Source organism: Podarcis filfolensis (genome assembly GCF_964270895.1).
Source record: "Podarcis filfolensis genome assembly, chromosome: 9".
NCBI classification, from domain to species: Eukaryota; Metazoa; Chordata; class Lepidosauria; order Squamata; family Lacertidae; genus Podarcis; species Podarcis filfolensis.
Window position 1 is genome coordinate 4,960,544 of NC_139610.1, and position 121,896 is coordinate 5,082,439.

At 42.4% G+C, this 121,896-nt stretch overlaps 1 protein-coding gene across 2 annotated transcripts; it reads left to right on the forward strand.

Annotated features, from left to right (window-relative positions):
* The first annotated feature begins 7,586 nt into the window (after positions 1-7,586).
* Positions 7,587-121,685, forward strand: HTT (huntingtin). Of its 2 annotated transcripts, XM_083629852.1 has the most exons (67): positions 7,665-8,144; positions 16,477-16,560; positions 19,197-19,317; positions 19,612-19,671; positions 21,032-21,111; positions 22,750-22,888; positions 24,677-24,818; positions 27,099-27,277; positions 28,245-28,449; positions 33,607-33,654; positions 37,746-37,823; positions 40,995-41,353; positions 42,379-42,502; positions 42,677-42,792; positions 43,215-43,326; positions 44,163-44,303; positions 45,547-45,705; positions 45,802-45,899; positions 46,911-47,050; positions 47,202-47,265; positions 47,929-48,029; positions 49,365-49,511; positions 50,814-50,934; positions 51,120-51,196; positions 53,876-54,030; positions 55,367-55,569; positions 56,720-56,846; positions 58,169-58,296; positions 58,925-59,035; positions 60,685-60,762; positions 60,853-61,076; positions 62,221-62,299; positions 62,942-63,103; positions 64,167-64,222; positions 65,053-65,201; positions 65,744-65,880; positions 66,694-66,810; positions 68,353-68,475; positions 68,800-69,038; positions 69,326-69,468; positions 70,639-70,846; positions 72,273-72,414; positions 75,735-75,914; positions 76,763-76,939; positions 77,977-78,053; positions 81,442-81,580; positions 82,967-83,089; positions 84,856-85,066; positions 86,223-86,368; positions 89,265-89,442; positions 90,645-90,740; positions 91,784-91,971; positions 92,371-92,497; positions 93,469-93,569; positions 94,230-94,384; positions 100,843-100,982; positions 101,595-101,677; positions 103,075-103,205; positions 104,778-104,907; positions 106,560-106,715; positions 108,988-109,178; positions 109,647-109,761; positions 110,551-110,764; positions 112,918-113,023; positions 114,916-115,078; positions 116,830-116,990; positions 119,874-121,685. In XM_083629852.1, exons 1-67 carry the CDS (start codon positions 7,972-7,974, stop codon positions 120,085-120,087), a joined length of 9,351 nt encoding a protein of 3,116 aa, XP_083485978.1. In that variant the 5' UTR covers positions 7,665-7,971; the 3' UTR covers positions 120,088-121,685. The 2 variants fall into 2 exon arrangements, with proteins under 2 accessions (XP_083485979.1, XP_083485978.1); XM_083629853.1 differs by lacking the exon at positions 33,607-33,654 and having other exon boundaries at positions 7,587-8,144.
* The last annotated feature ends 211 nt before the right edge of the window (positions 121,686-121,896 follow it).

A 121,896-nucleotide genomic window follows, 5' to 3' on the forward strand; every position in this document is an offset into this window, starting at 1 on the left:
GAACAATCACTATTTTGACTTTTGTGATTTGTCCCCACAAAACACTTCATCACAGTTTCTTCCTATCTATTCAAAGGGCCTCTGCTGCACAATACCAAATGTAACAATTCACTGATAAATGCATCTATGTACTGGCTCACTGGGAAAACTTCAGAAATTCATATAGACATGTGAGCTCAGCTACTCAGCAGCCCCTCTGCCTGAGGGATAATCCCTGGCATCCTGATACCTGAGTGCCAGACAGGTAGCCATTCCAGAAATAACAAACCCAGATGAAGACAAAAGGGTGTGATCAACTTGGCTGGGAAACAGGAAAATGTAAGTATCTTTTTTGTTACACTTGATAGGTGTTTGGTGGAGGGCAAGGGGAACCATGGAGCAGGGTCCAGGATGCTCAGATTACTGCCACCAGACCTCCCCTTTCATGATGTAACCATGCTGTATTAGTGATGTAGTTTGTGGGGGGTTGTAACATGGGGATTAGCAGCTAATAAAAGTTTGGGGGCTCTTTTGTTTGGGGCTTCCATCTTGTTCCACCTTGTGGCAGGTGGGAGTCCCGTCTTGGTCTTCAATAAATACTGGATGCTGTTTTGCTCTTGTATTCCTGAATGGTGTCTTTTTTTTTTTTTTGGTCCAAGGGAGCCCTCAGATTTCTCCGTTAACAAACTGAAGTATCTGTTGGTCCCACAGTGAAGTATCTGTTGGTCCCACAGTGTATCTATTCCAGTGCAATAATAGCAGCCTGAAGAGTTTGGACTTGATATTCCACCTTTCACTCCCTTATAGGAGTCTCAAAGTGACTAACATTCTCCTTTACCTTCCTCCCCCACAACAAACACTCTGTGAGGTGAGTGAGTCGGAGAGACTTCAAGAGAAGTGTGACTAGCCCAGCAGCTGCATGTGGAGGAGCGGGGAAGCGAACCCAGTTCACCAGATTACGAGTCCACCCACTGGCGGAGGAAGGGGTATGGAGTGAGCCCACCACACCCGACACCACCATTCTGTTGAGGTGCCATCACAGCCACCCCCAGACACGCGCTGTGGTCCCTTGGCGCACCAGGCGCCACGTCCCCACTGGAGGCACACCACGTCTCCAGGATGTTCACCACGCCCCTGGGATGCACCCCCCTACGTGTGGCATGCCACACCCCTGGCACACACTCCATGCCTCCTGTGATGCACGCAAGCCACACCCCCATCTGCTCTCCGCCCACAGTGCCAGAGCTTGCAGCTTCGCCACTGTGTCCACCGCTCATAACCACCACACCACACCTGAAGTGCCTTTTCCTGTTGTCAAAAATGCCCTGTTGTTGTCCTTTTTGAAACATTAGTGTTATGATGGCACCTAAAGCCTGAAATATCTTCATAAAAGATAAGACAAATGTTTAGGAAAAAATGTAATGATAGGAGGAATGAAGAATGTAAGTTCAGCATATAATTCTCTGCATTATGCTTTCAGGTCTCCATATGATGAGCATGTGGACAGACAGAGGAGAAGGCTGCATGAAGCTGATAGTTAATTGCATGATGACCTCTGCAAAAGAAAGTTGTGCATATTTGATTTTTGTGACTGTTAAGTAAATGTTTAAATTATAGTTTTTTAATATCAATCCCAAGCTCTTATTTTCTCTGTTCTCCCTTCACCTGTGTGTATCCTGCTAGTTCTGTCCATTTCTCCTTTCTCTTGGCACACATGTATAAAAAATTAAACAGGAAAATGTTAAATGATCACCTTTAATGCAGTGTCTCTGTCTCTATCTTTCTGTGCAATTGCTCAGAAATGTCACTAAGAAAGCTCTATATATTGGTGTGGTCTCTTTTGTTGGAATAATCTCCCAAAGTAAATTTTAAATGGTTACATAAGACCAGTGGACCATAATTTTTCTCCCAATAATATTTTATTTTTTTTCCTGTGGCCATCACCAAATCTTCATGCAGTTAACTCCACAGTTTAATCTCTCATGGAATAAAGTGGTTCTTCCTTTCGCAGGGTGTCCCTGAGGTCAGTATTTTGAGAGAGTGATGAAAAGTTCTCTCTAACCTCTATCATGTCTGCTACCCTCTTATAGACCTTTTATAGACTGAACATTTCCAAACTTTTCAGCCTTTTCTCAAAGGAAAAGCACTGTGCCCCCTTAATCATTTGGTTGCCCAATTCTAGATGTAAGAGCAATCTGGTTGCCACATCTATCACCCTGTTGATCACCAGGATTGATTTGGCTGATCAGAATGGCAAGGAATGTGTCTGCCATCCCCATCACTGTGCATCCCCCCCAAGCCACACACTCCATGGATGAGAATGACCATCCCACACAGAGCGAGAACACCCTCTTCTGCACTTTTTCCAGCTATGCCATATTCGTTTTAGAGATATGGCACCCAAAACTGTACACAGTATTCCAAATGGGACCACACTATAGAACTGTACAGGGACATTACAATACTGACCATTTCATTTTCAGTTCCTTTTTCAATAGTCTCTAGTACTAATTCCACATCACAAAATGAATAAATGAAATAACAGAGGTTCTGATCCTTGTGGGACCCAACTGCTCACTTTCTTTAACTTTTAACATGGCCTTGGTGATTGGAAAAGCCCCAGCACCCAAGAGATCCTATGAAAGCCCAAGTTGCCCCAACTTTGTGCAAAACAGTGGTAGCCCTGGGGAAGGGAAGGGGTCTGACAACACTTTGCTAAACAAATTATTTTTGTCTGCTGAAAAGCAAATGTTTAGCCAGCATAAAAGAAAACTCGTCCAGGCAACTGTCTCTAGCTTATGTTGGCCTCCCTCTAGACACAAGGCTGCGTAAGGTACACAGCATGGGACAGGGAAAATCTTCAATAGAAAGGCTGCCTGCACTCGTTCCACTGACTGAGTAAACCCTGACATCCAGAGTGAAATTCCATAGAGCAGTTGGGCTCTAACTTTAGCATTAAAAACCTTGAGGGCAGAAGGGATGTGTTGGTTACCTCTTGTTGCAAAAAAAATGCAATATGGCCTGCATAGACAGCTGGCTGGTGTTTACCGCCACTGCGCAGTAAGAGGACCGCTGGAGCCTGTGATGGAAAGTGATCCCCAAATAGTTGAATTCAAATACCTGCTGGATGTGTTTCCCATCAAAAACCTAACTATATATCTTACGAGAATTCCTGAAGACTAGTATTTTGCTTTTATCAAAGTTCATGTTCATTTTCATCCTAGACAAATAGTCGATACAGGCATATAGCAAACGCTTTAAGCCAATTCTAGTTCATGAGAGCAGAATCATATCATCTGCATATAGAAGAATGGTAATTTTTGATACATTTAGTTTACGGCTGTGAGCATCCACCAGTTTTAGTAATGAGGCGAGGTCATTTAAGAAGAGATTAAAAAGAGAGGGAGCAAGAACACAGCCCTGTTTCACACCTCGTTTTATAACAACAGGCTCTGACACCTCATCCCCTGGGGTTATTTTTAAATGACAGGTATTATTTGAGTAAAGCTTTTTATTCAGGTAAAGTAACCTAGGATCTAAGCCCAATGACTCCAGTTTGGACCATAACAGCCCCCTGCCGACTGAGTCAAAAGCAGCCATAAAATAAAAAAGGCCTTATTTATTGTGCCACGTGTACTTGGTGGCTAAATGGGATAACACTATACAGTTACGTAGAGTGGATTTCCCTGGCCTAAACCCTGCCTGTTCTGGGCCTATGATGCTCACATCAAGCCATGTACAGTGGTACCTCGAGTTACATACGCTTCAGGTTACCGACTCTGCTAACCCAGAAATAGTACCTCGGGTTAAGAACTTTGCTTCAGGATGAGAACAGAAATCATGCTCCAGTGGTGCGGTGGCAGGAGGAGGTCCCATTACCTAAAGTGGTGCTTCAGGTTAAGAACAGTTTCAGATTAAGAACGGACTTCCAGAATGAATTAAGCACTTAACCCTAGGTACCACTGTAGTTAATTTGGATAATAGATGTTTGGCATACAATTTCCCAATATTTGACAATAGACTTATTGGTCAATAGTTGGACGGTAACTTCTTCTTCCCCTTTTTAAAGATTGGGATGATTATGGATTTCTGCCAAGAATTAGGCATAATTCCAGTTCTATCCACCACTGTGAAGAGTTCTGCTAGAATCAGAGCCCACCAGTCTGGCTTAGCTTTAATTAGTTCAGAAGGGATGGTATCAGGGCCTGCGGGTTTGCCTAGTTTCATTTGAGAAATTACTTTTTCGACTTCAGTAATGGAGACAGGGGGCCACTTTACCAGGGTCTAAGAAGCGGCAGGATCTTGGCTGTCTGATGGGATACAATCATCGCAGAAGATCGCCTTAAAATGCTCTACCCATAGCATAGAATCAATGTCAGTGGGTGCTCTTGAGTCTGTGGGGGGTCTGCAACAACCTTCCAAAGTGTCTTATGATCATTGGTAAGGATGGCAGAAAGCAGTGAATCCCAGCAAGCCTGGTTGTACGTACAGTATCATTCCTGGCTAAGCTGGATAGACTCCCTAAGTTGCCTGGTTGTAACGAAGTATGTATCAGGCAATTGGGAGCTGCCCGCCTCTCTAGACTCTCTGTAGATTCTCCTAACCTCTACTTTAATGCCTTTGATATCAGTCCACTCGCCAAACCCCGGTTTCTTAGGTGGCCTGTGCGAGTGTGAATGGGGCAATTCGTTATTAGGATGTCCATAAGCTCCTCAAACCAAGTGACTCTAGCTACTGGAGGAAGTTCACCACTCCCTACCAATATCAAGTGATTCATACGATCAGAATACACCAAGGTTTGCAAAGACGATAGTGTATGCTCGTTAATTCAAATCCTTATGTACTGATGATGCGTTACCTGGGGGAGTGGATTGATTATATATTCTGGCACTTTCAATGGAAAGACAAATTTACATTGAAGGGGGAGATGCTCACTAAGCATAGGATCACCTATGTGGAACTCTACCCCGAAGGGCAACAATTTCGTGGGAACCAGAATATAGTCTGCCCCACTATTTCCTTGTGGGGAGAGTAAGGTAAAATTCCCAGAGCCTTCCCAGTCTGGCAGCCCATTAAGCCACAACAAGGCCCTGGTGGTAGTCAGCTTGGTGAGCCGTAAGCCAGCCAGGTTGATTTCTAAGTCCCGTGATTCTCGTTCCCATAAGCGGAAGAGCAGTAGAGTCCAAGATCTCCCAAGCTTTTGTATATACTTCCTGTCCTTGGCCTAGGCAGGCATTAAAATCCCCTGTCAGGACAATAGGTAAATTGGAGCAAATGGTGTCCAGATTCTCGAGCACATGTGCAAGGAGATCCCATTGATGGTTCTTGGCTGTGACAGTAGAGGAGGGAGAAATATACACATTGACCAGTAACATGACCTGGCTCTCCATCTCTATCTTTGTTGCTAAAGGTTTGCAATTTACAATAGCAGAGAGAATGTGTTTGCATTTTATATGGAGAGCCACCAGGGTTAGCAAGCCACCAGAGGGCCTGTCTTTTTTGTGGAGTTTGACTGCCAGAACCACAAAGGTGTTATAGCTGGCAAAGCCAATGTGCCATGTTGACCATCTTTAATGGATTGAGATTCAGGCGACACTGTTTCTTTCTTCCAAACTCACACGCCTAAAAACAGGTCAATAAATCCAGGGAAACATCTGGCCAGCACCACAAAGCAGTAGATCAATGATTTTTGTGGTCAGATCTGTGGTTATATACAAGATGTTTGAATAAAGGGGGAGTTAGGGGTTGGCCCAATGCAAAAAGTGTGAGGATCCATGAGGACCCGTGCTTCAAAACCACGTTTTTGGGCCTTGGAGTGGCCAGGAAGCCGTGGATCCGAGTTTTTTGTGGTGTAAGCTGTGCCCCTGGGAATGATGTGTGATTTGACAGTGAATTTGGGTTGGCCCAATGCAAAAAGCGTGAGGATCCATAAGGATCCGTGCTTCAAAACCACGTTTTTGGGCCTTGGAGTGGCCAGGAAGCCGTGGATCCGAGTTTTTTGTGGTGTAAGCTGTGCCCCTGGGAATGATGTGTGATTTGACGGTGAGTTTGGGTTGGCCCAATGCAAAAAGCGTGAGGATCCATAAGGATCAGTGCTTCAAAACCACGTTTTTGGGCCTTGGAGTGGCCAGGAAGCCGTGGATCCGAGTTTTTTGTGGTGCAGGCAGTGCCCCTGGGAATGATGTGTGATTTGACAGTGAGTTTGGGTTGGCCCAATGCAAAAAGCGTGAGGATCCATGAGGATCCGTGCTTGAAAACCACGTTTTTGGGCCATGGAGTGGCCAGGAAGCCGTGGATCCGAGTTTTTTGTGGTGAAAGCTGTGCCCCTGGGAATGATGTGTGATTTGACGGTGAGTTTGGGTTGGCCCAATGCAAAAAGCCTGAGGATCCATAAGGATCCGTGCTTCAAAACCACGTTTTTGGGCCTTGGAGTGGCCAGGAAGCCGTGGATCCGAGTTTTTTGTGTTGCATGCTGTGCTCCTGGCCATGATGTTTGATCTGATGGTGACTTTCGGCTGATCTAGTGCAAAAATCATGAGGATCCATTAGGATCTGTGCTTCGGAACCACGTTTTTGGGCCACAGTATGGCCAGGCAGGAGTGGATCCGAGTTTTCTGTGGTGTAGGCTGTGCCCCTGGCTATGATGTGTGATTTGACAGTGAGTTTGGGTTTGCCCAATGCAAAAAGTGTGAGGATCCATGAGGATCCGTTCTTGAAAACCACGTTTTTGGGCCACGGCATGGCCAGGAAGCCATGGACCCGTGATTTCTGTGGTGGATGCTGTGCCCCTGGACATGATGTGTAATTTGACAGTGAGTTTGGGCTGATCTAGTGCAAAAATCATTAGGATTCATTAGGATCCGTGTTTTTTAACCATGTTTTTGCGCCATTGCGGCACCACGAAACAGTGGATGCGTGATTTTTTTGGTTCCTCCTACAGACTAAGATGTGGTCTACAGTAGCATGGTGTTTTTATTTCGTTTCGATATAAAAATCATATGAATTCATGAGGATCCGTGCCTCGGATCCATGTTTTTGTGGTGCTGCAGCGCGGCAAAGTGTTGGATCCACGTTTTTTATAGTCCAGTTTGTAGGCGTGCCTTCTAGGTGTGATTTGACATTGCATTTGTTGGAATTATTTTTTAAAAAGTGGAGGATCCATGAGGATCCGTGTAGATCCGCCTTTTACGCAGACCCGTTTATTTTGTTCGAAACGCTGATTCTGATCAATGTTGATTGTGATTAATTTTAATAGTATAAATAGTTCTTTTTTATTATGTTACTTTACGTCCCTCAGTTGGCCGGAAGCCAACGCCGTCCGGGACTCTTGCGGAAATTATTTATACAGTATGGGGATCCAGACAGAGAGCTATTTCACTGAGTCCACGAGAGAGGAGCGCCCTCCGCCGGGCGAGCTGGAAGTGCCTTCGAAGCAACAGCGCCGCGCTGGCGAGGCTGCGGGACAGAAAGCGGGGCGGGGTCTCAGCGCAGCCTAGTTAGAAGTGGGGAGGGCCTTCGGTCCCGCTCTCTTTTGCGATTGGCCCTCGCCGATTTCCTCCCCGCAGACTGGCGAAACGCCTCCTTCGCGCGTGTGGCAGCGCCGCTTGAGCAGGAAGTGGGCGCGGCGATCCCTTTCCCCACCCCTGCTCCGATTGGTGGCTTCGGCTGTCCATCCAGGCAGGCGGGGCGGTGGGCTCGCCTGGGGAACGGGAAGCTGTCAGCGCTTGTGCCGGGAGCGAGGAGGTTCCGCGCCGCCGCCGGGGATGATGGGAGGCTCTCAAGATGGCGCCGGCGCGTCGGTGGCGGACTGAGCGCGCCGTCTCCCGCCTCTAGCCCGCTCCGGCGCTGTGAGCGGCTGGCCGCGACGGCTCTTGCGGGGCCGAGTCCCCCGAGGGCGGGCGAGGGAGTTTGGCCGGCCGGCCGGCCCGCAGCCGGACTCGGAGTTGGCTCTTCCCTCCGCGCGCGCGCGCCTCTGTGAGGGCGAGGGCGGGCATGGCCACCATGGAGAAGCTGATGAAGGCCTTCGAGTCCCTCCGCTCCTTCCAGCAGCAACAGGGCCCCGCTGCCTCGGCGGCGGCGGCGGCAGCAACACCAGGCACGGCGCCACCCGCCGCTTCAGCCGCCGCCACGGTCGCCGCCGCCCCCGGGGAGCCGCCTCACAGACCGTGAGTTGGGAAGGGAGGCTGGAGCGGGCGGGCGGGCGGCGGGCGAGAAAGCGGCCGCAGGGCCCGCGCTCGGGGGAGGCGGTCCGGTGGGAGCGGTGGACGCCGGAGCGCCGTTTGCTCTTGGACGTCATCCGTGTAGCCTGGAAGGAGCAAAGCACGGCAACTACATCGCGGAAACCAGCCTCTTAAAATCGAGGAAATGTAATCGTAGGGGCCTCAAGTCCAACGGGCATAGGTGTTTTCACTTATTGTTGTTATATTTACTCAATTTGTATACCCCCTTCCATTTGAAGTTCATGGTTCACAAGATAAAAATACAAGTTGAGAACACGAAATGCATAGTAGAAACAAGCTCATGACCCCTCCCCCCACAAACACATTTAAAAGGACATTACAGATAGGTAGCCGTGTTGGTCTGCCATAGTCAAAACAAAAAAATTTTTTTTCTTTCCAGTAGCACCTTAAAGACCAACTAAGTTAGTTCTTGGTATGAGCTTTCGTGTGCATGCACACGAAAGCTCATACCAAGAACTAACTTGGTTGGTCTTTAAGGTGCTACTGGAAGGAAATTTTTTTGTTTTGTTTTAAAAGGACATTGTATGTCAATCAGTCAAAAGGCCTGGTAAGTTTTCACCAGTCGCCAGACAAACCTCCCTGCAGAGAGCCACCACGGAAAAGGTCTGCTCTCATGTTGCCACCCTCTGGATCTCTTGTGGGCCTCAGATGATGATCACAGGGTCTGAATTGGTTCACATGGGGAGAGACAGTCCTTGAGGCATTGCGGTCCTGAGCCATTTAATGCTTTAGAGGTAGAACCAGCACTTTGAATCAGGCTAAATAAGTTAAACAATTTAAGATGTTAACACTGGACAAGTAACACCGACTGGCTTAACTGAGAAACAGACTGACAGACAAACTGCAGACCAACAGACTACTGAGCTGACATGCATTAATCACAGCTATTGTCAGGGTACTGGGCTGTTACTGTAGCAACTGGCTTGGTTGACCATGCACTTGCAATTAAATTATCTATGGGATGATTTACACTCATGAATGAGAATAACCCATTTTCTCATGTACACGCAGCTGTAACCTCTCTGCTAGTTTTCCTCGGCCAAAAAGGGCAAGGGTCCAGAGCACAAGTCTGATCCAAGCACTTTGTCCACATCCTTGACCTGAAGCCTTACCAACTGAAACTCATACAACATAACTCCTCCCACATAGGCACATTAAAACCAAGGCGAGGTGGAAAATGCATTAAAAGCATCCCTGCCAAAGGCCACAAATAGTTACCGTATTTTTTGCACCATAACACTCACTTTTTTCCTCCTAGAAAGTAAGGGGAAATGTCTGTGCGTGTTATGGAGGGAATGCCTACGGATGGCGGGGGGATCTGCTGCAGTCGTGAGCAGAGGATCCATGGTTCCCCTTCCTTCCCTCCTCCGTGGCTCGCTTTGAAACAGCAAATCGGGACAAGAGCCGCTGAGTGGGGAGGAGAGAGGGACAGAGAGCCTGCTTCTTTAAAGGAGCAAAGCTCCTTCTTTAAAGGAGTAAGCGGCTCCTGTCCGGTTGGTTCCTTTAAAGCAAGCAGGCTCTCTGTCCCTCTCTCCTCCCCACTCAGCTCGCTACATAGCAGCAAAGTTTTTCAGCTCGCTAAGCTGGGGATGAGTGGGGAGGAGGGAGAAAAGCAGAGCCTGCTTGCTTTAAAGGAGCAAAGTGGGAGAGGAGAGGAGCCTTCTCCCCTTATTCGCCTCTTCTTCATTATTAGCAGCATCCTCCTCCACACACCCCACATGTGCTCCTTGTCCCTTGAGTGCTTTTCCTTCCCTCCCCACTTAAAACGTGGTTACAAAGCACGGATCCACATGGATCCTCAGGATTTTTGCACTGGGTCTCCCCAAATTCACCATCAGATCACATAGCATGTCCATGGCTACATCTTGCACCAAAAAAAATCACGCACCCACTGTTGCCTGGAGCCACAGTGGTGCAAAAACGTGTTTACAAAGCATGGATCCACATGGATCCTCAGGATTTTTGCATTGGGCTACTCCAAACTCACTGTCAGATCACATGTCTGTGGCCACAGCATGAACCACAAAAATCATACATCCACTGTTTCGTTTAGAATATTTTTTTTCTTGTTTTCCTCCTCTAAAAACTACGTGCGTGTTATGGTCGGGTGCATGTTATAGAGCAAAAAATACGGTAAATGCCTTTGTTTGGTTGTAGAGAAAAGTTTTTGCATGGCACCTTGATGCAAATCCTTTTGAGTTCAGTATGACTTGCTTCTTGAATAAGCATCATTATGATAGCACTGCAAAGTTCTTCTAATTTGTTGCCTTGGGAGAACAATGCTCCTTTTCTGTCCAAAGGTTCTTGTCTAAATTATAAGTTCTTAAATTTCCCCCACTGCCTCACCCCATTTCTAAAGAAGGAAATGTTTTCCAGAGTTGGAAACCGAGATCAGTAAAATAGCATGAGAAATGCCCACTGTTTGGTGGGTTAAAACGTTTTCCAATACAGCACATGTTGCAAGGCAACCTGAGAGAAAAACCATTCGTCTTTATTCTTCTGTTTTCCTTCACCAAATTGACTGTGGTAGATCTCCTGGAGAGAAACTGGGCATTTTCCAGAGAAAGGAGGAACCTGTTGCTACCAAGGAGGAAGCAGGTGCATTTATGGAATGCTGCTGAAAGTTAAAGCTATAAAAACTCTGACCCTTGCCATACTACTTTCTACACTGAGATTAGTTTTGACGTTCTAGTCCTTGTTTTCTTTACTACAGCTACGGCCCTGAGTAAAGTTAACAGGCTTTGGTATCCTTGCAGATAATTCTACTTGAAATAATAAAAAAGCAGCTGTTAAAAAGCTTACATATCTGACTTCCAGGAGTTGATGGTTACTTGTTGCAAGTGACTCAAGAAAAGGGAGCTAGTTACACATTTCTTTTAATGTGTTCCAGCTGAAAACGGGTGTAACTCAATGCTGAAAGGCAGTTCCCATGTACTATATATAATGCATAGGTCTGCCCTGTATGCTTTCTTAGGTCATCTAATATCCATGCTTGTTGCCTCAACTCAAGCTCCATTCTATTTCCTGTCTCTGGTCCTATACCTAGGAAAATCCAGTTGTCATTCTGTCTTCTTTGCTTCAAGCCTTTCTTAAAAACCCCTTAGTGATTTTGGAAACATTAAGTGTGCATACATACTTCTAAACATTTATTTGTTTAAATATTTATAATCCTCACTTTCGTGAAGTATGTCAAAATGGTATGCAATATAGACAATATAATAATTTAAAACATCAGTAGATACAGGTTGGTTAAAAAGAGAAATTCATATTGTGAAGGCCTGTGTAAACAATAGAATTTGCAGAAGATGTCTGAAAGAAGCAAGGATTATTCCTGCTGAACCTGTGCTGGTAGGGAGCTCTGCAAGCCAGGGCCTGCCTCTCTAAAGGCTCAGTCGCTAGCTAAGGCTAACTGAACCCCAGAGATGTGGGGAACAATAAATAAAGTAAGGTAAAGGGACCCCTGACCATTAGGTCCAGTTGTGGCCGACTCTGGGGTTGCGGTGCTCATCTCGCTTTACTGGCTGAGGGAGCCTGCGTACAGCTTCCGGGTCATTCTGGCAAACCAGAGCAGCGAACGGAAACGCCGTTTACCTTCCCGCTGAAGCGGTACCTATTTATTTACTTGCACTCTGACGTGCTTTCAAACTGCTAGGTTGGCAGGAGCAGGGACCAACAACGGGAGCTCACCCCGTTGCGGGGATTCGAACCGCCGACCTTCTGATCGGCAAGTCCTAGGCTCTGTGGTATAACCCACAGCGCCACCCGCGTCCCATAATAAATAAAGTATTATGTGTTAAAGTTTGCCATCTTTCTGCTTGTGTTTTATAATCTTGGTCTCATTCCTACTCTTTAAGCTGTTTTTTGTTCCAGAATTCTTTGTTAATGTATAGAGCATTTTCAGCTGGGGAACCTCGGGTCCAGGGCCTGAATGTGGCCCTTTATGCCTCTTTAACTGGCCCTTGGGACTCTACAGGCCACACTTCCTCCCCAGTTACCTCCTGGCCCAGCTTTGCAACCTGCTTGACTGGTTTTTCCTAGATGGAATGTGACTTTGAACTCTGTTCATGCTTCTTGCTTGTCTGACCGGAGGATAAAAAGGTGTATGTATGGAAACTAGTGTAGTGTACAAATGTAAAATTTATGTTTATTCATCTGCCCACTTTTGCCTCTAGTCCTACCACTGTGTATGGCCCCTGGAAGATTGTCCAGAATGGCACATGGCTCTTATGTGGGGGAAAACCTGCCCACCCTCGGTGTAGTTGGTGCTTTATAGACTGACCTAAGCAAATATGAGAGGGAGGGTACAGTGTGAATAGTAACATTTGGGAAGTATGGTAACAACCAAAGAGATGGTTAGAGTGGGAATTGCAAGGGTATGAGTGCTACTAATTTCAAATAAATATAGACTGGAAGTCTTGTATGCAGGTACTGTGCCACTTCTGTGTGCATTTGAGCTGCTTCTCAAATTGCTGGACACTTGTATCCATTTTAATATTTTCCTTCTTTTAAAATGTAACAGGTATATAATCTAGAAACATAGAAAGGAGTTCAAAACATAATCTAACAGCCCTTGCTTCCAGGGAGATGTGCAGACAAATATTTGTTTGGTTAATCCAAATCAATGTGACAGACACACAAATTCTCATCTTGCTTTCCTGGGACAAAATTTCTTAGCCTCTGCTCTTTCTGCGGTGAGGTCACAGAATTTATGTGGAGTTCTTACCAGTCCACTTTCACTTTTCTCATAAAAGCTGTAGTTTTTTGTATACATTCTCATGCTTGCAGCTTTTCTTTGAGTAAAGAGTTTTAGATATGCTCATCAGACCATCACAAAATGAAACTTTAACAGTATGAAAATAGTGCAGGGTATCACCAATAGAAGTTAACTCTGACCCAAATAAAATTACAACTTAAACTTAAAATGCTGAATTTCCATGGCAGATCGCAGCATGCCCCCTTTTAAAAATATGTATCTCAACAAATATTAGCTTAAGAGATGAAATACTTTTATTCAGATTTTTATAACTTCATGTAAAACCTAAAAAAATAAAAGTGTTAAATTAAATTCTCATTTTTTGGCAACACACTGAATTTCTTAATAATTTTCTCCTCATCAGTTACTGCTAATAGAAAATGCAGTTTTCTGTTATCATTTATTTACTAAGTAGATAAGTTAAATACACAAACTCATACGTCAAACCTCCTCATGATACAGCACTGATACAGCATGATACAGCATGATACAGCGCTAGCTAAATATCAGGATATCACAGTATATCACAATATATATCTGTGGTGGAGGAGGGCCTTCCTTGCTGAGCCTCCCTGTGGGGGCAGAGGGTCCCGCCATTCGTCCCTGGCAGAGGGGGCGCCGGGCTTCTCTGCAGCAGCAGGGGGCCTTGATGAGGCTCCTTGCTGCGGTGGATGGCCTTAAAATGTAAGGAAGTAGTAGATTTAATAAAAATATTAAATAAACTTCCATATATTATCTTTAATATATTTTCAACTACTGGTAATTTATGAGTAGCTTAAGTGATTTACTAGTCAAGTCGCACCTGCTTCCCCACTCAGAGCTCTAAGTGGAATCTGTGCATGCATAAGCCCCACTGAGTTCAACCAAACTTATACTTTCCTAGGAGTAAGCCCCATTAAATTCAGTAGGGCTTGCTTGTGAGTAGACACTCATTTGCTTTCAAATGATGATGATGTGGTGACATCTTTAAAGCAAATTTACCATGGCATACATTTTTCTGGACTGGAGTCCACTTCATCACATGCAAGTTGGTTGTGGTTAAGAGGAGTCTACTGTTTATGTGGATTTACAACTAATTGAAGGACTGTACCTAATAAATGCTGACCAATAGCTCCTTATCCACCTAGAAGTGTGGTGATGCAGGATTCTGTCCGATATGCTTTTGATATTGTACCTTTATAAATGGCTTTGATGAATGCGTCAAAGGGATGCTCATAAAAGCTGCAGATCACATAAAATTGGTTGGGATAGGATCCAGGATCTTGATATGTTGGAAAACTGGGCCAAAACTAACAAAAGAAATTCCAAAAGAAATAAATGTGGGTGGGAAGACTCAGATGCACAGATATAGGATGAGTGACACTACTTATGCAAATTTAAAGTGTGATTCCAGCTTCATGCGCTTGGGAGCTGGCCAGCTGAAATCATACACATGCAAAGTGGAGAGCTAGCCTTAAAAGCTCTTTCTGCTCTGAGTTTCCCTGGTGTGGAGTTTTTTAGCGTTCATATTTTTCTTGCCTACTACTGGGAGGCTTGTTTGAACTTCCCAGAGTTTAGTGAGCAACTTCCAGCTTGCTGGCTAATAATAATAATAAATAATATTTATACCCTGCCCATCTGGCTGGGTTGTCAGATGGGTATGCTTTTGCAGGAGCAGTACTGGAGTTGTATTAACTATATGTGATTTTGACTTTTCCTGCAATCTTCGGAATGCAATCCTTGCACAAGTTGTGAGTTACATGTTAAAAAGATCTGGGCTTTTTAGCAGACTACAAGCTAAACATTAGATGAGTCAGCAGTGTGGTCCATGGCCATCTGTCATGGATGCTGTAGCCAAGATTCCTGCATTGCAGGAAATTGAACTTGATGACTCTTGGGATTCCTTCCAGTTCTATGATTCTAAGTATAGTGTTTAGATTGCAAGAAGTAATTGAACTGCTCTATTCTTTGTTCAAACCTCACTTGTCACTTAGGTGATGGGTCAGATTTATTTTCTGTTGCTCAAAATGCCAATGGACTCAAATTACATTGTACCCCCTGCCCTCGCACCTTTGCCAATGCCACCTGCTGGCCTGCCTGAGAGGGAGGGAGTGGGAGGCTGCTGCCATCCACCGAGGATGGAGGAAAGCAGGAAAGTGCCCAAGGAAGGAAGAGGCCACCCTGGTGCATGCCTCCACCTCAGCTGCCAAGTCCACTAGGGGGGCACATCACTTGCCCCACCCTGGGTGCCAGCAACCCACGCTACACCACTGGTTTCTTGCATCAGTAGAAGTTTGCCCTTGATGACCTTTGAGGGCCTTTTCAACTCTGATTCTCTGAAGTGTTCCAACATAACATTCTTTCAGCATAACATTCTGATAGGCTAGATTTCAGAGGTACTTTTTAGGATACCATGCTCCTTTAAACTGTAGATCTGTTTGCCAGATCTGAAGTTCTCTTGTTTTAGACTCATTATGCAATGTAGCTTGAGAAAGGAGAGGAAGCATAAGTTCAGAGTCCTGTTAGACGCATGGAACTAATGGTTCAGTTGAAATAATAGCTATAGTTTTGTTGATATTTAAGTAAGTTTAATGCTGTCTTGGTCAGAATTGAATATTTGCATTTATTTGTTTGTTTGACTTCTATACTGCCCTTCATCATAAGATCTCAGGGCGGTTCACAAGATATTTTTGGCTATGTGGCTTTGAGTTTTGACTTCAGTGCCATGCATTTTCAGAAAACCTGTAAAACTAAACCCTTTTCTTGCTCAAGCATTTTAGGAAGAAATTTATTCCAATCATTCTGTTATTGTTTCTTGACCCTTTATTATATTAAAGGTAAAGGTAAAGGTACCCCTGCCCGTACGGGCCAGTCGTGTCCGACTCTAGGGTTGTGCGCCCATCTCACTTAAGAGGCCAGGGGCCAGCGCTGTCCGGAGACACTTCCGGGTCACGTGGCCAGTGTGACAAAGCTGCTCTGGCGAACCAGCACCAGTGCAGCACACAGAAATGCCGTTTACCTTCCTGCTAGAAAGCGGTACCTATTTATCTACTTGCACTTAAGGGTGCTTTCGAACTGCTAGGTGGGCAGGAGCTGGGACCGAAAGACGGGAGCTCACCCCGCCGCGGGGATTTGAACCGCCGACCATACAATCAGCAAGTCCTAGGCACTGAGGTTTTACCCACAGCGCCACCCGCATCCCTTTTATTATATTAGTGTTTATTAATTTCTATACCACCCTTGATTTTGAGGATCATAGGTTTTGGAATATTGATGAAATATATAGAGTATGTTTTACATGAAATGTTGTTTTGTGTCTGACATACATTCTCAGGATTCTTAAGTCATTTTTTACCAAATGAATGAATTTAAGAAATAATGTAGTCAAGGTATCAATTCATTGTAACAACAAAATAGAATTTTCTGATATTCACAGGATAGCTCTACTACCTTGACTTTACTGTTGTATAAAGCATATCAAGTGTTAAGATTTGTAATTATACAAAATACCATCTCTTATTTTAGAAAGAAAGAACTTTCCACCACCAAGAAAGATCGAGTGAATCATTGCCTAACAATATGTGAAAATATAGTTGCTCAGTCTTTAAGGTAATCAAGCGTTTTCTGATCTCTGTTTATGCAAATGCTGTTCTGTTTCAGTGATTCAGTGTTTCAATGAGTATATAATATAAAATATTGTACTGTACTTCTGCTCTAATGGTTCATCATGCTTGTATGCAGAACAAGGGAAGTTGCTCTTATGCTCCCATTTCACTGCAGGATGAAATATAAAGGTTGATACAGTGGTGCCTCGCAAGACGAAATTAATTCGTTCTGCGAGTCTTTTCGTCTTGCAATGTTTTTCGTCTTGTGAAGCACGGTCCGTCGCAACCACACCTCTTCAAGCGGCTTTAAGAAAAAAGAGAACAAACTCGCAAGACGTTTTCGTCTTGCGAAGCAAGCCCATAGGGAAAATCGTCTTGCGAAGCAACGCAAAAACCGAAAAACCCTTTCGTCTTGCGCGTTTTTCGTCTTGCGAGGCATTCGTCTTGCGAGGTACCACTGTAATCAGTTCTCAAAATGTGGTCCTTCTACTTGTAAAGGGCTTTATGCTACTCTTGATCAAGGCAGGGAAAGGAGGAACTAGACAAGCAAATAATGGCTTGGTTCTCCTGTGTATGCTGCTGTTTGGTGTATTTGTGTGGTTGGGCTTGCTGCTCTGATAAGGAGGAGTTTGTTCAGTATACATAGCTACACCTCTGTCTGCAGTTAGATGCACCCACTTTTAACTGAATTCCTGCCTATGGTATATGATGCACTGAGCAAATATAAAATAGGGGTGTTTCTAATAGCAATACAGCACTGAAAGCTCTCCAGTCTTTTCTCCTATTTACTGCTCAGAAACAATTGCACTATATTCATTAATAGGGAAAACTGTTTAATATGAAAGCTTCCTCTTGACAAGGTGTGAAAACAATGTCCCCATGAGCAATCTGAAATTCATTTATACAGTATTTATATACCACTTAACCCAGTGGTTCCCAAACTTCTTACCCACAGGCAGCTTGAAAATTGCTGAGGTCTTGGCAGACCATTTAATACTTTTTCTACTTGTTGTAGCAACTGTAGTGTGCTGTGCTAGATGCTGTATGATTTTTAATTGCATTTTTACTGCTTCTTTTATTTCTTTCATTGTATTTCGCTGTATTACAGTTTGAATTCCCTAGAATTCAAATTGTAAGCGTGCTTCACAGATGTGCTGTGGGGCTTCTAACTGAAGGTTGTAGACCACTAATGGTCTGCAGACCACAGTTCGAAAACTAGTAACTTAACCATCTAAGCAGTGCACATCAAGTATAATACAAAAAGTATAAAATACATTAAAATTACCAATGATGTTGAAAATAAGTTGACCTAAAATGATCAAACTATAAATACAATCAACATTTTTAAAATGTACATTTTAAAATAAAATTACATGCTGAAATATGTGCCCAATAAACATATCTTGCTGGGTTGCTTAAACAAAAAAGCTTTCAGCAGGCGAGAAAACTGCAGATCTGTGTTACATACTAAGTTTGGGAACCGTGCATTGGTCTTAGAATTATAGAAAGGACACGGAGGGTCATATAGCCCAACCCCCAGCAATGCAGAGTTAAATATCAAACTGGATAATAAAACCTGAAAAGGATGGGGAGAGTGCATGAGCCAAATAATCCCTCTGGCTCAATCCTGCTTGTTCCTCAGCCATTGTTTAGATCAGTGTTTGGGAGTTGTTTTGTTGTTGAGGACCATATTCCCTTGGGGTAACTTGCTGGTGGTCACTGGCTAGGACAAGAACCATTCCCACCCTTTATCTCTCACACCTCAGTCCATATGTTCTCTCATGCACTATCCATTATCCATAATTGACCATGCAGTTTTGGCGAGAGCAAGGTGTTCCACTATTCCGCTTTGCTGCTGGCTCCCCCCCACCCTTAGGGGTGGAGAAAGGCCAGTGGGAAATCTCTCCGTAACACCCTGCTCTTGCTGAGTTTCAGTGAGAGATGGTGTCCCTCCGCTCTGCTTTGCTGCTTCTCCTCAAGGAGAAAGCCTTGCAAAGTTTGCAAGGACTTTTCCTTGAGAGGAAGCCCTTGTGGAGCCTCACCCCCCCTCCAATTGCAGGGGTGGCAGCAGGGTGTTTCGCCTCAGGTACCAAAGCATCTCAGGCTGCACCTGTTTTTATGACTATTTGTCACAGCTTTTCTGCTATAGTGTGCTTTTGCATCTCCTCCCTCAAACTCTCATGCACCAAAGGACTGCAGTGAAGGAGAGGAGCAAGATCCGAAGGTAGCCAGCATTTGATGAGGAGCCTTTTCAAAATGCAGTGGTACCTCGGGTTACATACGCTTCAGGTTACAGACTCCGCTAACCCAGAAATATTGCTTCAAGTTAAGAACTTTGCTTCAGGATGAGAACAGAAATGGTGTTCCGGCAGCACAGCGGCAGCGGGAGGCCCCATCAGCTAAAGTGGTGCTTCAGGTTAAGAACAGTTTCAGGTTAAGTACAGACCTCCGGAATGAATTAAGTACTTAACCCGAGGTACCGCTGTACTGGGGAATGTGCTAACTTCGGATTATTGAAGCTGAAAAATAATTCTTATGTTTTCAATTAATTTGGAATTTTATGAACACAGCGTAACTTCCAGGAGTTTAACCTGACAAGTAGAACTTGGCTCATGATAACTTTTCTTTTTTTCATTAAAGAAATTCTCCAGAATTTCAGAAATTGCTGGGCATTGCTATGGAACTTTTCCTACTCTGTAGTGATGATGCAGAGTCAGATGTAAGGATGGTTGCTGATGAATGTCTCAATAAAGTTATAAAAGTAAGTTGCATTTGGTTTTGTGCCCTGTAATTGCTGATAAAATTATTGAATATTACCATTGGGGTTCTGTGACAGATGACTTGGTGGAAAGAGTAGGTTTTTGTAGCATATTAGTATATGAAGTTCTGATGTACGAGTATCATCTCTGTAGATCTAGCAAATTGCTATCTTTGTAGTTTAAGAGTTAACTATCATACCAAGTAAACTTGCAAACTTTTCAGTGCTTTATCTAATCTATTGAAGCAAGGCATAGTTTGCTGATACTAAAAAAGATATTATTTTGTTTCCTTCTAGGCTTTGATGGATTCTAGTCTTCCTAGGTTACAGTTAGAACTCTACAAGGAGATTAAAAAGGTGAGGGGGGTTTATGTTCTTAATTTGTTTGGATTTATAGTCATACCTTTTTTTAACAAGACTTTGTGATTAATCACATAGTAAGTATTTAAACTATTATAACAACGAACACTGATAATAAACACAAAGGTTATTCTTAATCATATTAACAATTTGACATGTTCAGTAAAAGATTCCTGCATTATAGGGAATTGAACTAGATGATCCTCGTGGTCTCTTCCAACTCTACAGTTCTATGACTCTTTGAAATGTTGGGCTGTTTGGAAATAATCTTTCTCATCGTTAAAGATGCATTAGGAAGTGTACAGGATTTGCCATATATTAATGAAGAGCTGAGTTTTTATTAAAGACACTGGTTTGAGAACCTGTAGAAAAGTGATTTCCAAAACTCCACTCCCATATTTCCAAGTGGAACTGTTGTTCTTTTTTAGTCATTGTTCACTCTGATCTTTCCAGTGGCTATACTCATCCAAATACATACAGGCTTGCCCCCCATTTGTGTGTAATTGACTCACGCAGCCACATGTATATGTGGCGCCGGGAAATAAATAAATAATTCAATACTGACCTGAAATGGTGGGAGGAAGCTGGAAAGTCCTTGTGGCTCGTGAGGGCACACTCCCCAGAGCACCAAGTCCAGAAAAAAGACTCCTGATGGCTCTAAAATGGCATGTGGGAGCTCTCACTGCTGTTGTGCTACCTTTCTCAACAGCTGTTGGGTGGGAAGCTGTATTTACTGCAGCAGACCCCCCCACTTATGCGTGCAGAAACCCGGAATGTAACCCCTGGGTAAGGGGGGAGTTGCCTCTACAGTACTAACATTCTAAAAAGGTAAAGGGACCCCTGACTGTTAGGTCCAGTCGCGGACGACTCTGGGACTCATCTTGCTCTATAGGCCGAGGGAGCCGGCATTTGTCCGCAGACAGCTTCCGGTCATGTGGCCAGCATGACTAAGCCGCTTCTGGCAAACCAGAGCAGCGCATGGAAACACCATTTACCTTTCCGCTGGAGCGGTACCTATTTATCTACTTGGGCTTTAACGTGCTTTTGAACTGCTAGGTTGGCAGGAGCAGGGACCGAGCAACGGGAGCTCACCCCGTGGCAGGGATTTGAACTGCCGACCTTCCGATCGGCAAGCCCAAAAGCCTCAGTGGTTTAGACCGCAGTGCCACCCGCAGCCCTACTAACATTCTAGTTAAAGGCTATTAATTGTGTGCCTTTAAAAACTCCTCTGAGTTTCTGCTCTGGATTTATCTTTTGTCTAGACTAGACTGTCCATACACATACCTTTTCATACTTTCTTTGTAAAATCAAGACTGAAATCCGTGTGACTGATATATTCTCAATTATTTCTGGATAGAATGGTGCTTCTCGAAGTCTACGTGCTGCTCTTTGGAGGTTTGCTGAACTTGCACATCTTGTTCGACCCCTGAAATGCAGGTGAGGTTGCTTTTCTAGAACAGATTGGAAGTAATAAATGTTTGGGCCATATCTGGCTGCTCCAGATAGGGGTACAGCTGACATACTAGCCTGAGCAGGAAGAAAGCACTCCAGGCCACAGACTCTTATCTGTGCCCCACCAGGCAGAGATAAACCCAGGAAGGTAACAAACCCAGGAGCACCTTCAGCTGCGTATCTGGTCTTTGAAGGGGGAGTGCACCTGCATGTCAGTGACATTGCTCCACAAGTTTCCAGATGGTTTCTCTCAGAGGCTTTCTACAGAAATTGAAGTTGTACCCCAAAAATCAGTCGATGGAACAGAAGTCACTCAGTACTGCTTTCTGGGACTCTCTGTCTAGGAAGGATCACAGTTACTCTAACACAGTGCTTCCTAAGTCCAGAAGGATGCCCTGGTACATGGTTTCAAGTGCTCTGAAAAGCTCAAGCAGAACCAAGAGAGTTTTTACTCCCACCATCTAGTACAGGCCATCCAGCAGAGCACACAGTGGTTTTTCTACACTTAAAGGTAAAGGTAAAGGTACCCCTGCCCGTACGGGCCAGTCTTGACAGACTCTAGGGTTGTGCACTCATCTCACTCTAGAGGCCGGGAGCCAGCGCTGTCCGCAGACACTTCCGGGTCACGTGGCCAGTGTGACGAAGCTGCTCCGGCGAACCGGCACTAGAGCAGCACACGGAAACGCCGTTTACCTTCCCGCTATAAAGCGGTACCTATTTATCTACTTGCACTTAAGGGTGCTTTCGATCTGCTAGGTGGGCAGGAGCTGGGACTGAACGACGGGAGCTCACCCTGCCATGGGGATTTGAACCGCCGACCATGCGATCGGCAAGTCCTAGGCGCTGAGGTTTTACCCACAGTGCTACCCGCGTCCCGAGTTTTCTACACTTACTGTATTTATTTTATTTATTGGCTAAGCACAGCAGCCGTCTATGCTGGAGTACTTGCTCCCGAGCAGGTCTTGCAGTTCTGCATCATTGGTAGACTTACGTACGGATGTCATGTTGGTGTCTGTGTCAACCCTTACTTGGTGTTACTAACTGAATAGCTATGTTTCAGAAGGTTCAGCTTTTGGGCATGTGTTCTTTGGTGAATTGTGTGGTCCTTTTCAGCAGGTGGCAGGGCCATTTGGGAAGAGAGCTATTGCTTTTTTTACATCCCTGTTTAGGATATTGTCCTCTGAAGGAGAATGGAATGTTGGATTTATCATGGGTTCTTTTCCTTAAGGGGTAAGAAGGGTATTATGCCTCACCCATTGGTTGGTTCTGCAAAGAAGGCAAGGAAGGGTCTCTTTTTGTACCCTTTGTCCTTCTTCTTTGGTAGCTTCCTATATTTGGGTCATACCACTCCCACCCCATCCCAATTACAGTGTTGTTGGGGTGAGATTCATTTTTTGCTTTTCATCTGGTTAATCCCTGTTGCAATTTTTTTGCTTTTTTAAAATTGAAGTCTGGTGTGCTCTTTAGCTCTGAAGAGAAGGTACACTCGTCATAATTCTAATATTTTTTTCTGTTTAAGGAGAAAAATAGGATTGTGACACATCATGCAAACTTCTCAAGTGCACCAAACCTTTGAATATTATGTTCCAAACCACTGAAGAATATCTCTCTTTTTTGTTACAGACCATACTTAGTAAACCTTTTGCCCTGCTTAACACGAGTAAGCAAGCGCTCTGAAGAATCAGTGCAAGAAACGCTGGCTGCAGCAATACCAAAAATCATGGCAGCTTTTGGAAATTTTGCAAATGACAATGAAATTAAGGTATAATCATCTAAAATGTTTGCTGTAATAAATGAAACAAGATTTTGCCCGCTTGTAAATTCACTGTTTAGAAACAGGCAAAATTGTTAGTTTGCAAAGGATTAATAGCAATTTTCTAATCCTAAATGGGGTTTAGTTCTGGAATAAAAGTTCTGGAATCTGGGTAGTATAAAATGAATATTCTGTGGAAATATTTAGAAATCCTCAACTGACAGGATTTAAGTTTTATTTCATGTACATGGCATGGCTTAACTGGCTGGCTCATATGAAATACTAAACCATGGTTAACTGTTATCCATGAGGCTTTGAGCTTGCAAGCTCACATACTCACATACTTCTCCTCCTCTAGCATAGGTGTGAGGAGAAGACCAGAGACTTCCGCTTCTGTTTAAGACTAGCCACAGTTTAGCATTTGTGTCTGAACCTTAAAATGTGGATAATCCTTAACTATAGCTAGTAAAAACAATCTAGCTCCATAAAAGATGGTTTCAAGTTGACTTAATTCCACTAACTACAGTTGCAACTAATTGCACTTTGTTGAGGTTTGAACATCAGAGCAAGCTACAGGTAGGAAGAACCACAGGTTTTTCTTGTAACACTAAATTTTAATTTAGAATTGCAGGCAAATGCAACCACTGAATGAACATGGTATATTTCTTTTTCACGCCTGTACACACACAACCATTCAGTCTCCCCCCACAACATACTCGTGCAAGCTGGTAGACCCTACTTCCAGTTCCGTGGTGCAAGAATATTTTGCAGGCTTCCTTATCAAACTCTGTAATGTAATAGCTGCATGTAAACTAAACCACAGAGTAAGGTTTAAGCTGAAGTTAAATCACTAGAACCTTCTAGTATGCTTCTGATAAAGCACTGGGGCCACCTGGAGGGGACCGGCAGCAAGTTATGACTTGTCAAATTGAAGCACTGATACTTGCTTGCCTGTTTTTAGGGCTTTTCTTTGTCTGGTATGCTCAGAAGGAAGCTCTATATTTTTCATTCTTTCCTCTTTAAGATATAAAATAATCAGTAATTTCATTTGTTGGAGGCATTTGTAGTGCAGTTAAAGGTAAAAGTAAAGGGACCCCTGACCGTTAGGTCCAGTCGCGGACGACTCTGGGGTTGCGGCGCTCATCTCACTTTATTGGCCGAGGGAGCTGGCGTACAGCTTCCGGGTCATGTGGCCAGCATGACTAAGCCACTTCTGGCGAACCAGAGCAGCGCACAGAAACGCCGTTTACCTTCCCGCCGGAGCGGTACCTATTTATCTACTTGCACTTTGACGTGCTTTCAAACTGCTAGGTTGGCAGGAGCAGGGACCGAGCAACGGGCGCTCACCCCGTCGCGGGGATTCGAACTGCCGACCTTCTGATCGGCAAGTCCTAGGCTCTGTGGTTTAACCCACAGCGCCACCCGCATCCCATTGTAGTGCAGTTAGCACTGACCAGATGCTGCTGTGCAGCACCATGAGGAAATAGGTACATGCTATTACCCTTTGGCAGGATACTTTTGCAGCGCTGCTAGAAGTGCACTGATGAATAGATGGGAGGACTTTTGGTGCTATAGAGATGTGATTTCCTTAAGTGCTGTGATTGCAATTTAGGATAAATTTAGCTTATTTTCAGTTTGTAAGGTAGATCAATATCATTGTTGTTTCACTGAGAGTTTTTTCTTTATTATGCACAATCTAGTTTAAAAGTGTAGGTCAATCTCATGTTTAGTCAGTCGTAAAGAACCTAGTAAATGTTGGTGTCATTGAAACATTGATAAAAGCTTTATTCGTTTTAGGTTTTATTGAAGGCTTTTGTAGCTAACCTTAAATCCAGTTCTCCTACTATTCGTCGAACAGCAGCTGCATCAGCAGTGAGCATCTGCCAGCATTCACGAAGAACACAGTATTTTTATACTTGGCTACTGAATGTATTACTAGGTAAGAAGGGCAACAATATTTTAGGCTTTAATAAAAACTGGGAAAATGTAATGGGGTATTTGTAATGGGGTATTATTGTACTGTTTCTCCCATATGATGAGCTGATTCAGACACAATGGGAGCCAAGGTTTGCGCTTCCCTCTTCTTTTTTACTTCTAATTTTGTGGATATATGGAAATCTGAACTGGCCAGCTGGGTAAAAACTGATATAAAATAAATGCAATTCCATTGCTTGCAACAAAATTGTAAGCTGGAGAAGAAAAAACAAGTTTGTTCATGTAGCACCAAACCATGGCTTGACTTCACTTCTAACTCCAGGGAAGACAAATTAAGGAAAAATATTCTAACTAAATAAAGATGCGTAGAATCATAGAATTGTAGAGTTGGAAGGGACCATGAGGGTCATCTAGTCTAGCCCCCTGCAGGAATCTCAACTAAAGCATCAGTGGCAGACAGCCATCCAATCTCTGCTTAGAAATCTCCAATGAAGGGAGTCATCTTTACTAATAAATAACATGTCTTGAAAAGACCATATTTTATGAATCATTCAGTCAGGTTTGCCTTTGAGCAATAAGAAGAGGCCTGTTGGATCAGGCCGAAGGCTGGTCTCACCAAGCTGTTCTTGCAGTAACCAGCTAGATACCTTTGGGAAGTAGGACATGTGTACTACAGGACTTTCCCGATTTGTGCAAATGTTATTTAGAGATATACTGCCTCTGACAGTGGTGGTAGGTCATTCATTAATCCTGATGCATTCTCAACTGGCAAGTATGGAAACTGCAGTACCCGAAGATACAAGCTACCGTCTTTCCCCAAAAGTAAGACATCCCCCGAAAATAAGACCTACTTCCAGTTTTGCCTCTCGCTGTAATATATATATATATATTTAAAAGATATTTATTGAGGTTTTACAAAATAGAAAAAAAGTCATATAGAAAGAAAAAGATACAAAAACGAGAGCATACAAAAATACATAAAAAAGAAAAAAGAAGAATAAAAATACGAAATACAAAAAACAAATAGATAAAAAAGAATTAAAAACAAATCCGTTTTTTGTAACTTTAAGCTCATTAGCTTGTTTCCTTGGCCTCCTCACACCTCCCCTTTTTGTATTCCTATTTAAATAATCAAATCAGCAAATCCTTACCCTCTTTCGTTTATCTTAACTCTATATCTTAACATATTATAACTCTATATTTTCATCCATTATCAATTCATTTTTGCATATTCTTATTAACTTTGTTGCTAATGCCACTTATTTTCAATCCAACATCATTTTAACATTCATTAATTTTACAGTGTTTCTGCAGATAGTCTTTAAATTTCTTCCAGTCTTCTTCCACCAACTCTTCTCCCACTAGCTGTAATATAAGGCATCCCTCTGAAAATAAGATCTCCCCAATAATAAGGCCTCCGCCGAACATAAGCCCCCTTCCCCCCGGAATATATGGCCCCCGAAGCTACCGTAAGGTGCCTGACTCCTCTGGACCGTAGCGGCAGGCGCTGCCACGCAGCTCACTGATTAGCCGCAGCGCTGCTGGAGCTGGTCAGGCAGTGCGAGGTCCCTCTAAATCAGAGAGCCCGCGCCGCTGCCAGGACAAGCTGGGAAAATGTAATGGGGAAACTGTAACTGCTGCTCACTCTGTCCTGACGGAGTCTGGCTGACTCACAATTAGACAATAAATGTGTACCGTATTTTTCTTCATGGAAAAATATTACATCCCCTGAAAATAAGACCTAGCACATTTTTGGGAGCAAAAATTAATATAAGACACTGTCCTGTTTTGGGGGAAACGGTATTCTTTGCAACCATGGGCTAGTTCAGATGTTACCAGGCTTTGGTGCATCTCGTATGTGATGGGGTAGCATACTTTGTCAAGAGGGTGCTTGAGAAGCAGTGAGGGCTAATTTAGCATGCACAGAAGTGTAGGCATAAATCTGATTTCCGTAGCCCAGTTTCTTCACACACTGCAGTTATACTAGAATCCAGGGTCAGCACATTGTTAAACTATGGAATTTGCTTATACAAGTTATGATGGCCATCAAATTAAATGGCTTAAAAACAGGATTGGACAAATTAACGAGGAATAAGGCTATGGTAATGATAGATAGCTCATATACTACTTCTGGGATCAGGGGAAACATGCCTCCGAATGGGGGTGTCAGTGGGGAACAGCAGCGGAAGAGGCCTTTTGCTCTACCTTCTGGCTTTCCCCAGGCACCTGCTTGACTATTGTGGGAAATGTCTCGATTTTTAAACTGTGATGGTTATCTTTGCAGGTTTATTATTTCCCATGGAAAATGAATATCCCAGTGTCTTAATTCTTGGCGTACTGCTCACTTTAAGGTATCTAATACCTTTACTGCAGCAGCAGGTGAAAGATACAAGTCTTAAAGGTAGTTTTGGTGTGATACGGAAAGAAATGGAGATCTCTCCTTCCTTAGATCAACTTATACAGGTAGGAATAAAATGGCAGCTGTTCAGTTGTCATAGTCTTTTGCATATTTTACAGAACACTTTAACTTTTACAGTGGTTCTGAAATCTACTGCTTTTGCTTTCTTTAACTATCATGGGCTTGGATTAGGAAATTTTTCATTCTCTTTCATTTATGTAATGGGCAGCCAATGATTTGGTCATGGTATAACATGCAATGATCACTGCCCCCTTGTGCAACAGAAATTTGCTTATGCAATAAAACCTATTGTTTCTCTGCCCCAGAACATGCCCCCCAAATCTGCTCCAGATGGTCCACCGACTCTCTAGAGCAGATTTTGCAGATGGTGGGAGGCTGCAGAGGAAGGAGAAGCCCAGTTGCACAAGCAGATGGTTCTCGGTCTGTGTCATTCTACTTGCAACAAGCAAATGACTATTTTCAGATTTATCCTAAATATTTCAAATAATCTGAATTGTTTACCTGTACTAGTTGTTAGCATAGCTTTATGTATCCAGGAGTAAATATGAAGTCATGGATAAAGTTCCCCAGACGTACATAGGAGCTGATGGCAAGGGTGGGTATTCAGCCCCCCTAGTGGTTATAGGCAAAATTGCAAGAAAAAACTTCACTCTTGTGGGTAAATACCAAACGGTCTTTTTCAAGTTGTAGTTTTGTATATTGTAATCTGAGTGAAGCCACACCTCTAATTTAGAAAAAATACAGAAAAAAATGGAATAGCAAATCAACACTCGCTTAGTGTTCTTAACTTAAATTGCCTGACCATAAATTGGCCAATTCCAGCTTCACCTTTTGCAGCACCCCACATGGTTTCAGTAGCTGTTGCTGAAAGTTGAGTTTGCCCTTGGAAGTGGCATCAGAGCAGCACAAGGTGTTTGGGGTGCAAAAATGTTGTGGAAAGCACATTTTATAGAAAGAGGCTTTCAGGAACATTCACAGAAATGTTTGAACCCTGATCTCCATGTCCTCTAGGTTTATGAATTGACACTGCATTATACGCAGCACCGGGACCACAATGTTGTGACTGGCTCCTTGGAACTATTACAGCAGCTGCTTAGAACACCCCCTCCTCCTCTCCTCCTCGCCCTCACCACTGCTGGTGCCATTGCGCAAGTCAGTGCATCCAAAGATGAGACTGCCAGCAGAAACCGCAGTGACAGCATAGTAGAATTTATAGGTAAGATACATATTTTTCCCCCAAAAAGCAATTGTGTGATAAGTCATCGTAAACACCTTCAGTTAAAATTTCTGGTTTTTGCAATGACAGAATTTTAAAGCATGTTTAAAAAATCTTTCAGTAAAGGTGCCTTAAGAATACCAAGTAATTTTACTCAGAAGATCTAAACTATCATTCTGAGTTTGGGGTGAAAAAGGCATCCGGTGGTATGGGTTGCCTCTTCCTACTTCCTGGGAAAAGGCAGGGGACATGTGACCTAGAACTTCTGCCGTTAGGTCCTGTCTGATAAAACTTCCCCCTTGTCCAGGAACAGAGTCCCTTGGCTTTAGTACCTATGGCCTCTGCCACGTACTCCTCCTTCATTGTTTTCTTCTAGACATCCACATTACTGAAACCTCTTTTCTTGTCTTTTCTCCCTCCATTTATCTATTTAAAAGAAAAACAATTTTATTCTTTGTCTGCTTTCTTCTCCTCTGCTCTTGGCTCCTTCTGGAAGGCAAACTGCCAAATCTGGATTTTTAATTGGCCAGCAACATGTTTCTGTCACTAAAAGCTTCAGACCTAATGCAAGTCTCCATGGCTCTTTGAGCCATGCCTGAGTGGAGCAGGCAGAGATCTCTCCCCTTTGCCAGCTGCAACTCATCCATGCCAGCAACTACTGTTATCAGGGCTTCCCAGTAAGCAGCAACCATGTAGAATTCAGGGCAAAGCTATTCCCTCCAGTACAGTTGATGTGAAAGGAGACTGCATGCATGCCCAGCACCTTATCTGATGCCTTACTTATTAGATCCATTCCGTTAGTGTCATAATACAGAGCAATTTCCAAAGAGGAATTTTTTTGCTGGGTTCAACTATAATCACTGAATGGAAGTGCAGCATAACATTAACTTCATTATCTCTCTTCAGCCTGCCAGCAAAGATCACTCTCCTAAAAAAACCAAAAACCAGTTACTGCTTCTCAGACTTTGTTTCTGGTTAGAGTCCAGGAGGCAAAGCCCTGAATGAGACTTGGCACCAGTGAGGTCTGCCTTGGCACCAGTGAGGTTTGCCTGGCATCCTTTGGTGCCATTTGGCAGATTATGGTGATGATTTTGCTGTCTATTGACGATGCAGTTTTGCTGTTTTGTTCAGTTGTTTTATAGACTTTTATATGGCTTTTATTATAATGCATTTAATGCCATCCTTTATGCTTTTAAAATCAGTAAGTTGCTTGAAGATTTCTCTGTCAACCAACTAATAAATTGCTGCTAATATAAGTCATCTTTCTTTGTTGTGGATGCAGCAACTACAGGCAGCAACTGTTTTAGACGTGTCTGATACGTGTGTGACCACAACTGTTCGCATTGCGCCAAACCCAGAAGTTACCCAAAACGTCACAAAAGGGGACGGATCAGGGTGTTTGCAGACTTTTTCGATGGTGTTTCAAATATACACAATTTCACTTAAACATGTGGTGCCTTGGAACCTAACCCCCATGTAAATTGGGAGTTGCCTGTATTTAATTTTCTGCCAAGGCTATAGCAGCCAATACTATGGGCAGGAGATCAATTTGGCTTCACCACTGGAATCTTGATTTTGCCTCCTAATGTAATTAGTTTCCCTTCTATGCACATAGAATCATAGAATTGTAGAGTTGGAAGGGGCCCCAGAAACACACTGATCCTGATAGTTATCTTGATTAGGATGGCTCCCCAAGGCTCACCTCTGTGCAGACCTCTGCAAAGGCTTCTCTTCTCTTAGCATTTAGACATTGTGCACCAATGTCACAAGCAGATATCTCTTACTTGATAGGTGACAGTAGCTAGGGATGCAGAACTTTAGGCTTGGGGGCCCATTACTTGGCACAGGCAGTGCACAAGACCTGGTCGTTTCTAGACAACGTCTCAGTTGGCTGGCATTCCAGGCAATCAGCCTTGTCTGGCTGTCCTTTCTGCCCCTAATTCAGCAAAATTGTATGCTGGTAAGAACAGACAGTATGTGTACCAAAGCCTGTTTCAATTGACAAGGGGGCAACTGTTCATCCCACATCTAGGTGGATAACAAACTCATGACAGTCTTCACACAGCACATCAAAGGGACCCACAATACCACTGCGGACTTCCTTTCTCACAAAAGATTAGAACCAGGGAAATGGAGAGCAGCACTAGATCTGTTGCCAAGAATGCTTTGGCTCTTTAGTAGACCTGTTTGCATCTCCAGCAAACATAAGTCGCTCTGCTTCTTCACCAAACGCTATCAAGAGCAGAGGCCGTGGACATTCTCAGATCTTCTAGGCAAAAGGGACTGCTCAACACCTTCACAGCCACTGCCCTCCCCTTCAGAGGCCTGTCTTAAGTAGAGAAAGCCACACTCCTTCTAGTAGCGGAGGAGGTTGTGGTTCTCAGAAATCCTCCAGACCATTCACTGGTTCCCCCCTACACTGGGATATCTACTTTCTCGTGGGTCCGTTATCTATCCACACCAGAGGTGGCTCCTGTTAGCCACCTGGCATCTGAAAGGCATGTCCTCCTAGAGCTTGGCTAACCATCTGTGGTAGTGGACACCATGTTTCACCTAGGAAGCTTCAGATGGGGCAATCTGCAAGGACCTTAAGTACAAGACAGTGGGCATAAGCTGCTGCAGCTCCTTCAGGGATTCAATACTGGTCTCAAACTGAAGACCCTGTGTGTGCAGCTCTCAACAGTATCTCTTGTTCTTTCCAAAAGGAACATAAAACAGTTATAACATACCCTTGCTTGAAGTGTTTTTAGAACATGCATTGCTACTTCGCCCTCCCATGATGTATGTGTTCCCCATTGCAACCTGCATCTTGTCCTCAAAAGCCCTGATCCAACCATATACAGGAGAACTCCTTAGATTGCTGTCCTTAGTGGTGGCCTTCCTATTAGCCACTAACTCGCTTAAATGATTTCAGAGCTGGAAGCTTTCTTCATAAAACAACACCTTTGTCTTTTCCGCAAAGAGAGCCATTTTGCACACTGATCCAGCTTGCATACTAAATGTTAATTCTATTTCCCGCAGGACTCAAGCTTTTAACTTCTGTCCCCAAACACCTCCCCCAAGCTGGGCAAGAGCTGGGTTCTTCAACCCTACATCAACCACACAAAACACTTTAGGCAGGCTGATATTTTGTTTGTCCCTTTTCCTTCAACCTCTTTGGGATAAAAAGTTCAGTCAAAGCCTTAATGCCTATTTCACCATGACCTTTGAAACACAACTCCTTCATAAACCTCAGAATGTCATGGCATACACTACTAATCTTCACTACCATGCCTCTCAGTGACATCTGCTGAGCCACCACATGTGTCAAGGAGCTGTCAAGCGAGCCCAGGTTGACCACAGGGCAGGGACACACGGAAGACACAGAATGCGATTAGCTTTTTATTATCAGAAAATATCAACATAGTCCTCTGGTTCATCTTAATCCATCTGAGAGGTTGCTGAAACTGACCAGTGGCCCTTCCCTTCCCTCTCTAGCCTCTCACTCTGGATCCTTCCCAAGCAAATGAAGGCTGCATTGAGGCGGTGGGCTCCTCCTCTGGGCCTGTTGCTCAGTAATGTGCAGGACTCTCCTCGTTTGAGGTGTCGGAGCGGGAGGAGAGCCAGCAGGACTGGGACTGTCCTGCTGTTGTGTAGCAAGGTCAACCTCTGACTATCTGAGTCTGCACTCATACTGTGACTCTCAGCCTCTAATCCTGTCCTGGCAGTGCCTCCTTCTCCTGATCCCCTTTGATTGCTCAAACTCCCTGCTTCTAGCACCTCCCAGCTCAGGCTTCCGCAAAGCCTCTGCCCTCCAGATGTTTTGAGACTACAGTTCCCATCATCCCTGACTACTGATCCTGCTAGCTAGGGATCATGGGAGTTGTAGGCCAAAAACATCTAGAGGGCCGAGTTTGAGGAAGTCTGTCCCAGTTCATCCCTTCTGCAGACTGCTCTTCAGTGTCCCATCACCATGATCCGGGATCTAACTCGTTTTCTTCTGTGTCCTCCCTGGGGGCTCTTGGGCAGCCGGCTCCCACCACTCTTTCTCATCTAGTCAGTCCCTGACAACATGTGAGTCACCTTCCACATTCATCAGATACGAATGACTGAAACATTCACTTTAGATGATGAAGCCTTTGGAAGGAGTGTTGTACAGCATATTCACTGTTTCCTAGAATTGGCCCTTCTAATCCATTTGCAGGTTAGCTTTTACATAGCCTGCATTATTGGATGCCTCCTGCACACTAAACCTAGAAAGGAACACTGGACACTTAATACGAGGATTCCTTCTAGAGGCATCCAAACTGCACTATGGGCTAAGCATTAGCTGATACCAGCATGAGGCAGTCAGAAGGCTAAGCCCCTCACCCCAGCTTTTTGCAGCTAATGTTGGGTCTCCCTCTTGCCTAACGGGAGTCCAGTCTTTCCTTCCTTTTACTCCCCCTTGTTGCCTGGCCTTTTTTGTTGTTGGCTCTTGTGTCTCCTCGGTTTTGCTCTGTCTCACAGTTGGCCATGGGACTGAACTGGGGAAGAGTCAGACAAGACCTAAAAGCAAAAGTTCTAGGTAACATGCTCTCTGCCTTTTCCTGGGCAGTAGGAGGAGACAACCCACATTGCTGGATGTCTCCATCACACCATGCCAGAAGGAATCTTCATGGTAAGTGTCCTGTGTTCCTTTCTGGATGCATTTAAGTGTGGAATTCCAGAGAACCATGTTAGTTACTCTACAAAGATTCCTGTGGTACCTTAGAGACTACTGGAAGTTATGGCATTATAAACCTATTGCCCTTCAAGTTGCCGTAGAAGTCTCTTTTTGTTAAGTGTTCGTAGCCAGTCCTTGTGCTGAAGCTACATTCAGTTGGAATAAATGATGAGTTCCAGTTTTCTTGGCCTTTATTTCTCCTTTCATTGCTTAGATTTTATAAAAATGTTCATTTCCGATTGTAACATTTAAAGATGACCCTTATTTGTTCACACTTTATGAGAAACTTAACCAATATCCAGTAGTAAAGTTTGCTGCTAATCGTTAGAAGAAGGAAATACTTTATAGCATTATTTTTAATGGTGGCTAACAACAAATCTTCTGATAACCTCATTTCTCAGAGGCTATTGAAATTCCTTCTTGATAATCACTCTTATCTATGCTTTGATTTGTTACTTTCTGTAATTTTGCAGCTGGAGGGGGGTCTTCATGCAGCCCTGTTTTCCCCAGAAAACAAAAAGGTGATTATATATGAAATCACAGTCTCTGACTTTACATTTTCTACCCTTTTCATTTCTTTGACTTGGTAAATATTGGTTTCCATTAACATATCTTGTTTGGCTCTTCTTTAATTACACACCTGTCACTAAGAGAATTCAACACATTATTATTATTTTCTTTCTTTTGGCATATACAGTTGGTATTTTAAAAATATGGAAAACTGTTTTTTATTATTTCTTATAGCCATTCCTTTCTTTTTGCTATTCTCAAAATTGCATATGGCTTTGGCTAAATGCTTGATTTGTCTAGGACTGTTTCTTTTGACTACCATACCTTGCTTTGAATAAAAGTCAAAACGTTTTTTTATAATCTACTTTTAAGTTTGCTTTGTTCATTATGTTTTCAACTTCTATGGTGTTTGTGTAATGCATGCTTATGTATTGCACATATTAAATGCCTCTTCATATATAATATGTATTCTTTGCTATCACAGTCTATATAATGATGGCTTGGATCTAGGAATGACTTGAATGAGTGACAAAGTACTTCTGATTGCACAAGGCAGTCCTGCTGTGGTCTCATAATTTCCCCACCCACTGTAGCCTCTGGTGCCCCATCACATACCACCCAAAAAGTACTGTGACCCTCAAGAGAGACTTCTGTGTGCGCAAAAGACTACAGTGGGTTTGGAATGGTGGAGCTATGAAAGCCACATCACATAAGCAGAGTTCTATGAATCCAACCCAAATTAGAATTTTAACTTTAGACCTGCAGTTTTACCTTTAGATTAGTTTATCTGGATTGAAATGAGACTAGTATATGTGAATTGATTACTTCTATTTTTTAGATCTTGACATGGTTTAATGCTGTGTGGAGCCCAAGTGAGCTGCTAGACTCACATGCTCTCTGCCCTGGCCAGCCTCCTCTTCTCCATGCATCTGGGAGGGAGGTACTACTGAGATTAGATAAATATTGTTTAGCATTGCATATCAACCAGGAGTCCTTGCTTAAAACCAACTCTGACCAGCTTTAAAATAAACCACCTTCAAACCATGTGTTTATGAAGCCAGTTTGTTTATAATGCCAAGCCTAGATTCCACAAAGCTCCCGTGGCTGAAGAAGAAGAGAGGGAGGCTGTGCCTTAGGCTGGCAGTTCACTCATGCTTGTCCACAAAGCACTAAACTATGCCCAGTTCTGTTATTAAGGCCAGCAGCATTTTCCCCCTTAAGATTGGCCTAGGTCAATTGGAGAGGCACTGTTTGCTGCATATTATAACTTGCATTAGTGTTTCAGTAGTATATTGTGTTGGTCTATATTGGTACTTGGTAGCATTTTCCATCCTGAGGGCTGCATTCCTTTCTGGGTGACTTTCTAAAGGCCACATGCCAGTGGGGTGGAGCCACAGATAAAAGTAGGTGGAGAAAATAATGAACAATTTACCTTTGTACAGTAGGCTAGCTTCTACAATCATTCCTCTCCGTCTTCCACCCAGTCCAGCAAGAGTGATTAGAATTCAAGGACAAGGGCCTTGAAGAACACAGGGCCTTGGCCCTGAAGCAGGTCCGTGAAGGGATTGACCTGGGAAGAGTTTTGAAGGCCACACAGAGAGGGAATGGCTTGTGGGCCTGAAGTGCCCCGCCCCTGCTCTTCATGCTCTTTGTGTCCATCAGCTGGATCTTCATCTTGCCCATTAGAAACACTTCAGTATGTGAAATGGTGTCAGTATTCTGTAGGAATCTGTATTAGCTCAATCCCATGTTATGCCAGTACCATCTGTTCTGCAGCAGAGGCCATTATTTACAATCCTGGATTTCTGCCAGAACCACTGGTGGCTGAAGGCATTTGTTTAAAAAAAGTTATGCAAAAACTTGCTAAGCCATAGAGGCTTACATTACAGCATAAAGGGACACAGGTGGCGCTGTGGTCTAAACCACTGAGCCTCTTGGGCTTGCCAATTGGAAAGTCGGCGGTTTGGATCCGCACAACGGGGTGAGCTCCCATTGCTCTGTCCCAGCTTCTGCCAACAGTTCAAAAGCATGCCAGTGCAAGTAGAAAAATAGGTACCACTGCGCCAGAAAGGAAAACAGTGTTTCTGTGCGCTCTGACTTCCGTCACGGTGTCCCGTTGCACCAGAAGCGGTTTAATCATGCTAGCCACAAGACCCGTGGACAAACGCCGACTCCCTCGACCTGAAAAGCGAGATGAGCGCCACACCCCATAGTCACCTTTCACTGGACTTAACTGTTCAGGGGTCCTTTACCTCTACATTACAGCATACTGCAGTAGTCTAGGTTGAGGCTAGACAGAGTCACGTGATAATGGCTAGGTCTACCTTTACCAGGAAAGTTAGTAGCTGGCCCACCAGCTAAAGTAGTACAGTCACACTCCTGGCCAGGTCTGTAATCTGATTACCTAGGAGCAAAACCAGATCCAGTAGCACTTCAGTTTAAACCTGCTCCTTCAAGAGGAGCACTATTTTCTTCAAAAGAGGCTAAACATCTAATCCTGGATTTGCTGTCCTACTGACCAACCTTATGTCTGGTTTTGTTAGGCTAAATCCAATCCATTGTTACATCCAGGCATTGATTTAGAGTTCTTGTGCCTCCTTAGATGGATGGAAAAGTAAAATAAATCTGGAATACTGTATATTGATTACACTGCAGTCTGCATCCTGAAGAGTGGCTTCCAATAGCAGTTGTGACTTGAGCTGACTCAGGAGTTACCTGCCTGTGATGGGTATATCTGCTGCTGGAGGCAGTATGCCTCTGAATGCCAGTTACTGGGAATCAGAAGTGGGGAGAGTGCTGTTGTGCTCAGATCCAGCTCTTGGGTTTCCATAGGCATCTAGTTGGCTAGAACAGGATGCTGGACTAGATGGGCCTTTGGCCTGATCCAGCAGTCTCCTCTAGTGTTGTTTGCATTGACTTCGTTCCTCCTGTAGGATTGGTTCCAGAAGGAACCTTCCGGAAGGTGGTGATGAAGGAATTCTTCTTGGCCCTTGGCCTTTGGGGTCTCATAGAGTTCCATCTCGTCTCCCATGCTTCTTTCTCTCTACTTCTCTGCCACCCTGATTGCTTTACTCTTCTTCCTCCCACCTTACCAAGTAGTGTCATGGGGAAAAGGGCCATTTGCTTCCTTTAAAAATAAGTATGTTACTGGTGTTCTGTGCTGCAGGGGAACACCACACAAACCGGCTCCAGCTGCATTGGCCACCTTCGTTTCCCAACGTGACAAGGCAAATGAAATCGGCTGCAGCCGCATGAAAACTGGGTACTGGGTCGGTGAAGTTTTCAGCCTACTCAGTTGCATGGAGGAAATTCCACATACCTGGGCAGAACTCCTGATCAAGAATGGTAGCCAGACGGGCAGTTAGAGAGAAGTCTGTGTTTCAGACTTCCTTACCTTTTAAATTAGAAAAGCAGCCCTTGGTGGAACCTTTGAAGGTCTAATAAATAATGATTTGCTGGACAGAGATAATTCCTCAGAAGACAAAAATATATTGCCCTTTAGTAAGTCTCACATTGCCTTTAAATAGGCAGATACCTATTGTTGCTGTGGATTCTTCATATTATTGGCAATACATGCGGCATTCCAACCACTTTATTCTTCAAAGTGAACATGATGTTTCCCCTCACCCGTAGAGCCACAAATGATGCCTGCTCACTGCTGACATGTCAGAGTTTCTGCCTGCCGCTTCCTCCAGTCCAAGCATCTCTAGACAACATCTGTTTGGAAGGGCAAAAGGAAGCGCTTGCAGTTCTCTGGACCGGGACACTGATCTAGATTTTTATACAGGAAACTAAAAAAAAGCAGCTATTTAAATGCTACCATTGTTTCTCTTTATATTTTCGTTCTCTTTATACTTTAAATATATGAACTATCCACTATCTCACTATCCATTTCTGGTCCATTTCTAAGTATCTTTTGGGGTGCTAGTTATTGTATTTTCTTTCTATTAATGTTGTTTTAGTTCCTCACAGTACATCTATTCTAAACATTACATTACAAATACTATTACAGTAAATACTTTGCAAGCAGATAATTGAATTGTTGTGTGCAGAGTTTTACAAGAAGCAAAAAATCTAAACAAATTATTGCCTTGGTTATCAGCTAAAGTACTTCTAGGAGAAGAAGGTTTGGAAGATGACACTGAAACAAGACCTGAAGGCAGCAGTGCCGGTTTCGCAGGTAGATCTTCTTCTTCTCCTCATGTTTGTTGTTAACATCTCTGTAATCTGTTCAACTCCACCCATTATAGTTTTTTTGTCAGTCATGAAAACATTGCCCTATAGCTAGAAGGCTGCACGTAGTGATAACATGTTTTAAACGAATTAACCTAAAAACTGTACTTATAGAAATTTTGCTGTTGAAGATCAGACAGGAAAAGACATCTGTGCTTCTGTGATGTGTGTGAATGTCCCTGTGGTCATAAGGCTATAGCCTTTTAATTGGAAAACTCCATATGAGTTCCAGAGAATGGTATTTTGTTTATGTTAATATCTTGGGTGATTTCTAGTATGATATTATGTAGAGCAAAGCAATTGTGAAATATGTCAAGATATTTTATAAAGGCTGAAACCAAGCCACTATTCAGTGATTAGATTGGGTAACCACCTGGAACCCACTTATATACTTATTTAGGTTCCATGACTAAAGAAGGCAGGATATAAATGCCAGAAAATAAATAATGAATACCTTAAGGAAGACATGTCATTCTTTGATATATTACCTTTTGGTAAAAACTCAAGAAAAAACAGGGTTTCACAATTTTTGCTTCTCATACCTATTATGGTGAGTGTTCTCCTGCTCTCTGGTGAGAATGGCAGTCTCAGCCTTTCTACCAACCTAGTTTCCCCCCAGTAATAATAATAATAATAATAATAATAATAATAATAATAGTAATAATGCATTTTCCAAAGGCTTGATATATACAACAAATTACCTTTAATCATCTCATATCCCATAAATCCCTCCATAGTTCCCTGTTTATTCCTTGTTATGCTGTATATCCTTTAATACCACCCATTTTCCCCTAGTTGTTTACTGCTGCTTCTCAATCTAACCCTGCTTGGAAGTTTATTTGATTCTTATATCTCTTTAAGTAGTCTCCAAAGAATTTCCACTCCTCCCTTACCTGTAGCTCATCTTGATTTCTTATCTTTGCTGTCATAGTGGCTAGTTCTATACTGTGGTACCTCAGGTTACAGACTCTGCTAACCTAGAAATAGTACCTTGGGTTAAGAACTTTACCTCAGCATGAGAACAGAAATCGTGCACTGACGGCAGCGGGAGGCCCCATTAGCTAAAGTGGTGCCTCAGGTTAAGAACAGTTTCAGGTTAAGAACGGACATCTGGAACGAATTCAGTTCTGAACCCGAGGTACCACTATATAGTCAATGAATTTGTTTTGCCATTCCTCTTTTGTTTAAATTTTGGTGTTTCTTTGTCCTTCCATCTTTGCGCATAGATTATTCTGGCTGCTGTAGTTGCATGTAGGAAAAAGCCGAGTACCTTCTTAGGGATGTCTCCAATATACCTAGTAAGAAGGCCTCCATTTTGGGGGAGAATGGAAACCTTAACCTCTTTTTTAATTCTATGTATATCATTTCCCAATATTCTTTAGCTTGTTTTCAGGACCACTACATGTGTATGAAGGTCCCCTCTATCTATTGGCATTTCCACTGTAGTTTGGATCCTTTTTTTGTACATTTTCACAAGTTTGCTTAGGGTCAGATACCATCCATACATCATTTTTTGTAGATTTTCCCTTAGGGTGTAACACACCAAAAAGTTCATTGTTGTCTTCCGTAACCTCTCTGAAGCCGTCATTTCTATGTTGTGTCCTCTATCTATTGTCCAATGTGTCATAGTTGTCTGTGTCATCTTCGAACCTAGTTGTTGTAGAGCAGGGATGGGGATCCAGATGTGACCGTCCCTTTTGGGCCACTCATGGCAGGTGATGGGGTTGCCTATTCCTATGCTGCTTGCCTCCCCTCCCCTCATCATGAAGAGAAATTTACCACCAATACCCCCCCCCTTTGAGCATTTCTTCTTTATGGGAAAGACCCAGATTTGAGTAATATCCATGTTATGTGCTGTAGAGAAAGGATGTAGGTAAGGGTGTGGGGAGGGAACTGATTTTTCACCTGTTACCAACCTTTCGTTCATGAGCATTTATATACTGGTAGGAATAATTCTCATACGCTGGGAAAGGGATATGGGTCATAATATTGACATGGCAGCATGAGAGAAATTATGGAATGTAAATACGAAATTCACAGCATGCTATACATTAAAAGAAAATGATATGAAAATGATATATAGATGGTATAGAACTCATAGCAAATTGGCTAAGATATGTAAAACCAAATTGGATACATGCTGGAAAAAGAAGGTACCCTTTACCATATGTGGTGGTCATGTAAGATAGTGAAAGCTTTATGAGAAATGATTTATAATGAACTGGAAAAAATGCTGAAGGTATCTTTTATTTAAAAAAAAACCCAGAATCCTTCCTTTTAGGAATAATAATTTCTGCGCATAAATCATCCTGGCAGCTGTTGTGCACATAAACAGTTTTTTTTTCTGTTTTCTGGGTACACAACGGCTGCCAGGATGATTTATGCGCAGAAATGGAAAGAAGAAACAGTTCCAACCAAGAATGAGGACTGGCAGATAAAACTGATGGAGTATGTGGAGATGGCTAAACTTGTGGGAAGAATAAGGAATCAGGAAGAAAGAACTTTTAATAAAGATGGGGGAAAGTTTGTTGAATATTTGAAAAATTATTGTAAAGAATTTAAAACATTAACAGTGTTAATTTAAAATGAGCAATAAAGATAATGTAAGGAATTTTTAAGGGGGAAATAAGGAATTAAGGCATTAATTTGGATATGCAGCAGTAAAGACAAAATAGAAGGAACCAGATATTGGGGGGAAGGGAAGTTGATTTGATGTGTATTCTTGGTTTTGTTAAATAATTTTTGTTTTGTTGTAAAACTGTAAAATGATAAATAAATTTATAAAAAAAGAACAATTCTAAGCATTGGTCTGCATTTTTAGCTTACTTTACCAGCATTAAAAAGAACCTTGTATGCTGAAAGCTCTGAACATTCAGCTTTGGCTCTGCATGGTGTTAAGTTTTATCCGTTAGGGTTAAGATGCTAGCCAAAGGCTGTTTTAGATGAAGCTTGAAAAATTAGATAGGGATATATGCATATTAGCAAGTGACTGTTAAGACATTTAGCTTACTTACTTTATTTTGTAGGTGCTTTTAGGTGTTTCTGCATCTTTATGGGTTTATCTTACCTTTTTAATGGGTTCCTGGATCTTTGTGGGTTTCCTTTACCTTTTTTTTAGCTACTATGAAGAGTGACTTAACTAGTGAAGTAGCTGCTTCATCAGCTTTGTCGACAGCTGCGCCTGCAAGTTCAGGAGCTGATTCCTCAAGCTATGACATCATAACTGAGCAACCACGTTCTCAGCACACATTGCAGACAGAGTCAGATCTGACAAGTTGTGATTTGACTTCAGCTAACAAAGGAGATGCCGATGAGGACGTTCTTAGCGGAAGCTCCAGCCAAATCAGTGCTGTCCAGTCAGACCTTCTGGTAGACTTGAATGATGGCACTCGGGCCTCCTCTCCCATTAGTGACAGCTCTCAGACAACTACAGAAGGCCCTGATTCAGCCGTCACCCCCTCTGACAGTTCTGAAATGGTGAGTGCTCAGTGAGATTCCAAGTGGTTACTGGGAAGTCTGATTCATTGCATCCCTTAGTTTTTTGGCAGAAAGCAAAGGTTTAGACATACCTGCCTCTTATCCAGTAGCACTTTAAAGGTTGCTGTTTCTTTAAACATGAGGTGGTTGGATGTCATTTTAGCACTTCTGCTGCTGCTTTATTTTTACATTACATAACTATAACCCTTCTAGACAACCAAATTGGGCAGTGAGTCAGTCTAGTTCCAAACACTGAGCAGACTAACTATACATCTTATACCTTTCAGTACTAAGAACGTTGTTGTTTAGTCGATGAATGGGGTCACGAAGAGTCGGACACGACTAATTGACTAAACAACAACAACAAATAATATTATCTCCCTACAAGGTATTCTGGCAGTGATGGGGAGGGGAAAGGACAGGAGAAGCCCCTTCTTTCTGATTCTGCCACCCGTTTAAATTAAAGCAGACAGGGACAACCTTTTTCAGCCTGATTCCCTCAGCTTTTCAGAACTGGGGATATATGTGTGCACTTAAAATCCCTTTGCACACAAACAGGGTTAAATGTGTGTCTTCTGTTAACATACCCAGGCATGCCCTAGATCTAGGATCCAAGTGCTGCTTTAATTTTTTGTTGTTATGGGAAAGAGGGCTAGTCTCAGAACATGGACCAATAGATATTGGGAGTGGCAGTCCTTTAAGTACTTGGATCCGAAACTGTTCAGAGCTTTGTTTTGTCAGTACCTACATCTTGATTTGGGGCTTGTAGTTCGCAAGCAATCAGTGCATAACTTTGAAGATCAGTGTCACATGATTCCATCTAGCTATCCCGCTTAACTGCCTGGTCATCACATTCTGGACCATCTTCAAGCTTCAAGGGGAACATTTCCAGGGCTATAGCTAGAAATGACAGCCTGAGGATTTTGTGAGATGGTGTGGAACTATAAAAGAATATGTGTGACAGACAGATTTCTAAGTTGGGATTAACTGCACTGTTAAACTGTTTTTACACTTTTACATTTTAGATTCTTGAGGGAACTGAAAGCCAGTATTCTGGAATGCAGATTGGACAGCTGCAAGATGAGGAAGATGAAACTGCAAATGTCCTCCAGGATGAGTCAGCTGAGGCTTTCAGAAATTCTTGTGTTGGTATGTTCATTATAAGGAGAAAGTCTGTGAGAAAATATTTACTGAACTGTCTCATTTAGAATGAAGCTCTCTTAGGGCATTTTTTTTTTTACTTCTAATCATAGATCCTACATATTCATATTTATTGTTTGAGGTGTATGTCAACCATCACTTTCATTGCTTTCTTTTTTTAAGCCCTTCAGCAACCCCATTTATTAAAGACCATGGGTCATAGCAGACAGCCTTCCAACAGCAGTATGGACAAATTTACATCAAAAGAAGAACTGGACCCCAATGATTATGAAAATAAGGTAAGACGGTTGTTCACATTCAAGGGTTAAGTGTATCTGAAAGCCGTTTATAATGGAATATGTCAGTGAATGGCAGGAGAATATGATCTTTTTTAGGGCCTGTCCATATAATACTTCTCAGAGCTAAGCCCTGGTTTGGCTTAGTGCTGCTTTTGAACCTGAGCTCATCGTTCATCTCCTCTGGGCAAGTGCACAAGCAGTAAGCCAAGAAAAAACCTTGGCTACAGCTCATAGTTTGTCTGAAGCAAGACAAACTGCAAGCCCAGCTTTGGAAGTAATGCTAAGCCAAACCGTAGCTTAACTCCAGATAGTGTTGCAGTAACAGGATAGAGCAAAGAGCGAAGGGCCATTATATTTGTTACCTTTGTTACAAAGAACCTATATCTTTATTACCAATATATAATTTTGCTTGTTTTTAACAGCTCTCCAGAATTAAAGGAGATATTGGTTGTTATACGGATGGAGATGCTGCTCCGCTAGTTCACTGTGTCCGTCTCCTGGCTGCCTCTTTTCTTCTTACAGGGGAGAAAGGTGGTAAGTAGTATAAATACCACTAGAAACCACCTCTTCCTGCTTCTCTCACTTAATATGGTTAATACCTGATTGGCTAAAATTCTGATTAGCAAAGAACTGAATTGAATGATTTGTTTGAAAACATAATTTAGGCTTCATAAAGCATGGTTTGTTGCTATGATTCCAACTCGCTGAAGCCATATGAAAGAAGGCAAAGTCAAGAACAGTTAAATCTGTGACAGGTTCAATAGGCCATGCACCACTATACTGGCTTTCTGCTGATGTCTTAAAGCTATGCTATAATATAACAGGTGGGCTGTGGGTTCAACAGACTTTGGCAGAGGCTGTAGCTGGCACAGTGGGATTTAGTTCAACAAACAGGGAGACGTTCCACTGTATAAGCTGTATCCATTACTAAGGACCATAGAATGTGGCGTTTGCTGATGATGTGATGGGGTATATTCAGATACACCAAGGTTTTAGGAAAGATCTGGTGAGGGCTGCAGTTCACCAGGTGATCAAGAACTGGACAGATTCCTCCAGGATACAGGAAATAGCAGTAGAATGCCCTAAAAACCTTTCTCTTTTAAGACAACATTTTCTGGAGTGGAATTAGTGTTTTTTGTCCATTTCCAATTCCGACAGTCTACTTTTTTGTTACTTTTCCCTATTTAACTACATAGCTTGACTTCATAATATTTTAAATATTACTTCCTATACTTTGTATAATGGCTTCTCATTACTGCAGTATCCAGGTGAAACTATTACAAACTGAAAGTGTGGTTGTTTTGTGTTATGCAATTAAATGAATGTTATTTCATTAAATGTATAGTCAGGTACAATTATCTTTTCTTTAGCACTGGTTCCTGATAAAGATGTAAGAGTCAGCGTAAAAGCCTTAGCAGTGAGTTGTGTAGGAGCAGCTGTCGCACTCCATCCTGAAGCTTTCTTCAGCAAACTCTATAAAATGCCTTTTGAAGCCACCAAAGAAGAGTGCGGTATGTTGAATTTCATATTGTCTTGTTTGTATTCTTGTGAAAAAATAAAACGTTTTTATTTCTGACTATTTTGAAATTTATCAGATATCTTGTCTGTAGTGAAATAGTCGTCTGTCCATAGTTGGAGCATTGCCATTATTACCGTACCTGCTGACAGGGAAGGAATGAATAAAGAAACATGTAATCAATAAATTAAAGAAGCCACTCTGCTTCAGTACCCAGAAATACATATTGAAAGAATTCCTTCCTCATGTGTAAACTAAGAATTACTATGTCATACTTTGAGGAACGCGGGGTGGCGTTCTTAGGGGACTTAGTTACTTACTTAGGGGACGCGGGTGGTGCTGTGGGTAAAACCTCAGCGCCTAGGACTTGCCGATCGTCAGGTCGGCGGTTCGAATCCCCGCGGCGGGGTGCGCTCCCGTTGTTCAGTCCCAGCGCCTGCCAACCTAGCAGTTCGAAAGCACCCCCGGGTGCATGTAGATAAATAGGGACCGCTTACTAGCGGGAAGGTAAACGGCGTTTCCGTGTGCTGTGCTGGCTCGCCAGATGCAGCTTGTCACGCTGGCCACGTGACCCGGAAGTGTCTTCGGACAGCGCTGGCCCCCGGCCTCTTAAGTGAGATGGGCGCGCAACCCCAGAGTCAGACACGACTGGCCCGTACGGGCAGGGGTACCTTTACCTTTACTTTACTTTGAGGAATAACAGCAATTCCTGTTTGGCTATAAACCACAATGAATATCTTGACAGCCCCTCGGCACTTCCAGTAAAGGTTAGGAAACTGGGATATGCTTTTTGCGGTGGCAACATGGGAATTCTCTTCTTACTTTCACGTAACTTTGGCTGTTCCCAGATAATGCTGGAGAGCTTAGTTCCAACTTTATAAATTGTTTGGAACTACTGTACACATCCTAGGTGTTTGACATTTTGCCAAAGTCAGTGGAATTTCAAAGCTGGAGATCTAAGTTTTGATTCTGTTAATTAAAAAATATAATCAACTACACCCATATTTACCTGTAACAAAAAAATGGAAGTCTAAGACTAAAGAACATTTTCTCCTTTGCATTTATTATTCATTTCTTTGATTTATTGTTTTCATGGATTTCATATCTGTTATATAATTTAAGCCCTCCTTCAGAAAAGTCTAAAAGTTTATTTCAGCACTGTGGAAAATGGCAAGAAACAGAAAGCCTATAAACCAAGACAGAGTTCTTTATTATCTGTACCTAATTTATTTTTCTAGAAGAACAGTATATAAAGGATATTGTGAATTATATTGATCATGGCGATCCCCAGATTAGAGGAGCAACTGCCATTTTATGTGGAACAATCGTTTATTCCATTCTCAGTAAATCTCGCTTTGATGTGGAAAATTGGCTAGCAAACATAAGAGCTTCAACAGGTAATAACCAGGTTAATTTGTAGAATCAGAATTTATACCATAAAATGCTTTCAATAGTTTCATTCATTCATTGTCTTTGTTTTTTCTTATTTCCAGGAAACAGCTTTTCAATAGTAGACTGTATACCCTTATTGCAAAGGACTCTGAAAGATGAGTCCTCTGTCACATGCAAACTGGCTTGTACAGCTGTACGGGTAAGCAGAAATCTCTCTAAAATATAAGATTTGAAAAGAAGAGCACATCTCTATGGTCTTGTTGCAGAGGCAGGCATTCACAAATACCGTTACGAAGCAGCCAGCAGTAAACAAAGATGCTTTTTTCCACAACCACTTTCTGCAGCACAGATTGATAGACCTTTTGCACCTTGGACTGCTGATCAACTCATGGTTCTGTGGGGTGATGCAGGATTCCATTGTCAAATAGTCTCACATGGTATAAGGCTCCTATGGTGTTGCGGAGCATATAAACTGCTAGAGCCAGGCGGTGCCCTTTCCCTGCTTTTCCTCCCCACTCCCCGTCCCCCAATCCTCCTCCAATATAATACTCCAGGAGCTTGAGCTTTTCTTCTTTTCTCCACGCCTTCTGTTTGTGTACCTTTGCTTCCTTGTTGTGTGTCCCTGTGGGGTCAACGGGCCCCCTGCTGTCCTACTGCTCTTACTGTCAAGATGTTTCTTCTAATTGTCAGCAACATTTAACCTTCCTATAATTTAAGACAGGCATAGGCAAACTCCGGCCCTCCAGATGTTTGGGACTACAATTCCCATAATCCCTGACCACTGGTCCTGTTAGCTAGGGATCATGGGAATTGTAGTCCCAAACATCGGGGGGGGGCTGGAGTTTGCCTATGCCTGATTTAAGACCTTTAGATCTAATCCTGCCCTCTTGGTCAGCAGACAAGTCTTTGCCCTCTTCTGTGCAACAGTCCTTCAGATTCTGATGGCTCATCTGCTTGATTGCTTAGTGATTTTTATTATTTTTTTGCTGCGGGAGGCTTTCTTTGTTTTCCTATTCAATGTAATAAATACTTAACTTTTATTTATTTAGATGTTGCTGTATTGATAGATTTATCATAATAGGCAGATTGTCCAGTTCAAAAATACTATGCAAATACTAAGATTGTAAGCTTTTATAAAGTTTAAATGCTATGTACTACTATGTACTAATTATACTATTTAAAACAATTAATTTTTTGTTTTCCTCCTTAGCATTGCATCATGAGTTTGTGCAGTAGCAACTATAGTGCATTAGGTTTAAAATTAATGGTTGACCTCCTTACACTGAGGAATAGTTCCTATTGGCTGGTTAGGACTGAGCTACTGGAAACCCTTGCTGAGATAGATTTTCGGTAAGTTATTATTTCAGAATTTCGTTCCCAGCTTTAATTACGTTTTTTTCTTTTAAAAATTAAGTTATAGTTGTTACTCCTTAAGGCTTTGCTTTGCTTTGCTCAACTTTTAACAATCTCTTGTACTATATTTCCCTATCTTTCATTTAAGGCTAATCAGTTTTTTGGAAGGAGGGGCTAACCACCTGCACAGAGGTGCACACCATTATACCGGAGTGAGTAATTGTTCTATTAAACTCTTCACTTTTATGGTTGTCAGGTTTACTTAACAGAAAGTAGCTATTTAATTCCATGTTGAAGCAGATGGATTTTAATGCATATGAAAAAGAGACGGGGCAGCCTGTCCCATTTCACCACCTGAGGCGAAACGGAGATCTGCTGCTGACTCACCTTGTGCTTCCGCTGCTGTCAGAATGCCTCTTTTCTCACTGAACTCTGCCAGAGCTGCGGCATTGTGGAAGGCGTTGCTACTCATCTTCTCGGCCCCAGGGCAAGGAAGACAAATGGCAGTGCCATGCACCAGAATGCCTCCATCTTGCTGGCCAGAGGGGGTCACTGCAGCAGTGGGGTGGGGTTCCACCGCTTGCTCTTCCACTGCCTGAGTCAGGTGCTTCACCCCACCTCATTGGTGAGCCAGCGCTAAAAAGAGGCTCTTACATTTTTGCATAGGATTTCCAATGTATCCTTCATGTAAAAGGTTATCTATGAATGAGATGCCTTTGAAGATGAAATTAGAATTTGTGTCTTCATTGTTTGACACATTGTGATCTCTAGTTACCATACCATCAATTTTCTTACCTTTTCAATGTGGAAATTGTAGTTAATAAACTGTTGCTAGTAGTTGTAACGTACATGTATTTGCTGTCCAATTCCTATAGCTTTTAAAACTTCAGGAACGCATGCTCAATGATGTAGTCATTTCTCTGCTTGGAGATGAAGACCCTAGAGTGAGGCACGTTGCTGCTGCAGCTTTAATAAGGTATTGGTTAAATTAAATAATTACAATAAATTAGCTTAATATGCCTTTTAAAAACATTCGGTTTGCAATTTTCTGATGCAGTCATTGGGGATTAACTTAGCATTCATATTATGTGTGATACTTGCATGCAGTAAAGGAATTGCCAGAGTAGAGAGTATTGATACATAGCACTATTCTGTTGGGTTTGGCAGACTGCAAGACTGTTTCCTGAATTTTGATGCTGCAGGACATAGTTTGGCAGTCCTTGTCTTGGAAAGAGAGACTGCAAGTCCTTTGTGAGGACTGAAAAGTGGATTTCTTTGACTTGGGGTAGAACCATATTTGAACTCCATTAGCCCATGAAAACCACTCAGTTTATTTCATGGGATGCTGGGAACAGTGACTTGGGCATTTCCTCTCACATGACCTCAGGCAGGAGCAAGGACTTGGGGGAGACAGGCACTTCCTCAGTTTTTTCTCCTGCCTGACTCAGCAAGTTGTTTCTCTTGGCTCTCCTGCTTCTTCAGATAATTTTTCAGTTTTTGATCTCATTTGATTGTTGCTTTATTTTCCCTAGTTTTCGCAACTTACCCCATGTCTTTGAGTCTTACAAATGTGTATATATACATATATTCCAAAAAATATTTTGTCCCTCCCTACCCATTTGTTTACCTCAGAAACCTTAGTTCTTCTTGTTTTTAGTTTATTTAGTTTACTTTCTTGCAGAGCGTCCCTGTATACTGCTCTCCTACAGGGTCGCTAAGCATGCTCATTTTTTTGCACGCTGCAGCTCATTTTGCCACGCGCCAGTTTATTGATCAGATTTAAAGATAAATGGAGGAAGATCTTACCCGAGGCTTCACAATTGCGGCTCACTTTCAGGGGCCACTGACTCCCTATCACCACCTCATTTTTTTGGTGATTTCACATTCTAGGAAAAGATAGTGCCATGGCTATTAGGAAGAGCCTCTTTGTGCTAGAGAGATTGCGTTGGAGCTCAGATGTGGAAGTTTACTAATAGATCTACTAATCTAAGCAGCTTTTTCTATAAAATATATTGTATGTTCCGTCAGTGCATCTATTAGTAGATGTTTGAATATGATTTGTCCATATAAGCCAAATACCTTAATGAATTAAAAATGTTGGCCATAATAAGTTTTGTAATGTCGAGTAAAATCTGAAGCATTTAAGCTTCTTTATGTTAGTCAGCCTATTAAGGCTTACAGGTAGTGTTTGCCTGTTGCTTTAAATGAATATCACACTTTGATCTTGAAGACGAGGAAGCTTGCATACAATCTAAATTTCACTATTTTTCCATAGTTGACCCTCATTGAGGCCTTCTGTTCTCTGTTTCAGGCTGGTTCCAAAGCTGTTCTATAACTGTGACCAAGGGCAAGCTGATCCAGTAGTAGCTGTGGCAAGGGACCAAAGTAGCGTCTATCTAAAGCTGCTAATGCATGAAACTCAGCCTGCTTCTCATTTTGCAGTAAGCACTATCACCAGGTAGAGTTACGCTTTATCGTCTCATTGCTTGGCAAGAAAACTATGTTGAGTCAAATTCCTGCATAACCAGCTGGACCCCATTTCTTTACAGCATTCAAAAGTTTTCACTTTGCCCTCAATAGCAGCTTCTCTTACTTTTGATAGAGGATATTTGTGCAATAAGGAATAAGGACTTGTTTTACACTGCATCTTAAGGCTTGAAGGTGGTGGTGTTGTTTTTGTGTGTGTATGTGCGTTTTTTTGGTGTTGTTTTTAAACTTTTAATTTCCAAAATAAAATTACAGAAACAAATTACATTCCGATACCATGATGTTACTGGGACGTGGGTGGCGCTGTGGGTTAAACCACAGAGCCTAGGACTTGCGGATCAGCGGTTCGAATCCCCACGACGGGGTGAGCTCCCGTTGCTCGGTCCCTGCTCCTGCCAAACTAGCAGTTCGAAAGCACGTCAAAGTGCAAGTAGATAAACAGGTACCGTTCTGGCAGGAAGGTAAACGGCGTTTCTGTGCACTGCTCTGGTTCGCCAGAAGCAGCTTAGTCACGCTGGCCACATGACCTGGAAGCTGTACGCCGGCTCCCTCGGCCAATAAAGCGAGATGAGCACTGCAACCCTAATGGTCAGGGGTACCTTTACCTTTACCTTTACCATGATGTTACACTGTGTATCTCAATAATAAATAAAAGATGCGTGTTTAGCTGTTAACAAAACTAAAACAGTTAATCCATTTCTCCTACATGCATTATCCATTAATATATCAATTTCTGCAATTTCCAAGATTTGGGTTAACCATTCTCTAATTGAGCAAGCTTCCTAGCTGGTATTAATTTTTGGTTTGTATTTTTACCCTGTGAGTATATTTGAGAAAGAGATTACCAACCTGGTGCCCGTGGTTTAAAAAATATTATAAAAATATTTTTGGGATATTTTGGCGGCAAGGGGAATGCTAGGACTCTGTGTGTCTGTTTGAGAGAGATGCACTTGAATAGAGAAAGAGGGAGGTGTGGGGTGTATATAGGTTTGTGTGTGTGATCTGTGAGAGAGCAGGATGTTATTTATTTATACCCAACCTTTTTCCCTAACGGGATTCGGGGCAGCTTGCAGATAAAAACAAGAACCGCTAAAAATACTGTATAGAAAAATCAGTCATTAAAATCCAACAACTCTGGGAATATACATCAGGCAGATCTCACATGGGACGGTGAAGATCACAAATTATATTCCATTCCTCCCTCATTCAACAAGGTACTATTCAACTTTTAAAGGAAAAAGTAACGCCTATTTATTTATTGCTTTTGTTTTAGAACATACAGAGGATATAATATACTACCAAGTCCAACAGATGTCACAATGGAAAATAACCTTTCTAGAGTTATTTCTGCAGTTTCCCATGCCTTGACAACATCATCAACAAGATCTCTAACAGTGAGTTTGTCTGGAAGTTTACCAGCTGGGTTTCTAAATATATTCAGATGTTTTTTACATCTTCTGTGTATAAAGCATTGATATCTCAAGCATCCATAATGGAGGCTAAGGGTGGGAATGCTGCGTCATGCTTCATCTTTCCCCATGTTATTGATAGAAATGTATTTTCTGTTTTGGTATTTTAGTTTGGTTGTTGTGAAGCTTTGTGTCTTCTGTCCACATCATTTCCAGTCTGCACCTGGAGTGGAGGATGGCACTGCAGGTATGTTTCTTCCTCCTCTACACAAGCCTCTAGAGTTCACGTTTACAAAAACAGAGGACCGTCATACGGTCTTATTAGCTTATTTGCCATTGAACCCTAATGAGAATGAAATTTCAAAATTAGTGTGATAGGCTGTCATATCGAGGTCTAGAAAGTCAGATAATTTTAAAAGATGGTTTAACTTAATAAGTATAAAGGTGTGAGAAACAAAAACTTTTTCCAGTGAAGAGGAATATGTGGTATTTGAGTATAAAGTGGAATAATTTTCTTTTCAGAAGTTAACATTTTATACCGCTTGCTTTTTCTGTGATACTTAGTTCCTTACTGCTCTCATCAAAGGCATGAAAACCTGCTAGAGAGAGCGGATCAGAAATGTTAATTTTAATTTTTTGTTGGGATCTTTTAAAAATTCTTAGTAGATAACTGATGTCTGTGCAAAGAATGGGGAGCCTGTGTCCCTCCCTCCAGATGTTGGTCTCGAACTCATATCTGCCCCAGTCACTATGGGAGTTGTAGTCCAACAATACCCAGAGGGGAACAAGTTCCCTATCCCTAGTCTGTATCTTTCTCTGTGCCTGTTGCCTTGTGGAGATTATACTTGCTGATGGTGGATCCTTTCTCTGCCATGAATACTTCACCAATAGAAGTTTGCATCATCTTAAATTTCTGTGCCATGTTTTAAAGTGTCAAAGTCAAAATTTAGATATTCAAGAGTGAAGATTGCTTTTAAGCTACCAATATTTGATAGTAAATACTTTCGTTTTTCTTTGTCGTCAACAGCAAAACTTGAGTGATAATCTTTACTACTAGTTTCTAGGCTAATTAATAACAGTGTTATAAAGAATTATCCAACAATTTAAGAGATATTGCTTGCTTTTTGCCTCAAAACTCAGTACCCTTTTGTAAAAGGACTGGCAGAGGCCAGAGTGTAAGAGGGTCCTTAAAAAATACCAGAGTAGGACTGCGTCCTTACTTTTCATTAACTCCTTTTTTATTTCCTTTCCCTTGTGACCTTGGGCAAGGGGGGGGGGGCTATTCCTTCACCATTGCTAGGAGGATAAAGGCATGTCTTGCTCTCACCTATGAGGCTCAGCATCTATCCATGCTGTTACAGATTACTGCACACTTAAGAGGACAACTTCAGTTGTCCTGTTCACAAATTTTAGTCAGATGACCTTCACACTTCAGACATTTTCCTTGGTTTTATAGAATGTGCTCACATCGGTTTAAGACAGATGCTTTCTATTTTTCACATTTTCCCAAAGCTCTTCTTAACTTCAGCACCTCACATCGTGAGGATGTATCCTGTGCCAATCAGAGACAAGAATGTTGATAATTTACCATGAATGGGCCTTCTAGATTGGCATACAGATATATCGACAGCCACATTCCTTCCTTTCTACCCTCCATCCCTCCTTTTGTGGTTGTCTCCCTTCTTTTAGGTCCACACTCTTAAGTGGATGCGTCAAACTGTAGTCAGTCCCAGGTAGGCTGATGAAGGAGTGGGGGGCTGCTTCTTGCCTCTCTCTCTCAGACAGCAAACTAGAATAGCAATTCCAGATACAGTCTAGTCCTCTGTGTGTGCATGTGTTGGATCCCTCTGGAACAAGCTGCTGTGGGAACCTTGGAAGATAGTTAGTTTATTTAATGATTGATGCCAGCTTTTCCGAGTACTTGATCTTGCCTGGAAGCCCCAGATGAAGGTCTAAGGAACTACACAGAGATAGCAGCATAACCTGGTTGGAACTTAATGCTATCTACCAGGCCCCATTGGACTTCTTGGACTTAGTTGGAGATGTGTACCGTATTTTTCGCCCTATAGGACGCACCGGCCCATAGGACGCACCTAGATTTTTTTTGGGGGGGGGGAATAAAGGGGGAAAAAATTATCCCCCCCCCCAGGCGCGGGGCTGGGGCGGGGGAAGCCCGAGCTTCCCCCTCCCCCAGCCCCCAGAACGGGGGCCCAGAGCCATGCGGAAGCTGCATGCAGCTTTGACATCGCTCTGGGAGCTTGTGGGGCTGGGGGAGGGGAAAGCCCTCCGCCAGCCTCCAAACCAGGTCGGGAGACAGCGGGATGGCGCGCTGCGCCTCCCCGCTGTCCCCTGAGTTTGCGGGGCTGGCGACGGGGAGGAGCAGGCTTCTCCCCCCCTCCGGCATTCTAACAAAGTCGGGGGACAGCGGGATGGCATTCCGCCTCCCCGCTGTCCCCCGAGCTTGTGGGGCTGGCGGTGGGGCTCTCCTGAAGCCTGGAGTGCACCGACCCCTCTCGCTCTCCAGGCTTCAGCGAAAGCCTGCACTCGCCCCATAGGACGCACACACATTTCCCCTTCATTTTTGGAGGGGAAAAAGTGCGTCCTATAGGGCGAAAAATACGGTATTTCCATCTTTAGCCTTTAGTCTTTAGTTCAGTTCCCCAAATGCTAAAGGGTAAGGTTGCTAGAAGGTTCACTTCATAACTTCACATGAGCTAACTTGTGTTGCACCCGTAGCTGCATTGCTTCAGGCCAGGGAACACTACAGACCACTATGGAAACTTGCTAAAATTCCAGGATGTGAGGCAGGAGCATCCTCAATATTTTATTTGCATTTTTGTGCTAACTCTCGTATATTATATTTTATTATGCATTATAGTGTATATTGCCTTTTGTGGAAACTGACTGTTCATAATTCAACTTCCAGTTTTACTCTGCTGGGTTCTACTACCGAAGACTCTCAGAAGAGTAGCACTATTGGTATGGCTGGTTTGGTTCTGTCCCTGCTTTCATCCGCTTGGTTCCCACTAGATCTTTCTGCACACCAAGATGCTTTAATACTGGCTGGAAATCTGCTTGCAGGTAGGAAGCAAGTTCAACAATGATGATTTAATCTTAATCAACAGCTTACTGCTGTCACTCAGGTTCTCTCTTCTCATTCTTTCCTTTTCCATGCACTGGTGGCATCTTATTTGGGCTGTTGCAATGTTTCGTGTATGAAACTGCCTTGAAGACTGTTCAGAAACTAATGTTTGGCAGAATACAGTAGTGTGATTATAACCTGAGACCAGATATAGAAAACATTCAATTTTTGCAGTGAATATACTAGTTACACGGGTGGCGCTGTGGTCTAAACCACTGAGCCTAGGGCTTGCCGATCGGAAAGTCGGTGGTTCGAATCCGCGCGACGGGGTGATCTCCTGTTGCTCGGTCCCAGCTCTTGCCAACCTAGCAGTTTGAAAGCACGCAGTGCAAGTAGATAAATAGGTACCGCTCTGGTAGGAAGGTAAATGGCGTTTCTGTGCGCTGCTCTGGTTTCACCAGAAGCGGCTTAGTCATGCTGGCCACATGACCCGGAAAAACTGTCTGCGGACAACCATCAGCTCCCTCAGCCAGTAAAGCGAGATGAGCGCTGCAACCCCAGAGTCGTTCGCAACTGGACTTAGCAGTCAGGGGTCCTTTTTTATACTAGTTACTGGTCCATTTCCAAGCACAATTAAAAGTTTTTTTAAACATATATATTTTAATTTTCTTTCTTCAATAAATAAAGCATTCAGATAACATCCTGCGTTTTACAACATATGCTTCAGTGGAGGTCTTTGGGGAGCAACGTGCCCTGGGTGACACTGCCCTAATTTCATTGATCATTGGTAGGGAAAAATAGCTATATTAAAATGTGAAGATGGCACTATTTATACTTTGTTCCTAGCTCCCACCCCACCTCTTGTGCCCAGCAGCCTGTGTATGCTGTTGCTTAAAACGCCAGGTGGGGTACATAATAAGATCTAACTCATCTGTGATTTGAAGCTGCCTTATCACAGCTAAGTCAAACAATTGGTCCGTTTTACTCAGTATTGTGTACACTGACTTGCAGCAGCTCTCCAGGGTTTTCTGTCAGGATCTCTGACTGCTGTCCCTGGAGATCTGGTGACTGAAGGTAGAACTTTCTGCATGCAAGGCATGTGTTCTACCACTGAGCTACGGTCCTTCCCCTAAAAAGAGGAAGGCTTTTACTCATTTATCAACCATGTGTTTTACACACACACACACACACACACACACACACACACACAACCCATGTGTGATGATAGGTAGATAGATAGAGTGAACTCTGGTAAGGGACGTTTACCTAATACATATTCAAGACTTCTTTAATATATAATTAACTTAAGGAATTTGCTGCTTGTTGCGATTTCAGCTAGTGCTTCAAAATCTTTGAAAAACCCCTGGACTACTGAAGAGGACGCCAGCGCTGGTGGTGCTAAACAGGAGGAGCCTTGGCCAGCTCTAGCAGACAGAACTCTTGTCGTTTTGGTAGAGCAAATTTTTTCCCATTTACTGAAGGTCGTCAATATTTGTGCTCATGTAATGGACGATGTTGTTCCTGGTTCAACAATAAAGGTATGGCTTTGTTTTTTTAGTGATATTGCTAAATACTTAAGCAGCAATAGTAGTATATGCTTTCCCCATTTCGTTAGGAATAACTGAAATGTCACAAAGTAGTGCAATTAAATAAACTCCAGTGTTGTCACTCGGCCATCCAGAGCCAAATTTGGAGGGCTAGGAGTGGGGAGAGAGTAAGGAAAAGTCCCATCAGATAAGCAGATGTTGCTTTTTATGGCATTGTAGTTGCTCTCAGTTAAAGGTATACACTACTATTGTCTCAGTTAAATACTACTATTGTTTATGGTTTTTTCATAATTAAAATAAATAGTTCAGTTAGATGCAGAAAGAGTTTCATCTGTTCTTTATAAAAGAATTTGATAGAATTAGGCTCTAAAGTTTTTTAAACACTTATCTGAAATGTAATGATTTGCAGTTTATGCCATTTACCGTATTTTTCGTCCCATAGGATGCTCCGTCCCATAGGATGCACCTAGTTTTTTTGGGGGGAAATAAAGGGAAAAAAAATTCCCTTTATTTCCCCCCCAAAAAGCAGGTCGGAGAAACCGAACCAGGTTGAGGAACAGTGGGATGGCGGCGCTGCGCCTCCCTGCTGTCCCCCGAGCTTGTGGGGCTGGCCGATGTCTGCCCGGCGCAAGGGGCGCTCTGCTTCAGGGCGCCTCACCCGCCGGGCGGCAGGCTGCTATCCGCAGCGTGGGGAGCCCTGTGGGGAACTCCTGCAGGGCTCCCCACGCTGCGGATGTGTTCCCGAAGCGCCGGGCGCTCTGCTTTCAGGGCACCCAACGCTCCGGGAAGCAGGCTACTATCCGCAGCCTAGACAGCCCTGCGGGAACTCCCGCAGGGCTGCCTAGGCTGCGGATGTCTTCCTGAAGCCTGGAGAGTGAGAGGGGTCGGTGCGCACCGACCCCTCTCGCTCTCCAAGCTTCAGCTAAAGCCTGCATTCGCCCCATAGGATGCACCCAGATTTCCCCTTCATTTTTGGAGGGGGAAAAGTGCGTCCTATAGGGCGAAAAATACGGTATATGCTAAAATGGTTAATGCTAAGGAGATTACAGATTGGCATGTTCCTTCTTTTCCTGCAGCATTTTGTTAATGTGCATGGTGCTCTTTGGGAACATAGTTGATTTTCCTCCCTACTTTTTTATAGGCAACTTTACCATCTCTAACAAATCCACCTTCTTTGAGTCCAATTCGGCGCAAGGGAAAAGAGAAAGATGTTGTTGAACAGACATCTGTACCAATGAGCCCTAAAAAGAGTAGTGAAAACAGCCCAGGTAGGTAGGATGAGTCTGTCAAGCTACGCGTAGAATAGCATATTAAAATTTTTGTATTTTCCAGTTCAGTTTCTCTCCCCCCACCCCCGCACTATCCTATTTCTGCTTATATAGTACAATATTTGGAAACTCTGTATCTTTTTGTTGAGTTTTCTGACAAAGCTGTTTCTTTCTAATCTTGTAATTGTTTTATAGTCAGAATAATGGGTACACATGAAGCTGGCTCATTTATTAGGTTTTTCATAGCAGACATAAGATGGTTAAATATAAAGGCCAGGTTTGCAAGTCACATTAAACCATTGTTTCTTTTTTTAAAAAAAACAACTATGATGTAAGTGATCAGCCTTGTGGAGTCCCCACCCCCTGCGGAAATTTGGTGAGTGTAGAAGGGTCTGCAGAATGCAAAAGAGAGGAAGGAGAAGTCCCTTACACAAACAGACACCTGCTCACACCATGTTGGACCTCTCCCTGCTTGATGTCTGCATTTGCACAGAATATGCTTACTGTGAGAGGGGAGTTATTTTTTTGTTTTCATTTTATTACGTGTTTTGTTTTCTCATTTTTATTTTTCTCTTGTGAACTGCCATGGGATCTTTGGATGAAGGGCAGTATGCAGATTTAATTAATAATACTTTAAAAACAGGAGCATAGGGAAAAGGCAAAATAAAATTGATCACAGATTCATAATAATACTACATGCCCATAGCAGTTTCAGATTTCGGTGGGATAAGGAAGGGTTAAATGGGTTGGGTAATGATCATTTCAGTTCTCCAACTGCTGGGCCAAATACAGCCAAAATGGCCCCATCTGTACTTGAAAGAACCCTGTGGTTTGCAGAAGTGCAACTAAGGGGGGAACTAAAGAACGGAATCCCCCCAAAACAGTCCTGTGAAGAGCATGCAAGTCCCACTTAGAATCATAGAATTGTAAAGTTGGAAGGGACCCCAAATGTCATCTAGTCCAACCCCCTACAATGCCGAAATCTCCACTAAGGCATCCATGACTGATGGCCATCCAGCCTCTGCTTAGAAGCCACCAGATTCTACCACCTTCTGAGGGAGTCTGTTGCACAAACAGCTCTTACTGTCAGAAGGTTCAGTCAGAATCTCCTCTATTGTAAATTGAAGTCATTTGTTGCAGTCCTGCTCTCCAGATCAGGAGGAAATCAGCTTGCTCCTTCTTCCATGGGACAGCCCTTTAGATATTTGAAGTGCATATATATTTAATCCACAAAGTGATTACACAGAGAATCGCCGTCATCTCTGGAGGTCAGTTCTAAGAGTTTAACACTAATAGAAATATATATATTTTTCATTAACAAGCTCCCAGGCAAACTGATGCTTCGGGTCCTGTTCCAACAAGCAAATCGTCAACACTGGGTAACTTCTATCACCTCCCTTCATATCTCAAGCTGTATGATGTTTTGAAAGCTACCCATGCTAACTATAAGGTACTATCTCCTCCTGCACTTAAATCTATCTTCCAAACATAGTGTGTCTGCATGCTCTGATGTTACTGAGTTAATTCATATTGTAAATTATATTTTCTTAGGGTTCCAAGTCATAGCTTAGCAGCAAGAATTAGAGAAGCGTATTTTTTGTTTGATTTCTTGAGCCCACTTGCTGCATAAAAACAACATACAGAATACCTAAATGAAGCATATTAAATTTAATCCACAAAATTAAATGAAGCACAGCCTTATTTCCAAACCTTTTCCTGCTTAGCTTTCAGGACCATGGGTTTCCAAATTCCGAAGCTCCTCCATCCGTCTGGATGTCACCTTTCTTACCTTTCTAGATTTGTTTCTATTTCTTTAACATAGACAAATGCAGTGAAATTAAGCAAATAAGGATTTCCCACTCCTTTTTCTTTCTGCATGGAAATGCTTCAGTTCCTAAATTATTTTTTTAGTAGGTTCTGTTTTTGATAGCAATCCTATGCCTGCCTATTAGTCTGTTGATAAGTAGTTTGATGGGGTGTATTATCAGATAACTGGTTGCAGAGTTTTACAAGCTTGCTAAATGGTTATTATGCTCTTAATTTATTATTATTATTATTATTTTGTATCGGTGGATAAGGTTACACTGGATCTCCAGAACAGCAACGAAAAGTTTGGTGGATTTCTGCGGTCTGCTTTGGATGTCCTCTCTCAGATTTTAGAGCTTGCCACTCTTCAAGATGTTGGAAAAGTGGGTTAATAATTACTTGTAATGCTTTTTAATGACTGTGTCGCTACATCAACTAGAGAAACAAGTCTTAATCATTTTACAAGTTATCCTCAGACTGGATGTGATGGTATATTTTGTTAAATAATTCCTGCCCCTATTGGTTGGTACCAGAAGTTGGCTTTAAAGATTTGGACTCCTATCATAAGAACCCCTTCAACCTCTTCTGTCCATGCCAAGATTTTTTTTTACATTTCTTTCTACTTTCAAATCCCCAAAAGTGGCTTAACAAGCAGCCTATCAGACTCTTATAAGAATGAAATGAGTCAGAAGTCTCAGGGTACATGCAAAGCTTGTCAGGTAGTTCAATGGGCCATGATTTTTGACAGAATCTAGGAGTGTGTTTGTGTGCACACGTACACCACAATGATGTCAGTTGAACTTAAGTATATGTAAACAAAGCTACGATTTGCTCATTGTTGGATCTGCCTATTCTATTTGGGGATCAATGTGTCCCCTGTTTCCAGACACAGCCCTTGTGTGTTGCATGATAAGCCATCTTTGAAACTCTGGAGAGGTTCCTTAGCAGTCTCTAGAGCAGCTGGAGGAGGTGCTATTAGAGTAGCGGTGCAAATGAAAAATAGCACTGCTTTTTGTTTCTGAATCATAGGAACAAAGGAAGCTCCTTTTATACCAGGGGTAGAGAATCTCTGGCCCGGGGCCCAAATTTAACTCGCCATGGCTCACAATTTGGCCCATGTGTGGCATCTGTTGTGGGGCAAGTAGAGACACAGATGGATTGGCTGCACAACTGCATTCCTCATGGGGGACTCGGACCACACGGCCATTCTCTGCAGAAAGCAGAGTTGAAGTCCATGCTCATCAGCTGACGAATGTTGCCTCTAACCCTCCTGAATGGGTTGTGAGACTGAGTTTCCCCATTGGGAACCTGATCACGCAGTCAGTCCCTGCAGAAAGCACCTTTGCCAGCCCTACACCCAGCGCTTTGTGCTTAGGAAGTACAGGGCAAGGGATTTTGACAGCTGAGTGAGATAGCTGGGTGGCTAATGGACAGATAAGCTGGCCCGCAGGGGTGGGGACAGATGGCAATCTGGCCCGTTGGCCCAAAAGGTTCCCTGCTTTGTATTGATTCACACCATTGATCCATCTGCTTCAGTATTGTCTGCAGTGACTAGCAGCTCTCCAGGATTTCAGACGGGTTTCTCCTATCCCTACCAGGGTATAGACTAGGGCCCCTTCTATATGCAAAGCAGATATTCTACCACTGTCCTTACAGATACCCTTAGATTTTAGGTATGCTTCACTCAGTATATGCCATCACAATGAAATGTTTAAAATACACAATTTTGAAGGACTATTTACAAGTGTTTTCACTGATCTACTTGCTGAGGTAACATTACAGAATTACAATTACTTTATAAACGCCCATGTAAAAAAATACTCTGAGAGCTATGTCACTATTATCATTGATAACAATATTTATTATTTGTTTTTTGTTCCCCTCCTGTTCCTTAATTTAATAGTTCAATATAATAAAATTGATGTGACAATAACAAGCTCCTCACATCATGTGATATGTGTGTGTGTGTAGCAGTATCTTTATAAATAAAGTCTGGCTAAACTGCAACTTTTTGAAATTTCTCTGTTTATAGTATGTTGAAGAAATTTTGGGTTATCTGAAATCCTGTTTCAACAGAGAACCAATGATGGCAACTGTATGTGTGCAACAGGTAAAAAGAAAAAAAGATTGTTTTCTTTCAACATTCTTAACCTTGTCTGAATTTGCCTAATTTCAGACTTGTTTTCCCATTTCCCCCTAGTTGCTAAAGACATTGTTTGGCACCAACTTGGCATCACAATACGATTGCTTGTCTTCAAATCCTAGCAGATCCCAAGGCAAAGCCCAGCGCCTAGGCTCTTCAAACTTGAGGCCGGGTCTTTATCATTATTGCTTCATGGCTCCTTACACACATTTTACACAGGCACTTGCTGACGCAAGCTTAAGGAATATGATGCAGGCTGAACAAGAACATGATACTTCTGGGTAAGAGTAACTTTTATCCTTTTATTTCAATAGTATTCCTTTATTTACATTACAGTGGTACCTCTGGATATGAATGGGATCCGTTCTGGAGCCCCGTTCGCATCCTGAAGTAAACGTAACACGCGACTGCGCGTGTGCGGGTCGCGTTTCGCTGCTTCCGCGCATGTGTATGACGTCATTTTGAGCATCTGCGCATGTGCGAGTGGTGAAACCTGGAAGTAATGCGCTCCGTTACTTCCGGGTCGCCGCGGAGCGCAACCCAAAAATAATCATCCCGAAGCTACTTCATACTTCAAGGTATGACTGTATATCTATCTATCTACACACACACACACACACACACACACACACACACACACAGAGTCCTTGTAATGCATAGATGAAGAGAAGCAGGATATAATACACATTTTACTGCAGTCCTATGCATGCGTACTAAAAAATAAGTGCCCCTGTGTTCAGTGGAGCTCACTCCCAGATAATTGTGAATAGGATGACTGTTACAGTGCAATCTTGTAGTTATCTACTAAGAAGTAAGACTTACTGCCATGTAAGGGACGTGAGTGGCACTGTGGCCTAAATCACCAGGCCTCTTGGGCTTGCCTATCTTAAGTTCAGAAGTCTTGCAGCCCAGGAAGTTAAAGCCATTCACATTAGCCAGCATGTGGGCATGCAAGGAAGGTCACACATGCGCTTCTTTCCATGGGTTCATAGATTCAGCAACAGGAGCTCAGATTTACTGTTTAAAGTTGTAACTAGACCACACCAGCTGGAGCCCTCTGAAAACAGAAATTCATTTTATTATGACACCCATAGATAAAGCTGATATTTTAAGGCCAGGAGCAGGAGGAAAGATTCAGAAGCCAAGCCCAAGCAGGTCACCTGTTAAATTATTTGTGTATTTACTGCACTTGTGGTGCTCCTCTTGTGTTGCAGTATAAACCACTGCAGCCTAACCACAGGCCTTCTTGAAATTAGATCAGAATAATAATAATAATAATAATAATAATAATAATAATAATAATAATAATAATATACCGACCTTCCTCCAAAGATCACAGGGTGGTTTCCACTACTCTCTGCAACAATATAGATATTCTAAAATAAATGTGCACTAATAATAAGTATTAATATTTGTTTTCTATAGGTGGTTTGATATATTGCAAAAAGTTTCTACCCAACTAAAAGCTGGCATGTCAAGTGCAGTGAAGAATCGTGCTGACAAGGTACGAGCAGAAATACATTTCTGAAGCTGTTGCTTGTTGCATTTTATACATTATGGTATTGATTTTTGTTGTTGTCACTGTTACATGGATTTTTATCATGTTTTAGCTGAAAGGAACAGAATTAGTTACATAAATGCAAGTATAAAGACAGAAATTTTCTGTGACAGCAGCAGACCTTTCTCTTTAAATGCAGGACTGCCCCATTCACTGATACAGAGGCATGTAGATCAGAGGAGATAAACCTTTTTTTCTGTGGTTTCCTTTGCCACAGACACAGAATGCTTTACCTCCCTGCTCCCAGCCCAAGCAGGACTCACTTTCATTATTAGAGCTCAATTGAGGGGAAAATATTTTGCACTGCAAACCTGTAAACCACAGCAGTCCCTGCTTTATTAAAAAATCATGGAAGACTTGCCTATAAAGAAATGAGGTTGACATTTTCCATTCTAGTTTGACCTAAGTGTTTCTAAAACGTTTCAATCCCAAACCCTATGCCAGCTTTTCACAAAATAGATTTATTGGATTATTGGAACTGGGCCTGTGATCATGACAGGAAACCTTTTGTCACTTTAGGTTGACAATTAAATGCAATATTTTCACACTGGAATCCAATTTAATTCCTGCATTTCCCCCTTTTCGTAGAATATTATTCATAATCACATTCGTTTGTTTGAGCCCCTTGTCATCAAAGCATTAAAACAGTATACCACAACAACATCTGTACAGCTGCAGAGGCAAGTTTTGGATCTTCTTGCACAACTGGTTCAGCTACGGGTTAACTATTGTCTTCTAGACTCCGATCAGGTAAGTCCTTCAGTTTCGCTTATGTGGAATTGATTAAAGAGGAGTGGCCATTTTTGTTCTTACTCATATTGACATAATGTATGATTATAGACTAATAAGCTTGACTTATGACTTCAGTGGAGAAGATGTAATTTGTGTTAAAGAAAAAAATCATGTCCTTATTTTCTGAAACCTAATAATTTCCTCTCGTTCTTGGTTTGGCTGACTGCCACTTCACCTCCTTTGAAATAAAGCATTGCTGCGGACTGTGCTTTTGGATATACTGTATATATTAAATATGGTGGAAGCTTTTACTCAATATTCATTGAATTCAGGATCCTGCAGGATGTAGAAAATGGCCTGTGTACTCCTGGAACAGTGGGGAATATTTGCCTTCCTACTTACTCCAGAGGGCCGTCTCCTTCCCCAAAAAGTGTTTTGGCTGCTCTGTTATCATAGACACATGTGCGGAAGGAGTAGGCAGGGTCAAACAGGGGTGCCGTGTTCCTACCACTTCAATTGCTCATTCTTAGTTTTCTCAGGTTTTCATTGGTTGTGGTTACATTTTCCCTTCCCACCCCCACTCCTGACCATGTATACTTCTAATGGAGGAAACTGTTTCATTGCCAATTCTGGACTAGGAAACCAGGAAGTTTCTTCCCTACATGGTGTCAGAAGTGACCCTGTCTTCATACCATGATGATGTACAGAGAAACTGACCACGGCATTGGCAGGAAAAGGGAACTTTTATAGTAAATTTAGAAACACATTTGGCAACTAGAATATTGGTCGCTACAAGAATTGTTCATTTTCTTTTTAGCATACAGGCGGTGACCATTTTGCACACATCCAAAAAATGTGCAACCACTGCCACACGAGTCTGCTGGGGGGCGCACGCTAGGAACAAGCCCCATGTAAATTGTATTTGTGCAATAATGTGTACAGTATGTGGAGTAATATGAACAGCAAGTAGTTGTTTTAAAAAGCCTGATCAGGTGTTTAATCCCAATGCACATTAAGTGTTTTGACTTGTTAAACTTTTGGTGGGGCATAAATTAATGCCGATTTTTTTGTTTGTTTGCAGGTTTTCATTGGATTTGTGCTAAAGCAGTTTGAATACATTGAAGTGGGACAGTTCAGGTATAAATCAAGTCTCATACAGGCCTGTGGAATTATATGTATAAAAATTTGAATGCAGGTCCAATTTTTAAATGATTTTCATTTTTCCAAAAATTGCTTCCTCGTGGCAATTGGGGGTAGATGAGAAATTACATCCCTATTAGAAGACACCTGAAGGCAGCCCTGTTTAGGGAAGCTTTTAATGTTTAATAGGTTATTGTATTTTAATGTTCTGTTGGAAACCGCCCAGAGTGGCTGGGGAAACCCAGCAGGATTGGCGGGGTATAAATAATAAATAATAAATTATTATTATTATTATTATTATTATTATTATTATTATTATTATTATTACTATTGCCAAGACCTCCCCCCCCCCTTTCTGCACCATAACAGTTGTGTCGCTAAATGGGGAGCATTGGCACAGATCCCTTCCCCATCCAAGTAAGGTTAATACCACTTAATTTGCTTTCAGTGGTGCTGACATGTCATCAGATCTGGATATGTAGCATCATTATGTCATCGCAATGTATGATCCATAATCGGCTGAGATCATGCAATGGGAGAGGGAAATGGCATCAAAAGGACACAAAAACAGTCGTTGCCTTTTTCATTTTTTAAAATGCGATGTCATCCTCCCACAACCAAGAAAGAAATTAGATCACAGGGATGATTTTCTCTCATTGCTCTGCATTTAGGAATATTTAACTTATAGAGTTATTAGGCTTAAGGTTCTTTTGTCATTAGCTGAATCTAGTTCTCAGCTGTTTGAGCCTCCAGAACTGAGTGGTCCTCCTTCTTCTGGAAGTTTCAGAAGTCTCTTAAAATATTTCTCTTCCTTTTTCTCTCTCCAGGGAATCAGAAGCAATTATTCCTAGTATCTTCTTCTTCCTGGTATTGTTGTCTTATGAGCGCTACCACTCCAAACAGATAATTGGAATTCCTAAAATTATTCAGCTGTGTGATGGGATAATGGCCAGTGGAAGGAAAGCCGTTACACATGGTAATTAAAGAGTAAAGTTGCAAAACTAATGTTTGGTATATCAAGTGCTAAAAAGTTGTAAGGGTTTTGTGGCACTGGATTTGAGAATTATTCCAATCATTATAAAAATTTGCAGGAGAAGTTATGTGCTTTCTTTGCACATAACCCTTTTCCTCCTTTTAATAAGGGACTTTATGCAAGAAACTTTTCACTACCAGTTTTTGACCTATTCAAGAAATACTCTTCTATTGGGAAGAATATTTTTGTCACTGTAACTGTGTTAGCTAAGTTCTTTGCCATCTGGGTGTGTGGTTATTCTTTATTTACAAGAGCTAGATCATCTTAACCGTAAGCTTTTGTTTCTTGCACTAAGCAGAGATAAAAGGCTTGGCTTCTGAATCCTTCCCCTTACTCCTGGCCTTAAAATATAAATGTCATAAAAAACACACATTAAAGATACATTAGTCCTAAGGTTTGACAGCAGAACGTCTATAGTTAAGAGTTTACATGTTTTAGTTCTGTTACATTTTAATTTAAAATTGATATTGTACCTTCTTTTGTAGCAATACCTGCTCTGCAGCCCATTGTTCATGATCTGTTTATATTAAGAGGAACAAACAAAGCTGATGCTGGGAAAGAACTGGAGACGCAAAAAGAAGTGGTTGTCTCAATGTTGTTGAGGCTTATCCAGTACCATCAGGTAAACTGTGTGGGCATTCTTGTAGGCTAATTAGTATGTCCATTTTTGTTTAGAATAGTTTGGGCTGAAGGTCTTGAATTCCATGTTATGTTCCTTTCTGTGACAGTCTTCCAGTACCTTGTATATTTTTTCTGTAGGGAATTTTTTAAAATACGTTTCTATATTTTTTATTCTTCGTTTGAAATGCTTTTATCTGCCTCTTGCTCGTAAGGGTTTCAAGGTAACTTAAGAATCAATAACATCAATAAAAAACAATTTGAATAAAATATCACAATATTTTATATTTAATGCAAACTACTGAAAGAGGATCAGTATTAAAATAGCAAAATTAATTATAGGCAGTCACTGAATGCTTGAGGAGTGCTAGTTTGTTTTGTTTTTTATTTACTTGTTTGTTTGTTTGTTTACTTTGTGTGTGTGTGTGTATTCATATTCTTTATGCTTGCTTATAATTTTGCTTACTTATTTGTATTTTTGTTTATTGATTGATTGGCACCATGTGTGTCTTGAGTGCACACAAGTGGGGAGCTACCTTATACATTACAATGCATTATAGGAAACACTGGGACCACTATGAAAAAAGCAGCCGTGGGTTGAGTTCTCCCTTTCTATTTTTCTCTCTTTTTGCTGAGGCTGACACAGAAACACTCTGTGTAATGACCTGAATAAATTTATATTGCATTTTGGGGAGAAAAGAACATGGGAAATGCTAGAAAATTTCTGTCAGACAAGCAGGCAAAGAGAACTGAAAGGAATAGTTTTCTAATGATATAAAGGAATGTGGCATGTTCTGAGATTTTTATTTATCTTCAGGTGCTGGAGATGTTCATCCTAGTATTGCAGCAGTGTCACAGAGAGAATGAAGACAAATGGAAAAGATTATCCCGACAGATAGCAGACATCATTCTCCCAATGTTGGCAAAACAGCAGGTTAAAACTATCAGTTACCTAAACTAATATATGTTTATACATTCCACTGTTTGTTTGCAATATGTGGTGTTTCAACTTCCAGTAGGCTTGTTAAGTGTGCTGCAACTAAAACAACAGGCAAACTTGTAGCATCTTAAAGACTAACAAATTTCTTATGATGAATTAAAATCCAGCAGTTTTTACTGCAGTCTCCTTTGGAAGTTCCTTTGCTCCAGGATAGCCACCTTAAGGTCAATTAATAGATTAAGTTCAAATAAATAAATAAATAACCCTGGGATCATGAAATATCTCTCTGCTGGTTTTTATGTATTGTCTTTTTTGATGTCAGGCTTGTGCCCATTTGTGGGCTGGCAATCTGGCAGTTTTTGATGGGGAAGTGGCAGTTCCAGCCACCCAATCCCTCCTGTGATGGGTGTCCCCCTGGGGTCAGATGGGGAGGGCGCAGGCGTGTTGCTCAAGATGCAGCTGTGGCTCCACATGTGGGAGCAGACTCGCACTCTCCAACACAGCGCATGTCCGCAAGTTTGGCATTCCAATAAGCCATGGGAGGCTTGTGCATAAGCTTGCCCTGCCATGCCTTTAAAAGCTTTGCTGGTGACTGTGAGAACTCATTGAGCAAAGCTTCCTTATGCTTTTGAACTTTTCTTGCTTTGATCTTGAACTCCTTGAACTTTGACGGCAGCTTCTAGCCTGGTGAGCGTCACCAGTTCCCATTACCTAGTCAGAGGTTTGAGGCTACTCTAGCCTTGTCACCGAGTCTGTACTTCAATAAATATATCTTCCTTACTTTCAAGTAGGAGCCCCTGTTGTCGTGTTTTGAGCAAGAGCCAGGGCATACAGGACTTTTAGATATATAGGGGGTGTTATCCAACTAAGTCAAACTCAGAGCAGTCCCATTGACATCACTGTAATGTCTAACTCTTTAAGTTCACTGATTTCAGTGAGACTACTCTAAATATCGTTTACAAGAAACCCACAAGGCTTCAAAATTCCAAATGCGTGAAATGTTTAAATACAGCGAACTCCCCCTTTACTCGGGGGTTGTGTTCTGGGTCATTGTTTGTGTCATCGGTCCCACATAAGCCTGTTCCGCCAAAAGGGGCCCACATGTCAGCAGTCGTGCATCACTTGGGACGTTTGCCAAATGGTTGCTGCCTGTATGTGGCAAATGTAAATCAGTAACTTCATAAAGTCAGGTAAATGCTCCCAGCTCTTAATATTTCTTTGTGAAAAAGTGTACATTCATGGTATGCTTTAATGCCATGCTGAGATTTGCGTTAGAAAGACTAAGCGTTAGAATTCTGTCTGATTAGGTTGCTCTCAGAAATTAATAATGAGTTCAGCATTTATTTATTTTTATTATTTTTATTTTTATTATTGTTATTTAACTGATTTTGTAGATTTTTTGACATTATTATTATTATCATCATCATCATTATTATTAGAAAAAGCTAAAAACGGAGAAAACAATAATTAAAAACAATTAAACATAATAATGTTGGTGATGACAAAAATGGGATTTATGTTTGTTTTTTTAAATAGATGCACATAGATTCTCACGAAGCCCTGGGGGTATTGAACACTTTATTTGAAATACTGGCACCATCAGCCCTCCGACCAGTGGACATGCTTTTAAGGAGCATGTTTGTGACTCCCAGTACATTGGTAAGCATCATTTTTTCCTTGGCAAGATGTGAGTGGAAAATCACAGAAAGCTAAAGCAATCTGGTAAAAAAAAAAATGGAAGTGGGAATCATACACTCCTGCCCCCATCAGTATTTTCAACTTTACGTACAATTTGTTGATTGATTGCATTTATATACTACCTTTCTGCCAAGGCAGTTTACAATTTAAAAATACTAAAATAAAGAAAAAGAATGTAAAGTTGGCCCTTGGAGGGGAAGGGAGGCAGTTCAATTTGGGCAGGCCCTGGTGCTGTCTTCTTCCTTCATCGCTTTCCTTCTTTTGGGGTTTTTCTCTCATTGCTAGGCCTCCGTGAGCACTGTGCAATTATGGATATCTGGCATTCTTGCCATTCTTCGCGTTTTGATTTCGCAGTCGACAGAAGACATTGTTCTTTCTCGTATTCAAGAGCTCTCCTTCTCACCATATTTAATCTCATGCAAAACAATTAACAGACTACGAAATGGTGAAACCATTCTTACCTCAACTCACGAACAAACTCTGGAAGAGCAAGATAAATATCTGCCTGAAGAGACATTTTCTAGGTTAGTCATTTTTTGTTGTTGTACAATTTCCTTATAATACATACTGGGATAAAGTGTGTATTTATTAGAAAAGGAGACCTGAGACATCCTAGAATTTTATAGTAACCCAACAATGAAATCTTACTACGGGCAAATATAAGTTATTTATTTATTGTGTCCATACATTTGTGTGTGCACTTATGGGATTCTTTTCCCCCTCCAGGGCTGTGTTGACGAATAGATCTTAACCCTATTTTGTTCTTTACTTGGGGAATTACATGATGCTTTGTCAAACTCCCTCTCCCTAGGTTCTTATTGCAGTTAGTGGGGATCCTCCTGGAAGATATCACCACCAAACACTTGAACGTGGATATGAATGAACAGCAGCACACATTCTATTGCCAAGAGTTGGGCACATTGCTTATGTGCTTAATTCATACCTTCAAATCAGGTATTGCCCTTCAGATAATGTGTTGTCTTACATTGTTGTGTCAGCCATTAAAATAATGGCTTTAATTTGGATTTACAGTAGCACCTCGGGTTACGTTACCTTTGGGTAACGTAAACTTCAGGTTGCGAAAGCGGCAAACCTGGAAGTATTTGACCGGGTTTCGCCCCACGTGCACGCGCAGAAGCAGTCTACCACCGCGCGCATGTGCAGAACAGTGATCCTCGGGTTGCGAAAACCCAGGGATCCAACTGGACCTCCGGAACGGATCATGTTCGCAACCGGAGGTACCACTGTATTTTGGAATGAATCCCATTGAACAGTTCTGTTTCCGTTGTACCTGAATTTAAAAACTTGTTTTTTAAATGGTACTGTTTAAGGTAGTTCCCCTGAGAAAATTAGAGTTCAAAACCTTTCAAACTGAGAGAGAGAGATAGCTTAGTTGGTAGAACATGAGACTCTTAATCTCAGGGTCCTGAATTCAAGCCCCACGTTGGAGAAAAAGATTCCTGCATTTCAAGAAGTTGGACTAGACGACCCCCCCCCCAAACTCTTACTCTGTTATTCTATGAAATGAACTAGCGCTGTTGGGGTGGGGGGACTCTGCAACCCATAGGTTGGTGCACCCAATGGGCCCTCTGCCCCACAGCTGGACTTCAAAACAGATTTCTGTTAGTACCAGTAAGGGCCTTCTTTCAAGCCTAACTGCAGTGTGTGTATCACAGCTGAGGAAGGTTTCAGTTTAGGGTAATCTCTGAGTTCTCCTTGGAGAGGTTTATGCCAGAAGGATGTGGGGGGGGGCACACAATTATGCAGCCATGCCCCTTAACTTATCTGTATCTGGGCCTCATTGTTTTCCACTGATCATGTTTTGAAGAAAATACTCAGTGATATTTGGAGAGCTTTGCATTTCGCCAGGATAGGGTATGACTAATTTCAGTGAAATGCACTGCTAAAAATCAGTCAAAAAAAGATCCTAGAAGTACTTTTAAAAGTTTTTTTTCTGGAAGCATGATACTTAGAAACTTCATTAACTAAGAAATATTTAAAATTCAGATTGATAAGAATTAAATATTTTAGTGGTCTAAACCATGAGTTGTCAAATGGATCTCTGTTGTAATGTGCTATTTCTAATTTTGTTTGGGCTTTTAAAAACCATTTTCACTGTTTTAGGAATGTTCAGAAGAATCACAGCTGCAGCCACTAAGCTCTTTACAGGAGATGAGTCAGATGGTGATTTCTACACCCTGAAAAGCTTAAATGATCTCGTTCAGTCCATGATACCTACACATCCTTCTTTAGTCCTCCTGTGGTGTCAAATCTTACTACTTGTTAATTATACTAACTGTAGCTGGTGGTCAGAAGTGCATCAGACTCCAAAGTAAGACTATTTTTCATAGTGGTAGAAGTATCTTGTTAAGCATTTTTGTGTGTTTATATTGTAAAAGGCCCTGTGATCCTCAGATGAAGGGTGGTACATAAATTTAATAAATACAAATTGCCCATAGTTCATTCAAGCAGTGTCCTTAATAGGGGTTGGCAACCTTCAACCCGTAGTATAATTTAACTTGCCCCTGGCCTAATTTCAGAAGACCTCTGCTAGTAATCACTGTACCTCTAGGAAGATGGATCTGTTATCCCTTGGCCCTCTGGGCGGAGAGGAAAAGAGGCAGGTGTCAGAGAGTACAGTGGTGCCTCGCAAGACGAAAAGAATCCGTTCCGCGAGTCTCTTCGTCTTGCGGTTTTTTCGTCTTGCGAAGCAAGCCCATTAGTGGCTTAGCGGCTTAGCGCTATTAGTGGCTTAGCGGGCTTAGCGGATCAGCTGATAAGCGGCTTAGCGGCTTTGCGGATCAGCTGATAAGCGGCTTTGCGGATCAGCTGATAAGCCGCTTAGCGGATCAGCTGATAAGCGGCTTAGCGGCTTAGCGGATCAGCTGATAAGCGGCTTAGCGATCAGCTGTTAAGCGGCTTAGCGGATCAGCTGATAAGCGGCTTAGCGGCTTGGGAAAAAGGGGGGGGGAAGGAAAAAAACCCCGCAGGAACTCGCAAGACATTTTCATCTTGCGAAGCAAGCCCATAGGAAATTCGTTTTGCGAAGCACCTCCAAAACGGAAAACCCTTTCGTCTAGCGGGTTTTCCGTCTTGCGAGGCATTCGTCTTGCGGGGCACCACTGTACAGAAAAGGGTGACTAGTTACCTATGGTCCTGCCCACAACTAGAAGCAACATGCAACTTCAATTTCTGATTTTGCCTGCTTTGAAGTGGTGCTCCACCCTCTGTGTGTCTCTCTTCCTCTACTCTTTATTGCCTGTTTGTCCTTATCTGGGTGTTCTGTAGTGTGTAATTTATTTATTTTTAAAGGGATCTTGCTTGTTAATCTGTGTGTATTTTTCTTGTTGCTATTGCCTGTCTGCCATTTTGTTTTCCCCTGTTCCTCCTATTATTCCATTTTACTTGTTAGCCCTTTCTCTTGGGTTCTTGTCTGGGGGGTAGGGGTGGGGGTGGGGGTCAGTGAAGATGTTTGTCTGGTGAGTCCCGCCGCCTCCACTCTTCTCAATTTACTAAAAGAGGATCTAGGAAAGCTCCGCCAGCTCCCTTTTCTTCCTCTCACCTTGTACAGAGGGGCTTAGATAATAGAAGACTTGTCCACCTCGCAGCTTTAGAAGAAAATGATAAATTAACTGCATAATGAAGGGTTATTGTTCAAACTGGAAGAAAGTTTGACAGTGTTGTTTTCTGGAAATCAAAGTCTCCATTTAGGAGTAAAAATATTACCCCCCTCTCTCCCTTTCCCTCGCCCCCCGCAGAAGGCACAGTCTTTCCACTACAAAATTGTTTAGGCCTGAGAAACATGGAGATGACATTGAAGCAGATTCTGAATCCAAACTTGGTATGTGTAATCGAGAGATAGTCCGAAGAGGGGCACTCATCCTTTTTTGTGATTATGTGGTAAGTTTTGAATTATTCAAAATAATGCCGCTGCCCCTCCTATGGCAATGACCTACTTTTAATTTTGTGTATTTTACCCTTGTCTGTGAACATTTTGTGTGTAAACTAGTCAGTCGTGGTGATTATTTACTTACTATTATTATCCTATTCACATGTAATTGTGATTGAAAAGTCTTCTGGGCAGAGACCTGTTTGCCTTATGCTGTTAAGGTCCATGTACTCTGTGTCGCAGCTAGATAAATAATAACTCCCAGAGAATACCTTTAGTGATTTTGATGCATAATCTTGCATATAAACATTTTATGTATTTGTGGCACTGCCATTTTCTGTACTTTCTTCATTCCCAATTCTCTGCTTTCTGACAGTTATCCATTTTAGACATCAGAGTGTCAGGATCAGGCACTCTGCTTAAATATAGTGTGGAAGTTTAACCTTTTATTTACAAAAATTGAACAGGTCTCTGCTCTAGACAGCTTCTTAAAGCCGTTGGACATTTCAGTATTTCCATCCCACCACCCCCCATCCCTGAAAATGTAAATATATGCAATAGCTAGTTTCTTATGAAACTTAAATTTATTTTACTACTTTAACAGCATAAAATGCATCATTTTAACTTGGCATATAAAATTATGCTACTTGGCATATTTATTAAATTCACAAGTAATTTTATGTATATTTACTTAGAAATAATAGTCAGTCCCAAGAAAGCCATCATTAGCTAGTAGCCTCAAAGTTATAAATGCCTTAGGCTACAATCCTGTACACACATAAAAAGGTAAAGGTACCCCTGGCTGTTAGGTCCAGTCACGGACGACTCTGGGGTTGCGGTGCTCATCTCGCTTTACTGGCCGAGGGAGCTGGCATTTGTCCTCAGACAGCTTCCGGGTCATGTGGCCAGCATGACTAAGCCTCTTCTGGCAAACCAGAGCAGCGCACGGAAACACCGTTTACCTTTCTACTGGAGCGGTACCTATTTATCTACTTGCACTTGACGTGCTTTTGAACTACTGGGTGGGCAGGAACTGGGACTGAACAACGGGAGCTCACCCCGTTGTGGGGATTTGAATTACGGACCTTCTAATCGGCAAGCCCTAGGCTCTGTGGTTTAGACCACAGCGCCACCCGTGTCCCATACTTTGGAGTAAATCCCATTGAACCCAATGCAACTTGCTTCTAAGTAGGTAGGTGCAGGATTATAGCAGATTATGTGGTTTGAGAGAAGTGAAAGTTGACCACAAGGGAGGGGTGAGGTCAGAAGGCAGCTGGTGTAGAATTCTTATTTCTTGCATCTCCACACTAGATCATAGGTCAGAAGAAGAAGGTAACAGTTCACAATAAAAAGAAGACCCTATAGGCTCCTCAGAAAGGTGACAGCACTCTCTAGGTTAAGAAATGCATCTTGGATTTGAGTACAGAAAGTGGCCATTTTAGGTGCGCCCAATATGTGCACGACTGCATTGAACCCAAAAGTGACTCAAAAAGGGGCGGAACAGGGTATTTGCAGGCTTTTTCAATGGTGTTTCAAATATACACAATTTCACTTAGATACACGGTGCCTTGGAACGTAACCCCCATTTAAATTGGAAGTTGCCTGTATTGTATATGTCTACCGTATGCACTGGAACTATCATTTTCTAATGCTGTAGATTACCTTACATAAGAAATGTTATGCTATACATTTTGAGTTACTAAACCCCAGTCTTGAAAACATTTCACTCATTTGAAAAGATGAAATGTGTAAAAAAAAAATTCCTTTGGCAAAAGTTGTGGGGTGGGAGTTCTCAGGTGAGGAAATTTTCTTTTCCTGAGTGTTCCTCTCCCACTCCTGAGCTTTCACATATCTATTTAATTTTTACTTATTTATTTATTAGATTTATATACCGCCCTTCTTCTAAAGACTTTTGTTTGTTAGATATGTCTTCCTACCAGGATTTAGTGCATTGATTTTCTCCCAATGGACACCACAGTCAGGATTTCTGCCATTAGTTCATTCTGTTCTTACCTCCTCCATAGCAAGTACCGTATTTTTCGCCCTATAGGACGCACTTTTTCCCCTCCAAAAATGAAGGGGAAATGTGTGTGCGTCCTATGGGGCAAATGCAGGCTTTCACTGAAGCCTGGTATGCACCGACCCCTCTCGCTCTCCTGGCTTCAGGAAGCTATCCGCAAGCCGTGGGAGAGCTGCGCGACTTCGTGCAGCTCTCCCACGGCTTGCAGAGAGCTGCCTGCACCCAGAAGCCTGGGGTGCGCTGAGCTCAGTGCCCCCCAGGCTTCGGGCTTCGTGCAGCTCAGGCTTGCGGATAGCAGCCTGTTCTGGGGGCTGGGGAAATAATTTTTTTTTCTTTATTCCCCCCCCCAAAAAACTAGGTGCGCCCTATGGGCCGGTGTGCCCTATGGGGCGAAAAATACGGTAATAGGGCTCTATTCCAAGGTTTAATAAAAAACACTGCTCCTAAGATAATTTTGTCTTTAGTCTTAAACAGTGTCTACATCTAGGTGAAAACGTAGCACCAAGTCTACCTGATCTCCACTTAAATACTGTGGTTTCTAGTCCAAAGAGGGAAGATTGTCTCCCTTATTTTCTCTACAAGAGGGGTGGTTGTGGCCAGAATCAGACACACAAAGCCTTCCAGGCCCCATCTTCCTCTTCAGTGCAGCTCTGGGCTTCTGGGAAAAGGTTTAGTTCTGCCCAGCAAGACTCGTGTTCAGTTGTCGTGTCGGGCTAGGTGCAGAGGTTTAAACCTCCCCAACAAACCCAATGATGTGATGAGCATGACTGTGGTGTGTGCATTCATTCATTCAGCCTTTATTGACATAATTTAGACAATAAAAACCATCCATAAAACATTGATAATCCAGACATATTAAACATATTAAAGACTCACTAGCCACTATTAAGTAAGATTAAGAGGTGTGTGCATGTCTTTGTTGTATGCTCTGTTTCATGTGCCTGCACACATATGAGAAAGAGTGTGTTGCATATATGTATACATGTAATGAGTGCAGGGCTCTTACATGCTCAGTGGCCACTTTGGTGGCAGAAGACCTTCAGAGGGTTGGCCAACTTTAAATGTAGTTCTCTGAGTTAGGGTATCGGTAGAGGAATTCACATGTAGAGATGTCATCCATGCAACCTTTATGATTTCATAGACTCATCGAGTCATCTAGTCCCTTCCTGCAAGTGGGAATATTTTCCCCAGTGTGCGGCTCAAACTCACAACCCTGAGATTAAGGATCTTATGCTCTACCAACTGAGCTACCCCAGTTGACAGTTGGCATTGCCTTAGAATTGATGAATCAAATTCTTTTTCCTTCCATAGTGCCAAAACCTGCATGATTCTGAACACTTAACCTGGCTGACAGTGAATCACGTTCAAGATCTTATTAATCTCTCCCATGAACCACCTGTGCAAGATTTCATTAGTGCCATTCACAGGAATTCAGCAGCGAGTGGACTTTTCATCCAGGCTATTCAGTCGCGGTGTGAGAACTTTGCAGCTGTAAGTTGTATAAAAATTCCCTGTTACCCTTTTTCTGTGACTCTTATCCTCACCTTGGGATTCATCTTCTGAGCCCCATCCGCAAAAGCCCTGTGCAAGGATATCTGCTTGCGCAATAGGGCTTTCCTCCCTCTGCTTCCCTTGTGCACATTGCACCTCCCAAAATTGGCTCGGGGGTGTGTGTGGCATGGGCAATGCTGGATCAATAAAAAAATCCCATTCTATAAACCTAAATTTTAAGGGCAAGTGCAACCCTATCCAGAATCAGCTGAATACAGTCTCCCTGCTTAGAAATGTCACCTGCTGTACCTCGCGTTACGTAACCCTCTGGTTACGTAAACTTCAGGATGCGAACACAGCAAACCCGGAAGTATTTTTCTGGGTTTTGACGCGCTTGCAGGAGCAGAACAGGCACCTCCGGTAGCGAAAACCTCAGGATCCGACCGGAGCTCTGGAACAGATCCCATTCGCAACCGGAGGTACCACTGTACTAGTAATTCTGTCTTAGCTGGATTCAGATTCAGTTTATTAGCATTCATCTACCCTATTGTTATCTCCCAGCACTCCTGTTCAGAGTATCTTCTAAATTAGTCAGGATTAGATGCAAAAAAGAGGTAGAGTTGGGTGTTATGGGGGGGGGGCAAGGTTAACATAAAGAGAAACTCAAGGAAGTGGTGTGTACATTTTTGGGGTCCGTGCCTTTGTTTAGTCTGTGCTTGAGTTTAAGCTACAACTCCATTAAGGAATGATTTGTTTTCTTCAGAGCTGTTCAAAACTTTCATATGTCATTTGCTTTTCGGTAGTTCAGTATGAAAAAAGCCTTGTAATTTTCTTTTCTCCCTGTTTAGCCAACTGCAGTAAAGAAGACTCTACAGTGCTTAGAGGGGATTCACCTCAGCCAGTCTGGTGCCGTCTTAATATTGTACGTGGACAAGCTTTTGTGTACTCCGTTCCGTGTGCTGGCTCGCATGGTCGATACTCTTGCTTGCCGTCGAGTAGAAATGCTTTTATCTGCAACTGTGCAGGTACCACATGCATTGCATTGTCTATGTATACTTTTGTTTGTCAGTGTTTCTGATACAGTGCAGTATTCTTAAATTTAATTTGCATTCAGTCTGCCTGTGAAGTAAATTGTGGGAACAAAATTATTTACCATGTCTCATAGGGAGAGTTGATGTGTTATGTGCAGTGTTGTATATAAACATAGCTATTTAAATACAATGAGAAGGGGAGGGGCACAATATATTTAATGTGCACACCGAATTTTTCACACCATAGGACGCACTGGACAATAGGACGCACCTTGTTTTAGAGGGGGGAGAACAAGAAAAAAAATTCTCCCCCTCTCTGCCCAGCGCCCCTTCAGCGACGCGGCAGGAGGCGCTGCACAGAGAGGGGGAGAATTTTCCCCCTCTTGTTTTCCCGCTCTAAAACAAGGTGCCATTTAAGGTGCGTTCAGTCGCCTTCAGGCGGCTACCTTGGAAACCTGGAGAGCGAGAGGGGTCGGTGCGCACTGACCCCTCTCGCTCTCCAGGCTTGAGGTTCCTTTCAACCTGCTCTTTGGGGCTGGTGGGGGGAAGCCCACCACCAGCCCCAAAGAGCAGGTCGGGGAGCAGCGGAAAGCTTCTATGGCTTCTTTAGCCCCGCACGCGCTCTCTCGGCTGGAGAGGTGGCGCGTGGCTAAAGAGGCTCCTGCCATAGCCGCGCATCACCTCTCCAGCCAGGAGAGGGTCGCGGGGCTATGGCATCTTCGCTCCATAGGACGCACACACATTTCCCCTTCATTTTTGAAGGGGAAAAAGTGCATCCTATAGAGCGAAAAATATGGTAAGTCTCAAGGCTTTAAATAGAAATACATATATCTAGTATCTAAAAAACTTCAGTTTAAGAGAAAAGTTGTTATTTCAGTTCATATTTGCGGGCTTAGGTAAAATTAAAGTAACAAACAATGATTAGTGCTAACCACAGTTTCTTGGCATTATTCTTAACTTATGATAATGTATGTTTTATTTTTCATTTGCCAGACCTATACAAATGTATTGTCTTTCTTGTTTTTGTATAGAACAGCACTGCTCAGTTACCAATTGAAGAGCTGGATAGAATTCAGGAATATCTTCAGAATACTGGATTAGCACTCAGGTAGTGCATTAGTGATGCTGTATTCTTGCAATATGGAATGTGCCAATCTTTCAAAATGTATTTTGCATAGGTTCCCACCCCCACCCCACCCCCGCCAACAAGGAGTAATTGCATTAAACAGCTTCCTGTGAGAGAAAATCATAGTAGTTCTCCCCAAGCTTTGCTTAAACCAACTTTTTGTCCCCCACCCCAACCAGCAAGGGGACATGGTTCCTTGTCCCTGTCATCTTTGAATTGTTCCAGTTATTAAAATGGCTGTAATATTGTGTATGCCTTCTGTGAAGTGCATACCCTCCAACATTTCTCTGATGAAAATAGGGACGTCCAATTCTATAATGGTAATTTTACCATTTATACCCCACACATCTTTCCTGGGTTGCCCCAGCCAATCTGGGCAGCTTCCAACATACATAAAAAACATAATAAAACATTAAGCATTAAAAAAAACCTTCCCTATACAGGATTGCCTTCAGATGGTTGAGCGGTCTGATAACTCCATACCCGTCAACATTTCTCCAATGAAAATAGGGGCATCCTAAGGAAAAGTGGGACATTCCGGGATCAAATCAGAAAACAGGATGGTTTTTCTAAATCAGGGACATCCCTGGAAAATAAGGATGCTTGGAGGGTCTGGAAATGGGATAACTGAACTTGTTTCCAAGTCCAGAAGATGGAACTCTCTTGCTTACCCTTAGGACTACCCCAGCTAGCATTGCCTGCCCAAGCGGGGATGGAAACGTCCACTGCCCCCACAGTTTTCTTCTATAATGTTCATTTAACATACGGTTTTATCCTGATCCCATTTCTTCAGTATCAACTCCTCAACTCCGAACTATTTAGATTTTAGCTATGGATTGCTTACATACTACAGAATGCTTTTTAATTGTGTCTTATATTGTTAATCTTGGTAGCCCCCTGCTATTTTTTTGTAGCCAGTAGGACTAGAACAGCCTCATATTTGGCCTCTCCACTTAGACACAGCTCCCTTTATCAGAATCCATACCATTGGATTGCACCAGAGGGAGAAGTGAGATGTTGAGACACACTCCATTGGGTTGGTTGGAGCCAACTATCATATTGCTGCTCACCAAGCACTGACTATACCCCTTTTTAATTTTGTAATAATACAAAAGAGTGTCCAAATTTGCTTATTGACCTATCCTCTCCTAGCTCCTTTTTTCTTTTGTATCTTGCCTCTTAGATTGTAAGCCTTTTATGAAATAGGTAAAGGGACCCCTGACCATTAGGTCCAATCGTGACCGACTCTGGGGTTGTGGCGCTCAACTCGCTTTACTGGCCAAGGGAGCCGGCGTACTGGTCATGTGGCCAGCATGACTAAGCCGCTTCTGGCGAACCAGAGCAGCACACGAAAACGCCGTTTACCTTCCCGCCGGAGCAGTACCTATTTATCTCCTTGCACTTTGATGTTCTTTTGAACTGCTAGGTTGGCAGGAGCTGGGACTGAGCAACAGGAGCTCACCCTGTTGCAGGGATTCGAACCGCCAACCTTCTGATCGGCAAGCCCTAGGCTCTGTGGTTTAACCCACAGTGCCACCCGTGTCCCTTTTATGAAATACAAACCACCTTTTCAAGAAGTTTGGAGCAAGTGGGTATATAAATGTAGTAATTACAAAAATAGAATTGTTGGAAGAGGTTAAGTGTGTTTAGTAAACAAAGACTGAACTTTTTAGCTAGCATAATGAAGTAAAAAACCAAGGAGGCTCCATCAGACCTCCTCTCCTCTCCAGTGTCATCTGGAAGCAGCCATTCCAGCAGTAGGAGAGCTGGGAAGCAGGGCTCACTCTATTGTCTCTGCTGCGTAGGCCAACCCTGTAAGACCTCTCCTCTCCCTCAAGGGTCATCTGAGGGCAGCCACTCCATCAGGGGCCTCAGCAAAAGAGGCAGGAACAGAAGGCTCATTTCTCCAGCTTTATTGGAGGCCCAGCTCTGTCAGCGACCTCCTGCCCCTGAACCGTACTAGATGGTCAACATAGGAACAACTGTTAGAAATTGGTGCCCGATTTTTGATTTTCCTCTTCCCTCCCTGTCCCTTTTTCGTTCTGTGTAAAAAAAATTTAGATTGTAAGCCTGCAGGTGTAGACTGCTCTGAATGTAAGCTGCTCTGGGAGCTTTTGGGATTGATGAGCAGAGTACAAATACTCTTTAAGTAAATAAAATAAATTCCAACACAAATTTATATTGGAAAAGAGAACATTTATTTCCCAAACTTAATCTCTGGCACAATACAAAGAGGCGGAACAAACATGGGAAAGCAGCAACCTCAATTTCTGTCTGCTTGTGTAGGGAAGAAAATAGTTAAATCATTTAGTTAAGTTGTCTTGAAGAGAAACTGTTAGAAGGAAAGAAAGTAAGGCCATGTTTGACGTGATTGGAAGAGGGTAAGCAAGGGCAAGCAAGCTATGTTACAGGTAAGAAAACTTTTGGAGACATCAGGAAGTCTTGCCAGACTTAGGAAATGTAACATTTTATACAGTAGAAGCTTTAAAGAGAATTGCAGATTAAGCACTTGTGCATAGCTGATGGTGTAAAATAGGGTAGTAACAAAAGGGATTAATTGTACATGTCAAAATGTGTAAACCATTAATTGGTTAGTGTTGCTTTAAAACGGAATAATCTAATGTAATGAAGGGGAGGGTTTGATGATTTAATGCTACTGTATTTAGGTGTGTACTGCGTTTAATTCCTTTGTAGAGACTTCCACATAAGGGTTTCTACCTTGCACATGCAATCAACAAATGCTAATGAATTCTTTATCTTGTTATTGACCTCCAGTGAGGGAACCTTCAGATTAACCTGCCTACCTCCATCATAGTTCTAACTGTCCCATTTTCCCTGGAGAGGGAGGAGGTAGCCATGCACATCGGTGGAGCACGTATAAGTGCCCCATGCCCCATTCTGCCCCCATTCTGCTTTCTTCTGGGTCCAAAAGGATCTGCACTTTGGTGATCGTGCATCAGTTGGATGCACCTAAGGTGGTTGCTGCCGGTAACAGCAAAGCTCTCTCTTTTGGAAAATATTTTTGTTGTATTTTTGTACAGTAATTCAAAAACTAGTTAGGAAGAGTGCTCAAGGATATAGAGCCTTTCTGTTCTCCTCTGCAATTCCTTCTGCAGATTGAGCTACCTTGAACAGAACTCTAGGGCACACTGAGTCTATTGCCTCTCATTAGGAGGAAGGTTAGAGTCTGCTAAAATATATTACTTCCTGCTTTTTAAAAATCATATATGGAAGTGTTGTGCTAAATGTATCAAATGCACCATATCTCTTGTACTGTTGGAATTGTTCACATTTATCCACTGGAAATGTTACCAGAATGTTTTTGTCTCTCCTAGACTCTGCATAATCTGGTTGCATTTCTTTTTTCCAGACACCAAAGGCTCTACTCACTCCTGGATAGGTTTCGTCTTACTGTAGCACCAGAAACAAGTAGCCCATCATCTTTGGTTACTTCACACCCACTGGATGGGGAGAGCCAGCCTGCTCTGGAAACTGTAATTCCAGATAAAGTAAGCCCGTAGATTATTGTTGTAGATTTACTGTAATTATAATTTTATTTTAAATGTACAGGTAACACTTTTCAGTCTAATAAACTTAGTAAATAGATGTACATTTTCTATTCTGAATGCTAGAGATTGGTTAAAAGCAAGAATCTGTGTGTGTTGTTCAAAATATAGGCTTTGCACAGCAATTTCATGATTCCTGCTTCCATATTATAGAGCAATTGTATTCAGAGACACTTAGCATGTTAAAATGTTCCTTTTAGACATGCTGTCCTTAAAAGTGGGCCTAATTAATTTTTAATTGATCATTTTTGGCAAGTGCTCATCAAAATAGGATGCCTAGAATCAAATACAGTATTCTAAATAAGGACAAAATAGATATGTCTTGGTTTACACACACACACACACACACACACACACACACCTCTTAAAATGCTAAGAATGTGATGCTTTTGTTGTTTGTGGAGAAATGGTTTTGTTCGAGCTACAGAAATCAGTCAGAAATGTGTGGATTCCTGTGCATTAAAAAAGTATGTCTCCGTCTAGAAAAAGATGGGGTTTTGCTATAGAATGATTGACCTCTCACCTTCTCAATAGCTGACATACAGTCGTAGTAGAGAATGCAGGAGGAGGGTGGACTCAAGAGGACAAAATGGTGACTCTGATATGGTTAGAGGAACTGCTAAGGCCTGGTTAGACTCTGGAAGTCTCTCCTGAAAGTGTCAAAGGCAGTGTCCTTTCTAGCAGATGCATCCCTAGATTCCACCCAGGACAGATTCCCGGTGGTCATTACAGTGGTGTGCAGATACCTGTGAGCCTGTCATTGGAAGGCTGAGCTCCTGTCTTGGAAAAAACTCTCCAGGCCAACTGACGGAGCAGGCAGCACCTCAGTCAGGGCAGAAAGAAGCTTCACGCAGCAGTTTTTCATCTTGTGACCTCCCTTGCTGGCATAAGTGGACCTTTTTGCATCGCAAGACAAGAACCAAGTGAATCAGACTTTTAAAGGGTTATCAGAGCATTGTAGCACTGCTTGCCCTGTTTGTGCTGACAAACTTCTGATAGGGTCCATATGTCTGGTGAACTGCTACTTGCTCAGAATTGTCATTCTCTTCTTAGCCTGCCATTTGAGGCTTCTATTGGTCACCCACGATGGTTGTGGTGATCCAGCGGAAGCCTTGGATGCTGTGTGAAAGAGGAGGGGCGGGGTCAGTCCCCTCACCAATAATTTAGGATTGTATTATCAGGTAAATACAACCTTGGTGGTAGCAAGCACATAAGTATGCATATGATTTCAACTTTTGAGTCCTTTTTAGAAGCTTGATTTAAAGCAAGATAGTTTTATCTCTTTTGTTTTTAAGTATGTGTAGTTGATTGACACTCTTTTCTTGAAAGGACTGGTATGTTTCACTAGTGAGTTCACAGTGCTACACGAAGTCAGCCTCGGCTCTGTTCGAAGGTGCAGAGTTGGTGAATCGGCTTCCTCAACCCGAACTGAGTTCTTTTATGCTACATAAGGTAATTAGTTTGCTTTCATTACAAAATAAAGGGGGATTTAATGTACGCTTTTATGAATCGGCTTTCCTTTTTCAAAATAATCCAAACAAAAATACAAATCCAAGTATAAAAATATGATTGAAAACAAAAGTAACATGCCACATATCATCTTTTTTTAATGCAGCTATTTTAGAACATAATAAACTCAATAAAATATACTTCGTGTTAGATGTTAAGGGTGGAAGAAAGCCCTGAGAAAACTGTTCAGTAGTTTGTTTTAGATTTCCCTGGTATTGTATCCCTCCCAGATGCTCAATTTGACACCATTATGATACCATTTATAAAACATCACATTTCTAACAGTGAGAAATTTTCTGCAGAAAAACATAGTAGTAAAATCATTTCCACTCCATATCACTGTTCCCAGCAGTGGATGCGCTGCCTAGTTTTGGTCAGCCCTTCTGGCTCCTCCTCCTCCTCCTCCTCCTCCTCCTCCTCCTCCTGCTGCAGTCCAGCCTCCCCTCTTGGCAAGTTGATGCCCTCCCTCCGTTGCTTAGGAATCCCTGTGCGGCATGGATAGGGAATGACAAGCAGCCAGTGAGGGTGCCTCCCCAGCTCCTAAAGGCAACAGATCCCCCCAGCTGCATCCTCCTGCTCCTCATCTGACAGCAACTGCCCCCCTAGCCTCTCAAGTCTGTTGGGACCATAGGGCTCATGGTGGTTGGCCACTGTGAGAACGGGATGCTAGATTAGATCATGACCCTCTAGGTCCCTTCCACCTCTACAATTCTGTTACTGTATGACCATTGGCCTAATCCAGTAGGCTATTCCTACACACCCCTTCACAACAAGGATTTGATGTGTAAGCTTCATAATAGAATATGTATTTTTAAAATATCCAAGCTAAATTAATTTGGGGAGCCGAGCCTTCATTTCAGGGAATAGATGGTTACCTTCTTTTTTTAGAATCCAGACACATGAAATCTTTTATCAAATATCCATGTTTTCTCTCTCTTGTTTAAATAAAAACTTCGGACGTTTTAAAATCTTCATTGAAATTATTACTAAGGCTAAGTAAGGGCATGCTTACTTGGAATTAAGTCACTATGACTTAATAGTATGCAGCTTTGTGACTAATGGGCTGCCCTGAGCAATAGCTAATTAGTAAATTGTTTAAAAGGAGCAAAGGTTACACATTTGCCATCTTGTTAAATGGAATTTTAATAAATTATATCTTGTATTTTACAAATATAGAAACATCCATAGATTTCATTAGATATGCCATTTATTTTTACGTATGTAAATCAAACTCAGTTGGAGCACTGAAGCTGTGTCTCCCTTCTGCACACACACACACAGAGCGCACCATTACATACAATTGTGGCTTGGTGTAAATTCTGATGAAGTGCTTGCCGCTATGCATTAAGCTTATGCATTAAGCTCAAGCTTATATGTATACAATCTAAATACGTTGTGAGTTTTTTGCATCAGACATAATTACTCTTGTTTTCAGAGTGTTGTGATAATCTAGTCTTGCACTAGGTGTCCTCCATTTTGTGGATGTACTTTGGGCCAAAAGGCCTAGACATCTGTCTGCTGTATCTCAGCTTGACAGGAACTGATAATGTAAAATTTTCAACAATTTATTTCAATTCCAACCTGACTGGCAATCGTTACATAACCAGGCTAGCACTTTAAATCATATAGGCTTGTTAGAATTTCTAGTTTTCCTTTTCTGTGTGAAAATGGTTTTTTGTCAACCTTTTATCCATCATTTGTTCTTTCAGGACTTCAACCTAAGCCTTCTAGCTCCATGTTTAAGTCTTGGCATGCATGAAATCTCCAAAAATCAGAAGAGCCTTTTTGAAGCTACCCGTTTCGTAACTCTCAGTCATGTGACAGCGATTGTACAAAAGCTTCCCACCAGTCATCAGGTTTTTCAGCCATTGAAGCCAAATGAAACATCAGCATACTGGAAGAAGTTGAGCGATATTTTTGGTAATAGAAGTAGAGAGTATTTACTTTTATAAAGCAGTTGGGTATATTGCAGCATTCTCCCAACTAAATCTGTACAGTAGCAAGTACCCCCAGTAAACTTTTCCTGCCCCGTCAAATCAATAAGCCATGTGAGATCAGCCTGCAGAAAGCTGAGGACTGTTTTCCTAGCAGGTTATATGGAGAAAGGAAATGGAAGTGAGACCATGCTAGTATGAGACCACCAGCATTTATTTTGCATCTTTAGTGAGGTCAAAGGATGATGAGTTGATCCTATTTCTGTTGAGCCAGTGTCATGAATTCCCACACTTCTGCCTGGAATTTACATGACTTCACAGAAACGTTCTTTACATGCTGGTTCATGTACTCCTGAGCAGAGCCATAAGAAGGAATTGTTTTTGTGTTTTTAGTACATACCTCCTCAGAAGAAAGCCACAAGCTATCCCAGTTGGCCTGATTCTGGCACCCCAGTTTCCCTGCCTGAAGTAGTGGAATATCTTTTCAGGTGGGAGGCTTCTGAGTGGGGCCTGTGTTGCCCACATAACTCCAGCATAGTTTTTAGCTACATGGAAGCTCATTTGCCGTCTATTTGCTGTAGTGTCGGTGAGACCTGAAGGACCCACCTTTTGAGGGACCTCATATAGACTGGAGGACCTCATACCTAGCATGAGACCCATGTTGTTTTGACACATCATCTCACTAGTCTGTAAAAAGAATAGAGAAACATGATGCAGGTTCATGACACAAACTCTTGTAGGAGACCTTTGCCTACAACTGTCATTAGGCAAGCTTGAAATTGGAAAATGAGAAATTCAATGGGAGAAGGAGGAAGAAGCATCCGAATTAATAAGAAATCACACATCATTAAGGAAGGCAAGAATTCACATGCAAAGTATCTTAAGCATAACATTTATTAAGTTAAATAAGATTATATATAAGGGCTGCCAACTTTTATTGAATGCCACAGCTTCTCTGCCTGTAACAACTAGTTAATTGGGCAGCATTAGGGGGTTATGTTTGTTCCCGTATTCTACATTCATCCCAGATGATTTCTGCACATGCTATGGAATACCCACGAGATATTTCCCCCCTATGCCCCTCAGTTTTAAAGTTTGATATTTGCAGATAACATTTTTAATGATATATCCTTACTATGCAGGAGACCCAGGGATGTATCAATCTACAATGGTCTTGTCTCGTGCTTTAAGTCAGCATCTGGTGTTACTTCCCAAACTGCCACCCTCTCTTCGCATTCCACCTGACAAAGAAAGTGACATTCTGAAGTTTGTTGTAATGTTACTAGAGGTAAGGCCACAAATATAGCAAACAGAATATTGCTTATCAGATGTGTGTGTGTGTCATCACAACCTTTACTATAAAATCATCTAAGGTCATAGTTCTAGTGGTTTTTGATTTGGGGAGTTTTATCTGCCATATTTCTATTGAGATGGCATATGTGGAAACCGTTTGAAAGTATGTTACAGATGTGAGCACCTGCAACACCTGTTTGGAAAGTGAATAGGGTGGCATCAACCTTTCCGTAGCCTTTTGCAGTTACCTGTAGTTTGGAATGGGTTATGTCTATTGTTTTCCTAATTAGGAGGGAGAGACAACATGCATATTACTACAGGAATAAAATATTCTGTAGTGGATGTAGGATGCATTGACTGGGGACTTGTCTACACCTACCACTGGAGGTGCCACCCACAAGTTGCACAGTCCCCCACCACTTCAGTGGCAGCAAGGGCAGAATCAGTTGTGGTGGCCAGACGGCACCAAGCCCCCTGGGATTCAAATAGGCAGAAGGAGGAGGTTTTGCTTAATATGATTAGGAGGGACCAGTTGGTTAAAGGGATTCAGGTCGGAGCTAAACAATATAAACTGAGAGCATTTGCAGATGACTTAGTACTTACATTGCAAGAGCCAGAAGCTAGCACGAAAAGAGTTTTGGAAATAATTCAAGAGTTTGGTCAAATGGCAGGATTTAAATTGAATAAGTCTAAGACAAAGGTTTTGGAGAAAAATTTGACACAGATAGAAAAGGAAAGGTTCCAGAATGAGACAGGGTTGACTGTGGTTAAAAAAGTGAAATATTTGGGTATAAATATGACAGCTAAAAATGTGAATTTGTTTAAAGATAATTATGAAAAAACTTGGAGAGAAGTGAAAAAAGATTTGGAGATTTGGTCCAACTTGAAGCTTTCCTTGTTAGGCCGTATTGCAGCTATAAAGATGAATGTATTGCCAAGAATGTTGTTTTTGTTCCAAGCATTGCAAATAATTGATAAAATGGATTGTTTCAAGAGGTGGCAAAAAGACATATCTAAATTTGTCTGGCAGGGCAAAAAGCCCAGAATTAAATTTAAGATACTAACGGATTCAAAGGAAAGAGGGGGGTTTGCCCTGCCAGACTTTAAACTTTACTATGAAGCGGCAGCTTTCTGCTGGCTGAAAGAATGGCTACTTCTTGAAAACACAGACATTTTGGATTTGGAAGGTTTTAATAACATTTTTGGGTGGCATGCATATTTGTGGTACGACAAGGTTAAAGCACATAAAAGTTTTAAAAATCATATTGTCAGAAAAGCACTACTAAATGTCTGGGACAGATATAAAGACTTGCTGGAAAATAAAACTCCAAGGTGGCTGTCGCCAATGGAAGCTAAGGCAGTTAAAAAGTTAAATATGGAGTCCAAGTGGCCAAGATACTGGGAAATTTTGGAAAAGGAAGGGGACAAATTGAGATTGCAGAGTTTTGAGAAATTAAAAGGGAAGGTGAGAGACTGGTTCCACTACCATCAAATTAATGAAGCGTTTAAACTGGACAGTAAAATTGGCTTCCAGGTGGAAAAATCAAAATTGGAGACAGAACTGTTAGAACCCAGTACTAAGAATTTGTCCAAAATGTACAATTTGCTGCTGAAATGGAATACACAAGATGAAACGGTTAAATCGGTCATGATTAAATGGGCTCAGGACATTGGTCATAATATTTTGTTTGCTGATTGGGAAAAGTTGTGGACCACCGGGATAAAATTTACGGCATGTAATGCCTTAAGAGAAAACATTATGAAAATGATATATAGGTGGTACATAACCCCAGTCAAGCTTGCAAAGATTTACCATGTGCCTGACAACAAATGTTGGAAATGTAAAGAAACTGAAGGTACATTTTTTCATCTTTGGTGGACCTGCCCGAAGATTAAGGCATTCTGGGAAATGATCTATAATGAACTTAAAAAGGTATTTAAATATACTTTCCCCAAGAAACCAGAGGCCTTTCTCTTGGGTATTGTCGGCCAAGGGGTGTTAAAGACGGATATAATTTTCTTTATGTATGCTACAACAGCAGCTAGAATACTCATTGCGAAGTACTGGAAGACGCAAGAACTACCCACACTGGAAGAATGGCAGATGAAGGTGATAGACTATATGGGTTTGGCAGAAATGACGAGCAGAATCCGAAACCAGGGAAGAGAAGCAGCGCAAGAAGAATGGAAAAAATTCAAGGACTATTTAAAGAAATATTACAAAGTTAATGAAAGTTAGAATGATGTTGGACTGGAAAGTAAATGGTTACTATTAGTAATGGTTAAGACAAGGAAAATAAGGAAGAATAGTCTAAATTTAAATTAAAATAAGGGAAGATTTGCTGAACAATCGATAAGAATTTGGAATACAGAAAGGGGAAGCATGAGGAAGTCGGGGAAGATAGGATATGAAATTAGGATATGAAATGATACATGTTTTTTGTTTTGGTTTTGTTTTTGTATGTTTATGTTTGTTGTATGGTGTTTATATGGAAAAATAAAAATATTTAAAAAAAAAAAAAAACAAATAGGCAGAAGGAACCAGCAGTACTCACCTGAAGGGTGTTTCTGTGGGTGCCAAGATGGATCCGTGGCCACACTCTTATCTGCAGGCTGCCAGTCGCCATAGAAGTCACTGCACTGGCTCTGGGGTACCAGGGCCAACCTTTCTCTCTTTGTTGTGTTGCTTTGGTCCCTTGTTCTGGGTGTAATGCGAAGTTTGAACCAGGAGCTTTGCCAAGAAACAGAAACTGGAGCAAACAGGAAGCCTTCCTCTTTTAGCGGTAGGGAGAGAAACTTCCCACATGGATGCATCCTAACAGCCATAGAGAAACACCCTTCAGTGAAGTACCGATGGTCCCATCTCATCTCCTATTGTTTTTATTCCTTAGATACTTTCTTGGCATTTGATACATAAGAATATTCCACTAAGTATTGATCTTCAGACTGTGTTAGATTGCTGCTGTTTGGCATTACAACAACCGAATTTATGGAACCTGCTGGCATCAGTGGCGTATGTGACTCATGCCTGCTCTGTAATCAACTGTATCAGATTCATCATAGAAGCAGGTGAGTTGCCTGATGGAAGTAGTATGGGAAGCGCCTTCAATCAAAGGGGCCCATCCCAGAATCTTGTATCGTCCTAACACCTTTACAAGTTTCACAGACCTGGTCTGTGCATTGTGTTTGTTTTATTTTATTCACTAAATTTACATACAGCGGTACCTCTGGATATGAACGGAATCTGTTCCGCATCCCCATTCGCATCCTGAAGCGAACATAACCCGCGTCTGCGCATGCGCGGGTCGCGATTTGCTGCCTCCGCGCATGCGCGCGACGTCATTTTGACCGTCTGCGCATACACAAGCGGCGAAACCTGGAAGTAACGCGTTCCGTTACTTCTGGGTTGCCGTGGAACGCAACCCGAAAGTGCTCAACCGGAAGCATATTTAACCCGAGGTATGACTGCACTGCCTTTCATCCAAAGATCACAGGGTGGTTTACAGCATAAAACACGAAAAAAAAACCCCACCACGAAATACAATCCCAAGTGGGTGTATCATCTTGTGCCCCTGCTTACTTACATGGAGTGAGTGAAGTTCTCAGTGTACAAAAATCCATGATATCAAACAGCTTCAACAAAATGTCATCAGTTTGTGCAATTCTGTCTTACAAAACTAATAGTACCGTATTTTTCGCCCTATAGGACACAATTTTCCCCCTCCAAAAATGAAGGGGAAATGTGTGTGCGTCCTATGGGGCGAATGCAGGCTTTCGCTGAAGCCTGGAGAGCGAGAGGCATCGGTGCGCACCGACCCCTCTCGCTCTCCAGGCTTCAGGAAGCTATCCGCAAGCCTTGCGAGCCTGGAGGAGTTCCCGCAGGCTCGCAAGGCTTGCGGGCAGCAGCCCGGAGCACGGGGCGCCCTCCGGAGGACGCCCCGTGCTTTGGGAAGGTGTCCGCAAGCCTCCCGCGCCCGGCGGGAGGTCCCGCCAGGCTCGCAAGGCTTGCAGGCAGCAGCCTGTTCTGGGGGCTGGGGTCGGGGGAAGCTCAGGCTTCCCCCGCGCCAGCCCCGCGCCTGGGGGGGAAATAATTTTTTCCCCCTTTATTTCCTCCCCCAAAAAACTAGGTGCGTCTTATGGGGCGGTGCGTCCTGTGGGGCGAAAAATACGGTATTTTTGTTCAGCTTGCAATTCAAATACTTGTCCAATAATGCTACTTCAGGGGAATTAAAAATTCGTGTTGAGAAATGCTTGGTGTGTCTCTAATACAGTGGCAGTTGAACCTGGAAATCAGCTTCTTAGTCCAGAAAGGAAGAAGAACATTACAAAACCTGCAAGTGAGAATGAAGTAGATCCACAAAGAGAAAGTAAGGAGATTCAAGCTTCAAATGTGCATATAATAGTGTTTTAATTTAACTAGTATAAACTTTTACTCACTTTTGTTGTTTTAAATCTTTAGCATGTTTTATATCTTTGTACCATTTCTTATATGTATTTCCACATTTACTACTATTGTTGAAATATTTGCCCGTTTCATATACATATTCTGTTGCTACTTTATCAAGGCAAAGATTAGATGTAATGTTAAACGTGTGACTGCATTTAATGTATCTTTTTAAGCTTTCGAAGTAGCAGGGACTGTGAGGCTTCTCCGGGCGAACGGTGTTCATCAGAGCCCACATTTGTGGAGGAACCCACTTTCCCTATGTGTCATGATCTCAGGGACTAATTTTCCCTCTTTGAGCCGTTGCCTTGGAGGAAGAATTGGAAGAATTTCCCTCCAAGCTGGCTACAGTGGTGTCCCACTTCCCCAGAAGTTCTGGCTCAGGAGCAGCTGTTCTGCCAGCAGTGCTCCAGCTTGAAGAGATTTCAGTGCTATCCTCAGGCTGCTAAAACAGGCAAGGTGCTTTAACCAAAGCAGCTTTTCTCATTGTGGAGTGAAGCTAATCATAATCTTATTGAAGGCCCAGTATTCCTAAAATACTGGTTCCTAAAATTGCTCTAGCACAAGGCTTCCACATAACTGCCTGGTCTGAATGCCTTGACTAAAACCTTCTGTCTACTAAATGCTGCGGTACCAGATCCTGTTTCTACCCCACCCACCCACAGTCAGCTATTAATTTGAAAGTAAGAAAACGACACATTAAATGGATTTACACATTTAACATCACATCTATGTTGCCCTTCAGAATAGCTTTAATTGATACTGCTCTTACTGGTTTTTTAGATAATTGTGCAGTATGCACCATTTTTTATGGCTTGCCAGATGAAGTCTGTTAATGTATTTTGTCAAGATAGCTGTTCTGACGCCACAGAGTTCTAGGGATAGATTGGAGCAATTTTGAATTTAGTATGTTTGCATGTATTGGAGTATTCTGTACTGAACTTTTGTATTCTTTCCCAATTCAAGAATTTGAGTATATTGCAACGACTTGTGAAATAGTAGCAGAGTTGGTGGAATGTTTGCAATCTGTCTTGGCTTTGGGGCACAAGAAAAACAGCCATATTTCAGCATTCCTCACCCCTGTTCTTAAAAACATCATCATCAGCTTGTCAAGACTGCCCATAGTAAACAGCTATGCCAGAGTTCCCCCACTGGTATGTGTTTAACTGCTAAAGTTGATGTTGAAAATTATTGCTGATCATACTGTCATGTTTTTTCTTGATTTTTACTAGGTATCTTTTTCTCACAGTAAATTATATAAGTATGTAAATTACACGTTTTCATGCCTAAAGGCCCCTATTGAAAATTTGGTGGTGGTCTTATGAGAATCCCTTCTAATAGGTTAAGAGCGGGAGTGTCATTTTTGGACATCGGTTCTTAGCTTCTTACACATGCAAAGAAGTCAACATGCCTTCTCTGTCTCCCTCTATGATTGTTGACAAATCAGAGGGTCCTAGCTTAAAGACAAGAACCTGATGTTCTTAATGTCTGTGGAAAGGTAGGGCTCCAAACGGCAAGATATTTATATTTCTTTATGTCTCCATATTGTCCAGGTCTGGAAACTGGGTTGGTCTCCAAAGCCCACAGGTGATTTTGGCACAAATTTCCCAGAAATACCAGTAGAATTTCTTCAGGAGAGAGAAGTATTCAAGGAGTTTATCTATCGAATTAACACATTGGGTAGGTAGATAAACTGAGCTGCATATATAAGTTGTAGTTTAGTCTTTATTAATTTAAAACACTGTACATGGTGAACTAACGTTATTTTAAACTGTTTAATACAAAGTAAGCCTTGGTTGTGAGTGGGTGACCTTGAGGTACCTTAGTATTTTGAAATCAGAGGCAAAGGCCTTTTCAATTTGCTGATCTGCTACACTGAACACTGCAGTATGTGGCATACCTCATTAGGTCAGATTCTGAATATAGGACATGGCTTATCAGTTTTCAGTATTGAGATGCCCTTTCTTGCATATTGAAAATAAACTTAAACTTCATAGAATCTGAAGGAACATTTTCAAATATAAATATGTATTTTGTGTTGACTTTATGCAACACTGCGGAATAAGTTACTTTTGCAATTTAAACCAACTTTCCACTTCGAAAGAAGAGTTCGTTTCCACATGCTTACAAAAATGTAGGTGGGGAGAGGGAAAATCTTTAGCCTCCAATATGAATGCACAGATTAGAGTGTGAGCATAGATGGAATTTTTACATTTTTCATAAGTTTTTTTTAATGGGGCATATTCATAATCATAAAATGACATAACAAAAACCAGCATTCCACAGCAGAAAGCAGGCCATAGTCACATGTGGATGGAATGTTGGGGTGTGGGAATGTTGTAGGTTCTCACATGGATAAAACTATGATTTCAAGGAAAGAATTTCTAGAACTGGCCAAAATATGCAATTATGGTTGCAGAATGCAAGTTTTATATGTTAATTCTACACATAAACTCTGTGTGTCATAAGGAGTCTTTACAGGTAGTTAGTTATCTGTATCTCTCCACCCCTGGCAGATAAACATACTATGTTTTCAGGGATTTCTAAAACTTCTTTTGTTAATAGCATAAAAATACAGCTGTGGAACCTATACTTTGGTAATTCTCTGTCATTTGAAGTGGTAAACATCAGTGGTTTGGATCTTCCCTCAGGGTGGACAAACCGCATGCAGTTTGAAGAGACATGGGCTACTCTTCTTGGTGTTCTTGTAACCCAGCCAATTGTATTGGACCAAGAGGAAAGCCAGCAAGAGGTAAAGTAATCCAGTGAATGGTTTTATTTTGTCAATTCCACCTCCATATTGTTGCCAATTTGGATTTTCCAGTAACACGACTGGAAAAGACGGGCCTGTGTACAAAAGGAGACAGAGCCCCCGAAGGAAACTGAATAGAACATACAAATTGTCCTAGGAAGAGAGTTTTTTACATGTTTCTGCTCTTTAGTTGCAAATTGGAGCTCTGCCAAGAAGAAAGTTGTAAAGGTAAAGGTAATGGGACCCCTGACCATTAGGTCCAGTCGCAGACAACTCTGGGGTTGTGGCGCTCATCTCGCTTTATTGGCCAAGGGAGCCGGCGTACAGCTTCCGGGTCATGTGGCCAGCATGACTAAGCTGCTTCTGGCGAACCAGAGCAGCGCACGGAAACGCCGTTTACCTTCCCGCCGGAGCGGTACCTATTTATCTACTTGCACTTTGACGTGCTTTCGAACTGCTAGGTTGGCAGGAGCAGGCACCAAGCAACAGGAGCTCACCCCACTGCGGGGATTCGAACTGCCAACCTTCTGATCGGCTCTGTGGTTTAAAGAAAGTTGTAATCCTAGCTTATTAGGTATGAAACGATGCTTCTTTGCAGGTTTTTCTTTTCCTATTGTAGAATTACACTCATAACTTTGGCTTCATGTGTTCATTTTTCAGGAAGATACAGAGAGGACCCAAATAAATGTTCTAGCTGTCCAAGCCATAACATCCTTGGTGTTGAGTGCCATGACAATACCACTTGCAGGCAATCCAGCTGTTAGCTGCTTGGAGCAGCAACCTCGAAACAAAGCTTTAAAAGCTCTGGACACAAGGTACTTCTGATGTTGGTGCCCTTCCTGCTTGTCTGCGGTGATGCTTATCCCAACTTTTCTTTCCCTGAATTCTTTTCAGAATTTTTAAAAATTAGTCTTTCACACCAATGTACAAAATACAGCAATACAATATAGAACATAGCATTCTGTAGTGCTGGGGTGGCACATCCTGTTTCACCACTTGAGACAAAACAGGAAGTGCTGCTACTGGCATTGGCACCAATCTCTAGTTAGTGCTTGCATAATTTTCGCAAAATTTCACTGGAAATCAGTGCCAGTGTAGTTTCTTCACAGGTGGCAGGGATATGCTGGATGCCTGCAGAGGCACCGCCTCAGGGGCTTCTGCTACCTAAGGCAATGGCTTCGCCCCGCCAAATAGCTGGACCTGCCCTGGGTAATACTTGGTGGTGAACGCATGCATATATATTCACCCAGGAGGCCAAGGAAGCACCCACTGACTCCCATGATCACCAGTAAAGGCAAGTAAATTAATGTGTGGGAATGCCATGGCAGCTCCTCCACCCCTTTTACACACAGGAAAAGCAAGGCCTCCTGGGTCCAGCACAAGACATGAGCCTTCCTCCTCCAGTGTAGCAAAGAAACAAAAACTGGCCAGGCAGGACGGAGGCAGCCGAACAGGTGGGGATTCCCCCCTTTGCTGTCACAACCAAATTGGCAGTGTAGCTGGCAGCCCCCTCCTCCACCAACACAAAACAATAAAAAACAGCAGCCTAAGAGATGGGGAGCCCTCCTCCTACAGTGTAAATCAAGGCACCAGAGAAGTGAGGAGTTTAGCTTTCCTCCCTGTGTTGTGTGCATGTGACCAACTGACAGAAAACCTACTGCAGCCAGAAAGAGGGGGAGAGGGAAGGATCTGAGTCAGCGGAAAGACCCAGTGAACAGAGGGGAAGGGGCCACGTGCTGGATTTAGGCTGCTACTACTTACCACTTTTGAATTATGGTGCTGGAGGAGACTCTTGAGAGTCCCATGGACTGCAAGAAGATCAAACCTCTCCATTCTGAAGGAAATCAGCCCTGAGTGCTCACTGGAAGGACAGATCCTGAAGCTGAGGCTCCAAGACTTTGGCCACCTCATGAGAAGAGAAGACTCCCTGGAAAAGATGTTGGGAAAGATGGAGGGCACAAGGAGAAGGGGACGACAGAGGACGAGATGGATGGACAGTGTTCTCGAAGCTACCAGCATGAGTTTGACCAAACTGCGGGAGGCAGTGGAAGACAGAAGTGCCTGGTGTGCTCTGGTCCAGGGGGTCACGAAGAGTCGGACACGACTAAATGACTAAACAACAACAACTTACCACTACTTGGTAGTTTGCTCCTACCAAGATTGAAAGTGGGAGGGAAACTTCACTGGAAAGGAAAAGCAGGCAAGCTGGACGTAGTAAAACAAACTGCAGAGACGGGGCAGAGTGGGAAGTCAAGTGTACTGGAGCCAAGCAAGGCTGGCAATGCACACCCACCGCAACTCACCTTCTTCCAATGGGCATTAAATGAGTGTGTGATGCACCTCATGGTGAAGGCATGAAGCTCCAAATCAGAATGCCCTCTGGGACAAGAAAAAGCAAACAGATGAGCCTCATCTCTCCCAACCCCTATTCAAAATGTCTGCAGGGACAGGAAAATGCAGAAAGGCAGCCCATGGGTTTCAGGGAAAGGGAGATGGCTAGAGAGATGAGGGGGGAGAGAAGCAATTACCGTGAGCCGAAAGAGCTCATTAGCAGTCTGTCATCCGACTCAGAGGATGAAAGAGGGAGGGGGCAACCCGTCCCCAGAACTAGCTACTCACAGAACAAAGGAAATAGGAGGCGTGCCCTGCACCGATGGGCATGCTGGGGGAAAAGACGTCACAAATATTCAGTCGAGACATCTGACTGAGTTAAGCATGGACGCGTTTGTTTGAACTCTTGGAACTGCTTTGAACTTTTAGTAATAAATCAACAAGACAGAAATGGCTGTGTGCCTGGAGTGTTATCTCTACTAGTTTTGGCAGCAACAACTCCTTACAATGGGGCAAGTGGGAAATCCGTTCCTACTTCTTCTCTCATGCCCCAAAGAGGGGAGAAGTTGACTGCCCAACCAAGTGAAGATGAAGGGATGGACTTTCCTAACTCCAGGAACTGCTCTGCACTGCAGAGCAGTATGAAGCCTCACAGGATTCCCTTTCGTCAATAAAGAAAATATGGGTTAAATTGCTTGCCTCAGGGGGGACACCAAGAAAGGTCCTTGCAGGTGTGGTACTTCTCATAGTTGGTGACCCCCTGCAATGTTGTCAACCTTATTTTTGGAGGAGGGGTGCCTGTTAGAATTCCTGCTCCATCATTGCAGTCATGGGATTGTTGTCCTTCACATGAAGGTATATGTTTTGACTCCACAGAGTGGGAAGTGACGGAGACAGGATGTTTGTGTTACTGTGTTCCGTGAAGTAGAACTATTGTCCTTTGTCCTTTTCCTCTTTGCTGTCTGATGCTAGAGAGGGAGGGAGCCATGTTGCAGTGCTCCATGTGTGTTTCTATGTAAATGTTGTTGTTGTTGTTTAGTCGTGTCCGACTCTTCGTGACCCCATGGACCAGAGCACGCCAGGCACTTCTGTCTTCCACTGCCTCCCGCAGTTTGTTCAGACTCATGTTTGTAGCTTCGAAGACACTATCCAACCATCTCGTCCTCTGTCGTCCCCTTCTCCTTGTGCCCTCCATCTTTCCCAACATCAGGGTCTTTTCCAGGGAGTCTTCTCTTCTCATGAGGTGGCCAAAGTATTGGAGCCTCAGCTTCACGATCTGTCCTTCCAGTGAGCACTCAGGGCTGATTTCCTTAAGAATGGATAGGTTTGATCTTCTTGCAGTCCATGGGACTCTCAAGAGTCTCCTCCAGCACCATAATTCAAAAGCATCAATTCTTCGACGATCAGCCTTCTTTATGGTCCAGCTCTCACTTCCATACATCACTACTGGGAAAACCATAGCTTTTACTATATGGACCTTTGTTGGCAAGGTGATGTCTCTACTTTTTAAGATGCTGTCTAGGTTGGTCATTGCTTTCCTCCCAAGAAGCAGGCGTCTCTTAATTTCGTGGCTGCTGTCACCATCTGCAGTGATCATGGAACCCAAGAAAGTAAAATCTCTCACTGCCTCCATTTCTTCTCCTTCTATTTGCCAGGAGGTGATGGGACCAGTGGCCATGATCTTTGTTTTTTTGATGTTGAGCTTCAGACCATATTTTGCGCTCTCCTCTTTCACCCTCAATAAAAGGTTCTTTAATTCCTCCTCACTTTCTGCCATCAAGGTTGTGTCATCTGCATATCTGAGGTTGTTGATATTTCTTCCAGCAATCTTAATTCCGGCTAGGGATTCATCCAGCCCAGCCTTTCGCATGATGAATTCTGCATATAAGTTAAATAACCAGGGAGACAATATACAGCCTTGTCGTACTCCTTTCCCAATTTTGAACCAATCAGTTGTTCCATATCCAGTTCTAACTGTAGCTTCTTGTCCCACATAGAGATTTCTCAGGAGACAGATGAGGTGATCAGGCACTCCCATTTCTTTAAGAACTTGCCATAGTTTGCTGTGGTCAACACAGTCAAAGGCTTTTGCATAGTCAATGAAGCAGAAGTAGATGTCTTTCTGGAACTCTCTGGCTTTCTCCATAATCCAGCGCATGTTTGCAATTTGGTCTCTGGTTCCTCTGCCTCTTCTAAATCCAGCTTGCACTTCTGGGAGTTCTCGGTCCACATACTGCTTGAGCCTTCCTTGTAGAATTTTAAGCATAACCTTGCTAGCGTGTGAAATGAGTGCAATTGTGCGGTAGTTGGAGCATTCTTTAGCACTGCCCTTCTTTGGGATTGGGATGTATACTGATCTTCTCCAATCCTCTGGCCACTGCTGAGTTTTCCAAACTTGCTGGCATATTGAGTGTAGCACCTTAACAGCATCATCTTTTAAAATTTTAAATAGTTCAGCTGGAATACCATCACTTCCACTGGCCTTGTTATTTGCAGTGCTTTCTAAGGCCCATTTGACTTCACTCTCCAGGATGTCTGGCTCAAGGTCAGCAACCCCACTACCTGGGGTGTACGAGGCATCCATTTCTTTCTGGTATAATTCCTCTGTGTATTCTTGCCACCTCTTCTTGATGTCTTCTGCTTCTGTTAGGTCCTTACCACTCTTGTCCTTTATTATGGCAATCTTTGAACGAAATGTTCCTTTCATATCTCCAATTTTCTTGAACAGATCTCTGGTTCTTCCCATTCTGTTGTTTTCCTCTATTTCTTTGCATTTCTCGTTTAAGAAGGCCTTCTTGTCTCTCCTTGCTATTTTTTGGAAATCTGCATTCAATTTCCTGTATCTTTCTCTATCTCCCTCGCATTTTGCTTGCCTTCTCTCCCCCGCTATTCGTAAGGCCTCATTGGACAGCCACTTTGCTTTCTTGCATTTCCTTTTCATTGGGATGGTTTTCATTGCTGCCTCCTGTATAATGTTGCGAGCCTCCATCCATAGTTCTTCAGGCACTCTGTCTAGCAAATCTAAATCCTTAAACCTGTTCCTCACTTCCACTGTGTATTCATAAGGGATTTGATTTAGATTGTATCTTACCGGCCCAGTGGTTTTTCCTACTTTCTTCAGTTTAAGCTTGAATTTTGCTATAAGAAGCTGATGATCCGAGCCACAGTCAGCTCCAGGTCTTGTTTTTGCTGACTGTATTGAGCTTCTCCATCTTTGGCTGCAGAGAATATAATCAATCTGATTTCGATGCTGCCCATCTGGTGATGTCCACGTGTAGAGTCGTCTCTTGTGTTGTTGGAAAAGCGTGTTTGTGATGACCAGCTTGTTCTCTTGACAGAACTCTATTAGCCTTTGCCCTGCTTCATTTTGCTCTCCAAGGCCAAACTTGCCCGTTGTTCCTTTTATCTCTTGATTCCCTACTTTAGCATTCCAATCCCCTATAATGAGAAGAACATCCTTCTTTGGTGTCACTTCTATAAGGTGTTGTAAGTCCTCATAGAATTGGTCAATTTCAGTTTCTTCAGCACCAGTAGTTGGTGCATAAACTTGGATTACTGTTATGTTAAAAGGTCTGCCTTGGATTCGTATCGAGATCATTCTATCATTTTTGAGATTGCATCCCAGTACAGCTTTCGCCACTCTTTTGTTGACTATGAGGGCCACTCCATTTCTTTTCCGGGTTTCTTGCCCACAGTAGTAGATATGATGGTCATCCGAACTGAATTCGCCCATTCCTGTCCATTTTAGTTCACTGATGCCCAGGATGTCAATATTTATTCTTGCCATCTCATTTTTGACCACATCCAACTTACCCAGGTTCATGGTTCTTACATTCCAGGTTCCTATGCAATATTTTTCTTTACAGCATTGGACTTTCCTTTCGCTTTCAGGCATATCCGCAACTGAACGTCCTTTCGGCTTTAGCCCAGCCGCTTCATCAGCTCTGGATCTACTTGTACTTGTCCTCCGCTCTTCCCCAGTAGCATGTTGGACACCTTCCGACCTGAGGGGCTCATCTTCCAGCGTCATAACTTTTATATGCCTGTTGTCTTTGTCCATGGAGTTTTCTTGGCAGGGATACTGGAGTGGCTTGCCGGTTCCTCCTCCAGGTGGATCACGTTTGGTCAAAACTCTCCACTATGACCTGTTCATCTTGGGTGCCCTGCTCGGCATAGTTCATAGCTTCTCTGAGTTCTTCAAGCCCCTTCGCCATGGCAAGGCAGTGATCCATGAAGGGGATGTAAATAAAATGTAAATTTGAAATAAATATAAATTTGAAAAATAAATATAAATTTGAAATAAATAAAATGTAAATTTGAAATAAAATGAAGGGGATGTAAAAAAAATGTATTTTTTTTTTAATGTAAATAAAGTAGATTAGCCAAAATGCTGAGTTGCTGAGGTCTGTCACGCTAACTACGCAGACTCTGCGGATTCCTAAGTGTGCCGATGTCTGTTGGCATCGGTCGCTGTGATGTTCAGGCTGAAGAAAGCTTTTGAAGCTCCCGAACGATCGGCTAGGAGAGAGGGAACATGCTAATCTGGCATGTGTCTCTGCCAGGGTCCTACTCGAGTGTAGGACAAGCTCCTGACAGTGCCATCCCACTGTTAAGGAATGCCCTCCAGGAGTCGCAAAGAGCGAATTTATGGGTAATAAACTCCCATGTTGTCTTACGTAATACCCGTATCTATATAATGATAGGATTTTCTTTTCACAGCATTTGGTTAATTTTGAAATCTCTAAATTAGGCTAGTTCTAAGCAAATCAAGCCTAGGTTTGTTAATAGTTGATTTGCATTTTAAATTAGTTGCTATGCCTTTTCCCCAGAAGTAAATCCTGTTATAAAAATAAAAGCTGATACAGTAGTCTTTTTATTAGTGAAGATTTCCTGACTGTAGAAGATGTTTTAGTCATTTATGATTATTTCTGCTGAACTTCAGGTTTGGGAGAAAATTAAATGTCATAAGAGGAATTGTAGAACAAGAAATCCAAGAAATGGCATCCAAAAGAGACAACATTGCCACCCACCACTTGTACCAAGCATGGGATCCTGTTCCGTCTCTTTCTCCTTCTGCTACAGGTACATATCCAATGGCTGCTTATGCAGAAGTTCTACAGTTTTTGAAATAGAAACAGAAAGTAAACTTAGGTTACTTGCAAGTATTCTTCAGACTTGAACTATCCTTGGCATATGCTCTTCTAACACCACTGGTGCGTCTTACTAAGTCTGGTTCTTGTCCACAGTAACTGGCAAAAGGAAATATGCAGCATCACCCAAATGTTAACTTCCAATGCTCCAGGGAAGCATGCTGTCCCTGAATTTTCCCATTTGACATTGCTTGTGGAAGAGCCTTTCCCTCTGTTTAAGCTCGGCCTTTGGACCGGCAGTAGCCCTGCACCCACCCCTGCCTTACTGTACCTTGCGTCAGGCAAGTGGTTTCCAGAGAGTATATAAAGGTGCTCTGCTGGGCATTCCATTGAACCCAAAGGAAGCAGCTGAGGTTACTTAACATACCCCAAGTGATAGGAGAAATGGAGCATATCAGCAGAATCTCCAGCAGAGAGAACGCAAGTTGAGCATGTCAGTAGCAAAAAGGGTCAGCATTATATGTTGACCACAGTGATAATGTGTACTTTCAGGCTTATTGTGGGTTTTGCCTAAAAGAATTTTGTATTTTTCTTTTTATTTTAGGTGTTCTTATCAGCCATGAAAAGCTTTTACTACAGATCAATACAGAGCGCGAAATGGGCAATATGGGCTATAAACTAGGACAGGTTTGTTCCAATGTCTATATTTAGCGAGAACCTTTGTATTCTTGACTTTCCAGAGTAACAAGAATTGCTGAATTACAATCTTGGGATTGTAGGATTATTATTTTAGGGGAAGACAAATTATGATTGAAAACAGAATGAAGTAGCAGAGCAGCAGACATGTGATCTCATTAACTCTGATGAGATAGCTCTGGTCATCAGGACCACTATTTGGATCTTCTGTAGAGGTTAGGGAGCAAACTTCATACCAGATGCGTCTCCTATTCTTTGGGGGTAGGGGGAATTATTACCTCCCTGTGGTCCCCATTCCTGAAAAGTACATTGGTTGGGGGCAAGAAACAAATCTCACTCCCCCATCCCTCTGGATATCTATTGGTGGCTAAGGAACCATTGTATCCAACAAGATAATGGGAAACACCAGGATTATTTGCGGAACAAAGAGCAAACATCCTGTAAAGTTGCACCGGCTTAGCCTTATCATGTTGAGATCAAGTAAAACCTATATTCGGAAGATATTTTGTGGTTGTAACAGGGTCAGTACTCTTCTGTGGGAGCCAGTAGGTAGGAAATTCTGCTTTAAGGCAGAAATCATTCCGCTTGAGGAACTGGTGACGATAGCATTTCTACACATAGTAGGAACTTACAGGTTTTACTATTTATTAAATTTCTATGCTGCCCTTCATCTGAGGATCACAGGACAGTTTACAATATAAAAACACAGAAATACATACCATAGTAACAAACAAAAACCTAAATGGCATCAGACCACGTTACTTCAACTTTGTTTGGGATGCTAACTTAGAAGGGGGCTGGTTGCAGTTAGGCTAGATTACTAATCACACCCAGGCTTGATTACTGTCATATATGGGGCTGCCTTTGAAGGTTCTCCAGAAACTTTTGCTGGTACAGGCTGACATGAGCCCCCAGCAAACATAGAAGAAGAAGAAGAGTTTGGATTTGATATCCCGCCTTTCACTCCCTTTAAGGAGTCTCAAAGCGGCTAACATTCTCCTTTCCCCTCCTCCCCCACAACAAACACTCTGTGAGGTGAGTGAGGCTGAGGGACTTCAAAGAAGTGTGACTGGCCCAAGGCCACCCAGCAGCTGCATGTGGAGGAGTGGAGACGTGAACCTGGTTCCCCAGATTACGAGACTACCGCTCTTAACCACTACACCACACTGGCTCTCTGCATTAACCTTTCCGTTATCAGTTTCCAGTTGTCTCTGGGCACACTTCTAAGTATTTATGAGAGACGCTGCCTACAGATGCAAATGTAATGATATCATCATTTGTATATAGACTAGAAACTAATTTGAGGTTTTTCATTATGTCAAAGTGTGAGGGCATTTTAAGAAGTAAAAATACTGAATCACTTAACTTACTTTCCCCTCTCGTTTAAGGTCTCTATCCACTCTGTGTGGCTAGGAAATAACATCACTCCACTGCGGGAAGAAGAATGGGATGAAGATGAAGACGATGAGAGTGATATGCCTGCCCCTTCCTCGCCACCATCCTCTCCCATGAATTCCAGGTTTTGATTTTTTCTGTGTGCACACACAGCTGCCAGCTCTGCTCCATTTGCCAACCCCACCTGCCTGCCAGCCCCAGTTATCCCACACCTGGCCAACACCACCTCCCTTTACACCTCACCTGCCTCCTCGCCTGCCACCCCATGGCTCACCCCCACCCACTTTTAAAGGCAGATGGGAGTCACTTCAGAGAGCAGTTTGGCAAACTGATCTCTGAAACACCTCCCACTCTCTTTTGAACTTCAACCCATTCTTGCTCGAGTGCCTGCTGCTCTGTCCTGCTGGAGCTGTTGTGGCCGTCTCTATGATTTTATTATATAGTAAGATATATTTGTTTGTAATTGGAATACTCTGCAGTTAGTTTTTGTTGTAAAACAAGCCTTTATCGGGAGAAGCTGGCAACTCTCCCGGTCTCCCGGCTTGGTCTACGGTGACCTCCCTGGCTGCAATCCCCGCAGGATCCAGGCTAGGTCTCAATAGGCGACACCTCCCAGCGTGGGAGATGCACACCCCCTCCCTCCTGCTTCCCTGGCAGGGAAAGGAGAAAGTCAGAAACGTCCATTTACATGCTTTTATTTCTGACTTTGCAGCACTACAGAAAACATGTCCGTTCACTTCAAAATCCAGCAAACAAGTGAGACGCAAGAGGAAGGTCTCATATTACACACCGAGCAAATTCTGGTGAACTGCCCTGTGAACTGACTGTAACCTTGTTTCCCACAGTCAGCCCCATCATGTGATGTAAACAAGCTGGCTGTCTCATTATGATCTCATACAATATGATCTCATATTGTAACAGTTTTGCATTCAGAAGTGAAAATCCTTTTGTGCCTTCATTAATCAGTGGATATACTGATTGGTTTTTGATAGATAGATAGATAGATAGATAGATAGATAGATAGATAGATACACAGTCACATCTCCCTTAATTACCAAAGAGAATATTCATTTCTAAGGGAGACTATTTACAGTAAACTTTTCAGCACTGAATAGGGGGTAGCTGCTTATTTTATTCTTCTTGCATTTAACCTTTTCAGCTATACTCAAAAGTCTTTCTCATCCACTCTAATCCTAAAGAAGACTCTGCCTTTCAGTAGTTGCAAAAGGCATTACTGCCTGTAACAAATATTCAGTTATTGCCTCAAGTTTCGGCAGAATGGGATCATTTAAAATGTATTGCCCTGCTCCCACTCTAGCTACAGTTCAATAAAAGGTTGACTGGATAGTCCTAAGTTACAGCACCGTTTCCCTATTAATATGAATCTTAACCACATCCACAATTGACTTCCTGGTTGGCCTTCAAGTGTGCTCTTTGAGAACACAATTAAATGACATGTTTGTCAAAAATATCAAAGCACTTGCCTTTGTTGCTAGTAGGAACTTGGAGCCAGAAATACATTGTCCTACCTGACGGCAGATCTCCATTCTCTAGTTCCAACAGCTGAATGAGTGCTTCAAATTCATGGCAAAGCTGTTTCTCCTCCCTAAGACCCACTCTTTGGTGAACATGTTTAGATTATTATAAGATAGCTGCAATGTAGTAGCTTATTAACTGTGCTTGTATCTGGTTATAGGAAACATCGTGCCGGTGTAGATATACATTCCTGTTCTCAATTCTTGTTGGAGTTGTATAGTCAGTGGATTCTGCCCTCCAACCCAGGCAAAAGGACCCCAGTTATCCTCATCAGTGAAGTTGTCCGATCTGTAAGTATCATACTGTTTTCAGTGTTTTCATTGTATTATTGAATGAATATATTGTTCTGAAATTTTGGTGAATAAAGGGGGAAAAACGCGCAAGTTCGGAAGCTTGCTGGGCAACTTAAAGTGAGTTGAATTGATTTGGAACAGGATCTGTTGGCAAATTAACCGGCTGGAACTGAACTGAAGGGAAACTAACATGAGGTGATCTGGACTGGGGTGCAAATTAACCGGAGAACCTACCATATATTGTATATATGATTGCAATTCCCAAATCTTAACACTATTTTGGGCTGTCATAAATAAATGCTTCTGTTTTGTTTAAATTTGCCTACAAATTCCAATGCTTTAGTATGAATTACAGGTGCTAAGTAGAGTTCTAAAGATTGGTGGACAGCAAGCCTGGGATGATCTGGTTCAGTTCTTAAAGAGCAGTGAAATTTTAACAGACCTTGGGACTTGATTACACAATTGATATACTATAAGGCCGGCAATCTAATTTATTTTAATTATTGGAACAGTCCTAATCTTGAGCACAAAGGTCCTAAAATTAGAGATTTCAAGATCTGTTGGACATTTCAAGAAGTGCAAAGCTGAAGCCAGTCACTGAGCAGGCTGACCTCATATACTCATGGGGTTTGAGTTAACTACAGTGGTACCTTGGTACTCAAACGGCTTGGCTTCCGAACAAATCGGCTCCCGAATGCCACAAACCCGGAAGTAAGTGTTCCAGTTTGTGAATGTTTTTCGGAAGCTGAACGTCTGACGCGGCTTCCACTTGAGTGCAGGAAGCTCCTGCAGCCAATTTGAAACTGTGCCTTGGTTTTTGAACGGGTTCGGGAGTCAAACGGACTCCCAGAATGGATTAAGTTCGAGAACCAAGGTACCACTGTATATCTAAGGACCACAAAAAGTGGTTGATAGCATCTCTACAAAAAAGGAAATTGGACACCATTATTATTGGTGAGGAAGGTGGCAGATGATCCTTTGAAAGAATGGGAAAAGCAAACAAAACAAGGATAGAGGTTGGAAAAGCAGCAAAGGATTGCAAGTAATGAAAGTGCTTCATCTGCCTGATGAAAGATACCACCCTATAATATGATCCCAAGTTACAAACTTTAATGTATCACTTCTCCCCTCCCTCCCCATTTTGGGGGGTATGGTTCTTTAAAGTCAGCTCAAGGCTACCAATTAAATAGCTGCATGTAAGTATTCTGGATGTGGAGGGATTTTATCTTTTAAAATTTCTTCATAGGATTTTTCACTCTTCCTTAACCAAAAGGTCTCAGGTCAGTTTACCACAATATAACACACAGTTATAAAAACAGAATGGATTTCCCAGTCGCCACATATCTCAAACTGGGAGGGAATCTCTCCTACTGGTGGAAAAAAAAGGCTGCTTTATTAGCTATCTCCAAAGTCCAATATAATCTCCATCTCAGAAGCAGAGAAAGAACTCTCTCGGTGATCTCAGTGTTCTTTTTGTGATAATCTTAACACACACATTTTTTAAAAAAATAATGAAATATTTTATCATTTTCACATTAGAGCTTTCTAGTAAAGTTGTATTCATATATGTTATGTATACTTCGTTGAAATGACTTGTTATATAAACAACTTTTAAAAGACTTATTTTGTAATGTTTTTTGTACTTGCAGCTTTTAGCAGTATCTGACTTATTTACAGAAAGGAATCAGTTTGAAATGATGTACACAACATTAACAGAACTGCGGAAGACACACCCATCAGAAGATGAAATCCTTATACAGTATTTGGTTCCAGCTACATGTAAGGCAGCTGCCGTTCTTGGAATGGTAGGATTTCTTTTAATTTACAAGTCATTTCCCAGTTCCATTTCAGTCTGGTTTCTGGCCTAGTAATGGAACTGAATCAGCTGTTGATCTTCTGGTATGGATGGCCTTCATGGGAGCTTAACCAAGAGGAGTACACCCCTGTTGATTCTGTTAGAATTCTCAGCGGCTTTTTAATAAGTTTGATTTGATTTCATATTTGTATTCAATTTTTCCAGTAACAAATGTTGAGCACGAAGTGGCTTACAATGATCACAATAGCATTAGGAGGGATGAACCATTGTAAACACTATCATATCAACCACAAGTTACATATAAATAAAGCAAGCAACAATAAATTCATCAAAACAATACAATTCAAAATAATAATTTTCATCATAAGGGCAAGACAACAGGCTCTTCCAGAAGTTGCTCTTGTATACATGTGGAAAGGTATAAAATGTCTTCCTTACACTTCCTATTTGGGTAGCGCCAAATAGCACATAGACTGCATTTGACATTAAAGCTGCCCCTCTCCTCTTTCCCTTCCTTAAATGCAGTGTAAGATTAGATAGAGAGGGTGCCATGCAAGCAGGAGGAAGAATCTCCTCCCTCTCAGGAGAGACATCTGTGCCTTCCTTTCTTGACCATGGTATCCTTCAGGGCACTGTGCTCCACTTCCTCCCTGTGTGGCTGGTTCCAGAATGTGGTCTTGGAGGGTGGTAGCTCTGTAGTATCTGTGTGGCCCTGTTCTTCTTCAGGGATTGGAGGTGGTTGCTGATGGTATGAATGGGTTGGGTATTATCTCATCATGAGATGGAGGCAGGAGAGCAAAGAACTCTGGGAAGCAGGCGTGGTCACGCCTCATTTCTCTCTCTCCTGCCTGAAGGAGCGGTTTGTTTTCCGGCTCTCACTGATCTATTTAACATCTCGTGGGGAAACATCAACTGGAGTTTGGTACCATCTGTGTGCAGATAACTGTTCTATCTCTTTTATTAACCCCCTCCCCAACACATTTTTAAAGGGCATTGGATGCTAATCAGTCAAAGGCCTGGTTGGAGAGGAACATTTTTGCCTGGCGCCTAAAAGGTGTACAATGAAGGTGCCAGGCGAAGCTCCCTGGAGAAGAGCATTCCACAAACAGGGAGCCACTGCAGAAATTGACATAATTTAATGTACTTTGAGGGTATTTCTTACTCTATACCCCCGAACATTGTCGAACTATCAAGTCTAGAATGTAAGAGGCCAAAAAATACGTACATTCTCCCCCACACCACCCCCCAAGATCTTAGCAAAACACACTGGAATTTGTCAATCCAGAACAGTGGTTTCCTTTTTGCTATGGTGGCCCACAAGTCTCAATTTACTTGGCATAGTAATCAATTGATTTATTGTCCCATGAAGTTTGGACCTTTGTTCTTCAGCAGCCATTGGTTTAGTGCATTTTAACCTGCAAATTCGCCTGTTAAATTTACTGAACACCCCTATTGATGTGGTTTACTTACAAAGTACTTACAAAGTTATTCAAAAAGTTTTTTTGTTTGTGGGTATGTAAGACTCTAGCCTTTCTGACATTCGGTTACATATGTCAACATTGTATTATAATATGCCAAGAAAACAAAAAGTTGGAAGAGGTATTCATCATACCAGTTAAAGATTACAAGCAAAAATTATTTTGGGTTTACTTATAACTCCCACTTGCACAGGCCTTGCAACCCACCGGCTGGAGAGTGCTGATTAGAACAGAGGTGGGTGACGTCAGTGGCATTTTCTTCTTAAGGAGCAAAAGGGGGGGGGGAGCAGAGTAGGGTGTCTGTATAAATGACCAGGTCTCCTGGCTCCTGGCCCGCAACTGCTTGCTGCATGTGTCCCTTGAGGACAGAACATCCTTTGCACATTTTTCCAGTTTTGTTTCCAGATTCTGGCCCTTCTCCTCAGTCTTTCTCTTGGTTTCAGCACAATGTGTAAGGGGCAGAATCTTCCAAGGATTCAAACCACATTTACTTCCCAGGACACAATATAAGAGCACTCGGACCTTTAGCTTACCAAATGACACACCAGGAATTTCTGGTGTCATGTATTTCAATATAAAGCTGTTTTCCTTCAAAATAATACCACATGTCAGTGAATGGATAGAATGTTAATGACTTGGACATATTTCATCATACTTTAGAATATTTTATGGATTTTATAAACTTTTGCATCATTATTTTATGTTAATTGTTACTAACTTTATAGTTGCCAGTTTGTAAATTAATTCAGCACAATTTTGCATCTATTGTTTCACACCCACTAGGATAAAGTGGTAGCAGAGCCCGTGAGCCGCCTGCTGGAATCAACATTACGCAGCACTCACATGCCAAGCCGCATAGGAGCCCTACATGGAATTCTTTACATCCTTGAGTGTGACCTTCTTGATGAAACAGCAAAGCAACTTATTCCAATCATCTCTGAATATCTGCTTTCCAATCTAAGAGGAATATCACAGTAGGTGTTCATGTAATAATGTACTGTGGCTTTCATTTAACAGAATTTCTGAGTTGTGGAACTGAAAATGCAACACAACCTGATGTGGTTAACCTCTTCAGTCTGCTTTAATGGACATTTTAGTAAAAGTTATCAGCAAGCTTGAAACAGCGGGTAAAACTTTAGAAATCGTTAGCATCATGTGATACTTTGATCTTGCATAAATATGTGGCTACCAGTCACCTAGCCAGGGAAACTTCCTTTTTAACAAGAGCAAACAGTTGGTTTGATAGATAGTGTATATTTAAAATTTTTAAAAATGCTACAAGAACCATAAAACAGTTATTTCTTCTAGTCACTTCTTCTGAGTCTCATTAGAAAGAGTTGTAGTTCCAGCTATGTAAGGATTATAGAACAGAGCACTTGATTTTAACGCTCTATGGGAAGACTCCAGCCCACTGATATATCAATGTTTCTCCTTTTTAACAGCTGTGTGAACGCCCACAACCAGCAGCATGTCTTGGTAATGTGTGCAGTGGCATTCTATTTAATAGAAAACTATCCTCTTGATGTAGGGCCTGAATTCTCTTCAGGAATTATACAGGTAGGTATGGCGTGTGAGAGAAAGACTTTGCATTCGCTTTTATCTTGAGAAGTAAAATAGAATTGATCAATTAGCATAAATGACCATGGCAGAATATAAGGAAATGACCTTCAACCCATAATAGTCTGCTTGTGTACTTACTATGCATTAAGTGGTGTGAATTTAGCCTATTCTTGGAGAGCATAGCTGAGAGCTGGTGCGACCTCAGTTACCAGACTGAAAACACTTTTGGAGGTCGAATTTCACAGCCGCGTGTAAGGAGATTTTGTGTCCGCTGTGGTTAAGGTTTATCAGGTAGAGCTTGGCCGTGTGTTTGTATCCTCATGTTTCTCTTGTACCTTTGCCCACTTTTGTCTGCTGCAAAATGTGACAGGTGACTCCACTGAACCTTCTGTGCACCTTCTTAAGATTCACTTCATTATAATACTGGTGAATACCAAACCACATTAGAAGCCTGCCGCTGTGTCATAGTTATTTTCCACCATCCTGTGAATGAGCTATTTGGGAATAAGGGGAAATTTCGAGCAAGTTGGATAGTTCCCTGCCACTTCAGTCTGAGAAAAGGCCCTCTTTTGGGGTATAATCTGTGAAAATGCTTGTGAGAGAGGGGAGCCCAGTGTGGTGCTAGACTTCGCTGTGCTCCATAGTGGTAATAAATGGTGCTTTGTCATAATGAATTGGCTGTTGCTGAGCTCTGTTGTATTTTAAATTGAGTTTCACATATTGGCCTTACTGTTGTGGTTCCACACCTGTCTATGGATATTTAAATTTATTTCCTGTTTGTTTCAGATGTGTGGAGTGATGTTGTCTGGAAGTGAAGAATTGACACCATCCATTATTTATCACTGTGTCTTGAGAGGGTTAGAACGTCTCCTCCTTTCAGAGCAACTCTCGAGGCTGGATTGTGAATCATTAGTTAAACTGAGTGTAGACAGAGTGAATGTGCACAGCCCACACAGAGCCATGGCAGCATTGGGGTTAATGCTGACATGCATGTATACAGGTATGGATCTCTTCACATGTTTTCAGTGCTGAAAATGCACACCTCATAAAGTAACACTTCCCAGAAACTGTTTTCATAGCACATACATTTACTTTTTTTCATATTCTCAGTAATGTGTAGCCCTCTGGAGTAAGGATTATCAAGGTAATCCTGACCCAACAGTGAAATAAATGCTAGATTACTTCTGTTGCCTCCCACTTTCTATTTATTGCCCCATGATGTGTAGGTAAAGTGGGCCAGTGAGAGATGGTTTCAAAAAGATGGTACTTTCTATAACCTGCTAGCAGATTCTTCCTTGGACATCATCTAAGACAGGGGTCAGCAAACTTTTTCCGCAGACCTTGTGGGGGGCCGGACTATATTTTGGGGAAAAAATAGATACCCCCCATTACTCTCCCCTCCCTTCTCCACAGCACCGGACAAGCCCCAGTGGCTGCTTACCTGTGTGGCTGCTTACCTGTGCCTTGTGAGTGGCAGGGGCTGGCAGCAGCGGAGGGACGATAAATGGTGCGAAAGGGCTGGCTCCGGAGAGGGGCTGCTTAAAATGGCGTTCAGCCAACCGCGGCTCAATGTAGCCCAGCCCCCTTCCTCCTCTAGGCAGGGCGGGGAGAAGCCAGGAGGAGGGAGGGAGGAGGCGCCACCATGGTGTGTGAGAGGGAGGGGGGTGGAAATGGCGCAGCCCGAATGATCAGAATCCATGCGGCAATTCCCGGACCGTCCGCGGGCCGGATCCAGAAGCAATTGGGCTGGATTTGGCCCCCGGGCCTTAGTTTGCCGACCCATGATCTAAGATCCAAGGCAGTGATAGAGAACTCAGTGGCCAGAAGAATAATTTGGCTGAGGAACTAGGACATAGATCTTGGCCAGACTGGCAAGTTTCCCTTTTGCAAGAACTGAAGTATTTGGTGAGCCAGTTGAGGCAGTCGTCACCGAAACTAGACACACGCACATATACACCCATGTTGCTGACAGCCAAAAAAGGGACAAGTGAAATAAAAAATCCAACAAGCCTCTTTATCAACAAGCACATACCTTTGGAGTATTCAAGCCTTGATGGAACTGCATCTTCAAGTCATGGGGCAAGAAATCTAACCAATCTTCCACTTGTTTCTCAACTTCTAATTACATGCAAGGAAAGAGCGTACCTCCACATAAGACCAACCATTTGCTCACAAACTGGTCACAAACAGCAGTGGGCCAGTGTGTCCAGAGGACAGTGTCTGGAGTTTACCCTCTGGAATTTGCCTAATAATAATAATAATAATAATAATAATAATAATATTATTTCTACCCCACCCATCTGGGGTTTCCCCAGCCACTCTGGGTGGCTTTCAACAGAACATTAAAAACAGAACAAAACTTCAAACATTAAAAACATCTCTAAACAGGACTGCCTTCAGATGTCTTCTAAAAGTCGGATAGTTGTTTATTTCCTTGACATCTGATGGGAGGGGCGTTCCACAGGGCAGGCGCCACTACTGAGAAGGCCCTCTGCCTGGTTCCTTCTAGCATCGCCTTGCTTGAGGGATTCAGTGAAACATCAAGCCTTCAGCAGGACAATTCAACACCTAGTCTCAATCCCAAGCTGTTATCTCCAGGATGTATTTTGGTTCCCCACCCCCACCCCCTTTGGTACTTTTTACAACATAGCACAAGGAACACCTACCCAAGGACCTCTTGAATATTTCTAAGATTGTGGCCCAAGTCCAAAGTGGGTAGCTTGTCTGCTGGGTATGTTGAAGACAAGAGTTTGTGGCTTGCATACCCACTATGGCATAAATAAGCCTTCTAGAAGTGAAGCTGTTCTGGGATGCCAGAAAGCACATTCAAATAGAGATAGCTCAGTGCTGCCCTCTTCCTTAGAGAACTTGTCTTAATTTCAGGGCACTTCAGCAATGATGGCGGGCTCCCTTCCTGGCTATTTGGTCAGGCCAGGCAGGAGGTTATATAATGAATGGTGGTTCCAGATTCAGCATTCAAACTCTGGTAATCCTGAGTTGGCTGGGGCCAACCTCATGGCATTTGTAGCACTTAGCCAGTGGATGTCAGTCCCTCATTCTGGTGCCTGTATTACTTTAACTACCTTTATTTAAATTATCTGGTTCCCTTGTACTATATATTAAAACTGTGTTTTCTTGGTATTCTGCCTTTAGGAAAAGAGAAGATAAGTCCAGGGCGAGTTGCAGATCAAAACCAAGCAGCTCCCGACAGTGAGTCTGTCATTGTGGCTATGGAGCGAGTTTCTGTTCTTTTTGACAGGTAGGAAGTGGTTGTTTTAAAGAAAATGTAATTGGCAGGGATTGTATTTATAGGTGAGGTTAAAGGTATGTCAGATATGCCCCACACACACTTTCATGGCAGGTTAGGGGGATAGATTTTTAAGAATCGTCAGGGGTGGTGGGTTTTATCTTGAAAGATGAAGTGTCCAAAAGATTCTGCCCCCCTCCGTCTTCCTTTGTGAAAAGAAGAAAAAGTGGCAACCTTTTGGCCGATCCCAGTAGCCCAGCCATTTTTCTGGGACAAAATGTCGTGATAAAGCATACAAGTAAATTCCATTTCCAGGAATATGAATCTAATGTAAATTGAATGCAGAGATTTTGGATGTGTGCACATATATCAAGTTAATCCCTTTGTTATCTGAAACTTAAGTCTCTCAAGATTGATTTAATTGCTGAAAATCCTACACCTAGTCAATACTCAATGTGTCAACAGTGGAACAGCCACATATATTTTTATTAGAAATAATCAAGCATGTATTTTATGATCCTATAAACCGTGATTGGTAATGCTTTCATAATGAATTGGTCGCAAAATGTAGTTGTAGGTTTTCCAGACCACTTTCTTTCTCCTACATCAGCAGAATAATACACATTTGGAGAAAGTGCAATATTTCCATTTTTAGAGCCCATAAGTCGTTTATAGAAGCCTGTCACAGCTGAAAAACAAAGCGGCTGAAAAGATAATCGCCTGTTCATCAAGTGGTTACAATGTGATGGACACACATCCGCATAGGCAGCTGGTTGTCTCTAACTTTGTGCCCTGTGGGAAAGCAGAAGAGAAGATGCTCCAGCTGGAAAACTTGCCCTCATTAGCTCCCGAAGGAACCAGCAGTGGCCTGAGAGCTCTCTGCCATTCCACATTCTCCAGGATCTACATTACCTAGAGAAGTCCTACTGCTTTTTAGAATACAGTGGTGCCTCGCAAGATGAAATTAATTCGTTCCGCAAGTTTTTTCTTCTTGCGAGTTTTTCGTCTTGCGAAGCACGGTTTCCCATAGGAATGCATTGAAAATCAATTAATGTGTTCCTATGGAGACCGCTTGCCAGGCTGGCTGTGTGGAGAAGGGCTTTTCTCCCCACCGCAAGCCTTCAGGACAGGTAGGGGAACAGAGGGGAAGGCGCGCAGCGCTTCTCCTCTGTTCCCGGGGCTTGCGGTGGGAGGAGGGTTTTTCCTTCCCACCGCCAACATTCAGAACAGCATTCTGAATGTTGGCGGTGGGAAGGAAAACCCTCCTCCCACCGCAAGTCTTCAGGACAGCCATCCGAAGGCTGGCGCGGGGAGAAGGTCTCTCTGCCCCACCGCCAGCCTTCGGAGGAGCCTTCCGAAGGCTGGCGGCGGGAGGAGGTCTCTCCGCCCCACCGCCAGCCTTCGGAGGAGGTCCGAGGACAGTGGGGAAGACGCGCTGCGCTTCCCCGCTGTCCTGGAGATTTCCCTATGGGCTTTCGTCTTGCAAAGGAAGCCCATAGGGAAATTCGTCTTGCGAAGCGCATCGAAAAACAGAAAACCCTTTCATCTAGCGGGTTTTTTGTCTTGCGAGGCGTTCGTCTTGCGGGGCACCACTGTACTTTAAAAAACTCATATTCTGTTGCTAAAAGTGCTGACTGAGAAGCTCATTTGCTCTAGATGAGCAGCCTGAGAGTTCCAAAATAGCTGTGATGGTTCATTAAAAATAAGGTGTGTTGTGAACCCCTCAGCCTAAGAGATCTTATAGGAGCTCACCCTGATTGCACTAAAGAATTTATCAGCACTGAATGGAGCAGGGAAGCCTTTTCTGCTGTGGTCACTGACTGGGATGAATATATCTTGTTACATGAAGCTGAATATTTGAGAAATATGATAGTTGCTTGTTGTTACGTGTGTTTGTTTTTTAGGGTTAGAAAAGGATTTCCCTTTGAAGCCAGAGTCGTAACTCGGATTCTCCCTCAGTTTCTTGACGACTTTTTCCCTCCACAAGATGTGATGAATAAAGTCATAGGAGAATTTCTTTCTAACCAGCAGCCATATCCACAATTTATGGCAACTGTAGTATATAAGGTGAGATTCCCCCCCACACACATGTCTCCCCCTGACCTCTTTTGTTTGCTCACTTCTAACACTTTGTTGGTTTTCCGCTTTTCCCTTTTGCTTAGACATTTTCACTAGCTCACTAGCTGTGACTACTAGGGTGAAACAAAAAAAATTGTCTGCAAAGTATGTGGCAAATTATTCACAGCAAGCAAGCAAGCAAGCAACGACAGTCTCTGAGGATCAAGGCCTTAACCCTCTTCTGCTTCTAAAAAGCATTTGATAATCTTATATGGGGCGGGGGGAGAGGCACAAATAAGACCCCATTTAAGTAATAGTTCTTAAATCTATTTGATACTGATTCTAATTTAATGTTCAAATCAAATTGAGTAGCCCATCATGTTAATATTTAGTCTGTACTGCTTTATTTTTTGTGTTTTTATATTGCTGTACACCACCCTGATATTTTATGAGAGGGTAGTGTATACATACTTTTATAAACAAATAAAATCATGTAGAAAGGTACAAAATTGTATTTTAGAGTCAACAGCAGTCTAACTCCACACAAACGGTATTTGAGATCTGTAGTGGTCTTTCCTGTGGGGTCTCAGATCCCTAATAGCACATTCATGCATCTCTTCCACAGCTCAGAATCCTTTCTATGTATGAAAAGAATGGAATAATTAAAGCAAGGGTGGCAAATTAGCCATAGAGGTGTAGCTGTGCTGATTGCTGGCCACGCTCGCTCTGCTGATAGAAGTTGGAATCCATCACTATTTGGGCATGCAGTCTTTCATTCTCCCCTCTCTCCCCTAACACATATATTTACCGTATTTTTCGCTCTATAAGATGCACTTTTTCCCTCCTAAAAAGTAAGGGAAAATGTGTGTGCGTCTTATGGAGTGAATGCAGGCTGCACAGCTATCCCAGAAGCCAGAACAGCAAGAGGGATTGCTGCGCAGCGATCCCTCTTGCTGTTCTGGCTTCTGGGATTCAGAATATTTTTTTTTTCTTGTTTTCTTCCTCCAAAAACTAGGTGCGTCTTATGGTCTGGTGCGTCTTATAGAGCGAAAAATATGGTACATTGGGATTGTCCTGTTAGTGAGATTTTTTAAAAAAATAGTCATTGTGGGGAAAGTGTTGAAATACCGAAAACAAATTATTTATTTACTGCAAGAGTACATGACATATGATGTGGCACTGTTTAGGGAAAAATAGGTTTATATTGATTTTAATACAACATTAGAAAGATTAATCATGGCTAAAGAAACAAGTTACCGTACTGCTCATGTGTCAATCCCCCCCCCCCACTTAATCAGGGTTTGAGTTGTCAGCAGTGAGTGAGGCCACATTGCTGACCTGGCTTCCCAGTGCTGTGCATGACTGCAGGCGCAACAGGGCCCTGGATTGTTCATCTACATGACTAGCAAAAGAAGAAGAAATCAAGCAGATTTTTTTAGCATACACAACCCATGTAGCTGTGGAGCTTGTGAAGGCTTTTAATTTTCCCGAGCCTTCTAGATTTGTTAGCTTTAAGTCTGTTTTGTGCTAGTATTCTGTCTGCTAATTAATGTACTTGTTCCTTATGTAGTTTGTTTTATAATTTATGGATTATTAATCTGAAAATTGACATTGAATCGAATAACAGGATTAAGAGCATAAACACAAAACCAGCCCTGCAGTTATATATAACTGGGTATGGTATATCTTTCTGTTTGTTGCAGCAGAATCTTTATATACATTTTCTTTCACATATGATCTATCTGTTTTAACTCTTGCAGGTATTTCAAACATTGCATACCACTGGCCAGTCCTCCATGGTCCGTGACTGGGTGATGCTGTCACTTTCCAACTTCACGCAGAGAACACCGGTCGCCATGGCAATGTGGAGTCTGTCTTGCTTTTTTGTCAGTGCTTCCACCAGCCAGTGGATTTCAGCAATGTATCCTAAGCAGATTATTTTTCTATAGGCCTCATTTTAAAGCCTAAAGAAAGATTTCCGTTTTCCAGTGGTGCTGGGATGGGGCAGTCTTCCCTTTGGAAAAGTACTTCCTCTTGATGGCAGGCAGGGTGAGATTTCAAAGAATCACAGAGTTGTACAGCTGGAAGGGACCTCAAGGGTCATCTAGTCCAGCCCCCCTGGAATGCAGGAATATTTTTGCCCAACATGGGACTCATAGCCCATGACCCTGAGATTAAGAGTCTCATGCCCTACTGACTGAACACCAGCGGGGATTTGCCCTGGTTTCCAGAATAGTGAGCCATTAGCAGTTAAAAGGATTTCTGCAGAACTCATCTCCAGCTCGTAAACTCTCTTTTTTTATCTCCATGTTCTGATCTGTCCTTTTCATAAGAAGTTGCACATAACTTAGATCAACCACCACTTTCAGTGCAGGACTCTGACGTTTGACTTCTAGATGTTCTGCAGTGTTCACAAAGCCCACATCCACACTATATATGTAAATTTTAAAGCTCATTTAAAGCACATAGCTTCCCCCAAAGAATCCTGGGAGCTGTAGTTTAATACTTACAATTCTCAGGACCCTTAGCAAACTTCGGTGCCCAGGATTCTTTGGGGAAAGCCATGTGCTTTTGATGTATAGTGTGGATGTGACCGAAGTTATTTACCACCCCACCCCAAATCTAGATGAAACCCCCATCAGTTCACCTGGTCTCCATCAGGGATTCAGTGATGTCTCATCCACAATATTTTGTCTCTGGAGCCACAGATTCTGTCAGAAGAGCAGCAAGTGATCATTTGGAATCTGATGGGTGAAAAACTCAATGCCAAAAGCTCCCATTGCCTTTTCAAAAGGTTTTTCTTGAGGTTATCAGCAGGATTCAGTGGTAAAATCAAACCAAAAAAAAATTGGTGGCTATGATTGAATGTCGCAGTAAGTCATGGTCTATTGTGGCAGGACTTACCATAGCCTACAAGCTTCTCTCAGTTTCACGCCGCCTTCTCCGCTGGTATGGCTGCAAGGAAGAGTGCAGAAGGTTTCGCTTCCACACAGCTTGTGTGGTTCACACATGACGAACGGTGTGGCAAAGTATGGCTAAAGTTCACCATGGTTTCTTTGTAACAAGCCAACTTCAAATGGCGTCTTATAAAGGTGACTTTCTTCAACCAAGCCATAGCTGTGATTCACCGTAGTTTAAGGCATGGCTGAGGAAGCAGCTTCCAGACCAGATACAACTTGCTGCTCGCTTTCACCTGGCCTGTGGCACATGCTCCCTCTCCCCACTTGACCTTTGCCGCAAAAAATGGTGGATAGGGGAGTAAGTGTTGGATGCCTTTGAAAGCATGGAGCTTACAGCCAGACTTATCCACACGGTCAAATCTGTCCTGGGTGCCTGGGCAGCTTTTCGCCCGAGGACAGGAGCTTTTGAAAGTGCAGACTTAGCTGACACGCTTTCAAAGCGTCCCAAGGGAAGAGCCGTCAGGATTTGTGCTGGTCTCAGTATCCTCAAAGCAAGAAACCACACAGTACTTCACCAAACTTGATTTTAGCCAGCAGATACGTTTTATCAGCATGTTGAATAACATTTAACACTGTCATACTGAGGCTTGATTCTGTTCCATCAGTTCTGCTGAATTTTAATACAGAATACTTAGGCAGGATACCTTTATCCTCACAGTCTACTGGGTGAATTTTTTATTTTTTTATTTTTTGGCCATACATGTTTCTGTAAAAGAAAGCTGCTGTATGAAGCAGTTGAGATATGAACCAAAATAGGAGATTTCCTGAAAGCCACTATATTAATAATAATAATAATTTATTATTTGTACCCCGCCCATCTGGCTGGGTCTCCCCAGCCACTCTGGGCGGCTTCCAACAAAGATTAAAAAAACATTAAAATGTCACACATTAAAAATTTCCCATCACAGGGCTGCCTTCAGATGTCTTCTAAATGTCAGGTAGGTTGTTTATTTCTTTGACATCTGGTAGGAGGGCGTTCCACAGGGAGGGCGCCACTACCGAGAAGGCCCTCTGCCTGGTTCCCTGTAGCTTTGCTTCTCGCGGTGAGGGAACTGCCAGAAGGCCCTCGGCGCTGGACCTCAGTATCCGGGCAGAACGATGGGGGTGGAGACGCTCCTTCAGGTATACTGGGCCAAGGCCGTTTAGGGCTTTAAAGGTCAACACCAACACATTGAATTGTGCTTGGAAGCTGGGAGCCAATGTAGATCTTTCAAGATCGGTGTTATGTGGTCTCGGTGGCCGCTCCCAGTCACCAGTCTAGCTGCCTCATTCTGGATTAGTTGTAGTTTCCGGGTCACCCCACATAGAGCACATTGCCGTAGTCCAAGCGGGAGATAACTAGAGCATGCACCACTCTGGCGAGACAGTCTGCGGGCAGATAAGGTCTCAGCCTGTGTACCAGATGGAGCTGGTAGACAGCTGCCCTGGACACAGATTTGACCTGTGCCTCCATGGACAGCTGTGAGTCCAAAATGACTCCCAGGCTGCGTACCTGGTCCTTCAGGGGCACAGTTACCCCATTCAGGACCAGGGAGTCCTCCACACCCGCGCGCCCCCTGTCCCCCAAGAACAGTACTTCTGTCTTCTCAGGATTCAACCTCAATCCATTAGCCGCCTTCCATCCTCCAACCGCCTCCAGGCACTCACACAGGACCGTCACCGCCTTCACTGGTTCTTATTTGAAAGAGACGTAGAGCTGGGTATCATCTGCATATTAGGTTTCTTTATGCTGATGTGTAGAGTAAAGTTTACTTTTGAATCCTTTTTCCAATGGGGAGTGATGTGGTTAAAACTCAGAATGCTTTATATGATGCTTTTGGTTATATCCTTGACTGTTTTGAAAGTCTTCCACATATTATCAGCAGAATGGGAAAATCAGAGCAAGTGGACATTAACCTCTTCTGCTTGGTGGCCATAGACTTTTACAGACATCAGATAGATGAAGAATTGGATTGCAGAGCCTTTCAGTCTGTATTTGAGGTGGTGGCATCGCCAGGTAACCCCTATCAACGCCTTCTAACTTGTTTGCAAAATGTCCACAAGATAGCAGCATGCTGAATCAGGGACAGTGGTGGTCTGAAGAAATGGAATATTGAAACCTGATGGGTTGATTGACATATGAGGACAATTGAACATTTACAAATGTTCAGGTCCCATCTTGGGTTTCGGTTTTGTAAGTTTATATTTTTCCATCTTCCTTTGCATAAAGCTGAACTACACAAACGACATTAAATTGGACATGGTACTTACCAGGGTCGTGCTAAAAGAATGTCTGGTCACATTTGCTGCAAAGTTTGGGATAAACTTTAGCATTACTGTGTAAGATAATGGACAAGTACTGAACGCCAAGCAACTTGTTAACGTCAACATAAGTCACATTATTGTTGCTAATAGTGAACCTGATTAATAACATCCTGTCCCACAAGGCAAGCTACAGGCATTTTAAAACCAAAATGCTTTAGGGTTTTTTTTTGTAGTTGTATGTATTCATTTGTGGCATAATACTGACCAGAGGCTTTTTCCCCTTAATATGTCTTGTAAAAAGAAAAAAAGAAAGAAAAAGTTTATACCCAGCATGTAATACTGTGTTTGGATGCTCTCTGACCTTATTGTCGTGTTCGGGGAGGGGGAGGGGAGAAGAGTAGACATACATAACCATACTTCCTTTTTTACCTCAGGATTTAAAAGTTCAAATGATATATTGGTTAAAAAAAAAACTTCTATAAATATTTCTGTATCATGTATAGGATGTAAAGATGTAAAATGGTGCAGCACGGGAAAAGCACTTGCAGTTTGAAATTAATAATAGCCACTCTAGCTGAGTATCTTGACACCATCCCTCAGTTTCCTATTGGATGTTCTTACACACAAACACAGACGTATATATATATTTGAAAATCACTTTGATGTACAAGTCCTCTTTAAAGCCCTATATTACGTCTCTTGTATGTCACTATTTGAAAAACTGGAATATATATATATTAGTTTAAATTGGTTATAAATATCATTAATTTTCTGCAGATGCTTTTGGTTTACTTTGAACCAGTGAATGGGGGAAATAAATTAGCCACTCCTTCTTTAGAGCAAAATATTTTTAGGAAAGCAATTTTTTTTCCTGGTAAGCAGCAAATCATCAGACGTTTTTAGATAAGTCTTTTGATTGAAAAAAAAAATGCAGTCCATGTACTCTGTATGCAGAATAAGAATGAGGTCTAACTATGATTTCTCTGGAGCTGGCTCAAATATTTGATAAATATGCAAGCATTATTCTGTGGCTCAGCACTTTGCCGGTACAGATGTATAGCATAAATAGTAATTCATCTTAAAATCCCCTTAAATTGTATTTCTAGGGAAAGAACATTGACTTCACATACGGAAATACAGGGTGGGGAAAGTTCAATATTTTGATTTTCTATTATGCTGTATTTTTATTCATCTCAACATTTTCACCAACAAAACAATAGTTTTATCAGGAGGAATGTGGACTGTGCTTTTGTGTATATAATATATGTAAAATTATACATGTGACTGCATTTGATGTATACATGTGTATATTTGTATTTATTAAACTGATGGATTTAAACTGTTTCCTGTTCTTAAACATCTTAAAGCATTATTGCATCTGAACATAATTTGATTAAAAAGCAATTTATCCACATGTTGTTTTTTCTTGTTTTCATTTTGACAAAAACAATTAACAATAGAAAGACTTCTCCCCCCAGCAGAGTTGATTCTAGTGAGTACTTCTGTTAGGCTACTGTTTTAGAAAAAATTCTACACATTTATAAATGCCAATACAGAGTTTAATGGCCCATATTCTGTAAAATATTACTGTGTGTGTGTGTGTGTGTGTGTGTGTGTGTGTGT

Bases quoted from the DNA above. Each gene is read 5' to 3' on its own strand.
- HTT (XM_083629852.1), top strand. From the start codon at position 7,972: ATGGCCACCATGGAGAAGCTGATGAAGGCCTTCGAGTCCCTCCGCTCC. The intron at 28,450-33,606 runs GTAAGATACATA...GTAATTTTGCAG, and splicing joins CAGCATAGTAGAATTTATAG to CTGGAGGGGGGTCTTCATGC. The intron at 90,741-91,783 runs GTAAGGAGATTC...TCCCAATTCAAG, and splicing joins AGTAGATCCACAAAGAGAAA to AATTTGAGTATATTGCAACG.